Raw genomic sequence first — 118016 nt, 5'->3', positions numbered from 1 at the left:
GTACAGGATCTTAGTTCCCCGACCGGGGATCGAACCTGCGCCCCCTGTAGTGGAAGTGCAGAGTCTTAAGCACTGGACCGCCAGGGAAGTCTCATTCCTAGGACTTAATAATAATGACAGCAACAACAAAAACAATAATAATAACCAACCAGGCCTTACTCTGGTCAAACAAATGGGTGAATGAATAGCTGAGTGAATGAATTAAGTGACTGGGTTCTAGCATGTTCTTACATCATCCCTCAGAAAGCCCAGGCTTCCCATCAGAGGATGAGTGACTGAATGTAATGGGGCTGACTGACACTTTGTTACCACAGCTGACTCCTCTCCCAGGCCTCTGCTCCTGTCCCTAACCTCAAGGGCCACATGACCCCATCACTGGTGAGTGCAGGGGGGCCGTAAGGCTCAGCGCACGGTCCCACTTCCCAAATACACCACCCAGTTCCCCCAGCAGACCTGGGAGAGATGTCCCAGAGAGTGTAACTCCAGGAAAGTATGTGCACTTGGGTGCCAGTCCTGAAGCGTCCTCTAATCGATTACCAACAAGGGACAACTGGGAGAGGGAAGGAGCAAAGTAAGATATGCAGAAAAGGAGGAGAAGCAAGAAGGAATCTGGACCATCCCAAGGTCACTGTGCACAGCTAATTGTATAACTGACTGCAGATGTGATCGGGAACGCTGACTATGACACTAATCACCTCCACAGAACGCCTCCCTCCTCTGACTCCTGCTCCAGAGAATCCCAAGGGAATCAAGCAGAATGAGAAGGGAAAGGAAAAAGAAGCACTTATCCAGAACTAATCCTAAAGACACACCTCCAGGAACTTCAATCACCTGGAAACCAACCAGGAACCAGAAGAAAATAAAAAACTTCTATGTAACTGATCAATACTCATCAGAGATGTCAAGTTCATGAAAGCAAGGAAAGAATCAGGAACTGTTACAGACTGGAAGAATCTGAGGAGACACAACTATAAGCAAGGTGGGATCCTAAAGCAGATCTTGAAACAGAAAAGGAACATTAGGTAAAAACTAGTGAACTTCACATAGGATACAATAACAATATTGTACCAATTGTTAATTTCCTGGTTTTGCTCATTGTACTACGGTTACATAAGTCGCTATCATTAGGGGAAGCTGGGTGAAGGATGTATGTGAGCTCCATTTTTGCAATTCTTCTAAAATTCTTTTAAAGTAAAAAGAGTGTTTTGTCTTCTAAAGGACTGCTATGCAGCCAGCAGTGTCCTGGTAAGAATGCAGTCATTCTCACCAAACGTGGTTTTGCTGAATTGTCAGTGAATGTAGCTTATTTATTTAGCAACCATGGATACTGTTCTCCCAAGAAACCTACAGTTCTTCTGTGAAGCTTATAAGTATCAAATGGAAGGAGGAGGACAGCTAGAAGTAACACACTGAGAACGAGCAGGGAGGGAGAAAGAACTAGAACAACACAAGGGCAGATGGGGCCCTCCAGAGGCAGCCCCCTGTTCCAGCACAGTCGCTGGTGTCTTTATGATCTAACTCCACTGGTGCAACAAATGTTTATGGAACCCTGTGCCAGACCCTGAGCTGGGGCCACAGTGATGAATAAGATTCTGTTCTTCCCCTCCAAAGGCTCACAAACAGGGAGGCATGTAGGCACAAACACACACAAAAATCTTATGCAATTTCTATCATTTTGAAATGTAAAGTGTATCATGGGGCCCCAGATGAAGGAGACATTAATTCAACCTAAGGGAAAACAAGGTCAGAGAAGCCACTGAAGAAGGGGGCATTTGGATGTTAGAGATGGCTGGAGCCCAAGGGGTGAGGGGGAGAGTGATTGGAATAGAACCTAGAGAGGTGGGCAGGGACCAGACCAGAAAGGACCCTGACTATCCTTTCCAGTGTGGACCTGACCGTGTAGCAACGGGTAACTATTAAAGGGCTTAAGCAAGGGTGTGGCTTGATGTAAGGCAGTGCCAAGGCTGCAGTGGAAGGGTGTCCTTTCTTCCAGACTGAGCTGAGAAAAGGTTACATTGAGGGCAGCCTATGCCGTGCTTTAGGGGGAGCGGGATGCTTGTAGCCCGTTGTATGCCGGTGAAAATGAACAAGGTGACAGTCCAAACAGAGATGCTGAGAAACAGCTTATTCCCCACAGGGTCGAATTCACAAGGCTCCGCAGGACCGCTGTGCTGCCTCCTCCCAAGGGCAAAGGCTCAGCTACTCCAGGCTGGGGGTGTAAACTGCTCTGTACTGCATTCGGGTGACATGGTTAACATACTTCTCAGGGACAAGTTCTCCCAGCAGCATTTCAAGTCCACCCTGGTCAGCTCAAAACAAACAGCAGACAGACTGCCTCCTAAGGGATGGCAAAAAAGGGGCCCATCTGTCTCTGCCAGTCCGGTTTCCAGCTCTCCTAGGTTCCTGAGCTGCTAAGCCTGCTTTAAGAGGAGCAGATGCAGGGGACAGTGAAACTCCCCACAGCCATCTTGTTGGGTTCTGGGATTTCCTGTTCTTTTGAAATGTGTGGATGTGAGCAGGTGGCATGAGGACGTTCCCGAGTTACCAAGAGTCCCCAGGAACTCTGGTGGAGAGGACCAGGACAGAAAGAAGAGGCAGGGTTAAGAGTCCCCTTCAGAACCCTCCTACACTGTTGACGGGAATGTACGTTGGTGCAGCCACTGTGGAAAACAGTATGGAGGTTCCTTAAAAAACTAAAAATAAGAATTACCAGGGACTTCCCTGGTGGTCCAGTGGTAAAGAATCTGCCTTACAGTGCAGGGACACGGATTCGATCCCTGGTCAGGGAACTGAGATCCCACATGCCGCCGGGCAACTAAGCCCGCACGCCACAACTACTGAGCTCGTGCGCCTCAACGAGAGAGCTCACATGCTGCAAACTACAGAGCCCACATGCCCTGGAACCCACGTGCTACAACTAGAGAGAAGCCCACGCGCCACAACGAAGAGCCCGCACGTCGCAACGAAAGATCTCGCATGCCTCAACAAAGATCCCGCGTGCTGCAACTAAGACCTGACGCAGCCAAAAATAAATTAAATAAATAAATAATAAATAAATAAATCTTGGGGAAAAAAAGAATTACCATATGATCCAGCAATCCCACTCCTGGGCAATATACCTGGACAAAACTCTAATTCAAAAAGATACATGCACCACTGTGTTCACAGCAGCACTATTCACAATAATCAAGACATGGAGGGACTTCCCTGGTAGTGCAGTGGTTAAGAATCCGCCTGCCAATGCAGGGGACACGGCTTTGATCCCTGGTCCGGAAAGATCCCACATGCTGTGGAGCAACTAAGCCCATGTGCCACAACTACTGAAGCCCGTGCGCCTAGAGCCCATGCTCTGAAACAAGAGAAGCCACTGCAATGAGAAGCCCACGCACCACAATGAAGAGTAGCCCCTGCTCAACGCAACTAGAGAAAGGCCACACGCAGCAACAAAAACGCAACACAGCCAAAAAAAAAAATTGAAAAAAAGACATGGAAACAACCTAAAAGTTCATCGACAGATGAATCGATAAAGAAGATGTGGTACATATATACAATGGAATACTACTCAGCCATAAAAAAGAATGAAATAATGCCATTTGCAGCAATACGAATGCAACTGGAGATTGTCATACTAAGTGAAGTAAGAGAAAGACAAGTACCATATGATATCACTTATATGTGGAATCTCAAATATGACACAAATTAACCTATCTATGAAACAGAAACAGAATCACAGACCCAGAGAAGAGACTGATGGTTGCCAAAGGGGAGTGGAGTTGGGGGAGGGTTGAGGTTAGCAGATATAAGCTTTTATATATAGAATAGATAAACAACAAGGTCCTGCTGTACAGCACCAAGAACTATATTCAATATCTTATGATAAACCATAATGGAAAAGAATATTAAAAATAGAAGATATAGGGCTTCCCTGGTGGCACAGTGGTTGAGAGTCCGCCTGCCGATGCAGGGGACACGGATTCGTGCCCCGGTCCGGGAAGATCCCACATGCCGTGGAGCAGCTGGGCCCATGATGGCTGCTGAGCCTGCGCATCCGGAGCCTGTACTCCACAACGGAAGAGGCCACAACAGTGAGAGGCCTGTGTCCCGCAAAAAAAAAAAAAAAGAAGATATATATGTATAACTGAGCCACTTTACATATATATATATATATATAACTGAATCACTATATGTATATGTGTATAACTGAATCACATATATATGTATAACTGAGTCATATATATGTATAACTGAATATATATATATATATATATATATATATATATATATATCAGTAATTAACACAACTTTGTAAATCAACTATACTTCAATTAAAAAAAAGAGTCCCCTTCATACTCAACAGATGCTCCAGGGCACGGGGCCACAGTCTGAAGATGCTGGACAGAAGACCCAGGCCCCAGGTGGTACCTGATGGAGACCCTTCTGCTGGACCAAGTTTCTTAAAGGACAAGGGATTTGCCCCAGGACTCACAGCAGGTGAAAAAGAGGAGAACTGAACCCAGATTTTCTGGCTCCAAGCCCAAAGCTCCTGACCCAGACCAGAATGAATTTCTCTCTGCTTCCTGGTACTTGGAGAAAGCAGAGCCCTCATGCGGTCCTCTGTGTTCCATCCCCATCCCTCACTGGCCAATGCCCCACAAGTGCATTGGGCACCTACTGTGTACCAGGCCAGCCCCTCCAAACCACACCCTTCCCCTGTAACATCCCCTGAAATAAATGGTGGAAATACCCAACACACGTAAGTTTGCTATAAATGTTTTCTGCACTGTTTTGTTTATTCGTACACCATGTTCCTCCAAAAAGAATCAAAGCCACTTGAAGACACACGAATACTATCATGTTTTCTCTAACAAGTGAGTAACTAGTGGCAAAGGAAACATACACACATCTCAACTTTTTAAAAATAAGTGAGTGAATTGGGACAAAGGAAAAATAAAGATAGGAAATAAAAGAAAAAACTCAGGATGTCAATGAAAGATACAATTCCTGCACTTGTAAGAGGTGGACTCCAAAACTGACTTTCAGTAGCAGCCACTGCAGAGGGAAGCACCCTCTACAGAATATTCAAGAGATATTTTTAAATAAGTAAAAAGAAAAAAATTATTGTTCAGAAGAAGTGAAACTATGTTTGTTACTGAGCCTCGAAACCAAGTTCTCCCATGGACTGAATAAATATGAGTTCCTTTCCCTTTGCCCCCTCTGCCTAGAAATCTAATTCCTTCTCAATCACCAAGTGGGGAGCCTGCCTCACCTGCCTCAGCTGGGCAGGTGCATAAAGATGAGGCACTCTTTCTTCTGTTTTTAAAACTTTTCTATCAAATTAGATCATATATACGTTAAAATGCACGTAAGTGTGCTGTTCAGTAAGATTTTACAAAATACACCTGTGTACTCAGCACTCAGATCAAGAAACAACATTACCAACGTGCCTAAAGCCCCCTCCCAGCCAACACCTTGCCAAGGGCAAACACTGCCCAGACTTCTAATACCATAGATGTGCTTTTCCTGTTTTGGAAATTTACATAAATAGAATCATTCAGTGTCTGGCTTCCTTTGCTCAACCCTGTGTTTGTGAGTTGCCCATACATTGCTTGTGGCTGTAGTATGTTCATCTTCATTGCTGAATTCTGTCGTGTGGCTATACCACAATTTAGTCTCCTGCAGATGGGCAGGTCCATCCATTCTTGGTCAGGAAAATAAACACAATCACAGGTTGCACATGGGTATTTTTAACTGAGTTAACTCTTAATGATTTGTTTAAGTGCTTGAGTTTGGAAGATGCCAATGTTATTTTCCTAAACTTTTCCTAAATTTGACTTAAACACAGCATCTGAAAACTGTCAGTCTGGCAGCTGACATTATTTTGATCACTAAAATCCATTTTTGTAATGAAATATATCTTAGTCCTATGGCCAAGGGACCAAAAAATATAGAGAAAAAAATAAGAATTTTTTTCACTCTTTTGCAATTAGACATTCAACATTTATAGACAACATTTACTGAAACTTTACTGTGTGTCAGGAACTGTAGTAAACAATTGGTATGTACTATTTCTTTCAATCCTGACAAAAACCCCAGCAACAACTTACAGCTTTGTCCTCAGCACCTAGTGTAGGATCTAATACAAACCATACACTAAAAAGTGCTTATTAGGGGCTTCCCTGGTGGTGCAGTGGTTAGGAATCTGCCTGTCAATGCAGGGGACACGGGTTTGAGCCCTGGTCTGGGAGGATCCTACATGCCTCCGAGCGACTAAGTCCGTGCGCCACAACTGCTGAGCCTACGCTCTAGAGCCCGTGAGCCACAACTACTGAAGCCCACGCGCCTAGAGCCCATGCTCTGCAATAAGAGAAGCCACTGCAGTGAGAAGCCCACACACGGTGACGAAGGGTGGCCCCCACTCACTGCAACTAAAGAAAGTCCGTGCGCAGCAACGAAGACACAAGGCAGCCAAAAATAAATAAATAAATAAATAAATTATTTTTAAAAAGTAACACATGTCCATGCTTGAAATTTTAAAAAAGTGCTTATTAAATAAGTCAATGAATGAATAATAGCAGATACCATTTATAGAGCCCAAAGTATATACCAGAAACTGTGCCAAATGTTTATATTCATTATCCTATTCAGTCTTCTCAACAAACCTGAGATAACATAGGAGACCACTTTGGGGGTGTTGCCCACCTCACAGGTCCCCACTTTCTCTGAAAATTACCCCCTGCTTAAGACAAGGCCTGGCAACCAACCAGACTGGGGACCAGCCGTGCCTACCAGACCACCCACAGTTGTCAGCCTGCCACAACAGAAGGACCCACACTATCCAAATAGGGGGCACACCTAGAGCATAGAGCTCTGGTGACTGGAGGGGAGTGTGCTGCTGGGATGCATAGGATGTCTGGTACAAAAGGCCACTCCTCCAAGGTCAGGAAATGTAACCAACTATGAGATACACAGAAATAAAAACAGCAAATGAGGCAACATGAGGTGACAGAGGAACATGTTCCAAATGAAGGAACAAATTAAAACCTCAAAAGAAGAACCAAGTTGTGTGGAAATAGGCAACCTACCCAATAAAAAGTTCAAGGTAATGACCATAAAGATGATCAAAGAACGCAGGAGAAGAATGGATAAACAGAGAGAAGCTAGAAGTTTTTAACAAAGAATTAGAAAATATAAAGAAGAACCAAATAGAAATGAAGAATATAATAGCTAAAATGAAAAATACACTAGTAGGAATCAACAGTAGATTAAATGATACAGAAGAATAGATCAGTTAGCTGGAAGACAGAGTAGTGGAAATCACTGATGCTGAACAGAAAAAAGAATAAAAATAAATGAGGACAGTTTAAGAGACCTCTGGGACAACATAAAGCATGCTAACACTCTCATTATGGGGTCCCAAAAGAGAAGAGAGAGAGAAAGGTGCAGGGAACATATTTGAAGACATAATAGCTGGAAACTTCCCTAACATAGGAAAGGAAACAGACGTCCAAGTTCAGGAAGCACAGCATCCCAAACAGGGCCAACCTAAAGAAGACCACAACAAGACACACTGTAATTAAAATGGCAAAAAAAAAATTTTTAAGAGAGAATATTAAAAGCAGCAAGGGAAAAGCAACAAGTTACATACAAGGGACCTCCCATGAGGCTATCAGCTGACTTTTCAGCAGAAACTTTGAAGGCCAGAAGGGAGTGGCATGATATATTTAAAGTGATGAAAAGGGAAAAACCTACAACCAAGAATACTCTACCCAGCATAGCTTTCATTCAGATATGATAGAGAGATCAAAAGTTTTACCTACAAGCAAAAGCTAAAAGAGTTCAGCACCACCAAACCAGCTTTACAAGAAATGTTAAAGGGACTTCTCTAAGCAAAAAAGAAAAGGCCACAGCCAGAAACATGAAAATTATAAAAGGAAAAAGCTCAGTGGTAAAGGCAAATATACAGTAAAGGTAGTATATAATCAACCATGTACAAAGCTAGTAGGAAGGTTAAAAGACAAAAGTAGTAAAATCACCTATATCCACAATAATCAGTTAAAGGATACACAAAACAAAAAGATGTAAAATATCATGTCAAAAACAGTAATCATGAGGGGAGGGGAGTAAAACTTCAGGGTTGTTAAAATGTGTTTGAAATTAAGAGATCAGCAACTTAAAATAATCATAGATAGATAGACAGATAGATAGACAGCCTGACCTCATGGTAACCACAAACCAAAAATCTATAATAGATACATACACAAAAAAGAGAAAGGAATCCAAACATAACACTAAAGGTAGGCATCAAATCACAAGGAAAGAGAACAAAAGAAGAAAAAAGGAACAAAAAAGAACTATAAAAACAAGCCCAAAACAGTGAACAAAATGGCAATAAGAACATACTCATCAATAATTACTTTAAATGTAAATGGGCTAAATGCTCTAATCAAAAGACACAGATTGGGTGAATGGATACAAAAACAAGACCCATATATATGCTGCTTATAAGAGACTCACTTCAGATCTAAAGATACACACAGACAAAGTGAGATAATGAGAAAAGGTATTCCATGCAAATGTAAATCAAAAGAAAGCCAGGGTAGCAATATTTATATCAGACAAAATATACTTTAAAACAAAGACTGTAACAAGAGACAAAGAAGGACATTACATAATGATCCAGGGATCACTCCAAGAAGAAGAAATAACAACTGTAAATATATATACATCTAACATAGGAGCACATAAAAAAGAATAAAATACCTAGGAATAAATATAACTAAAAAGGTAGAAGACATGTACTCAGAAACTATAAGACACTGAGGAAAGAAACTGAAAACTACACAAACGGATGGAAAGATATACCATATTCATGGATTGGAAGAATTAATATTGTTAAAATGACCATATTACCCAAGGCAATTTACAGATTCAATGCCATCTCTATCAAAATACCAACTGCCTTTTTCACAGAACTAGAACAAATAATCCTAAAATTTATATATAAATAAATTTTATATATAGAACCACAAAAGACCCCAAATAGCCAAAACAATCTAGAGAAAGAAGAAGAGAGCTGGAAGTATCACACTCCCTGGCTTCAGACTATACTACAGTAATCAAAACAGTATGGTAGGGCTTCCCTGGTGGTGCAGTGGTTGAGAGTCCGCCTGCCGATGCAGGGGACATGGGTTTGTGCCCTGGTCTGGGAAGATCCCACATGCCGTGGAGCGGCTAGGCCCGTGAGCCATGGCCGCTGAGTCTGCATGTCCAGAGCCCGTGCTCCACAAGGGGAGAGGCCACAGCAGTGAGAGGCCCGTGTACCACAAAAAAACAAAAACAAAACCAAAAAACACAGTATGGTACGACACAAGAAACAGACACATAGTTTAATGGAGCAGAATAGAGAGCCCAGAAATAAACCCATGCACTTATGGTCAATTAATCTATGACAAAGGAGGTAAAAGTATACAATGGGGAAAAGAAATGAAATTCTGCCATTTGCAACAGCATGGATGGACCTGGAGGATATTGTGTTTAGTAAAATAAGTCAGACAGAGAAAGAAAAATACTGTATGTTATCATTTATTTGTGGAATCTTAAAAATAAAAAAAAAGAAAGAATATAACAAAACACAGACTCACAGATCATTGAGAACAAACTAGTGGTTACTAGTGGGGAGAGGGAAGCGGGGAGGGGCGAGACAGGGGTAGGGGATTAATAGGTACAAACTACTATGTATAAAATAAATAAGATACAAGGATATATTGTAGAGCACAGGTAATACAGCCAATTTTTATAACTTTAAATGGAGTATAACCTATGAAAAATTTGAATCACTATGTTGTACACCTGTAAATCAACTATACCTCAATAAACAAAAACTACCCCCTGCTTATGCATACATCCAATAGATGCCACATTTGTGCTATATGCCCTCCACCCCCAACCTCGTCACAGTTGATTGGATCAAACGTGAACACCGAATGCAACTCAGCGGATTTTCTCTTGGGAATCTGGACTTACGTCTGAAAGACAGTCAGTCAGGTCTGCTTTTGGTTAAAATGAGCTACTGTGAACTCACTCCTAAGCTGCAGGGTGGACTTTTTTGGAGTAATGGAGAAAGAGGGTCTGCAGGGTGAGAAAATTAGGAGACTGAACAGAGAGATGCAGAGACAAGAGGCAAAGTCCTGCCTGGGTTCCCATCTACTTCTCTGTTCCCCACTCCAGGACCTCAAAAAGCCCAGACTTAGGTTCCAGTAAATTTTCCTTTTTGCTTAAAATGGTTCAAGTTGGCGCCCATTAGTTGCATTAGTTGCTACCCAAAAAAATCTTAACTAAGGTAGGTAAATATTATTTTTCCCCATCTACATATGAAGGAATTGAAGCTCAGAGGAAGTGAAGTGACTTCCCTAAGGGCACAATTCAGCGAGTGGTAGAGCAAACACACAAACCCAAGTCCACCTAACTCTGCAGCCTGAGCTGTTTCCTATTCCACATGCTGAGGTTTCTCAGTCCAGATCAGTGGGGCCCCAGATCAATCTTTCACCCCTTTTGCAAGCTTTCTGAGGGCTGGAGCCATGTCTAACTCCCTGTAGCAGCTCCACCTGGGATAAATAGGTGTCACTAGCAAGCCTGGTGGGATGGAGATTTCACGGGGCCAGGGGAAACATCACGGGGTGACTGATGGGAAGTTAATGGGTTTTGTGGATGCAAACTGTAGACGCAGGAAAGTGGGGCATGGAACTGAGATCCTTCCCAGTTTGACAGACAAACCAGTGAGCAGTTCACAAAAGTCCACAGCAGTCCTAAAGCTGAAGATGGACCACAGCAAGACTGAAGACTTTGGTGAGGGGTACTGCATGCCACCCTGGAAAATGGAGAACCCCTAAATCTTCCTCATACCACAACCCTCAGCCGGGCTGCCTTAACTTCAGCCTTGGCAGGGTAAGTGGAATGAGAACTGGGTTTGGGCCCAGGCTAAACCTGGGGGTTAGGGCAACCCCAGGGCCTGGATCAAGAGCACATCATTGGCAAAGTCCTCATTCTACAGAGACTGGACCACTTGATCCCCTCTGCACACACACGGCCAACCCCACCTTCCACAAGATAGCCAGAGAGACCTTTTTAAAACACATACCTGACCATGTCACTCCCTCCTTAAAGCTCTTATGTGGCCCCCAAGGCCCTCAGCCTGTTATTCAAGGCATTAGTCTGTCATTCAAGGCCTTTATGACCTGCTGCAATATAATGAGAAATATATTTTGTCTTTGTCCTAGGTTCCTCACACAGAGCAACTAAAACCCACATAATTTCCTAAGTGTGACGGGTGATAGGAGCATCTTTTGTTACAATATTTGGTTTTTGTATAGAGCTTCTAAGACTCTTGAAATTTCCTAAGTGATAGGAGTGTCTTTTGTTAATCATACCAAGCCCTTTGATCACACCTGAGTTTATGCTAATGGAGTGGCTTAGGGTGGGGCCCACACACAGCCTCAGGATGGCAAGGGTCACCAGAAATACCAAGTGATTACAGGGTTGGAACTTTCAGTCCTATCCACTGACCTACAGAAAGGGGATGGAGCCATGGGAGCTGGAGATTAAGCTGTATAAAAACTCTTGAACAGGGCCTCCCTGGTGGCGCAGTGGTTGAGAGTCCGCCTGCCGATGCAGGGGATACGGGTTCGTGCCCCGGTCTGGGAGGATCCCATATGCCGCGGAGCGGCTGGGCCCGTGAGCCATGGCCGCTGGGCCTGTGCGTCCGGGGCCTGTGCTCCGCAACGGGAGAGGCCACAACAGTGAGAGGCCCGCGTACAGAAAAAAAAAAAAAAAAAAAAAAAAAAAAAACTCTTGAACAATGAGACTTGATGAGCTTCCTGGTGGGTGAACACATTGAGGTGCAGGGAGGGTGGCGCCCCCAGAGAGGTCACAGAGGCTTCACACACCACTCCACACCCTCACACTTTGCCCTGTACATCTCTCCCCTCTGGCTGTTCCCGGGTTGTATTTTTTGTAAGAAACTGGTAAACATAAGTAAAGTGTTTCCCTGAGTTCTGCAAGCCATTCTAGCACACTGTCGAACCCAAGGAGGGGATCATGGGAACTTTCTACTTATAATCAAAGGGTAGTTTTGCAACGGATGCCTAAAGTGGGGAGCAGTCTTTAGGGTGCTGTGCCCTTAAGCTGTGGCGTCTGTGCTAACTGGGGAGTTGCAGAATTGAATCGAATTGTTGGACACCCACTTGATGTCTGGAGAGCTGGAGAATCAATTGCTGCTGTGGAGAACACTCCAGACCTGCATTCCAATCTTCTCTCATAACACACCACTCATTCACACTCAACTCCCAATATTCCAAATTACCTGTACCCCTGGAATCACCTTGGTCTCTCAACAGCTACACAGCCATTGTACACACAAGCTATTCTCTCTCCTGGAACATCACCCAGTCCTGTCCATCTGGCGAAATTTTAATTAAACTTTAAGCTCAATTCAAGGAGCACAACCTCAAAGCAGGTTTTTCTAACCTCCTCAGATTGGGTTAAGTGTCCTTTCTCTGTGCACATTTGGCAAAGAAAATAAATTGTTCTGTGACCATTGGTTTATACATCTGCCTTTCCTGACAGACTGTGGGCCCCTTAAGAGCAGGGACCTGGTTTTCTACATCATTTTTTTCACCAGTACACAGCAGGTATCAGTAAGTATACCTGTGGTAGGTATCAGTAAGTATGTTTGGGATGTGTGAATGGATGCATGCAAATGGGGTAAATAGATAAGTAGATGGGTGAATAAATGGGAGTTTGTATGGATAAATGGATGGGTAAATGGATAGGAGGAAGAATAAGTGGATGTGTGGGAGGATATGGAGGTAGATAGATGAAAAGAAGGTTAGACGGATGGATGGATGGATGGATGGATGTCAATGATTTTATTTAACTCATTAACTAATGAGGGAGCCAACAGAATGTTATACACAATTCAAAGCAGAAGCCAAAGTGTAGCCACAAGTACAGCTTTTAGCCCATTCACCCCCAACAAGATATCAATCGACCTCATCTAATAAAATGCATTTGCATCTCAATGGACAAAAACAGTTTCCATCACAATCAGTTTTCCACAACTTCCAAAATAATAAAACAGCTTAGAAACCATGTAAGCTACAAACTCCTATAGAAACAGACATCCATGTGCCAAGCAACACCTAACAGATAATTAGAAGGACACCTGATAATCTTTTCTGCCTGTTTTAAAGTGTCTCATCATCTTCCCTGGCATGGCTTAACCAGGTGTGCATCTCTGAAAGGCCACTTAAATTCAGAAGGCCTCAATCTCCTCATCTGCAAAGTGGGATGACAGCACAAAACCCCTCAAGCTCTCAGCAGACAGCAGCTCTGGAAGGTGCTGCTTCAGGTTTTACAGATGCTTCCCCACCTCCTGAGCTTCTTCTCTCGACTTCAGCACCACCTCTGAGCTTGTTGGTCTTAGGAGGGCCCTGCCACTGTCCCCACACCCCACCAAGCATGAACGTCTTTCTTCATCTCCCCTTAACACTACCGAGACATGTTCAAGGGGATGGATGGATGGATGGATGGATGGATGGATGGATGGATGGATGGATGGCGGACTGGAAGACAGGAGTTGGGATAGGTGAATTAGTGGGAGGACAGATGGGTGAATGAGTGGATACATAGAGAGATGACAGGAGGATGGGAGAAAGGATACGTGAATTCATGGGAGGATAGATGAGTGGACGGATCGATGGACAAATGGATGGATCAATCAATTCTGATGCCTGCATGTCTAAGCCTAGGGTTCAGTCCTTAGGTTGTCTTTGCAGCCTGGACTCCTCTCAGAGTTCTGCTGCCTGCCAGTGACTCCCGAAATTCATCATGTATAAAATCACACTCATGTTCTTCTTCCCCAAACTTGATTCCCTCCCAATGTTCTGCTCCTCAGTGAATGGCAACACTGTCCATTCCGCTGCACCAACCAGAAAGCTAGGCATCATCCCCGGTTCCATCCACTCCCGCCACGCCCATACCCAAGACATCACCACGTCTCATTGATTTTACCTTCAACATCTACCTCTAACGGGTTCATCTCTCTCCAGCTCCAGGGCCACCATCACTTCCCTCCTGGGCTAGTGTGCTCACCACCTCTCAGCCTCCTTGCCTCCATTCGGTCTTGCCCCCAACTAACTCCCCACTTCCAATAAAGCAATCTTCTCAAAACGCAGGTCTGGGGACTTCACTGGCGGTCCAGTGATTAGGATTCCGCGCTTCCAATTCCGGGGGCGCGGGTTCGATCTGTGGTGGGCAAACTAAGATCCCACATGTCGCGCAGCCAAAAAACCCAAAAAACAAACGTAGGTCTGATTATGCCACCACCACTCCTCCAATATTGTTTAAAACATTCTTATGCCTTCCACTGCTCTCAAGATCGAAATTGGTCCTGTCCCCTGCCCGCTTCTCCCGCCTCGTCCCACACCCTGACAAGGTCAGACCTCCCGTGACATTCACTCACATGCTTCCCAAACTTGTGGCATGTCTCATCATGGCAACTTGACGTTTATCTCTGTCACTCCGTGGTTGTCTGTCACCTCCTCTAAGCAGTAAGCCCCACAAAGGAGAGATCATGACTATTTTGGCTTTGTTTTGGGGTCAAGCAGGCTTGGGTGCAAACCTGGGTTCTGCCCCTAATTAGCCATGTGAACTTGAACAAGTTACTCAGCCTCCATAAACCTCCTGCCTGCACAATAATAAAAAAAAAATGGAGAAAATATTGTCCCCCTCCACAGGATACCATAAGGATGGAATTGAATAATGCACGTAGAGTGGTTGACAGAGGGTATGGTCACAGGGAGGACGTGTCATGACTGGCTGGGAACAGCAGCAGCAAAGTGTGCATGCAGACCCTGCTCACCCCGCAGCCAGCTGACCCTGAAATGAGCTCTACCCTGAGTACAGATCTTCAAGCAGGCCCAGAAATAGGCTCCCTGAGATGGGCCTCTGGGGATAAGAGAGGAGGGGCTGACTTTTACACTCATTACCTGGGGACCTTCTCTCAGCGCCCTGGAAGGGAGGCTTCCCTCCTACCAGGAGACAGCGAGGGGCAGCCTGCCCCAGCCCTCCACCCGGGAGAAAGGGTGTTCGGGGCCTATTCAGTGCCCAGAAGGGTTTAGGAACCCAGAGACCAGCCTCCTCAGCAGGTCCATTTCTTTAAGTCCCCTCCTCCCTCAAGAGCCTATGGTGGCTCCCCGCTGCCTACAGCATCAGGTACAGTCTCCTCTACGTGGAATCCCACCTCCATCCTCCGTCTGGCACCTGGCACCCCAGAGCCCACCCTTCATCCAGACAGGCCTCTTCACCAGCCTCCATACTCCTTCTCCACCCCAGGCCCCACCCTCCATCCTGGAAAGCCTTCTGTCTTCAGGTGTCCCTCTCTAAATCCTTCCCCACCCCTCAGACCGCACCCCCTCCGTCTTCCAGAAAGCCCTCTAGGACTGACCCAGCCCGCACTCATTTCCGTCTCTTCTGAGGGCCTTGGGCCTGATGCCTCCAATGAAAGGCTAAGCTCTGATGTAAAACAGACCCATCTGGATGCAGTCCCCAGCTTACTACTGTTAAAAGATACATTTTTTAAAGGATAAAATCATGAATGTTATACAAATATAAAATAAACAACACATGTCAAAGATTTCATTTAATGGATTAATTACTTAGGGAAAAATAAGACATTATACACAATTTAAAGGAGAATCCGAAGCACAGCCAGAAGTATAGCTTTTAGCCCCCTCTCTACAAGATCTCAATTGACTTCACCTGATAAAATGTATTTGCATCTTAATGGACAAGAAAAATTTCCCATCACAATCAGTTTTCTACAACTTCCAAAATAATAAAACAGCTTAGAAACCATGAAAGCTACAAACTCCTATAGAAACAGACAACCATGTGCCGGGTTAACACCGAACAGTCAATTCGAAGGACAGCTGGTAATCTTTTCTGCCTGTTTTAAAAGTGTTTCATCATCTTACCTGGAGTGGCTTAACCAGGTGTGAATCTCTGGAAAGTCACTTAAATTCGGTGGGTCTCAGTCTCCTTATGCGTAAAGTGGGGTGAAAGCACAAAACCCTCCATGTTCTCAGAAGACAGCAACTCCAGAAGGGGCTGCCTCAGGTTTTACAGGTGCTTCTCTGCCCCCAGCTTCCTCTCTCTACTTCAGCACCACCTCAGAGCTTCTTGGCTTTGGGAGGGCTCTGGTCCCTGACCCCACCTGCCACCAAGCAAGAACCAAGCCCTCTTCTCTTCCTTCATCCCCCTTAACATGTTCAAGGGGACCACTAGCAAAAATCAGAGGGAAAGAGGAAAAATCTTTTTAAAGCTGGTGGGTTAGGTTTTCCTGCCTCACCTCGTTCTCTTTTTAGAGCATGGTGTACTCCCCACCCCCAAAGCCAAGGCAAGCTGGAGAGCCGGGCCCTCTGTAACGTAATTCAAGGCTGGGAAGATGCTTTTGACATAATTCTGTATAAGGGATATCACTAGTACAAGGTAACCTTCCTGAAGGATGTGATGGGATTGACGGATTGACTGCCGCGCGGCTTGCGGGATCTTAGTTCCCCAACCAGGGACTGAACCTGCGCCCTTGGTAGTGAAAGAGCAGAGTCCTAATCACTGGACCACCAGGGAATTCCCTGTGCTGGGTTTTTTAGACAGATATCCCACCCAGAGGCCAGACCATCCTGATGGCCCTTCCTCCTTCCCTCCTCCACCCTGAGTATCAGAAGATTCCCCCAACAATAGAATTGATAAGTTGACCATACCTATGAGTGACAGGGGTAATACAGAGCACACTCTAGGGCAGGTCCCCACAGCCTGGCACCTCACTGTCCTCAGATGGCACTGCATAACCTCTCCCAGGCTCCTCCCTCCAGCCTCCCTACCCCGCCCTTGGTGTAGCAGACACTAAATATCACTGCGCTTCCCTGGTACCCAGGAAATGTCCCTCCTGCAAGTCTGACCCCATACAGAAGAAAGCTTCAAAACTATATGGACATAACCCACTGAAATCAAGAATAATCACAGACATGCACAAACTTACCCATGAGGATGTTCACTGTGGTGCTGTCTAGAAGTGTGAAAAACTCAAAAGTGAATGCCCAGCAGTAGAGAATTGGTTAGATAAAATACGGTACAGCCATCGGATGCAACGCTAGGCAGCCATGAGAAGCGTGACACAGAAGAGAGAGTGAGCAAGCTCACTCCATTAGGGACACTCGTACAGATGTGAGATTAAAAAGAAAGAAAAAGAAACCTCAACATTAACAGTGATCAGCTTTTCTGTTCTTTTTTCACCTTTTTATGTTTCTCCAGTGTCCTGTTTATGGATGTACAGACAGGCAAATCAATATAAGCCAACTCCCCAAACCTAGACCCCAACACCACCATGCCCAGTGGAAACCAATTCCCATTCTGGGCTCCAGTGTGAAGAACAAGCCAGATTTCCCAGCCCAGCGATGCTCAAACAGAGGGTACAGGGGGATGAATTCTTTATCAGCTAGAGCCTTCCACAAGGCCCCGCCACAAAATACACATACACACAGTCTTGCCAAAGGGGACAGACTACAGGTAAAACCACTCAACAACCAGAATACCCATCCTGCACAGATCAGCAGGTGTCTGCTTAGGAAGGTCAAGGTCACTTTCAGGAGGGTTGCACAGGGGGCACAGCCCTGGCCTGGGAGTCCTAGAGCCTCCAATCCTAGCTGTCTAGCCCTGGCCTGCCCCTGCTTTCTCCAGTCCTTTATTTGTTCATCCATAAAATAAATGCATGGGGTTGGACAAAGGGCCCCTCAGGTTCCATTTCTTAGGACTCAGAAATGTTTCCCTTTATTCTGGCCCCATGCCCCACATAGCACACATGCCTCCTGATGACCCCAGATGGAGCTGGAATCCCTCAGCCTGGGTCCCTCCACCCCCCTCAGTCTGGGGGATGGGGTAGGCAGTGCAGGAGGCAGAGCCCAGAATGAACAATTACCAAAGGGGGCTGGGAAGTGTCCTTACCCACCAAGGCTCTACACCATGCAGGTCTCTCCGCCTCCACCCAGGGAAGCCCAAGCCATGGTGACTGTCAGAGGTCGGCTGGAGTGAGGTTTGTTTTCTCCACCAGAGCCTGCTCTGCCCCCACCCTCCCTGCGGTGCCACTGTCTGCCTGGCTTCTCTTCCACGCCATCCCTATGGCTCCTCTCCTTCCCCAAGTTTTATCATCAGTATGTGCAGCTCCTTATCCTGTTTGATTTTTGACAACCACTTATTAGCTGCCATCGACAAAATGGGGGTTAGGAGAATTATCAACAAAGTATTTCATCAATTCATTCATCAAATTTAGAGTGCATGCTCTGTGCAGGCCCCCAAGGGTCTCCCTCCTGGGACTCCCAGTTAAGTAGGGGAGATTAAATAAATGATTCCACAAATAACTGGAAAGCACCAGGACTAGCCAGAGCGCAATAAACCGGAGCTCTAATGTAATAAAGAAAGGGAGGTCCGGCGGATGGGCTGGACTTGTCCAAGGGCCCAAAGTAGAGTGGGGACAGGGCAGGTCCAGAAAGCCAGGAGCCCCTCCCTGAGCCAGGCACCCCTTGAGGCAGGCATGCATCTGCCAAGGTCAAGTTCTATGCCCAAGGTTTGGGGATAGGGGGATACAGAGGGCATAGGATCAGGCCAGGAGTAAAGGAAACAGGCAAGCTGGTCGCTCAGGAGAGGAAGGCTTCAGCCGGGCCTAGCTGACATTCCCGAACACCCTAGAACTCACCGCGCGGCAACTGGGAGCAGGAGGCCCTGCCGGGCTCGTCCGCCCCTCCCAGTGGCCGTGACAGGGGTCCCCTGCCCGGATGCCCAGGCTTGCCTCTGAACAACCTGTCTGGCTGTCCTGCCCTGCACATAGCGTTTGTCTGCCCTTCTCTGCACATGTCTGAGTCTGCGCCTCTGCTCCCGCCTGTCTGTATGTCACTCTCTACACACGCCTGTCCGTCTGTCCTCACACGTCTGGCTGGCACGCCGGCCTCCCTGCATCTCTCGGCCTCCTCGCCGCGCCGCCCCGCCTGCCGCTGTGTGGGTGTCGGGCTGGCAATGCGCAGAGGGGCGCGGCTCGGCCCTCCCCCTCCGCCGCGTCCCCCTAGCTCAGGAATGACCCAGGCGGCGGCCCAGCGCTGCTAGGCCCCGGAGCCGCGGCGCAGGGCGGCGGGAGCGGGCGGCCGTGGCGTGGGCGGCGGCGCGGGGCCGGCAGGCGGCCGGGCGGGGCTGAGGCAGGGCCGGGGCCAGGAAGCCGGAAAGCCGCCGCCGCCGCCGCCGCCTCGGCCGGGGATCTTGGGCCCCGGGTCGGCTCGGCAGGGCCCCGCCCCGCCACGCCCCTGCGCGCCAAGCAGGCCGAGGCGGAGCGGCGCGCCCCCCGCGACGCCGGAGCCGGAGCCCGAGCGCAGCGGCATCCAAGCGGGAACCGGAGCGGGAGCGGAGCCAGAGCGGGAACCTGAGCTGGAGCCGAAGCTGGAGCCGGCAGTGCGGCGCACGGAGCGGAGCGAGGCAGCCAAGCCGAGTAAGGGGCGTGGGGCCGGGGGCGGCGCTGGGGAGGGGCGGGGATGGGGTCCTGGCCCCCTCCCCTGCGCTCTGCGGCGGCCCCGGTGCAAACACACACCCGGGGTCGCTCAGCGCGGTCCGCGGCGGAACCGCAGCGCGCTCCGAACGGGATCCCCGCTCTCCCGCGGACCCCAGCCCCGACCCCCGCGCCCCCGGGCGGGCCACCGGGACTCGCGCGGGCCGTGGCTGCCCCTGAGCATGCCATCGGGCCGCAGGGATGGAGAGGTCTCCCGGTTCTTGCCCGACTTGAGTCCCAAACAAACATCCACCCCATAGAGGGAACATAAGACAGTCTTCACGACCCCGCGCCCTCGGTTTCGCGGACCCCTGAACAACCCACCCAAGAAGGGTAAACTAGGACGCACTTTTGGTCGGGGTAGAAGAGGAAAGGGGCTCCGGGCTTTGTGGAGTTTGAAGCTAGAACCCACCCCCGACCCTCGAGCCGGGAAGTTTGACCCTCCGACGGGCGGGCCACCAGGGCCATGACCCCGCTTCGATGCCTACCAAGCTGGCCTATCTCAGCACCATCGGTGGGAGAGGTGGTGTCCCCGCCGCACCTTCTCCAGCTCCGGGGCCGACTTTCCCTGGCGCGGTAAGCGGGACTCGAGGCTGAGTCCGAGGCGGCTGCTCTGGCTGGCTGCGCAGCGCCAAGCGGTACAGCCGCCTCTCCCTAATCGCTCTCGGAAGTTGGGTAGTGCCCACCAGACCCACGGCAGACTCGCACGACCCTCCCCCTCTCCCCATCGGCCCGGCGGTCCTGAGGCTGGCACGCGGAGGACCCAGGGCTGCCCTCCTGATCCCACGCGCCGTGCCAGCGGAGATGGCCAGGCCCAGGCTGGGAAGGGGAGGGCACCAGTGACAGGTGTGAGTGGCGGGGGCTCCAGGAGCTTGGTCCTTGGTCTTGATTCACACAGTCCACGGGCACCCGCCTTAAGCAAGCCCCTCCTGACTCTCCTCAAACATCCTGACTGCTCCACTGGAACAAGTGGCTTCACCTCCCTGTGCCTCAATTGCCTCCGCTGACAAGTAGGTAGGATTCTGTCGTGAGCAGAGTGTTTGAGGGCTTTGGAACCAGAGGGTGGGCTTGGCTGACTTCCTAGCCGTGTGATGTTAGGCAAGATACTTAACCTCTCTGAGCCTCAGTTTCCCCATCTGAAACATGGGGAAGGTGGGTTGGGAGGATTCAGTGAGGTGATGCTTGTAGGGGGCCTAGCATGGTGCTTGGCACTCAGCCATCACTCAGTTCAGGTTGACTACAGGTGTCGTTCACCAGTGGATGCTGAGGCAGAGCGAGTTGCCCTGAGGTGGTGGCGACACGACCCCCTCCCAACCCCCCAAGTCCCCCTCCAAGGAGGCCTTTGAATCCCCCAAGGGCTTGTTGACATCTAACTGCAGTGCAAAACCCCCTCTTTAGGGCCTGCCCTTTCTCAGCTGTTCCCTCCTCCCTGGGCGTTCTGCCTCCCAGCGGTGCTCCCCTCCCTACCTGTCATCTCCATCCAGGTTGGGAAAGACCGCATCTGATCAGCTCTTTTCTTCTGCCCTTGACTGATGTCCGCTGCTCACACTCTGTGCGAGGGAATTCACACCTCCCTCCTCTCCGGGGCCTGGGGAGGACTGCTTTCCCTGAGGAGCAATCAGACAGTCAGGTGGCTTGGATGTTCCAGTGGTGACAGTTCAGACAGGCAGTGAAGAGCAGCAGGGGGAGCAGTCACCAGGGCAAGGAGACAGCGGGAAGTCTGAGGGGTCCCAACCCTGAACCTGCGCCGACCGTGGTGTGTTCATCCAGGCGACTGAGCCACGAGGCACCAAAAATGGTAACCCTTGGGGAGGAAATGGAGCCCGTGGCTGACTGAGAGGTTAGAAGTTCAGAGCTGGAAGGGCCCCAGGAAGAGATCTGCCCAGTCTGTGCAGCTGAGGCTTCAGACCCAGAGCAGAACCAATGAGGCCCAAGGCCTGGGAGAGGATGCTGGAATCCTTGGGGTGGCATGGAGGGTGTAGGTAACCAGGAGCATTGTTGGGAAGAAAACAAGTGTCCAGCTTGTGGACACCCGTGTTAGTCCTGCTCACCTGTGCCCCAGCTATGAGAATGGGGGCGATGGGGGGGTGTCTGTCCACATGCTGCCTGGTGGGGACCTAGTGAGACAGGCAGAATGGGCTGCCTCCTGGGGGCTGTTTCTACACAAAAACCCCCTCTGTCATCCTCTTCCTCTGTAGCCTACTCCCACCCCTCCCCCATTCACCCACCAGGGTTTCACATCCCAGCATCTTCCATAATCCTCACCTCTTCTTCCCAAAGGAGTTAATCAGAAACTAATTTAGGAGGTTTGTGTCACCTGGTTCACATAGTGGAGTACAGCCAGGCAGCAACGTGATGGGGATACGGGCACCTCCTTCAGTCTTGGGGAATAATCAGTTAGACACACTCAGACGCCTGTTACCTGAAGTCTTTGCCCTGGAAGTGCTCACAGCACAGGGTAAGGGACGAGAAGGTGGCAGCCAGCTCTCAGTCTCCTAAAGGGAGAAACTGAAGCCAGGAGGGCTTCTGAATCGCCCTGGCACAAAGTACACAGCTTCTTGGAGCTGGACTACCTGGGTTTATGGCTTGTGATTCTGGCAGGAGATTTACCTTTCAGAGCCTCAATTTCCTCTTGAAAAGGGGAACAAATAGCCTACACCTCCCAGTATAGTTGCGAGGACTGGAGAAACAATATACAGGAAACACGTGGCAGTGACGAATGGACCCCTCGCAATGGCCTTGCTATGTCTGCATTATGAGCATGCACTGAATGCATGCTCTTTCCCAAGCATAAGTATTTTCTCTCTGGAGTCTGAGGACAGCCCTCTGATCTAAGTACTATAATTGTCCCTATTTTATAGATGAGAACACTGAGGCTTAGAAAGGTTAAGGACTAACTTTGCTAAGTATAGAAAACTTAAAACATCACTATGACTCATCATAATTTTATGAGTTTGTAAAATTGATAATTAGCATATTGTATCTTAGACGATATGTAATTAGTTAATGGAATGCTTCCTCAATGGATATCTTCAATCATTGTATCTCTATGTGTTAATTGCCCATGGGCTATAGAATCTTTAGAGACATCTTCATTTTTTTTCTATTCAAACACTATCAAACTGATTTAAAAGAGCAGCTCCCCCCGCATTTACTCCCTATCTCTCTTCTCTCCATTTTTCTCCATAGCGCTTATCACCCCCAACATTTATATATCTTATTCATTTGTTTATTGTCTGCCCTCATCAATATAATGTAAACTCCCCAAAGGCAGGGACTTTTAACCATTTTGCTCACTCTCATATCCCCGGAGACTAGAACAATAACCAGCACTTCGTATGCTTTGCAAATTATAAAGTGTTTCCCAAACATAAGGTCTATTATTGTTATTATTATTGCCAAGTGTATAGCTTGCCTGAAGATAAACCTTAAGGTTCATGGCAGAAACTATTTTCTCAAAAATCTGGCAAATACGACCTGCTCAAGCGCCAGGGAAAATGTGATGAAGGTTAAAACCAGTGGAGATTATTTTCCTAACATGTGAATAAAGCTCCTTATCAGTAAGTTCAAAGACAAGTTAACTTTTTTAAATTTTGGCAATAAAAAATGGCATGTTCAAAGGCAATTAAATTAGCGTTTAAAACTTCCAATGAGTTAACTATCACTGATTTATTCATTTAATTATTCTTTATTTTGTTAGCATAAAAGGTGTTTTCAATTCTTCATTTTAATGATTTTTCAGATTATAAAAGTAATACATGTTCATTGAAGAAAATTTGGAAAATCATTTTTAAAAAATAAAAGAACATAAAAAGCCTCCTCAATCCCACCACTGCCCAGAGAGTACGTGACTGTGGATATTTTAGTCTATTTCCTTTTAATCTTTTTCTATGTGTGAATATTTTCTCTTTTTTTTTTCCTTACAAAATAAGGATCATATTGTAGGCAGAGTTCTAGAACCTGCTTACCTGGTGGGGTTTTCCCCCCTCTTAACAGTATACTCAAAGTCTTTTATGGTATTAAAATTTCTTTAAAAACATGATTCCACGGCTATACAATATTCCATTATAAGTGTATGCCAAAATTTTCTCAGCCTCTCCTCTCTTATTGGACACTGGGGTCACATCCCATGTTTCACCGCTGTAATAATACTTTTCTATGCCCTCTTTGGTGTTTTCTGGGCCCTGAATCAGGCTTCTCTACACCCTTGGTCAGGACCTATTTGCTGATTTGCAAGTGGACCGGTTTATGTAGTTAGTCAGTATATCAAGTCTTAGAAGTTGGGCCTTGGTGGCAGCGGGGAAGGCAGCTGATCCAATAGAGGACTACTCCAGGTAAATCAAGGCAACCTGAAGACCCAGTAACCTCCACGCATTTCCTGACCAACCCAGTGTAGCACACATGTGGCCAGATGTTGCATGGGGACAGAAGGCCTCCTTGCTGCAGAGGCTGCCACATACTTGGATCCCTTTTCTAACATCAGGACCAAGTTACTTGTCTGCAAACCTCCGTGTCCTCTGCCAGCCTCTCTGCCACTGTCCTCTCACTCTTTTTCTCCTCCACTCCTGAGTTCATTTGCTTCTTCATTTAATCACATGACAAACGTTTACAGGCATACCTCGTTTTATTGCTCTTCATAGATATTGCTTGTTTTTACCAACTGAAGTTTTGGAGCAACCTTGCGTCAAGCAAGTCTTATCCATGCCATTTTTCCAACTGCATGTGCCCACTTCATGTCCCTTCTGTTACATTTGGGTGATTCTCACAACATTTCAAACTTTCGCATTGCTGCTGTATTTGCTGTGATGATCTGTGACCAGTGATTTTTGATGTTACTGTCACAAAAAGATTACCACTCACTGAAGGCTCAGATGATGGTTAGCGTTTTTTAGCAATAAAGTTTTTTTTCTTTTTTTTTTTTGGCCACACCATGCGGCATGCGGGATCTTAGTTCCTCGACCAGGGTTCGAACCCGAGCCCCCTGCATTGGGAACAGGGAGTCTTAACTGGGCCGCCAGGGAAGTCCCAATAAAGTATTTTTAAATTAAGGTATGTACATTGTTTTTTAAATAAATGTCTACTGCAAACCTAACAGACTACAGTATAGGGTGAACCTAACTTTGATATGCACTGGGACACCAAAAAAAATCGTGTGACTCGCTGTATTGCGGTGGTCTGGAGACTCGCGACCACCAAACCGCAATATCTCCGAGGTATGCCTGTAATGACATCTACCCGCACTTGCCAAGGAATGTTTTTCTCCATTAGGGAGACCATCAGCTGCGTCCCAGACTTAAAGACTCGCCTCCCTCATTTCTGAGACTCCTTTCTGTGTCAGCTGTAAAATGGGGATTTGTTTTGAGATCCAATGGGCTGAGCAGGCGCTGCACAGACGTGGCCCATCCCAGAGGCCAGCCCCTGCGCGGCCCTGCCCCGTCTGCCGTGGACCCCGGTGAAGCTCAACCCTCCAGTCCGGGTGCCTCTGCCGCGCATGCGCTGACCGTCCTGTCCCCGCTGTTACCTGGCCGCCTCCGCCAGGGATACGGCTCCAGTCCACTAACCACAGGCTCATTGATCGAGATCAGAGTGTCGCAGTGGCTACAGAAAGGAGGTATTCCGGGAGCAGGGACGTGAAGCAAAGTGGGAGTGACGTGGACTCGCCGCCCACCATTCAGCCACTTCAGAACCTGGAATACCGCAGCCCGCCGGCCCGCCCTCCAGTTTCCAGCCAGACAATCCAGTCGGAGATGAGTCACAGGCAGGGACACGCCTCGCCTCAGATGCTGGGTGCTGAGTGAGGCGGGCATGGGGGGAGACGTGACCTGGTGTCAGATCTCTGTGGGGTGGCCCTGCAGTAACCAAGGGGCACTGGCGGGGGGTGGTGGTGACAGATTCCCTCCCTGCATTGCTCTTCCTCCACCTCTTCTCTCTGGGTGACTTCGGGTGGGTTATGTTACGGAGTCTATGAGTTTTCTCATTTGCACAATGAAACTGTTACCCACTTCGGGGAACCTGTTGCAGTGATTTTGGTGATCTTAACTGGCACATGCAGGTGTCTGGTGAACGTGAGCCACCCTGAAAGCCGGCGTGCCCACAACATCTCCACATACGGAAATGTCTACCTGACCCATGGCCAAACCTGCCGGCCCCTTGCCAGCCTCCTGGCCACCTGGGAACCTAACACGCTGTCCACCAAACACCCAAATTGACCATGGAAAACGATACGTAACGCAAGGGTTTTTGGTGCCCCCTGCCCTGGGAGGTCATCTCCCACCTCCCCACACCCTACAAAACCCCAGCCTTCGTCTCAGTGTCACAAGGCCCAGTGGGAGGAAAGGGGGTACAGGGAGCCTCTAGGAGACGCAGGACCTTGGGGACAACTGCTTGAAGTATTGGAGCTGGTCAGCACCCTCCATGGCATCAGGTGCCACCAGGATAGCCTTACAGTAAGTGTACATTCAGCGTGCATTTACTAAGCGCCCACACTATGCCAACTCACTAGAGAGGGAAACAGCCCTGGAACTGTGGAGGTTGGCATGGAAGCCAGGACATTTTCCTGAGGGCACGGGAGGCTGTGGAAGACTTTTCAGCAAGTGACATAATCCATTTTGCCTTTAAGAAAGACCTCTCTGGAAGCAGCGCAAGAGATGACCTGTCAGCCCACTTACATCCTCCTCCAGGCTCACATGCAGCCACAGTGCACACCAGCACACCCGCAGAAATGAACACAGACACATGTACACACATGTATTTTTAGAAAGCACAGATCCCAGGCCCTGAGATGCTCTGTGAGTTTTCTGGTGTGAAATCACAGTTCCCCAAGCAGCGTGCCACGCCGGTTCTACCAGGCCTGAGATCACATCCTACCTTCACTTACCCCATCGGAACTCTTGACTGGGTTTCTATGGGGACTGGGAGTGGGTGTCAGGCCAGCCTGGGGTTCACACCAGGACAGGCTGAGCTGGAAGAAGCCACCTGAAGAGGGATTCCCAGGTCAGCAGCAGTCATGGCCCCCTCCGTCCGACCCCCCTCAGGCAGCAGAATGAACATTTTGCAGCCACACACCTCCTGCCTTGGGCTTTCCATACATAACCCCCATCCTCACGGCAGGTTAAGTGTTCTTACCCTGCTTTCCCCAGGAAGACACTGCACCTCAGAGAGGTGAAGTGCTTTGTCCAAAGTCACACTGCCAGAAAGTGGCAGAGTTGATATTAGCACTCAGGAATTGGACTTCTGAGCTCAGGCTCTCCAAAGATAGGTGTTTGATTTGTTTATTAAATAGAATAATCAGTTATTAGTGTAGTTTGGCCAATTGGCCCCGTCAAAACAGGGGACCCATTTGGAGAAAAAAAATATATGATAAAAGGGATCCCTGGAGGAGAAAAGGGTGGGACCTCTGGACCCGCCTCTTACAGAAGAGTTCTGTCCACAATGATATCATCCCCAGGATCAGGGAAGCCGAATGCCCCCTGGGACCTAGAGGGACCAGGCTCTTTTCCCATTGGCTTGTGACTGACAACTTCCCCTTCAAGTACCTGCTCGGCTCCACATCCAACCAAAGGTGCAGTTTGGTTTCTGCACGTGAAGTGACCGCACTCCCTAGAAATAAGAACTATAACTCCTTAATCTTCCCATAGCCTCCTGTCACCTGGGGACATGCCAGGAGAGACTGAATCAGTTCAGATCTCCAGCAGCATGGGAAGATGGATTACTTTCTGAAAATGTCTCCTCCATTGCAAATGGGTGTTAGAGTGACCTGGCAGTCCTTTGCTGCACAGACATCCTGACACCTGGATGTTCACTTGGGGGTACAGGGGGAATTGGGGAAGAGACAGTTTCATTCTCTAGGTCCCTATTTCTGAATTGGTAATGTAATATATTAGGTGCCTTTTAAGGGAGTGTGCTGGCTGACAGTGTGGGCTTTGGAGTCAAACAGACCTGGGTTCTAGTCCCAGCCTGTAATTAGCAGCTGTGTGACCCTGGAAAGTTTCATAACCTCTCTGAGCCTCAACTGCCTTATTTATAAAACGAGAATGAAAAGAGCAGAGCATCTTCCTCTTAAAACTGTTGTGATGATGATGATGATGATGATGATGATGATGATAAGGTCTGAGCTAGGCATCTATGAATTCCCTTCCAAAGCCAGCTGTGGGACCTTAAACTAGTCCCTCACCCTCTCCAGTTCTCAGTTTCCCCTTCTGTGAAATGAGGACATTGAACTGATCTTTAAGGGTCTTTCCAGCCCTGACAGTTACAAGATTCTCAAGGGTCCACCGAGGAGAGAGATTCCCCCCTTCCACTGACCACTGAGAACCCAGCACACATTTGTGCCACCCCTGCCCAGAACCCCCATATTCTGCAGCCCAGAGCCCTCCAGGCCCCCACCCAGACTAGGCCCATGCTCTCAGAGTCACCATCCTCTCCCCAGAGGTTGACAGCCCAGGGTACACGAGCGCCCTGCAGAGTCAGTAGGTGTTGTACTGGCGTCCCCATCACCTGCCTGTTTGTGTCTCTGCAGGTGAGCGGAGGGTCCTTCCCTGCGAGAAGTCAGAGCTGTGCACGTGGGCAGGCTGGCTCCGCTGTTCTGCTCCAAGGATTACATGTCCTTCAAACGCCCCTGCCCCTGTAAGTCTCCTCCCCACATCTTCCCATGGACTAGGGCCAGGTGAGGGCAGAGTCAGGACTGTGGAGAATGTCTCTAGGATGTTTGGCCAGAGAGCTCCAGGGCTCTGATCAGGGTGTGATGTGATATGACGGATCGGGGGAGGGCAACACAGAAGACTCCTGACATCTGCAAGAGACATGTCACTTTGCGAATCCCTCTGTATGAGTACTTCCCAAAGTGTGGTTCAGGGTTCCTCCAAGGGATATTAATGGGGTTACTATTTTTTTAATTCCATGGTCAAGTGAGTGTGGGAAATGCTGAGTGAGACAAGTCAAGTAGGTTTTGCTGGACTTTTCAGAGCCTTTAATATGGTGCTGTGTTGTGAGGCTCTATAGGAAAGAGAAAGCCCAGTGATCTTCCCAAATCTAGTTGACCACAAGGAATGTCTCGCGGGATGGGTGCGCCACAGAACACACTCCTTGGAGTTCAGTGTCCTAGAAAACCCTTCCCGGAGTAGCCCCACCATGCAGCCCCTCATTTACTAATTCATTTCCATCTAATGAAGCCACAGATGATTTTGCCCGTAACATCCTTCTCATGGCTCCCTGATGCCCACGCGTCTAGACGATGGACACGATCAGGAGTACCCTGGGGCTCAAGGTTGCAGCCCCTGGGGCTCACTCCCCTAGTCATCATCAGCCCCGCCTTCACCAACTCATGCTGCCACCCTTACCCCAGAGTGGCCTTCACCTCTCCCCCTGGCAGCCACCTGCTTCCTCTCATGATGTCCCCTGAACGCCCTCAAGCCACCATCATTTGCTGCAGTTTGGGAGGACGTGCATAACCTCCCCATCCCCTCTCCATGGTGAGGTGGGACTGTGAGTCTGTGTGAATTCAGGGCCCCCACCTTAGCCTCCCTCTACTTGTCATCTCCCTTCGGCCCGCTCACCAGTGTCTGTTCAAATTTGTGCCACTGGTTACATGTCCCGAATCATGGGGTTGGTGGCCTCTCTTGCATATAGTCGAAATCCCAACTGTCAATTGTTTGCACATCAAAGGGCTGCTGTAGCCGGGGTGGGGAGAGCTGGCCCCTCCCATCTGGGAGCGATCATCACCAGGTGGGCCGGAGAGGGCAAGGTGGCAATGGGTTCACTGTGCAAAGAGTGGTGTTCAGGGGGCGGGGGAGCCCAGGCTGGCTGCCGGCTGCCGTGGGTACCGAGGAGGGTATAGGTCGAGAGTGGTAAGCTTTCTGATAGACAGGACAAGCTCAACGAATTATTGTTACAGTTGTCACTATGGTTGTGGCATCATCAGGTGTCAAAGCCCCAGCGCAAGGCCAGGTGGGAAGGCTGCCACGGGGGAGCAGGTCGGAGCCCAGGGACACCTGCCCCACAGAGGGTCAGGGTGGCTGTGCCCTCACTCCTGGGAGCAGCCGGCAGTGGAGGAGGCTGGGGCTGCTGAGTGCGGAGGGCTTTCCAGAACCTTCTGGGCTCAAGCCAGGCCCTTCGGAGCCCCGCCCGTCTGCACTAATAGGGGCCGACACCCCAGGACAGGGCTTTGTGCATCCAGCTCCTGAGGACTCCAGGGTGTGGTCATGGGTATTCTGGGCTGGTCAGAAGCAGTTCCTGCACGTCTCTGAATTCCCCTCTCCCCTCACCGCCCCACCTCACGCTGACAGGCCCAGCGCCTAGCATGCAGTAGGCACTCAATGTTTGTTGAATAAATAAATGCATAGTCAGACACTGTGGATGAGGCGCTGGAGGGGGAGAAGCTGAAGCTCCTGACTCTGCCACCAGATTCTCTCTGTGGCTCTGGCCAGCCCGTCCTCATCTTTAAAATGAAGGGGACTGAGGCCAGTGGGCTCCAGGAGCTCAGGGCAACTGTGAGGCTCCTTGGAGGGTGAGGGGAGCCCAGGCAGGCAGAACCCAGGAGCCCCACCACCCATTGCTTCAGCCAGAGCAGCTCTGCTAACATCTACAGGTTGGGGTCTGTTCAGATTTCAATTGGAGAAAGGTGTCCCAGGCAATGGCAGGCTGGGTCCCATGGGGTTGTCCAGGCCTACCCTTCCTCCATCATCTCTCCCCTTCTCTGCTGGATTCTTCTCCTCACGTTGTCCAATCAGACTCGTTACCTTTTCTCTGCACTTGTCTAAGAAGTGCTCACAGCACCCCTTTCAGCACCCTTAGTCTGCTTCAATCTAGCTCCTGCAACCCCACACCAACACCGCATCAGAATCTGTGTCGCTAAGTGCATCCCAGAGTTTCCAGTTCTCAGCTGCATCTGACGCTGTTGGTCACATCAGTCTTCTACGTAACTCCTCCACTGGGTTCCTGACTCTGAGCCCTCAGGTTCTCCTCCAGCCCCTCTGGCTCCCTGGGCTCTGACCATCCATTCCTGGTCTCCTTTGGTACTGGAGGTGGGTGGATTCTTCCTGCACCTGCCCTGAGATGCTGGGTCCCCCAAGACTCCAATCCTGCTGGCCTTCTCGCCCCAAACACTCCAGACCCTTTCATCCTCACTCTGCTCTCAACTGCAGCCGTCTAGGCCGGCAGCTTCCCGGCTCTCTCCCACCCCAGTTCTGCCTGAGCTTCTGATTCCTTCTGCCTTCTGCTGCCTGGCTCCCCTGGGCAGCCCCCGTCTCCACTGCTCCAATACAGCCTGTCCCAAACCGAACTCCTTGTCTTCCCCTCCATGCTGGCTTGCTTGATTTTGCTGTCTTGGTTTAGGATACCACCATCACCACCACCATCACCACCACTCAGTTCTTCAGGCCAGAAATCTGGGAATGACCGTCAATTCTCCTCCAACACACCCATCATTGCCAACTGCCCAAGGAGACCCCGGGGTTTCCGAACTGGGTCAACAGATCTCCCTTCTGACTTCCCCCCCATCCGGGGCCCTCCTCAGACCCAACCTTGAAATTGCTGCCTCAGTAGATGTTTATGGAACAACCAGACAAGTGAGCAAATCGAGGTGAAGCAGATGTCTTATGGGCGGCCTCCTGGGCTCGCAGACCAGAGGCCTTCACACAGGTTCTGGAAGGGATGCAGAACCACAAGAGCCCCAGACATCCACATACACCTGACCCGGAGCAATGAGGGATGAAGCCGGAAGCCCCAGGAGGGCCCTGCCATGGACACACACCCTCTTCTGTTTAGCACCTCCTTTCCCGCTCTGTGAATTTAGACACCTAACAGGGAATCCTTGAACCTTCTTAGCTCACAAAATTATCTTGCTCAGTACATGCAAAGATGCCAAAGACCATTAAAACCTGGAAAACGCAGGATAGGAATCACAGCTTGTTCCTGTTTAGGTTTCCACACCCCTACACCCTGCCGATTGAGAAGGGCCGAAGGGAAAGTCCCTAGAAGGAAAAACAAGCCCTAGAGTTTCCCAAGCAAGACCAATCTCCTAGGAGTGAGAGTTCAGGAGGTCAAGGAGAGTCAGCAGGGAACGTGGATCCAGGGCAGGGAGGAGTAGGGCGATGGGCAGGCGTCTGCCCAGTACCCACAGATTCAGACACTGGGTGACGTGGGACCATCCACTGGCCTCTCAGGAGCTGGGCAGCCATGAAGCAGGCCAGGCCGGGCCCACTCCTCCCAGGCCCTACCACATCCCCGGCCCCATCTTATCTTCCAAGCATCTCAGCTCATCTCGGCCCCTCGCAGAGACAGCCCCAGCAGACCTCCGTGCCCTCCGCCCAGTCGAGCAGATGAAAAGACTAAGGCAGGGAGAGGCGGCAAGAACAGGGGAGGGGAAGCCCTGAGGGTTTTGGCCACAAGGCTGCAGGAGGGAAGTCAGGTCGTCTCCCTGCAAGTGCAGGCCTGTGAGCCATTTCCAGCCCTAAGCACTGAGTGAGGAGGAGGGGGACCAGCCTGGCTCCTCAGAGAGGCTGGAGGCGGAGGAGCCTCCTCCATCTGGTCCCAGCTGGGCAGGGCAGCCCAGGATTCCCCCAGGACCCAGGCTCCAAGAACAGATGCTTCACAACCTCTTCTTCGCCACCAGCACATGGCAGCTCCACAGAGCTCCCTGTGAGGTGGAGGTGGCCTCAACAGATGGGTCTGGGGGAGGAGGGGCTTTGGGGCCACAGGGGAGACTGAGCCTGTAGCCAAGCAGGAAAGAGAGCCACAGAGAAATCAGGTGGGGCTTGTCTCTGCTAAGCTCACAGGCTGCCCACAGGGCTGGAAGGAATCACAGCCTGAAAAAGTCTCTGGATGGGCTTGACTCTCCCTCAGAGTTGGTGTGACGTGATAGACAGTGCCTGAGTTCGAGTGCAACATGGCACTGACACTAACAGCTGTGTGATCTGGAGCAAGCTACTCAACGTCTAGAAACCTCAATTTGCTCATCTTTAAAATGGAAATAGTCATAATAGCCTTTTGGTTTGATGCCCAGATGTGGTGTACCACAAGGAACATCTAGCTTGGTGCCAGGCACTGAGAAGATGCTCAAGAAACTTAAAAGTCTTGTCTTTTGACCACCCTCTCTCTACACAGCTTAATATGACCCAAGTCTTTGGTAACAGAATGAGGGAAATGAGGAGAGATGGGGACTTTGGAGATGAATCCGGGGTTTGGACCGGACACTCCTGTTTTCTGCTCTGCTCATTGTAACTGTTACCTCTGCAGAGACTTTGCTGTCAACAGAAGGAAGGACTTGAAAGCTAGGAGGGCAAATGATGGGGCACACTCTGCAATTTACCACTTCTCTGCCCAGAGCAGACATTGCTAATCAACTGCAGTGCTCTTTCCTACTGAGCCTGAATGCAACCTCAGACTCCCTCTGAACACGTGCAGGCACTGCCCAATAATTATTAGCCTGTGAAATGAAACCTCTGTCCATTCCTTGCTGAGGTCTGATTTTGGAGTGGGCAAGGGAATACAAGGGGTGACTTCGGCTAGCCATGTCTCTCTGAGCCTCAGTTTCCTCATCTGTAAAATGGAAGTTGAAAGGACTGTCCACCTCAAGAGGGTTGCTCTGAGGATCAAATGAGGTATCACAGGTAAAGGGCTTACAAGGCCTTACGATCATTTCTTTATGTGACCTTCTTGCTTCCTAGAAGCGACTCTGCACAGGAGGGGTCAGTGTGGCCATTTCAGGCCTGAGGAAACTGAAGCTCAAGGACGTGAAGAAGCTAGTCTAGGTGACACAGCTGGAAAATGGCGGGGGTCAGGGATACACCCCAGGTGGGTCTTTCCAGGGCTCAATTTTGGATAATCTGCAGCTGGACGAAAAGGGTAGAGTCAAGTCCGCTCCTTCACCCCCACCCCTTGAATGGAGAGTCCATTCTGCAGCCCCATAGACATCCTGGCTGCCCCTCCTCAGAGTTCTCTGGTTGAGCTCAGAGTCTGACTGTAGTGAGTGCTCAGCATCTGACAGCTAATCTCGGTTTTAAATGCACAGTCATCTTACATTAGAGTCCTTGGCAAGAGGGCACCAACCTCAGCTTGAGTGCCGAATGTAGTGCTCATAACAGTCGCAGCATCCCCAGCGTTTGCAGAGGGCTCCTTGCGGCAGAGTTTCTGCACTTCCCCGTCCCCTGGCGGCGGGCTCCCTGGGTGACCTCATCCGCCTCGTGGTACTGAGCAGCTTCCGTACACTGACGGTCCCCAAATTTACGTGGCACTGAGCAGCTTCCGTACACTGACGGTCCCCAAATTTACATCTCCAGCTCCAGACTCTCCCTGAACTCCAGACTCAGATATCCAACTGTCCACCCCATATCTCCACTCGGATGTCCACTCGGGTGTCTACAGCTTATCTCAGATAGAACATGTCAAAACCTTACATCTTGACTCATAGACCCCACCCAAGCTGCCCGTCATCTTCCCCATCTCAGGAAATGGCAGCTCAATCCTTCCATGTGCTCAAGCCCCAAACTTTCTCAGTCTTTACTGCTCTCCTTCTCATCTACCCCCAAACCAATTAATCTGAAAATCCTAACAGTGTCACTTTCAAATCTGACCCCATCTTGCCACCTCCACCTCTAAGCCCCAGGACCAAGGACACCATCGTCATCACCTGTACCACTGTCCTAGCCTCCTAACTGGCCTCTTTGCCCCCCTCTTGTCCCCCTCCAGCCTATTCTGCCACAACCCTGGGAGCGTGGAAAAGGGAAGGATCTAGAGACTGAGTCTTGGGTTGGTTTCTGTATCTAGAAATCTTGCCAAGGAAAGCATGACCCCCAGAGTTGTCACCCACGGCACCCCAAAGTCAAGTACACTGGAGAGGACTGACCCGCAAACAGCAATGTGTAAGGACATTGCCATTTCTCTGCCAAGGGCTACCCTAGATTGGCTACCCCTCCTACACCTGGAACTGTGCCCAGGGTGATTAGGAAAGGCTGGTCTTCCTCTGTGATGTCACCACAGAAGTGTGCAGGCCTGCACACTTCCCGGACAGGAGAGAGAGGCCCCAAGAGAGAAGTCACATGCCCCATGGACCCAGGGGCTACCGACGGAGGAGACAGGTTTCAAAAGCAGGGCTTCCAGGCCCAAGCCCAGGGCCCTGGCCACGCTAGTCCCTCTGAGAGCTTGATACATTTTCACCTCCTAGAGTTCCTTCTATTTGCTTCTCTCTGCATTTAAGAACCGTGTCCTCCATTAGCCCCCAAACCATCAGCTTCTAAGGGCTGCTCCCTCTTCCCACCTGACCCCACCTAGACTACGTGTCCATAGGTGACCTCCAGGCCTTGCTCGAGAGAGAGTCATTCCAGAGCTTTCCTCTGCCCATCTGCCAGGGCCTTCAGCCACTGGATGATGTTTGTCTCCCCTAGGAATGTGGCTAACTCTGGGGATGTAGTCTAATACAGTAAAAAACAGCAAGAGCTGAAAGAGGCAGGTTCAAAAACCATTGGAGCAAATGTATTTAAATCATCCAAGCCTCCGTTTATTCAGCTATGAAATGGGATTATGAGACCCAGTTTCCAGGGTGACTGAGAGTTTGGTGAGCACATAGATGCTCAGTAAGAGTTTGTTCTATCTTTCACCTCTGGCTGTCGCATCCCACAACGAGAGCTGCAGAACTCACTCGGTCTTCCCTGCAGGGTCCTACCAAGACCATTCCAAGGGGAGATCACGTGTTCCCTCTCCCTTCCCAGCCAGCCCCAGGCTGGTGTTGAAACACAGCATGGCATGCTTGGCCACCTTCATCTGACAGGCTCTAATCAGGGGCCAGCCAGATGCCAGCCTTTCACCAGATCCCATCACAGGCACACAATGGGACAATGCAAGAAAATGTGTTCTCCCTACGTTGTAGACTGGATGTAAGAGGTCCTTTGCTGACCCTTTAGGACTTGCCCTGGGATGCTACCCTAACTGCCTCACACCAGAGGTGGAGAAACTGAGATGCAGATTGGGGACTGGACCAGGTCACCCAGCGTGTTTGTGGCTGAAACTTTGATGCTCCCAGCCTGACTCCACATAAAGTGCTCCTTCCACATGGAGCCTGCTCCCCTGTTCTCAGTGAAGATGCAGAAAAAGAGCAGCCCTCCTTTGAAAGCAAAACTGTGACAAAAGCCACGACTTTTTCTTTTTATAACCATAAAGACATTTATTCTTTCCGCACAGGGAGGGAAGTCCTGAGATGGAACAGCTTTAGGGCTCTCAATTTCAGTGGTCAAGGATGGACATCATTAAGGACCCAGGTTCTTTCTATCTTCTTGCACCAACATTTTCTGCATTGCAAGATGACCCCCGTCAGGGACTTCCCTGGTGGTCCAGTGGCTAAAACTCCACGCTCCCAATGCAGGGAATCTGGGTTCAATCCCTGTTCAGGGAACTAGATCCCACATTCAGGAACTAAGAGTTCACATGCCACAACTAAAGATCCCGCACGCAGCAACAAAGATCCTGTCTGCCTCAACTAAGACCCAGCACAGCCAAATAAATAAATATTTAAAAAAAAAAGATGGCCCCCATCAACCCAGGCAGTGATGCAACTTTTCCCAGAAGTCCCCCAGCACACCACCCCCATGTCTTATTGGCCAGAATTTAGTCACATGTCCACCCCTAAGCCAATCATACTGAGGGCGTGGTAATACCAAGACTGGCTTACCAAGCTAGTCTTTAAAAGGACAAAGGTTGTCAGAACCTAGTCCCCCCTCAGTCTAACATGGAGGCAGTGGACAGTCAGACTAGCAAACCCTTTCCCTCCTGCCTACTCAGTCCTTCCCCTCTGGTCCCCAAGACTCCAGGAGGACCTGTGAAAGTTAGGAGTGAGAACTGAACTGAGGAATTCCTTTTCTGGGGATTCTCTGGGGTTGGTTTTTTGTTTGTTTAGTAGAGATACCAGCTCACAAGAGTGAATACTTAAATATTCAGGAGATTCATGACCCGTTTAATCATTGGTAGCCAGCCTGAAATCCATCATGATGGGAGTATTTACACCATGGAAACTGGCAACCAACACTACAAATCAGGGATTTTTCTTTCTTTTTTTTTTTTTCCTGGAAAGCTGGTTTGCCAGCGCACCACTGTATAAAACATACATGCAGGGAGGTGCACAAATCGTTAGTGTACAACTCAATGAATCTTCACAAACTAACCACACTCAGATCAAGAAACACATCATAAGCTGCATCCCAGAACACCTACTGTGTGCTCTTCCAGTCACTACCCCATGCCCAGGTCAACCACCGTCTTGACTTCTATCACCATAAATTAGTTTTGCCTGTTTTTGACCTTTATACATTTGGAATCATACAGTATGTTCTCTTTTGTTTCTGGCTTCTTTTGTTCAACATTCCATTGTGAGATTCAACCACAGTATTGTATATAATTGTAGATCATTTATTCTCATCACCGTATAGTATTTCATTGTGTCAATATACCACAAATAACTTATCCATTCTACTTTAATGGACATCTGAGTAGTCTTCAGTTTGGGGCTATGAATGAATAGTGAACATTCTAGTAGAGTGCTGTCCAATAGAGCTTTCTGCAATAATGAAAATGTTCTGTATCGTCACTGCCCAATATGATAGCCACAACCCATGTGCAGCTATTGAGCCCTTGAAATGTAGCTAGTGCAACTGAGGAACTGAATTTTTTTAGTTTAAGTATACTTGATTTACAATATTGTATTAGTTTCAGGTATACAGCATAGTGATTCAGTATTTTTGCATTATAGGTTATTACCAGATAATAGGTATAATTCCCTGTGTCATACAGTATATCCTTGTTGCTTACCTATTTTATGTATAGTAGTTTGTATCTGTTAATCCCATATCCCTAATTTGTCCCTCTCCCCTTCCTTCTCCCCTTTGATAACCACAAGTTTGTTTTCTATATCTGTGAATCTGTTTTGCATATACATTCATTTATTTTTTTAGATTCTACATATAAGTGATATCATATAGTATTTGTCTTTCTCTGTCTTACTTATTTCACTAAGTATAATATTCTCTAGGTCCATCCACATTGCTACAAATGGCAGTATTTCATTCTTTTTATGGCAGAGTAATATTCCATTGTATATATATACCACATCTTCTTAACCCAGTTGTCTGTTGATAGGCACCTTGGGTTGCTTCCATGTCTTGGCTATTGTAAATAGTGCTGCTATGAACATTGGGGTGCATAAATCTTTTTGAATTAGTGTTTTCATTTTTTCCAGATATATACTCAGGAGTGGAATTGCTGGATTATATGGTAGTTCTATTTTCAGTTTTTTAAGGAACATCATACTGTTTTCCATAGTGACTGCACCAACTTACGTTCCCAGCAACAGTGTACATGGGTTCCCTTTTCTCCACAGCCTCTCCAACATTTGTTATTTGTGGTCCTTTTGATGACAGCCATTCTGACAGGTGTGAGGTGATATCTCATTATGGTTTTGATTTGCATTTCTCTAATAATTAGTGATGTTGGACATATTTTCTTGTGCCTGTTAGCCATCTCTATGTCTTCTTTGGAAAAAACATCTATTCAAGTCTTCTGCCCATTTTTTGACTCGATTTTTTTTTTAATATTGAGCAGTATGAGCTGTTTGTATATTTTGGACATCAATTCCTTGTTGGTATCATCATTTTCCAATATTTTCTCCCATCCTGTAGGTTGTCTTTTCATTTGTTGATGGTTTCTTTTGCTGTGCAAAAGCTTTTAAGTTTAATTAGGTCCCATTTGTTTATTTTGCCTTTATGTCTTTTGCTTTAGGAAACTGATCCAAGGAAATATGGCTCCAAATTATGTCAAAGAGTGTCCTGCCTATGTTCTCTTCCTAGAGTTTTATGGTTTCATGTCTTGCATTTAGGTCTTTAAACCCTTTTAAAGTTTATTTTTGTAGTATACAGTATGAGGGAATGTTCTAATCTCATTGTTTTACATGTGGCTGTCCAGTTTTCCCAGCACCACTTGTTAAAGATGCTGTGTCTTCTCCATTGTATATTCTTGCCCCCTTTGTCATAAACTGATTAACCATAGGTGTGCGGGTTTATTTCCAGATTCTCTTTTCTGTTTCATTGATCTATGTGTCTGTTTTTGTGCCAATACTATGCTTTTTTGATTACTGTAACTTTGTAGTATAGTCTGGAATTTGGCGGGGTTATACCTCCAGCTTTGTTTTTTGGTTTTTTTTGTTTGTTTGTATTTAATTTTATTGGAGTATAGTTGATTTGCAATGTGGTGTTAGTTTCAGGTGTACAGCAAAGTGATTCAATTATATATATATACATATATTCATTCTTTTTTAGATTCTTTTCTCATATAGGTTATCACAGAATACTGAGTAGAGTTCCCTGTGCTATACAGTAGGTCCTTGTTGGTTATCTATCTTAGATATAGTAGTGTGTGTATCTGCCAGTTTTGTTCTTTTTTCTCAGGACTGATGTGGCAATTTGGGGTCTTTTATGGTTCCACATAAGTTTTAGGATTATTTGTTCTAGTTCTGTGAAAAATGTCCTGGGTATTTTGATAGGGATTGCATTAAATCTATAGATTTCTTTGGATAGTATGACATTTTAATAACATTAATTCTTCCAATCTAGGAGCATGGGGTATCTTTCTATTTCTTTGAATCATCTCCAATTTTGAGGAACTGAATTTTAATTTAATTTTCATTAATTTAAGTAGCTACATGCGGCTAGTGGCTACCATACCGGACAGCACTGTTCTAGTACATGAGTTTTGGTGAACATATTGATGCATTTCTGTTGGAGAGTTCATTCTGCCCAGGAGTGGAATTTCTGGGTTATAGGACATCCATGTGTTTGGCTTTAATAGATAGAGCTAAACAGTTTTCCAGAGTGGCTGTACCAATCCACACTCCTAACATCAATCTATGATAGCTCTAGTTGCCCTACATCCTCACCAATGCTTGGTGTTGTCTGGATTTTTTCACTTTAGCCATTCTGGTAGATAGCAGAGATATTACCTTGTGGTTTCATTTGAATTTCTCTGGTGATTAAGTACAGTGTATTTAGCACCTTGGATATCCTCGTTTGTGAAGTGATTGTTTAAGCCTTTTGCCCACTTTTTCATTGGGTCTTTTTATTACTAATTTCTAGGAGTTCTTTATATATTCTGACTACCAGTCCTGTGTTGGATATATTATTGCAAAAATCTTCTCCCTCTATGTGGACTGCTTTTTGACTCTTATAATCATGTCTTTGGATTCACAGATGTTCTTAAACTTTTATATATAGACTATCTATTCTTGTATATAATTTGCTTTATACATATTTAACTTCAAAATTTACAGAAAATAAAACGATATAGAGCATACAGTTAGGGGATACCCTCTTGTACGCCTTAGGAGAAGAGGCTTCTATTGCTGCACTTCAAAGAATACATTTTTACAAATGTGAAAGCCAACGTGGGCACCTTTTAGGTTGGGTGGCAGCCTTGTTAAAGAGTTTTTGTCTATTACTGAAATTTCAGGTTTTAGGTTAAATGAAATTTAAAGGATGGCTCGTGAAACAATTTAAACTTTTTAAAAAATCTCTCATTTTTTTCAAGATAAAAAAGTACCTCCTACACTAAAATACTGACAGTGATCCCAGTAGTTTAAGTACTATTAAAGTACACGTGGCTACTACACATGCACAGTATGTCACCAACACTGTCTAAACAATAAGAATCACAGCACTGGGGCACAGTGGCTCTTGTTATCCTTGCGAGCGAACAGGATGATCAATTACACCTGAGCGATATTAGTGCACTGGCGTATCTACCAAGTGTAAAATCCAGTTATCTAAGACAACATGACTATCAGATTCCCAGACAGTACGTTATTTCTGAGTTTGTATGTTCAGAAACCTGTGGGTTGTCCCTTAAATTCTTTTAAAATAGGAATTACATTGAGCATTACAAACACTGAACTAAGTAATGTAGCCACCATAGTGGGTGAAGTTCAGTGTCTGGTTTAACAAGCGTTTACTATCATTTCAAAATCAATTTCTGCTCAATCCTAGCAGAGCCAGCATTTCTCCTGCAGTGACATTTATTTCTAAATGCACAAGAATGAAAGGCCCAGCTATACACCACTGCCTTAGTACAAGAGCCATGGGGAGGGCGAGCTGGTGAAACACACACGAGAGAGAGACGCGCACAGCATCATCCCTTTGTTCAACACTGGCTTTGATTCAGAGTAGAATGCAAAAAACATATTATAAAAACAGAATGAGGACCTGTTTCTAAGTGTAGTAGGTAACCAAGAACTATACTTCCACTGCAAAAATCTTCATAGGATTCAAGTACTAAAGTTACACTAATACTGAAACATAGGTAATCAGAAGCAGCAAAGGCACTGGTAATACGAGTCATCATCAAAAGACAGCCCCGGTATTCCTGTCAGCTGCTGCTAAGACTTGCATTTTTCGAACTGAAAAGGAATACTGTGGGGCTTTTTACTTATCAATTGCTTGAAGAAAGGCTGTCTTAGGTCCCCTCATTGAACATGAGGCCTAGGTTACCAAATTAGTTTTCCTATATCATCACAAGATGTATTATACTCAGTTAATACTGTTTGACATTGAATTGCTATAATTGATGGTATGGCTACTCTCTTGGGTCTCCCACAAAGAACAAACCTACTGGAGTAAAACAGCTAACTGTGCAAAAATGGAGGATCCCATAAGGATGTGGAAGGACACTTCTGTGTCTTGGGATCTATTATCTGGTTCCAGGCACCTGTACAGATTCCTCCCTGAGAAACATTCACCAGTGTCCTGGGGCAGGTTACAAATGATTTAGAAAGTCTTTCAAAACTTTCCCCTTGGGCTTCCCTGGTGGCGCAGTGGTTGAGAGTCCGCCTGCCGATGCAGGGGACGTGGGTTCGTGCCCCAGTCCGGGAAGATCCCACATGCCGCGGAGCGGCTGGGCCCGTGAGCCACGGCCGCTGAGCCTGCGCGTCCGGAGCCTGTGCTCCGCAACGGGAGAGGCCACAACAGTGAGAGGCCCGCGTACCGCAAAAAAAAAAAAACTTTCCCCTTGCTCCAGCTATGGCTTTGGCCCTGTTCACATCTCCGTCCCTGTGCCCCCTGCCCACCTAGAAGCCCAATCTCCCACCAAAGATGTTTATTTTAATATAGTCCAACTTATCCGTTTTTTTCATGGTTAGTACCTTTGTATCCTGTTTAAACAATCCAAGGTCATAAAGATGTTCTACAGTGTTTTCCATTTGGAGCTTTACTGTTTTGCCTTTCACATTTAACACTATGTCTAGGGGTGTTTTTAAATATTTTAAGGTTTGTCATATATTGAGCACCTACTGTGTGCCAAGCATCCTGCTAGGCAGTGTGCTTTGATTAGTTCCAAGAAATTGCTGTTCCTATTGTACAAATGAAGCGATAGAAGCTTAGAGGGGTAAACTGCCCCGAGGACACCACCTGCAAGAGGCAGGGCCAAGATCTGAACCCACGACTGTCTGTCTTACTTAGCCAGATCCTAGGACCAGATGAAGGTCAGCTCTGGTGGAGGAGCTCTGGGCTTCCTCCTGCCCTGAGGAAGATGGCTGAGGAGTGATCCTTCTCCCAGAGGACACTAGGACCATGCACCATCTCAGGATACTGAATGTTGGTGAATAAAAGGCCTTAGGACTGGGGCTGGTTTGCCCCAGCTCAGGGCTGCAAAGCAATCTTGGGGGTGGGCATGGGGGTCCAGGGCTTGTCCCCAAACACTGCAGAATGTTTTTAGAAACCCACATTCCCTGAACCACACGCTGAGAATTCCAAAGCTCCACGGTTCAGTGTGATGGTGTCAGTCATTTGAGATCATCAGGATATATCATGGCCAAGAAGTATCTATCTTTGCCTGGTCTACTAGTTTTTCTCATCCTACCTATTAAAGTGGCATGTTATGTTAATAGATCTCCTGGTCTTAAAACATTCTGGCATTCCTGGAATAAGTCCTTTCTACTTATGATTTTTTTTTTTTTTTTGCGGTACGCGGACCTCTCACTGTTGTGGCCTCTCCCGTTGCGGAGCACAGGCTCCGGACGTGCAGGCTCAGCGGCCGTGGCTCACGGGCCCAGCCGCTCCGCGGCATGTGGGATCTTCCCAGACCAGGGCACGAACCCGTGTCCCCTGCATCGGCAGGTGGACTCTCAACCACTGCGCCACCAGGGAAGCCCAATATATTATTTTTAATACACTGCTGCCCTGGTGCTGGTTTCCCACATACCCTTGTATTCTAGGAGTTGAGGGAACCACTGTGGAGCAGGGGACAAAATCCCACCTAACATGTTCCAGAATCAGAACCCACAAAAGCAAACGGCCAAAACAAAACTCAAGGAAGACAGTACTTGGGATGGGGACTTGGCCACTGTGGCCCAAGAACATACCTTTAGGCTGGTCCAGGTTGTGGTGGGATAGCTGAGGATAATTTGCTACATTCATGAATTTAACATTGTACATATCAATTAATAATGAACTTCTTGGAAAGTCCACATTGTAGTGAGTGGTCATTTTTCGAAGCCACGATTTTGAGTCTCATAATGCAAACTGGGGTGTGATAGCTAATCCCCTAGCTGATGGCGTGCCAAGCCAGCCCCGCTCCCACCCAGCATCTGCTTCTCCACACAGTTCCACTATTTCCTACCCATCGAGCAGGCACAGTGACTGCTGGTGTTATAAAAGCTTGTGTTCTCTCTGGAAAATAGCTTAAGAGCCAACTCTAGGTGGGGACAGAAGAGGAGAGAACATGAGTACAGGGCCATTGATGATTCTAGCAAGAAAAGGAAGAGTTTGGTGTGGGTTCAAGTAGAAAGTCTAATTCTGCCATGGCTTGGTTCTGTAATGTCAGCCAGTTTACCACTTCCTCTGCAGAAGTAGGGAAAAGTGGTTTGTGACACTGTTTCAATGAGTTTTCCAGCCAACAAATAAATTGTTCATCAAACCAGAGATAAAATCTCAGTGAATGATGACAAGACGGTAAACTTAGGGAGTCTGGCTATGTAGAGGTACATGTGAGTTAATTTTGGTGAGTTTATTTAAGTGGCAGAATCTATCTCAATAGTGGAATAAATCACTTTCATCTTATATTTATAGAATCATGAAAGGCCTGTGGGTGGTCACTTATATTTTTCCAGTTATATTTTAATGCAGCGGCTGAAAATCTTCCACTTGGCAATGGAGCACTCTCCTATCAACTCTGATGTGTACAACAGAGGGAAGGAGAGCTACTCTGCATGACGTGAGAGCAGAGAACTCCATGATGTACCAAGACTTTCCCTCTCAGCACTGGGGCACCTGTGTGGGAACTCTTGCTTTCCACGGTTTGAGAGGTTCATTTTAGTTAATTTATATACATGTTCCTAGTGCCTAGCATGTGTCCAAGCATAGAATAAGCACTTAGTTGAGTATTGGTGAGTAGATGGATGGGTGGGTAGCTGGATGGATGAGTGAATATATGGATGGATGCATGGACGATCGAGTGGGTCCTGAATAGATGCCTAGGTAGATAAGTACATTAGGAGGGTGAGTGAATTTATGGAGGACTGATTAATAGGTGGATGACTTCACATTCCAATCCTCCTTTCCACTATAACCTGCCCCACCTGTAATGCCACAAATGGCCAAGTAAAACGTGTCAGGGCCTTAACATGACATTAACTGACTTCTTATAGAGCTACATCCCACTGTAAGAAGAATACGGAACACCAAGCAGCCTCTTCCTCATCCCCATAATCCCAATGTTCAGGGGACATCCCACGGCCTCACCCCAGGAGCACCTCCTCCTTTCCTGAGCTCTGTTGGGACCTTACCCCTCTGTACTCCTGCCCAGGCCCCTTCCTCCCTCCCCTGATCTTGTTCTGCTGGTTCACCCTTCAAGACCCAGCCCCTCCTTGTGGATGTTCCTGACCTGTTCCCGGTACTCTGATTCTCTCCATCACAGTCTCCTGGTAACTAGGTGATATCACCAAGTGGGTTGAGAGGCTGCCCAAAACAGAAGGGGAGGGGACTCAGAAGTGCCCAAGCAAGTGAGCCTGCCCTGCCACGTCCCCTGCCCCAGTCCCTGCCGGGAGGCTGAGACCAGCCATTGGTGAGCAGAGGGAAGACAGTGCCTGAATCCTGTTCCCCAGATTCCCTTCAATGACCTCAAGGCCTCACCCTAGTGGCTTCGGCAGTGGAGAAAGAGGTGAACTACTGAGGCCAGACTTGCCAGGGAAGTGGACCCATGACAAATGTCTTCAGAATTTTTTGTGACAGGAACCTTCAGTCAGATCTCAGTCCTTGGCCCCCCTTCTCCCTCTAGCCAGCGTCTCCAAAGGTGTGGGCAGGACTGGAGGCCTAAAGAGGCTGGCTCAGCACCTCCACTGTCTCGGTGCCCTTTCTTTGTCAATGCTCCCACGTGGCTTCAGGCTGCAAAGAGCACTTGCCTGAACCCAGACAGAGTGACCGCACAGCTACCCACACACTACACTCAGCAAGGAATCAGGAGTGATGGTCTGCTTCAGTTTCCCTGCCCTGCACGTTCCCCACTGTTTCCCAGCCTGCAGCCAGCCCTGACTCATCCCCCGACGCCAGCCTGGATCTCACTGCCTCGCCCATTGTGTTCACCTGGCTCCCACCTCCTCCCCACCCCTTTCAGACCCCTTCACCCACCCTGCGGGAAGAACGGCTCAAGAATAAGCGTCTTTAAGCATCTTTCAGGCAGATAGCGAGCAGGTCCAGAGAGGGCAGAGAACAAACTCACTCTACAGCGAGTGAGTGGTAGAACCAGGAACGGAGCCCCGTTCTCCTACCTCCACCTCCACCGCACCCAACTCTCTTCCCCTGCTCGGGCCCTACTGCATGGATTATCAGACACACCTGGGTTCAAATCCCAGCTCTGCCACAAAACTAGGTGGGCAAACTTCAGCTCACCAAGATTCAGTGTCCTATAAATGGGGGTGACGATGGTTCCGCACACAGAACGGGCAAGTGCCAGACCCGGCCCCACACCCAGGCCGCGGTCATGCAGGGCCTCTGACCCACCTGTGGTTCCCAGTCCCAGCCTGGAGCAGAGGTCTGGAGGCGCGAGAGCTGGCTTCTGCCTGGCACAACGGAGGCCCACGGATCCAGGCACCATCCTAGCCCCAAAGGGGACCTTGGGACCCCATCTGCAGAGTGGGGAGAGCACCAGGGTTGTCGCTGAGGCCCGCTCAAAGGACATCCGCTTGGCGCGGTGGAGGAACTCTCCTCACGGGTAGCTGCCCTTCAATTGCTTTCAGCTGAGCCCAGCTCCACGCTCCGAGTGCAGGAGCTGCAGGCTTCCCCCACGCTCCACGCTCCACGCTCCACCCTCCACGCTCCTCACCCCACCCTCCACGCTCCTCGCTCCACCCTCCACGCTCCTCGCACCCGGCTCCACCCTCCACGCTCCACCCTCCACGCTCCTCGCCCCACCCTCCACGCTCCTCGCTCCTCGCTCCACCCTCCACGCTCCACGCACCCTGCTCCACCCTCCACGCACCCGGCTCCACGCTCCACCCTCCACGCTCCTCGCTCCACCCTCCCTGCTCCACGCACCCAGCTCCACCCTCCACGCTCCACCCTCCACGCTCCTCGCTCCACCCTCCACGCTCCTCGCTCCACGCTCCCTGCTCCACCCTCCACGCTCCTCGCTCCACCCTCCACGCTCCACGCACCCGGCTCCACCCTCCACGCTCCTCGCTCCACCCTCCACGCTCCACGCACCCGGCTCCACCCTCCACGCTCCTCGCTCCACCCGCCATGCTCCACGCTCCTCGCCCCACCCTCCACGCTCCTCGCTCCACCCTCCACGCACCCTGCTCCACCCTCCACGCTGCACGCCCCACGCTCCACCCTCCACGCTCCTCGCTCCACCCTCCACGCTCCTCGCTCCACCCTCCACGCTCCTCGCTCCACGCTCCCTGCTCCACCCTCCACGCTCCTCGCTCCACCCTCCACGCTCCACGCACCCGGCTCCACCCTCCACGCACCTCGCTCCACCCTCCACGCTCCACGCACCCGGCTCCACCCTCCACGCTCCTCGCTCCACCCTCCACGCTGCACGCTGCACGCTCCACCCTCCACGCTACTCGCTCCACCCGCCATGCTCCACGCTCCTCGCCCCACCCTCCACCCTCCACGCACCCTGCTCCACCCTCCACGCTGCACGCTCCACGCTCTACCCTCCACGCTCCTCGCTCCACCCACCACGCTCCACGCTCCTCGCTCCACCCTCCACGCTCCTCGCTCCACCCTCCACGCACCCTGCTCCACCCTCCACGCTCCTCGCTCCACCCTCCACCCTCCACCCTCCTCGCCCCACCCTCCACGCTCCTCGCTCCACCCTCCACGCTGCTCGCTCCACGCTCCACCCTCCACCCACCACGCTCCACGCTCCTCGCCCCACCCTCCACGCTCCTCGCCCCACCCTCCACGCTCCTCGCCCCACCCTCCACGCTCCTCGCTCCACCCTACACGCTCCACGCACCCGGCTCCACCCTACACGCTCCTCGCTCCACCCTCCACGCTCCTCGCTCCACGCACCCGGCTCCACCCTCCACGCTCCTCGCTCCACCCTCCATGCTCCACGCTCCCTGCTCCACCCTCCACGCTCCTCGCTCCACCCTCCACGCTCCTCGCTCCACCCTCCACGCTCCTCGCTCCACGCACCCGGCTCCACCCTCCACGCTCCTCGCTCCACCCTCCATGCTCCACGCACCCGGCTCCACCCTCCACGCTCCTCGCTCCACCCTCCACGCTCCACGCACCCGGCTCCACCCTCCACGCTCCACGCTCCACCCTCCACGCTCCTCGCTCCACCCGCCACGCTCCACGCACCCGGCTCCACCCTCCACGCTCCACGCTCCACCCTCCACGCACCCTGCTCCACCCTCCACGCTGCACGCTCCACGCTCCACCCTCCACGCTCCTCGCCCCACCCACCACCCTCCACGCTCCTCGCCCCACCCTCCACGCTCCTCGCTCCACCCTCCACGCTCCTCGCTCCACCCTCCACGCTCCTCGCTCCACGCTCCCTGCTCCACCCTCCACGCTGCTCGCTCCATCTTCCACGCTCCACCCTCTACACTTCAGCGTCCACGCTCACGTGGACCCTCACAGCAGCCTAGTCGCTGGTGTCCCCCCACCCTGCGTCCAGTTCTGCAGCCCGAGGGCGCTCTTAAAACCCTATGACCGCGGCCCTTCATGTCTCCTCTCTACGCTTAAGATAAGACAGTCTCTTGATTTGACCTTCATGGCGGGCCCCTGCCAGCCCTTCAAAACTCAGCAATGTTCCTTCAGCTGATGATATACCTTCACCCTGAATAAGACGTAGGTCATGGGCTACTTTGTCTACATGTTAAGGTGGCCCAGAAAAAGCAAAGCATCGTTTTAGGGAGAGAAAAGTTTTACTTTATCAAGATCCCCAAAACATGAGCGCCAGTGCACAGTGCCTGGTAGCCACAGAGTAGCATCTTGGCTAACAGCATGGGGCTTTGGCTGCCCACTGACCCGGGTCCCTCTTTGTGGGCTGAGTGACATTGGACAAATAACCTGTCTGAAGCCCAATTTCTCCACCTGTTAATTGGAGATCCCATCATGGCCCATCATAAGAATTAAGTGAGATAATACAGTGCATGAAAAGTACCAAGCATGGTGCATGACACACAGTAGGTGTCCAGGAGATGATAGCTACTCATGCTGTATGTGGAGGGAGGGCCGCATCTCAGGGATGACCTGGTATCTCGAGGTACGATTTCCTCTTGACCATCAGCACCTTTGTAGAAGCTGCTTGGGAAGAAAGTCTAGGATAGGGGCAAAGCTTGCCTTACCCTCCGTCCTTTCCACAGCTGGTGCAGGGGGAGAGCGAGGCGGAGCGGTGGGAAGGGGGGCTAGCATCATGTTGTTTCTCTGCAGTCATTTTTATCCTGTTGATGGAATGGACCCTGAATTAGGAAACTGGAAGTTTCCCTCATAATTTAAAGCAGCATCTACCTCCGCCGGTCGCAGGGACTGGAAGATTAACTTCCCCCAGCCATGCAGGCGGACGCCTGCACCAACAGGCTCCATCTGCAGGCATGGGTGTTGCCATCTCCACACCTGGCTGGTGATGAGCCTGGCACTGCCACGAGGGCGAGGTTCTCATTTGCTGCTGAAGCAGGGAGAGGGAGAGGCATCTTCAGGGTGACCCCATGGGACTGACACCTCCGCAGCAGTTTGCGTGCTGAGCAGGGCAGGCATGCACACACACATCCAACCCTAGGTTCTCAGTCTGGACACCTCCAGCCTTGCCATGGCCAGCTTTCTGGTAGCACATCTGCCTTGAATCGTGGGGTGACCAGTACATCCCAAACCATCGCAGCAGCTGGAACAGACTGAACAGGACAGTCGAGAGCAGTGTGGACCCCATACACTCCTACCGTCCCCAAGGAGGGCTGCTGTCTCTGACATTCCCAAGCCCTGCCATTGGCTTCAAAGGTGAGAGGAAGAGGGTGACATTGGTTGGATGGCCAGCTGGCTTGTACTTTATCAGCGAGACTACGGTAGCAGAGTGACCACTGGCTCAGTTCTAGTCCAAACCAAAGCCTGGTCATTGGCTCAGGAGTGAAAGCACGGTGGACTAGATGAGTGGTGGCCAAAAGCTTGTCTCGTGACCAGGGTAATCACTGTGTGGAGTACTATGTTGAAAAGGATGCTGAGGCTGCCTCCTGGGCCAAACAGGAAGAGAATGATTATCAGTTAGCCATATACTGGCTATATATGATTGTGGTGGGTTACTTAATATCTTTGAGCCTCAGTATTCTCACCTATAAAATGGGGAGAACATAGCTTCAGGGATGAAATGAGCTCTCAGCACAGAACCTACACATAGTGGGGGCTCTGAAAACAGTGGTCTGTGTTTGGCCCTCAAAGAATCCCAGAAATCTGCTTACCCTGGCGTTTTCTTATTAGAGGGTCAGGAAGCACGCATGCTCAGCCAAAGCCCAAGGGCAGCTCCCTCTCCCCAGTGAAGGCGCCTGCAGGGGAGCAGCGTACAATGAACTTCAGCAAGCAAAGGCTTGGCTCTCAGGCTCGGATGACATTCTGGCCCAGGCAGTAGGGCCTCAGGGCCAGCCCCTCCTAATGAAGGTCAGTAGGCTGCAAGAGACACCAGCATGGGCCAGAACTGCTGGCAGGGCACGTTCATATCTCAGGCAACGGCCCCGAGTTCATGCGTCACCTGCCTGTCCCTGCCATGGGCTGAGTGTGGGAGAGGCTTTTGGAGATGGTGCCAGGAAGGGATGGGAAGGTACAGGAGGCCACAGTTGAGTTTCTACCTTCTGATTTGCATAAGTCCATGCCCTCACCTGGGAACAAAGCCCTCCCACAACTACCCAGGGAGGTAACCATCCACACTCTGCTTGATTACCACTCAAGACAGAGACCTCATTCCCCGGAGGCAGCTCAGGGCCTCCCTGCCACTTCCCCATCTGGTCTCAAGGCTGCAGCCACTCACTCAGTACATGGCTTGGGCACCTTTGGTGAGCCCAGGCCCAGTGCTGAGCTTGAGGACACAGAGAGCGATCAAACACAAGCTCTGGAAACCATGCATAATCATATGCGACAGATGCAGGACAGGGACTGGGACACAGGCTCTGGGAGGACAGACAGGGGGACTGCTTTCAGAACAGGGCCCAGGAAAGCTTGCCCCTGACCCTGTGGCTCACTGAGTATCTGAAGCTGGCTCCCTATGGCTGTCCAGAGATGGGACCTGCACCCTCAGGAAGGGCTCATGCCTGGGGCAGGGGACAATGGAGAAGGAGCTCGGGACTTTGAAGCTTGGGCCTGAGTTCTCACTCGGCTCAACCACAGAGTAACTGAGTGACCATGGGCTGGAGCCGAGCATCAGTCCACACATCTATAAAAGGGGAAAACCACATCCCTGCCCAGCTGAGTGGGAGGGAATTAAGGGGCGGTCACGGACGCTCACTAATGTGGTGCTGGCTCTCCCTGAGCGAGGCAGCAAGTGCCCATGGATGGTCCTGGCTGATTCTAACCCTTCCCTGGGACCCCAGCCCCCAGGGCTCCATCATCTTATCATATGGGAGGACAAAGCCATCATGGGCCCCAGAAGCTTCCTTTAGTAGGGTTCTTAGGGACCCACCATACCACACCCCTTCCTAAAAGCCCCTTCCCACCTCTCTGCACCTTTATCCTTGTCCTTCCCCTGCCTGGAATACCTCCTAGCTTCACCTCCTCTGGGAGGCCTTCCCTGATCTGATCCAACCCACTGTCATGTCTGGGTCAGTTACTGCTCATAACCCCAGGCCTGCCTGATTTCCCTGGAGTCCTCTTGGTAGGTTTCGCCCCTGAGGCAGGAGGCCAGTGTTGGAGGCCAGCACATCTGGTCCTCATACTCTGACCTCTGTGTATCCCCCATCCCTTCCCAAGACTTTGGTAAAGTCATGCTGACCTTCCAACCTCATGTCTTGGTGGAATAGAGTCCTTGTCTAGCACTGAGTCAGGTTCAGTGGGTTCAAGCCTCAGCTCTGCCGCTAATTTGCTGTGTGACCTTGAGCAAGTCCACTGCCCTCTCTGAGCTTCCTTTTTCCTTTCTGTGAGTTGGTTGAGCTCCTAGGCCAGAGGCTTCAGAGGAGAGGCGAGGAGGTCAGCCCTCACTAGCAGAGGCTCCTGCAGGCAGTGGGGCGAGGCGCTGCTCCCCTCCTCCCTGGAAGGAGCAGTCAGGATAGAGACCTGAACATCCTCCATTTATTTAGGGATGAATAACTCACAGGGCAGCAGGGAGGGAGGAGGAAGGTGTGGGGCAGGGTCCGTGCCCCGGCTCAGCGTCCTCTCTCTCTCTGTCCACAGTAGCTCGATACAACCGCACCAGCTACTTCTACCCGACGTTCTCAGAGAGCTCAGAGCACAGCCATCTGCTCGTGTCTCCTGTGCTGGTGGCAAGCGCAGTCATAGGCGTGGTCATCATCCTCTCCTGCATCACCATCATCGTAGGTAGCATCCGCAGGGACAGGCAAGCCCGGCTCCAGCGGCACCGGCACCGCCATCGCCGCCACCACCACCACCACCATCGCCGCCGCCGCCGCCACCGAGAGTATGAGCACGGCTACGGTGAGCCGCCGCCCACCCCGGGCCCTGGGACCCCTGTAGCCCAGGAGGCATCAGGGAGGTGGCAGCTCTGCCATGGGTGACGCAGGGTGGTCAGAGGAGGCATCCTCAAGGTCACAAGTAATCAGGAAGAGCTCAGAGGCACTCACCATGTCTCAGTGGCATAAGAAGCCCAGTTGTCTGCCAAGGGTGAGGCTGAAGGTCAAAGGGAGGGTGTGGTGCTCCCTCCCCAGCCCTGGCCACTGTGAGACCAGGCCTGCCTGTTCCTACCCTTGTATCACCAGCCTGACCCCCGGAGAGTGCAGGGCTCCTGCTCAGAGCAGGCCCACCCCCAACAAGGAGCCCAGGTACCACCCTCGACCTCCCCCCACCCCAGGATGTGGCCGGTCAGGCCCAGGACGGCCAGCACGCCCACCTCACATAACTGGACCCGCGCCCTCCACTCCTGCCCCTCCCCAGGCACCTCTTCCATGCTGCTTCCTGCCTCTGCACCTTTGCATATGCTCTTCCCCGTGCCCAGAATGCCATTCCCCATACTTCCCCACCTGACAAAAGCCTACTTGTCCTTCCAGACCTGGCTCAAATACCACCTCCTTTTGCAAGTTTCTCTGGCCCCTCCTCACCCACCCCCCCAGGCAGGGTTGACCCCCATTCCCTATACTTCCTTAGCATTGTACCCACACTCCCATCAGTACCCCGACACAGGATGGCTGTGTTGCATCGGTGAAAGCAGGAGCTGCATGTAGCTCTCCGAGAGTTGAGCTCACAGCCCAGAACAGGACCTGGCCCAGAAGAAGTACTCCACGGGCAAGGGAAGGAACCACTTCATTTTATCCTCACAGCAAGAGCTGTGTGAGCCCATTTTAAAGACTGGGACGCTGGAGGGACTTGTTGAATGGCCTGAGTGCCCCCGAGCCTGCGCCTCATACTTAGAGCCTAGGAGAGATGCCCACAGGGGGTCCCTAGATTAAGGTTGAGAGGTCAACCTTGGCCTTGAGGAGAGAGATGGACCTAGGGGCAGGCTAGTCCACCCGGAGTCTGTGATGGAGCCACAGGGCCTGTGCCACGTGAGCAGGGCCCTGTCCCTGACGTCAGAGCAGGTGGGGTGACAGCAGGCCACAGCCAGGCCAAGTCTGGGGTCGAGCCTTTGCTTGCCCACCCCCGGCTCCGCTGACTCACAGCAGCCCTGGTACCGTGGAGACCCCTCTGCGGGGCTCCCGACTCTCTGCCCACTTCTATTCTCAGCTCTGTCTTTGGCACCTCCTTGGGGCCTCAGCAGAGAGCCTGGAGGTGCTGATGCCCCTACACCACCTTCTAGCCTTCAGGGGGTGCACAGGGGCTGCGAGGGGCCTTGGAAAGAAGCCAGGGAAGAGGGGCCATGAAAGCAGCAGAGCACCAACACACACCACCCTACTGGCCCTGGGGACCCTCTGTCCTTCAGGTGCCCTCCCCCTGGCTCTAGTGACTCAGCCCCTCCCGGGCTCCCTCCCACTGCTCTGGCTGCTCCTTCTCAGACTTTCTGGTGGATTCCTATTCTCTGAGGAGAGGAATATTAAGGTCCCTCAGAGCCCAACCCTGGGCCCTGGGCCCTCTCTCTGTACCCACCCCATCTGTACCCATGTCCATCTCATCCACCTGCCAGCTCCAGGCACCACCCACCACCCTCACCCAGATGTCCCCGAGACACCACCCCCTGAAGTCTCAGAGGCACCTCAGACCCAGGGGGTCCAAAACAGCCTTAATCTTCCGCTTCTTACTGCACAACCTCAGGAAAGTTGCTTAACCTCTGTGAGTCATCTGTACAATGGGTACACAGGGACCCACCCCAAAAAGTTATTGTCAGGACTAAATTAGCACAGTACCTGGCTTATGAGTAAGTGCTCAGTAAATGTTAACTATTTTCATGATCTCTCCCTACCACCCCGAGAATACCTCCTCCAGGGCCACTTCACTAATGCTGCAACCTCCACACCTGCCAGCCACCGGCCTGGCACCTCCAAGGCATTCTCCACAAGACAGCCAACTTGACTGAATTGTGACTCTACTCAACACTAAGTGGCTCCCCATTGCCCTCAGGACAAAGTTGGTCCTCCTCTGTCTGCCCACAGGGCCCTTCTGTAGGCTGGTCAGGTGCAGAGAGAGGAGCCAATGAATGTTTGAGAATGAATGAAGGAGTGAGTGAATGAGAGAGACAGAAAGACTGAGAAAGGAAGGGAGGGAGGGAGGGAGGAAGAAAGGGGGAGAGAGAGAGAGAGAAAGAGGGAGGAAGGGAGGGGAGAGGGGGGAGGGGGGAAGGAAGGAATGGGGAGAGAGAGAAAGAGAGAGGGAGGGAGGGAGAGGAGGGTGGAGGGAGGGAAGGAAGAAAGGAAGGAAGGAAGGAAAGAAGGAAGGAAGGAAGGGAAATTCTCCTTCCATAAGATGGAAATACCTTGAGCTTTAGGAGACAGATCTGGTCCCCTTTCACTTGCCTGGGCTTTAGAGCAAGTGGCTTTATGTCCGATTCGTCATCTGAGGGAAGAGGGTAGCCACTGTCCCCCTCTCACAAATTGTTGAGGGTGAATGAGATTGTGAGGCTAGAGCACAGAGGTGCTCATGGATGCAAATTCCTCCTCCCCCCTCTCCCGGGCCTGTCAAAGTTGTTAACCTCGGATTTGGGCTGAATAATGAACCGAAGTATATCTTAACTTGGGTAAATAAGGGAAGAGAGAGATTTGGGTCTCCCTGGACCATTTGGGTCTGTGCTGATGTTGAAGACAGGAAGGAAAGATAAGAAAGGAATTTGGGGAGTTCAAATAGGGTGTGTGGGGGGGGAGGGGGTTCTTTCCAGCTGTTCCTCAGGACCTCCACCCAGCTGGATGTCTGGGACTGACCTGGATCATCTCAGGATTGGGGTCTGGGCTGGGTGAGTGCCTCAAAAGGGAAGGCTCAGTCTCCCTGAGACACTCAGCCTCTGGGGGGCCCAAGAAAAGCAGCCCAGGGAGAGAGGTGAACAGCAGCGTGGTTTGGCCCGGTCAGCTCTCAGACCTGCCCACCAGGAAACAGCCTTAGCCTTCCCGAGGTCTGGACAGCCATAGCCCCCCACCACCACTGGCACTGCGAGTGGGGCCCTCCTCGCAGCAACGCTGGCAGGGACGGGATCCCGGCACCAGAGCCCAGTGGCCTCGGTTCCACTTCTGTCCTCACACACTTATTTCATGTTTTCCTCTCTCCTGAGTTTCTTCCCCAATTTCTTCCCAAAATTCTCATCCTTCAGCTGGTGCCCTAAAAGGAAACAAATCTCCTTTCAGCTCCTTCTTACAGCATATGTTATTGGGTTCCTTTTTCCTAGTAGAAAAGTAATATGTGTTCACTGTGGAAAACCTTTAAAATACAGAAAATATAAAGAAGAAAATAAGGGTTCTGATCCTGTCCTCCAGACAGAGCCGCTGTTAATATGTCTGGAATATTTTCTTCCGAGAGCTTTCTCGATGTCCATAGATAACCCTGGGACTGCACCTGCAGATAGTGTTTCATATCCAGATTTTTTCCATTCATTGTTGTATCCAGGTGAGAAAAAGAGATCTGGGGAGTAGAAAAAGCAATCTTTGGGGTCTACAGACGATGCATGAATTCCAGCTCCACATTCTACCAGCAGTGCGACCCTGAGCCTCTAGCTGCAGAATGGAAAGGGCAACTGCAACAGTGCTGCTGACCTCAAAGAAAGGTCATGAGCCCCACCCCAGACAGACAAGCCCCGCCCTCTGAGGGGAGGGGCCACCTGGGAGCCCCTTGGAGGTGGGGAGACCTCATGTCTCAACCAGTTATCTTTGCAGTTCCCACTGTCCGCCCCCCCCGGACCCCCCCTCTACCAGACCTGTCAGAAACTGGGAGGCAGAGGAGCCGGGACATCCAGCCACCCTCGGCCCAACCAATAACTTGCTGTGTGGCCTCCAGCAAGACACTGAGCCTCTCTGAACCCCAGCTGTAGAATGAGAAGATTGTACTCCATCGGCATTTCCTAAGCACTGTTACTAGGTCTCAGAAAATAAGGTTCTGTGGCCAAATGCTACACAAGCACAGTTAAATGTGTTTCTCAGCTGTGGGACATTTCAGAGCCTTTGATGTACTATGTGATAAAAACAAAAACAAGAACAAACAAAAACAAACAGAAGAGAGTGTAGTGTATGAAGTCACCAGGAGTCATCAGAGAAACACCTTTTCTCCCTGGGATAGGGAGGGAGGCCTGACCCCAGAGACCTCTGCTGTCCTCATTCCCTGACACTTCTTCCCCATTTTTTGTGCCCCAGCCCTTCACAGCTCAAAGCTTCCTGTTCACACTACAGTCTTCTTTCACAACTCCCCCTCTTGGCTCAAGCTGTTCTGTTCCCTCTGCCAGGCCTGCCCCTCTTCCCCTGGCTGATTTCTAGACAAGATTCAGCTCTGGGAGCCCTTCCCCCCAGGAAGCCTTCCCTAACCTCCAAGCTGGGTCAGGCCCGTCTCTGCTCCCACAGCCCCAGTACAACATCTATCAAAGCTTGTGTCATGCTGCCCACTACCAGGCTGTCCGCAGGACAGGCTGCTCACTACCCTGGGAGCCCCACCAGGGCAGGGCCAGCTCTGCTTCCTCTCTGTGACCCCCATGCCCAGCAGGGCACTGGCGCTCATATTCTGGGGCTGTTGCTGACGGAATGAAGGCAGCCCTGGTTGGCAAGGGGCAGGATGGTGAGTTGGAGAGAACAGAATCTCAGTGGCCTCAGGCAGACCTGTGAGGACCCTCCCTGGCACCAGGCTGAGGCCCAGGCTGAATGTCCGTTCCCTGCAGTGTCCAACAGGCACTCGTATAGCCGCTCGAGCCACAGGACACACTACACCTGCAGCCCTGCCGAGGACTGGCCTCCACCCTTGGACCTCAGCTCTGATGGGGACGCAGATGCCACGGTGCTCCGAGAGCTGTACCCAGATTCTCCACCAGGGTAAGGAGGCCTGAGAGGGCAGGGCTCTGGGCAAGAATCCCCAGCCCCCATGGGAAACAGCAACACCCCAGATGGAATAAATGCAGAAAACATCTGCTCAGTGGGCGTGGCCATCTCCTCACCCTCCTGACCAAGCTGGTCCCTGTAAGGTGGGGCATGACTCAGCAGATGTCCCTGAGAGACACTCGAAAAGGAAAAAGGAAGAAACATTCAGCTCCTTCAGGCTGGGTGAAGAGGTGAGGTGGAAGGTCCAGGCCCCAGCCCCTTAGTTTACGCCCCCAAAGCCCAAATCACATCCACTGGGATAGGAATCATTGCGTCCAGACTGCACTTGTGGCCAGCAGGTGGCCCTGTCCCACGGGGGGGAATTCTTCCCTAGGGAGCCTTTGGGTCCTATCCTGTCCTGCCAGCCACCCTCAGGCACATCGCCACCAGTTTGTACATGAAAAGTGGAGTCTGGGCCTCTATCACTTCCCTACCAGGAGACCACTTGGGCCCCACAAACAGCCCCATCTTCCCCATCACCCTTTACTCTCTGCCCCCAGGGGCACTGGGAGGTGTGAACTTCGCCTGCAGGTGGGTGCTTTTTCACCCTGCAGCCATGGGCCCCAGGGACACCTTCCTAACCCTGGAAGGGCCACTTTGGGGTGAGTTGAGACCCAGAAGTGTCTGGCAGCCTGAGGCTGCTCCCCCCAGCACCACCCACGCTCGGTGGCCAGCCTGCAGACGCTCCGGCAGCAGCGGCTGCGGTTCTGAGCGACCTGAGACCCAGAATTCGGTGGCTCGCTCACTCACGTTCACAAGGAACACTGGGGCTGAGTCAGGGCCAGAATCCAGGTCTCGGTGGTTCTGGGGTGCCCCTCCCCAGGGAGTAGAGGGGTTTCATCGGATTCAGCGTGACAAAGGCCTGACCTGGTCCACGGCGGGGCAGCTTGTCGCTGTGGCTAGGCCCCCGGCCCTCGGGGGCGACCCCGCCACCCACCACTGAGGCCAGCTTGCACAGGGCCCTGAGGGAGCCTCTTCTCTTGCAGTTACGAGGAGTGTGTGGGGCCGGGGGCCACTCAGCTGTACGTCCCCACGGACGCCCCGCCCCCCTACTCGCTGACTGACTCCTGCCCCGCGCTGGACCGCACCCTGGATGCGGGCAGTGGCCGCAGCCCCGGCCAACACCAGCAGGCACAGAGACCACAGGGCCAGAGTGGCCTCTGCACCATTTCCGTGGACACCCTGCCGCCTTATGAGGCCGTGTGTGGGGCCAGTCCCCCCCCATCGGGCCTGCTGCCACTGCCGGGACCAGAACCAGGGCCGAGGAGCTCCCAGGACTCGCCCACCCCAACCCGGGCCCCAGCCTCAGGCCCAGAGAGGATTATGTGACGGACCCAGCGGCTGGGTCCTGCCAGCTCGTCAGGGCTGAGCCACACCTTTAAGGAACGCAGGGGTGCACACATGCACACACGCACACAGACACGCACACAGATGTGAACACATGGCACCCCCACATGCACACATGTACACACAACTTGGACCCACACACACACTGATGCACCCATGTGCGCACACACATCCAGACACGCCCCACACGTGTGCAGACGTGCACACACACAGGCCCCCCCACACACACACACAATCCCATCTGCGAAGGTTTCATTATAAAGGAAGCTCTCCCCACCTCCCAGTCTCCTCCCCAGCCTGTCAGTGATGCCTCTGTAGCCAATGCAGGGAGAAGAGAGGTGGAGAAGGGACCAGGGCTCATCCCGCCCTCTCCACGGGCCTGTCTGCCCTGCCCGCACCAGGCAGGCTGTGCCCAAACGCTGATTCTGCCTCCAAAAACTGCTCAACCGTCCCAGGTCAGCTGCCTGCCCCGACCCCACCCCAGAGCAGCTGGTCCTCCCGGCTGGCAGGACAGGCCTCAGTGAGGCTCAGCTCTGCACTCTCCCCATCTCCCAACCCCAGGGCAGAAGAGCCACAACGTCAACACCCTGCCACTTATAGGGTAAGGGACCCGGGTCTGGGGGCTCAGGCACAACCCGGAGACCCTCGCAGCCCGCCTTGCCCATCCCTCGACCAATGCCCTCAGTCTGGTGGTGCTAGCGGAATCATCTCCGAAGCCCCCACCCCAAGCCACAGGTGATGGGCAGGGCCCTTGGTGGGCATGCGGTGGTGGTAGTGGGTCACAGCTGTGCCCACGTCAGTCCAACCACTGCCCAGGACTGAGGGTCTTCAAAGAAGATGGAGGGCTGCCGGGTACGGCTCTGAGGAGAGGAGCAGCCCCTCGCTAAGTACATGCCCAGCTGACCATTATGGCCTAAGCTTGAGTGGGCTGGAGTCAGACCCCAGAAGCAGTGCTGTGCTCCTGGGCGGTGGCGCATAGTGGGGAATTGTGAGCCAACGCATTCTGGTCCTGCCCTCCATGGTGTTTGAGGAGACGAAATAAACGGGATGTGGGCCCCACTATGCCACTGCAAAAGCACCAGTGGCTACATCTCGGCCTTGCTGCCGGGGGTACCACGGAAGGGGATATGTGGGCCTGGTTGTAGAGACTCAGATCTTGGCCCCTGAATCCCAGCAATTTCCATCAGAGACCATGCAGGTAACAGAGCTAATTCCTGAAGACCCAGCCTGCCAGAGGGCAGCAGCCCAGCGTGTGTGAAGAGCGTCCCTGCCGGCATCACCAGAGGCAGAGAGTTCTCAAATCCACCCTGCCTCCCTCCTCACCCCCTCCTTAAACAGGAGCACCGCCAACCATCCTCTCCCCTGCATTTCAATTCCTCCAACAAAGGGCTAAGACAATTTAGTAATCCCTTTCTGAAGAGAGGCGGCAAGGAAGGCAATCGTGAATTTTATTTTCTGTAGAAATAGAATTTCTTCTGGTGCAGAACTGAAAGGAATCCACCCAGAGGTTCTGTAGCATCCTGGAGCCCCTGACTCCGCCCAGGGGAGGGACCTTGTTTACAAGCAGTTCTGTCCACCTTTGTGGTGTACTGTTTTCTAGGCAAAAAATATCTGTCTATTGTACTGTATAGCCTTTAAAATGCACTCCAGGGATGAGACTCTTTTAAGAAACATCCTGCTTCTGCAACCCTAGAGAGTGCTGGGGGGGAGGGGGGTGGGCGCGGAAAAGATAAAAATCCCCACATGCTCATCAGTGTTTGAGGGATGGAGCTGAACAGCTTTTCTTGTTCCTGGATTAAGCACTAAATAAGCAACAATGTATCTTTCTGTGTTCAAAATAAACATATCAGTAACAAACGTTGCAAGTAGTAATATGATCAAGGAGCCCGTGGTCGGGCTGGCACCATCTGAAACTTGTAAGGAAGGGAAATGGTAAATAGCAGCAAACGGAAAATATGTTACTTATCTCAAAATTAGCAGCCATTGAAGCCTTTTCATTCTCCTAGTGACACGGATATTTGCGAAGCTAGTGACTTACACGAGTTAATCTTTTTTTTTACCTCTCTAAAACATGGCATCATTTCTCCAAGACTTGGCCAGTGTAACTGCCACCAAGACAGGCCATAAACTTCAAGACTCCAGGAACACCAGGGACTGCACTTTGACAGCAGTTGGCTCTCCACACCCTGACGGCTTTGAATACCAGGAAGGGGCGGGGGGCAGGTAATTAGACTGAAATGAGTTGTTTTCTCCCCCTCTGCAGAAATTCTCTTCCTGTCTCGGCTTCGCATAAGACCTTGGCTTTGGTCGTCGATCCCTTGGCCGACAGAGGCCGGTTCCCTTCCTCTGTCACTATTCCCTCCCACTCGAACTCAGGCAGAGTCCACTAGCATAGTCCTAAACCCCCAAGTGCCCTAAAAGTGGGGTGCGATCCTGAAGGAAGGTACAGCCCTGTCCCACCAGCCCCACTGCAAGCCCACACTGCCACCTGCTGGCTGCCTCCCGCCACTGTTCAAAGCAAATGAGTCAGCCCCTGAAACTCCCTTCTCCCACTTTCTAACCCACTGCCTGCGGACACTCATTGTTGTAGACAGAACTTGTTTTGGTTCTGGGCTTGTCCTCCACCCTTGGGATGTTCCATGAGGTTTAAATCATTCAATTACCCCATTTTCAGAAATCACTCCTGCCTCCACGTCTCTCTGGCTACAGCCAGACACCTAAGTGCCCCTTGCTGTGTGCAAAATAATCACCCCCCTGTCCTTCTAAACACCACTGTGTACGGCTCAGGTGCCACCTCTGTGCTCTGAGACCCCTGCTCCTGGGAATGAATGTAGCAGCCTTCATGGTGACGGTGCCCAGGCTACGTGGTGCCCGTGCTGACCCCAATCGGAACCACGCCACGCCGACACCCAGTTCCAACAGCAAATACACTCAGGATCCCCCAGGCCCAGGGCACTATCGAGCTTGGTGTTTTCCACCTCCTCCATCCACAACGTGCCTTGTGTCCACATATGGTGCCACATCCAAGGTCCTTGTGCACACTCCTACAAGGAGACTGGCTGCCTCCCTCTGCCAGGGGCCTGAGGGGTCGGGCCAAGGAGAGCACCCTGGACCCCAAGGAGATGGGAAGTGAAGTCAAATTCCCAGGATGGTGGGAACGGGAGGAGGGGCAGGACCAGGCCCTGGGACAGGATGTGGACACAAGGGGCTGATGAGGAAGGCGACCCCGGGAGTACCACCACAGAGTGGGCAGTGAAACCAGGAAAGGAAGGAAGGCCATGCAGGGTGTCGTCATGCTGGTCACCACTGTGGGCAACTGAGCTCCATCCCCTTGGCAACTCCGAGGAGCTCGCCTTAAAGTTCGTCAGCTGATGGGGAGGGAGATGGATTACTCACACGTGGTCATTGTCTGAGGCTGCTCTTCAGTGAATGTTAATCCCTGCCCCTTGTGCGCTGAGCAGGCACCTCTGGCCAGAGAAAGTCTTCAGGCAGGGAAGCTGCAGCTGCTGGCTGATGAGGCCACCGCCATGGTCAGCACAACATGCCGCCGGACGAGTAAGCACGGGCACGGCGCATTCCACGGCCTCCAGACAGGGCACCCACGGCACCTGCCACATGTGAGCAGCAGAATCACACGAGGGAGGGAGGAACGAGGGTTGATACCAAGCACGGCCGTCCAGAGCCTCCCGTCAGAACGCGCACTGGCTTGCACCAGCCAAGCCCACCCACATATACACACAGGGGTCTCTCATACCAACTTCCTAGAGAGACCCTCGGGCGCACACCCGTATGCAGCGTCACTCAGCTCACGCCACCTGTGGTCTGTATGCATTGGCTCAGATGGCTTCATTGCACACACACTGTGCCCCTCACACTCAGAGCTCACACACTCAGGGGTCCCACATGCACACCCCAAGGCCACCCGTACTCACACTCAGGTGTCATCATCGGTGTCCCCCAGAGACTGACTAGGTTGCGGGCATGAGCAGTAGAAGCACAGGCAGCGCTGTCATCTGGGAGAGCAAATCCTCTGTCCGGGCTCTGCTCTGCTCGACCTCACAGTGCCCCTCCCCGAGCCCAGGTGAACTCTCTCAAGCAGGACCAATTGCCTGCGGCAGGCCTGGTGCTTCTGAGCAGGGAGGGGGCTGGGCATGCCTTTGCCCCCAGGGTTGCAGCCCAGCTGTGCCTGCTCAGCATCTCTCCAAGAATCCCAGGTCTGCAGGGCCTCAAGCCCTGTGGTCACAGCCTCAGCCAGACCACAACTACACATCCCCACCAGCCTGACTCCTGTGACCTCGAGCCAGGCCCTTTCCTTCTCTGGGCCTCAGGACCCCATCCCCCATCAGCCTATCCTAAGTCAAAGCACCCGCCACAAATCCCCAGCATCCCCTCTCCTCCCTCTGCCCCCTTCATTGTCCCCAAAGCAAGTCACCCTAGCAGGCAGAGAAAGCAGGTTCTCACTAAGCCAGTCACTCCCCTGAGGGCCCAGAAGGTGTGAATAATGCAATTAACACTAAATCCGACAGTTCAAGAGAAGCAGTGGTCCAATGGGGGGAGGAAGCTGGCATTGGAGAATCAGGGCTGACCCACCTGCGAGAGGGCAGGGAGGGGAATAGATCCAGGCAACCTGGCAGCGCTCTCCCCCCATGATCTTGGACCACCCTGGAGAGACTGGGGTGGAAGGCAGTTCACAGACATGACGGGGTTCCCAAGAGCTGAGGACTAAGATGTCCAGAATGAGTGAAGTGGTTAAATCATAGGTAACCAAAAGCAACAGGATAATCATATGGGGGTGGGGCTAAATTGTATGTACCAGTTTGTTAAACTTTGGTTTAACATCTCTAGGCCCCTCCTCAGAGAGCAAATGAGGCCAAGGAGAGAGACAGAGACAGAGACAGAGAAAATTAAAACCCTTTTGTTTTAAACCTCCCCCCGACCCGATTCCATTGTCTGGTGACCAGCCCTTCAAGATAATTCAGTGGCCTGGGACCCATCCCCAAACCTGCCACTTCTATTTGGTGATCTTACAAATCTTTGGTATTATGGAAAAAGCATGGCCTTGGGTATCAGATAGACTTGGTGTAGTAAGCTGAATAATGGCCCCCCAAAGATGTCCAGGTCCTATTCCCCAGAACCAGTGAATATGTTACCTTCCATGGCAAAGGGATGTTGCAGGTGTGCTTAAGGACCTTGAGATGAGGCAATTATCCTTGATTGTCCGAGTGGGCCCAGTGTAATCACAAGGGTCCTTATGAGAGGGAAGCCACAGGGTCAAAGAGAAGATGTGATAAACTGAAGCGGAATGAAGAAAGAAGTGAGAGATTTCAAGATGCTATACTGCTGACTTTGAAGATGAAGGAAGGGGCCACAGCCAGGGAACACAGGTAGCCTCCAGAAACTGGAAAAAGCGAGGGAACAGATTCTCCCCTAGAACTTCCAAAAGGAACCAGCCCAATGAGACTGATTTTGGACTTCTCACCTCTAGAATTATAAGCTAATAAAGTTGTGTTGTTTTAAGCCATTAAATTTGTAGTAATTTGTTACAGCAGCAATAAGAAACTAATATACTTGGGTTTTAATCCCAGCTCTTACCCTCCCTGACTCAGTCTCCTCATTCATAAAATGGGAGGAAAGGGGATTTGGCCTAGTGATGGACAAGGGCCTCTCTGGCTCTCTTTGGCCCCAGGCTGTCAGGATGCCAAACGTCCACCAGCATGTTCCCACCCACCTTGGCCTGCACAGCCCTGACCTATGTCTCCTACCCAGCAGGGTGGTGAGATGTGACCTGGACTAGTTACCTAAACTTGCTGAGGTTCAGGATCAGATGAACTAATGTGTGTGAAAGAGTAGCATCCCCACCATTGGACCTAAAAAATGACTAACCCAGACCAGCCTCCAGAGGGAGAGTTGCTACTCACTGGGAGACACATTTCCAAGTAGCACTCCCATGAGGAAGTAAGTTCCCAACCAGAGGGGTAGGAACCGCCCTGGCCACAGAGCTCAGAAAAGGTTGCAGGGGGCAGGGGAGTTGGGGGCAGGAAGCAAACAGACCCCAGGTGTGGTGAGCCCAGGTCTGAGGCCGCTCCAAGGCCAAGCACCAGGCAGATGCCCTTCCTGATGATTGGAGGGGCAGGAGGCCAGCAGAGTCTCACAGAAAGCAAAGGATGGTCAAGAACCAAGTCTTTCTGGGCTGTGTTACTACAAGGTCACAGCCAGCTCCTGCACACCCACCCACCCACCCCCAACTGGGCTCTCCAGACTGTGAGCCACCAAGGGCAGGTGCTTTGTCTCATTTGCCTCTGAAGTCCCCAGGCTGGCGTGGAATGGGCCAGGCCACCTGCTCAAGGACGACACTGCCCCAAGCACCATATGAGAACATTGAAAGGACCCAGGTCCAAGAAGTTGGGAAACAGAGCACAGGTTGCCCCCTCCTAGAAACTAACACCCCCAGTGAGCTCCCACATGAGAGGTCCTAAAGCCAAGAAGCCTAGAGACCTTACTTAATCCAGTGGTTCCCAAATGCATTTGGCCACAGGAAATCTTCACTCACGTAAGATTGATTAAAGCCCCAAACAAGTGCTCCTCGGTAGAGCACACTTTGAGAAATGCCGACCCACGTGGAACGAGTGAGTCACTGAGGGGCTGAATGAATGAGTGAATCATCGCTGAATTAAGTAGTGGGTGAATGGAAGGGAGAATGGGAGAATGGGAGAAAGGGAGAGAGGGAGCGGGCAGTGGAGGGAGGGAAGGCTTGATGGGAGAGTGCATAGGTGATTGTACCCAGCTCAATTCCTCCAAAAGCTGTCCCTGACTCAAGATCTGGGTATAAATAGTTTATGTGGGAGGTGATCCCAGGAAGCACAGTGAAGGAGTCAGGAATTAAGACGGGGAGGGAGAAGAGTCAACACAGATGCATCAATGAGCAGGTTATTGCTGTGGGCAACCGGGGCGATCCACTGGGGACCCTCTGAAAGACAGAGTGGAGCACACCTCAGAACTGTCCCACCAAGGGCAGGAAGCTGGGGTTTCTAGCCACTGACCCTCCTTGGTTGGCTGAGGGTTGCCCCTGGGTGTTAACCCCCGGCACTTGCAGCCTGCACACCAGCCAAAGGAGGCTCTCAAGCAGGAGACGTCAGGAGCCTCCTCAGGTGGGTTGAGGGTGCCAGGCGGCACGGGCAGGGACCGCTGCAGAGGGGGTGTGGAAGGATGCAGGGGCTGCTGTGCTTTCCCACTTGCTCTTGGGGCAAGGCGAGAACCAGACTGACCTCGGCCCTGCTCCACTGGGAGGAGATGAACGCAGCCCCAGAGTGACAAGCTGTGGCAGGCCACACCGTGCACAGCTTTCTCTTTTGCGAACACAACTTCCTCCCCGGCTTCCTGATTGAGCTGTGGGGCGGGACAGAGGCAGGCAGGCCGGCCTGGGAGGCCCACAGGACTCTCGTCCACATCCAGTCTCTCGGAGCCGCCATGAGTCGGCCCCGACCCCCAGGCCCAGACAAGGATGCTCTTGAGACCCTCCTGGATGACCTCATCAGCTACTACCTGGACAGGGCAGGGGAGGGCCGGCTCGGGGTCTGCAGGCAAGCAGCTCTCACCTGCAGGGCCCAGCGGCTGCTGGTCACAGGGGTCCCTCCTCAGCTCTATCTGCCTGAGGATGTGGCCCCTGATCTGGGGACCACTCACTCCCAGGGGGCTCCCAGCTCTGCCCAGCACATCTGCCACAAACTGCTGCGGGCACTGGAGTTCCTAGAGCTGATCTCCGTCAACCTACTCTTGTTTCCCTGGAGGAAGGAAATCAGGTCCCTGAAGGTAGGCACTGCCATGCCCCGGAGAGAGGGGGTCTCGGGGAGGGACCAGGGCTGTGCCTCTGGGGGGAACAGTGTGTCTGTCATGCCCACTGACTTTGGTCCCATTTTACAGATGTAGAAACTGAGGGCTAAAGAGGTTAATGCAACTTACCTGTGGTCACCAGCTAATAAGCGGCCCAGATAGGACTCAAACTCAGGCAGTGCAGCTCCTAACCACTAGGCTGTACTGCTTCTCTAAAGAGTCAGCACCAAGGAGCTCACAAGAAACAAGGGAAAGATTTTGGCTGTGGAAAGCCACTGAAAAGGTTTCATCTCTTCTAGCTCCAGGCCAGGATTGTTGGGCTGGAAGCCAGGACACTAGCTGGCTCAGTCATTCTCCTGCTGTGTGACTTGAGACAGAAGTCCTGCCTCTGGCCTCAGTGTACCCTTCTGTAAAATGGGACAGGGGTGACATGACTGTGGGCCAGGTTTCCATTTGGCCCCATGCCCTGGCCCACCTGCTTCTCAGGAGCCTCTGTGCCCTGGACATCAGCCCTTGGTCCTGCCTGGCCCCTCTCTGCCACTCTGCTGAGACATGTCCCCCTCTAACAAACAGCCCTGTTTGTTCCAGACATACACAGGGAACTTTGTCTACTGGGTGCGGCCTGTGCTTTCTGAACACACACTGCAGACCATTCTGGGCAGGCTGGGCTACATGGCCACCTCCGAGGCCGAGTTTTCACTGGTCCAGGCCAGCAGCGAGGAGGACACCAAGCAGACAGTGTTTGAGATCTTCCTGACGAGAGTCATGTGTGAGGCCGTTCTCGGAACCTCGGGCAGGCAGCTCCTCGGGCCGGGCAGAGAGAAAGTGGACGGGCCCCACTGCAGGCCGAGCTTAGAGAGAGGGCTGCTGAAGACCCACAAGGGCCTGCAGGAGGCCCACTCAAGCCCAGGACCCTCAGCAAGGGCGAGGACTGAGAGGGCCCTGGCTGAAAGCCCTAATGGTCAGCACTCTCTGCCTGTGGCCTTTAGCCTGCCTGAGATCTCAATAGCCCCCGGCAGCCCCCTCACTGGCCCCCCGGTCTCCTTGGGGCCCCAGCGCCGCGCCAGCACACGCTCGGACAGTGAGGAGTTCCTGACCTGCTACAGCGACCTTGTGCTGCACCAGACACCCTTGTTCCCCAGGGACCATCCCCTGAGCAGTCTGAAGGGAAAGCAACTCCAGAGCCCAGGCCTGGGGCCCAGCCCACCTCCAGGGGAGGCAACTGCCCCCGCAGGTAGCAGCACCGAGCAGCCCCTGGTCCCCAGCGCAGCTCCTGAGAGCAAAGGGGTCACCATTCCTGGCCAGCTCTGCCTGGTGCCAGGCCCCCAGTTGTCAGAGAATTCCTTGGACCCAAAGCCAGAAGCACAGCTGGAGGTGGCCGCCCCTGGTACAGAAGCTGCACCTCAAAATGCTTCCTCTGAGATGGATGAGCTCTGTGAGTATCTCGCCCACTTCCTCAGACCCCCAACTCCAGCAGGCCACCCCAGGGGCTCCCCTGGCCCAGGGGTTGAGGAGAATGGACAATCAGAGCCTCTCATGAGGCCAGAGCCAGCCGGTGAGGGTGGCAGCCCAGACGGTAGAATCACTCAGTTCTGGAGGTCTCCTCAGGCCCCCTCTCATGTACAAGAGCCCCCCAGTGCTCACTACATCCTCCCGGAGGGGCTGGAGGTGCCAGGCGCCACACAAGGATACTACATGAGCAACAGCTGAGATTGTCACCCCTGGATGGCACAAGGGCAGACACCTAACTAAGCCGATTGCTCTTCTGCCAGGAAGGTGACACTTGGAGAGATGGTGGATCTGGGACCACAGTGGGGACAGCAGCCAAACCCACAGCTTGTCAGCCACAGGGACAAACCTGCTAATCCCAGCTGGTCTCAGGTCCCAGCACTGCCACCTATAGACTGTGTGACTTTGGGCCACCCACTGCACCTCTCTGAGCCATGTTTCCTCGTCTCAAAGTGGGTGTGGTGTCAGGTCTACCTCACAGGAGGCTAAGAAGAATTAACGAGGTGAGGTGTGCATAGTGTCAACCTCAGGGGGGCTTCCTGTCCCCTTCACATCCCAGCTCAGTGTGTGACCTTGGGAGAGTCACCCTGCATCTCTGAATAGCAGTTTCCCTCAGCATCCTTAAGGCACCTGTCACAGAGCAGATTAAAAGAGAGATGTGTAGACAACCAGATGTGTAATACACCCTTAATCTGTTTAGGGTCCTCTGTCAGCCTCCCTTTTCTCTCAGCCAACTTCAGGTTGACAGAGAGCAAGGCCACAGTTGGGAGCCCAGGGTCAGCTCAGAGGTCTGCTCTGCATCCAGGGTTGGGGGTTCCATCATCTGGGCTGCCTGGAGTGGGGCGCCCCCTCCACCAGCCTCTCCTGCCCCCACATATGCACACATGCATGCACACAAGTGGGTGTGTCCAGGAACGTACACACACACACACGGCAATCCTCATGGGGGCCCCAAGAGAAAGCCAAGACCCTCTCTATGGGGTGGCAGGTGGCACCTGCCCAGGGCCTGCCCCTCGGCTTTGCATCTGTGAAGTGGGGAGGATGGCCCCTGCCTCTGAGGGTGGTGGTAAAGGCCCATTCTGGGCATACAGCAGGTGCTTAATAAATGCTGGCGCCTGCCTTGCTGTCCCCAGAGCTGAGCATATGACCCCACCATTTTCAGTCCCTACATCAAGGGGGACCACAGGTGGGAAGGATTTAAGGAGCATTGGCCCTGCCTCCCTCCCAATCAGACTGTTGGCCAGGCCCTACACAGGCTTTTTGAGGCAAATCGGGAAGCAGCCTGCACTGGGAAGAGAGAGGCACTGGCCAGTCATCCATCCGTCCATCCATCCTTCCTCCCACCCACCCATGCCAATTACTCAGCACAGCACCCAGCAGTCGACACTCAGGCCGGTAAGCTGTCAGTGTCTGGAGCCAGTGAAGCGGGGGTGGGGGGGGGCGGGGATGGTCAGAGCAGACCCTAGCCATAAGCCTCCATCCTGGGGAAGGAGAACATCAGGAACAGGCTGGGCTGGAGACAGAGAGGGTCAGCAGCCTCGGGAGAAGGGATGAGGCGGGAGGGGGTATGGACCTGGGAATCATGGCAACCAGGGCACCTAGTCCTGGGTCTGACCCGCAGCCCCTGACCATTTTTTATTTGTTATTTTCTGATCATTAACATAATAAGCATGCTCAGTCCCAAACCACAACAGAACTTTTGTCCTCCCCGTGTTCCTGCCCCGCAGTGTTCCCCATCTACTTGAAAGCTGAGCCCAAGGTAGGAATCATTTTTGATTTCTCTTTCTCTCACATCCCTCATCCAACCATAGCTGTCACAACAAGGACCAAATCTGACCACGTCCCTCCTCCTTCCACAGAGGCCTGAGCCCCTCGACTGAGCTACCAAGGCCTGTCACTCAGATCCCGGGAGGACGCCAGCCCCCCTTCCTGGTCTCCCAGCCTCTGCCCTCATCCTCCTGCAGTCAGCTCCATCCAGCTGCTGGAGGATCCTGTTAAAACCTATGTTCCATCATGACTTTCACTCTGTGGTGTTGGATTAGAATCAGAGGTATCAATAGGAACTCATGGTTTTTAAATTATATATAGTTAGATACAGAAATATAGCTATGTGTGTGTATGAGTGGGTTAGTACATACATATGTTTCCTAACTCTGTCCCAAGAGTGGGCTTAGAAGCAGACACCCAGTAACAATGAGTACACCTGGCACTTAGATCTTGGTCTCTAAACATCACTCACTCTCCAATACAGGAACCAGAGATCCTAGTAGCTGTTGCTCATTCCAGGGATGAGCAGGTAAATATCACCAGTAATAAGATGCATGGACATCATACATCCTTTGATAAGATGCACTGAGGGAAGACACAGCACCTTTTTTTTTTTATGGTGGCATTCTTGCCAAAAATGTCTAACCTCACTCTAACCATAAGAGAACACCAAACTCAGATTCTCTACTAGTGAGAAACCCAGCTCTCATAATCCACAGACTATTTACTTATTTGTTCAATTCTAATATATTGGTCGATTCTAGTATAGTTTCAGAATTGCTAAACATATCCCTGAGAGAAACACTTCTAGTAACTATCTTTCAGCATTTATGTAAAATAATTTTTACCTTTACTCTTCTCGTATCCAATCAAGATACTGTTTTCCAAGGTTACTTCAGTAAGTTCTTTTCTTCCCAGCACCTTCAGTGTGGTTGTTACTTGTGATTCATCTGTTTGTATTCCATCTTCCGTTCCCCCTACGTCCTACTCCACCTTAACTATTTATTTATTTGGGGGGTGAGACATTACTATGGTTAGAGTTATACAAAATGATATATTCACAGCAGTGTATTCCCCTCTCATCCCAGCAACCCTGATCCCATTTTTCCCTTCTCTCCAGACTTTTCCCACCAATCTATTTAGTTTCTGGGTTGCCTTTCCTGTACTTCCCCTGCATCTGTGTATTTTTCTTAGGCTAGCATACTATAGATACTCATTTGGACACTGCTTTCTTCCCGTAACAGTGTGTCCTGGAAATCATATCACATCCATTCAGAGAGAGATCCTCCTCGTTCTTCTTCACGGCTGTATACTATTCCATTGTGTGGATGTACCATAGTTTATTTAACCACTCTCTTGTATATGGGTCTTTAGGTTGTTTTCAATTATTTTGCAATTACAAACAATGCTGCCATAAATAACCTTGTACATATATACACTTTCATGTCCTAGAAGTGGGGTTGCTGGATTGTGATGTAAGTATGTATGTAGTGTGTCAGGTGTTATCCTATTTCCCTCCAGAAGGGGTAAACGAATTTGCATGCCCACCAGTAAGAGTGACTGTTTCCCCACAGCCTCAGGATGTGTTTTGATATATATGTTTGTGTGTTTGCCAGTCTGGTAAGTATCTCAGTGTTCTTTTATTTGCTGTCTTAGTCTGTTTGGGCTGCTGTTAACAAAATACCACAGACTGGGTGGCTTATAAACAAAAGAAATTTATATCTCACGGTTCTGGCGGCTGGAAGTCCAAGATCCTGGTGCCAGCATGGCTGGGGTCTGGTGAAGGCCCTCTTCCGGATTGCAGACTGCCAACTTCCCCCCGTGTCCTCACATGGTAGAAGGGGCTTGGGAGCTCTGTGAGGTCTCTTTTATCACAGCACTAATCCCATTCATGAAGGGTCCACCCTCATGACCGAATCACCCCACTGCAAAGGTCCCACCTCCTCACGCCACCACCTTGGACATTAGGTTTTCAACATATGAATTTGGGGGAGACACAAATATTTAGATCATAGCATCTGCATTTCTCTAATTGAGTGGATTTGAGTATTTTTCATATAAGGGCCATTTTTATTATCTTTTTTGTAAATTTTGTTTGGATATTTTTCTCATTTTTCTATTGGAGTTTTGGTTCTTTGTCCATTTTTAAGAATTCTTCACAAATATTAGCCCTTTGTGATATAGATTGTGAATATTTTTTCCCACTTTGTCCACTGTCTTTTAACTTTGTTTCCACATGAGTTTTGTCATACACATTTTTTAGTCAGATTTATCAATCTTTTATTGTTCCTAGATTTTGAATTATAGTTACAAAGTTTTCCCTACATCAAGGTTTTAAAGAAGAAGAATTCATTCTTCTAGTACTTGCATGGTTTCATTTTTTACATTTAGATCCCTAACCACTTGGAATTTATTCTTGGGTGTGATGTGAGATATGGATCTATTTTTATCTTTTTCCAAATGGCTACTCAGTCATCTCAGCACCATTTATTTAAAAATCCATCTTTACCCCCAATAATCATTGAGATGTCACCTTTATCATGTACTTGGATCTATTTCCGGGCTCTCTATTCTATTCCACTGGTCTACTTGTCTATTCATGCACCAGTACCATACTGTTTTAATTATAGAAGTTTTATAGTATGTTTCAACATCTGGATCCCAAAGGTAAGATTTATTTAAAACTTAGCAACTGGTCCTGCTCTGGGCCCCTTCCTCATGCCAGGCTGGTTATCCTCACCACCCTAGGAAGTGAGCAATGCTCCCATTCAACAGATAAGACAGCCAACACTCACGAGGTGCGACAACACTCAACAACATGCCAAGTTTTCTTGGAACTCCTGGATATCCACTTCTAGAAAACATCAAGCTAACAGAAGTGGTCCCCAAAGGGTGGTTCCTGGACCAGCAGACTCATCATCACCTAGAAAGTCATTAGAAAACAAATTCTCAGGCCCATCCCAGACCTACTGAATTAGAAACTCTGGGGGTAGGCCCTGCAGTCCGTGTTTTAACACGCCCACCGGAGGACTCAGATACTCTGAAGTTAGAGAACCATGAGCTAGAGCATCCCAAAGGACACAGAACCAGGAGTCATCAGCAGCTGCAGGCCCCCTAAAACAGTGCTTCCCAATGTGCTTCCAAGGAACATTAGCACATCTGGAGATCATTGATGTATACTCTCCAAATGGGAGGCTCTACTGTCAAGTGAGTTTGAGAGTCCCTGGCTAAAACAAAGTTTAGAAGGTGTTTTTACTGCAGGACTTCTTGACTTTATCTAGGCTAATGTAACTTGTGCATCTCAGAGAGAGTACCCAGGTGGTGTTTCCCAAATTTTCTGGACTACGGAACCCTCTTTTCTCAGAGCACCTATTACTATCTCCCAGGACACCTGTGTTCCACGGACCCCTGTCTTGGAGAAGAAAAAGCCAAAAAATGCAGAAATTCAAGAAAAGAGCAGTAAATGCCAATACCCATTCTGATTCCACAAGCTTGGCTTTCTCCTAGCTTCTGTTTAATGACAGCTTTTGCCAAGTTCACCATCTTACAGAAACTAGAGGAACACAGAGCTCACCCCAGCCTTAGGGGAGCCACAAGGTTGGGGTTATTAGGAAAAGAAAGCATGTGCCAGTGACCCTGGGGCCTCTGGTAAATAAGTAATCCACTGCCAAAGCCCAGAGACACTGGGCACAATATTATTGTTATTAGATTCTCAACAGTGGAGGGCTGACGTCTCCAAGAGCTTGTCAATTATTTTAATAACTGTAACTCTTCAGGGTGAAGAGGCCAAGAGGATGAGGTTACTCATTCCGCAGATGTGTGAGCATTTGAAGTGAGCTCCCCCATCCGGCCCCAGGCTCTAAGAAAAACGAGGGCGATGCAGATTCCATAGCACCCAGGGGTAGACAGATTTTGGAAACATCTCCTACCTGCTCTCAGAGCAATAAATACCTCAATCCTTCCTTCCACAGGTCAGATGGTGGGAGCCTGCGGGAGTCCCAGGAAGGGTCTCTGACTGATGCATTCCCCAGGCAGGGGGGCACTTCTCATCTAGGTGAGGGGCTCAGGTGGAAAGGAAGAAAAGAGGCAGGAAGAGAAAAAGAAAGGGAAAAACAAGCTGGGTGACAGCACTTCCCAGGGTCCACGTTTAGCAAGGGCCTGCCAAGCCCTGCCACACTCCTCACGGCCATTCCTGGGAGTCCCTGGGGAGTGCCTCCCTCTGCTCGAGGAACTGGGCCCCGTGCCTACCACATGCCATCTGCCCTTTCCCTGCCCTGGTTCTCAGCAGTGTTCATAACTGCTCTGTGACCCCTGCCACCACCAGCCCTGCCTGCCACATCGGGGAGAGCAACCCTTGGTGGGCTGGGCTCTAGCCATTCCCTGTGACACCTCTGGGCTGCGAGATTTTTGCGACAAGCCCCAGTCACTGTGGGTACATATAGCATCCTCTCCAAGATGCCGGGGTGGGAGGACAGACAGCTCTTATGAACCCGGACATCCTCTGTTAGGAACACGGTGTTTAAAAATTAAAACATTACCTTGCTGGTACAAGGATGCTGCAGGGACCTAAAATCACTGGCATAGGAAGCACTCCAAAATTATCACCAGGTTTTTTTGTTTTTGTTTTTTGCTGTACGCCGGCCTCTCACTGTTGTGGCCTCTCCCGTTGCGGAGCACAGGCTCCGGACGCGCAGGTTCAGCGGCCATGGCTCATGGGCCCAGCCGCTCCGCGGCACGTGGGATATTCCCGGACCGGGGCACGAACCCATGTCCCCTGCATCGGCAGGCGGATTCTCAACCACTGCGCCACCAGGGAAGCCCAATCACCAGGTTTTATGTGAAGGATTTATTGGCTATCACAGAGCAAGATTTTTTTTTAAATCACATTTCCCCCAAAACAGATGCTCAAATTGAGGGGAAATTGGACTGTTTGTTTGCAAAGGCCCAAAGATGGTCCCAGCATGTCCAGATGCCTGGCAGCAGAGGCGCTGCCTCCCCCAGGTTTCTAGTCCATCACCAACATCTGGGCTGAGAGACACGTCCCCACCGGACTGCCACCCTCACCCTGTGCACATAGCCCAGGAGTCAGTCCAGCCAGGAAGGGCCGGAAGCCAGAGTGCTGCCCTCCTAGCGCTGCCTCTGGGCCCGGGCCACCAGGGGCACCTGTCACCTATGTAGCGTCAGAGAATTGCATGCACAGGTGCCACACTCACACAGAGGCTAGGACGAGGCTTTCCAACCTTCAGGTACACCAACCACCACTCGGGAGAGGCCAAGGCCTCTTTCCCCAAGTTCATAATCAATCCTTCCCCGTGTGTGCAACAGCCTTCTGGAAGCTCTCTCCACCCACCTCCAAAATTCAGGAGCTCCAGTGCTCCAAGAGCCTTTGCTTGCCAGCCCCAACTTTCCTGCCCAGACTGTCCCCGAAGAGAATGTTCTTCCTTTCTTTTGCTTCCTACTTGACTCAGGAGACAGCCGTCCTTCAGTGCATTGTTACAGCTGAGCGGAGATAAGATATTCTCTGAACTAATAAAGATGGTTCATGCCCTAGGGCCCATGGTGTCCCTTTGGATGGAAAAACATTTCAAAAAGACATAAGGCCACTGTGTTTCTCCCCTGGGCCACAAACTCCCAGGAATTCCAAGGGTGAAGCTCCTCACACAGGCCACTATGGAGGAAGGGAGCCTCAGAAGCCAGGCTGGCAGCCCCTTGCCCAGCACAGCACTGGGTACACCAGCCTGGCGCCAAAGGCCATTGCCCTGCCACGGAATCGGCAGCAGCTCAAGCAGGACCTTCATCACCAAGGAGACCGAGCACCATTCAGGAGCCAAACCACGATTCTCCTAAGGACGGGGACGTCCCGATGACGAGGTGGTAAGTACCACATCAGCCTCATGCTAGTGAACCACTGAACGCTGGGCTCGAGCCAAATACTGCACAATTTTGTGAAAGTCTAGAAATGCTAACTGTCCTCAGGAGCTGCTCAAATCAGGAGAAAATGATGATGCTGGCTGCATGCACCACTACCCCCCCACACACACACACACTCCCACACACGTGTAGGGCTCTCCAGCAGGGAAGGCAGGGCTCTTGGGATGAGGCAGCCTGGGGCAAGAGATTGATGTTTGAGAGTCACCAGAAGTCTGAATGGTGCTGACTCCACTGTCACTGGCTGTGTGACCCCGGGGAGTCCCTTAGCCTGTCTGAGCTTCAACTTCCTCCCCTGGGATGTAACACCACTACCTCGCCATCAAGGATGGTCTGAAGGGCTAGAGACCATGAGCCCAGGGTCAGTCAGGTGGCTCTTCCATAACTTAAGAGGGATGCAGAGGTGGGAAACCACCGGGAGAAGCACCGGGGGAATGCAAGGCTGCGACACCAAAGGGCCGCAACAAACCCATTGGTCCCATCATGTCATTTACCCACGAGGGCCAGAATCCCAGGATAAAGACACTGGCAAAGGAGAGAAGACCATTAGGAAGACAAATGTGCCCAGATAGAAAGCCCTCCTGAGAGTGGATTGTTCCAAATTGCTCGTGAGAGCTAACTTGGCAGCAGCGGGCATTTCTCTGGCATGATCTTCCCTGTCCTATGGACCAAGCTTCCGATCCTCTGGAATTAGTATTCGGTGCCGGTTTTGTTCAAAGAGTTCTAACATTTTCTCCATGTCGTGGTCAGCCTCAATCACCTGGAAATTAAACACACAGGTCACAGGGCTACCCCTGACCTCAACATCAGCCTCCCTTCACTGATGAAGAGAGAGAGACGGGGGCAGGCAGGATGAGGCAGGGAGAGGCAGGGAAGCCCAAGGTCACAGGCAGAGAAAAAGGAAGGTTAGGGCCAAACAGCTCCCGTTACTAGGTCAATCCACATTCTCAACTATATTTTCACTTAAGAATCCACGATAGTTGTCCCTGCGACAAGCTCATGAATGATTTTTTAATCATCATTTGATATCAATCATTTTTCTATAATGAGGGGAAAAAAATAAATTTTCTTTTAAAATCCAGTACAGTAGTATCTCACTTTCCAGCAACCTCACTGCCTGGAAGAGCCATGAGTACAGCGTTTGAGCAGCTCAGACAGATGTCTCCAAGGCCATCCACACAAGTTTGTGCACGGCCCTCCCTCAGATCCCACACCGTACACGTGTTCCTAACAGTCCGAGGGACCCAACGGCCTGCCTAAAGAAAGTCGGCAGCAGCATATCAGAAAACGAGGGGACAAGGAAGTGGGGAAACACTGATGGGGCAGAAGCATCAACACAGTTAGAAATGGTGAGTGCCAGCAGGAGAAAGGAGGGTAAAAAGCAAACACAGGAATTCAAAGGCATTAGTAGTCTGGGGCAAACAGTCCTACACACCTCAGCACCTCCTAAGGGGGCATCATTGTGTGACAGACCAGAACAGCAACTGATGTTCCTTCAGATGCCCTGGGTCACCAAGAAAAGGTGCAATGAGGCTTTGGGCCTGCCACCCACTGGAGAAGGGATGGACATGTCAGAAAGACCACCACCCCAAGCGGTTAAGGCCAAAACCCAGGTCCAGGGGCTCCAGCCATCTGGAACACTCCTTTGCTGACAATGCTGGATAAGTGAGATGCTACTGTGCCACCGGTGTAATGACACTGGGACAGGTCACCTTCTCTCAGTTCTGTCCAGCTCACTAAGGCTCAGTCCAGGATGGGGACTGTGAGACAGAGTCCCTTCCACCCTCCCCGCTTCCTTCTTTCAAATTCTCCAGCTGCAGAGTGGCCGACATCCCCCGAGTCGCTCCTCCTTCTAGAAAAGTCTCCCGCCCTTTTAGGGGGGCTTACCAGAACAGGGGCCGCCACAGGGAAAAGGCTCCCTTTGATGAGCCACTCCTCGTACAGGTGGTGAATAGCATCCAGGTATTCCTGCCGGAGGGGGGAAAAATGCAAGGGCTGTCGGGAGAACATAGGGAGCAGACCTCTCCCCTCCAGGGGTCTCAGGGGCAGGTTAGGTGAATGTCAATGACCACAGGGCAGTGGCTTGGACTAAGGACCTACAACAGCCAACCTGGCTCGGGTGGACAATGATAAACGCGGCCAAGCACTCTGCCAGCCAGCCCAGGTGTCGCAACAGTCAGAAGCGTCCCTCTGGCCACCTGCCCAGCCCTCCAGCGCACTCTGCCCCTCTGGCGCTTTGGACGCATCCTCCCACCTGGCTGCTCTGGTTTCCTGCCACTTCTCCATCAGCAGGGCCTCTGTTCCTTCACGGGGGCCTGGGAAGCCTCTGAACCTTCCCACCGTCCTTCCCACCAAGAGGACTGTGGCCCTCACTGGCCCAGGAGCCCCACTCGGCTGCTCTCACCCCAACAGACAACTTGTAACCTATGGATCCTTGAAAGCTTAAGGGCCAACTTCAGAAGGAGGACAAGGTGCAACGCAAGGGAAAAGAGGCCCAGACCCGCCCCTAAGGCATCCATGCCTGCGCGTCCGGTAGGACTGGACGGCACTCTCCCACGAGCAGGCCCCGGTGCTCTCGGCAAACACTTCCTCAAGCAGCCATCTACCCCCAGCCCTGAGGCTCTCGGGTAAACCACACTGGTGCCTCTTTATCCACCACCACGTTCTCCCTTGGCAACAAGAGACTTGTCCTGGAGGCCTTGTCAAAACCATTAAGACAATGTCCTCAACAATGACTTGGACAACTCCAGATTTGTCCCTTCTTCCAAGCATCTGGGTCACTGCACAGAGCTGCCGTGCCCCATCCCAGCTTGGTCCAGCCCCGCCCCATTTCACCCTTCCTCTAATCACTCCTGTCTCCAGATTTCAAAGCAGCTGCCCAGAACGAGGCCTGGGCCTTCATGGCTGGAATCCACCTTGCTAGTGCCTGGGGCAAACAAGGCTGGGTGGGCCTCAGGAGCTGGACTGGCCTTCTAGGACCCCAGTCCAGCCCATCCTGGGCTCAGACCCCCATGATATCCCAGTAAATGCTTGCCCAGCCTCTGTCTGTGTACTTCCAGTGGCATTCACATGGGGCATTCCGATCAATATTAACTGAGCAACCCCTAGGTGCCAAGGCCTGGGACACATTCTAGGGATGCAGAGGGAATAAGATCTAATCTTAAAAAGTTCATGGTAGTTTTCTGAGGGATGGGGAGCAAACACATAAAGAAATGTTTCAGAATATTTGTCCTAATGGCTGTGATCATAATAAGCACAGAGGTTGGGGGACCACAATAGAGGGAAGGTCAGAGAAAGCTTCTTGGAGGAGGTGACACCTGAGGCAAAAGAAACCACTATGGCAAAGGTACATTTCTGTAACTCCCTGGTGATGGGTGGGGGGAGCGGGAGAGGGATCAGGAGAGGGGAGAGGGGAGAGGGGAGGGGGAGGGGGAGAGGGGAGGGGGAGGGGAGAGGGGAGGGGGAGGGGGAAGGGGAAGAGGGGAGAGGGGAGGGGGGGAGAGGGGAGAGGGGAAAGGGGATAGGGGAAGGGGAGGGGGGAAGGGGAGGGAGAGAGAGGGAGAGAGGGGAAGAGAGAAAGAGAGAGCATGTGTAGCCACAACTAGTTCTTTATGGCCAGAGCATGAAAGGCAGGGAGTGGAAGGGGATGAAGCCAATCATGCAGGATCTCGGATGGCATGCTACAAGTGGGGACTTTATCCTAGACAGTGGTGAGGCACTGAAGAGGGTGGGGTTAGGGAATTGCATGCGTGGTGTTCTGTACTGGGAACATCACCCAAGCAGCAGTGTGGAGGATGGATCTCTGAGGGGGATGTGGATAGTGAGGGACCAGGGCAAGGAGAGCAGTCCAAGCCTGTTAGACAGCCCTGACTAGAGTTGACGTGGTCCTGAGCCAGAACCCAGAAGGGTGAAGCACTGGGCAGACACTAGTGAGTTTCACCTCCCAGCCAGCCAGGCACTGTGCCAAGCACTGGCAATGCAGCAGCGAGCAAGTGGGCACGTCCTAGCGAGGATCCAGGGGATGGCACAAAGGCAAGCAATTTTCAGGAGGTGGACCAAACAAGCCCTGGGGACACCTGGGCGGGAACGGGAGAAGGGACGCCTCTGAGCCCCGGGGGTGCCCAGCATTGAGTCTGGGGCCACAGGAAGTAAAGCAGACCTGGACACCGCACAGGGTCTCCAGCTCAGAGGAAGTCAGAGTTCACCCTCCAACGTGCTCAGTTCCTGTTTCTCTCCCTGCAACAACAGCACAATGATCTCACAGAGGGTGGGGCCAGGGTGGGATGAAGTTGCACCTTTCCCCGGGTTAAAGGGGCTCTTACCAGTGGAATGACCTTCTCCTCTTCCCTGCATCTCATTTTTAGCCTCTGGTAACAGGTCTCAGGAGTGGTCTGGAGATAAACTGAGATTTTAAAAAACATGTATGTGGCTTTAATTACTCTGTTCGTGGCTTGGAAGTGAAAGTGAGGGGTAGGGGGAAGGAAGGCGTGTGGGCAAGGCGTGGAGAGAAACATCTGCCAGCAGCCCTGAGCAGGAGAGGCAGACCAGCTGTGTGGCCAAACAGGCATCTTGACCCTCATCCTGACTTTCATTCTCTTTCCATGTCACCAGCCCCACTGGGTCACTGTGAAGCTGAATAGGTTCCGTACATTGACAGAGCTTAGCACAGGGCCTGGCACCCGGCCTGTCTCAGTAACTGTCCAGGTTCTGTCCCTCCTCCCTCCTTTACAAACTAGAAAAAAACCCATCATATCACAATGGACCGAGGGGAAAGCAGTTTGAGGGACTGGCTAGGGTGCTTCTCCAGGAGGGACCAAAAGCCCCAGATTCTATCTGCCCTTTGGGAGAAGGCTGAGTCAAGGTAGGGGAAGAATCGCTCATGGTGAGGGCCCTGCCCACCACCCCTGCTGCTTGGGGCCCAGCCAACCACCTCCTCACTGGGCCCAGGGGAGGGAGGCCAGGGAGGGACTATCTCACCTATCAAGTCAACGGACACGTCGATGTTCCTCACAATCCAGTCAAACCATTCCGACAGGACCACATAGTCCACTTCAGGCATCTTCCCACTGTAACGAGAGTTGTAAGGGTTTTATTATCCCATGAGAAAGTTCCTGGGCTGTGCCATTCCCCCAAAACATCTGGGCACTGCTTTTATTGAAAGGGAACTGCCAAGGGCACCATGACATAGTGTGATCACATGATACTGGTCAGGTAGTGATGACAAGGACCCGAAACCTCCCGACCTCCTGCTGCCCAGGGACAGTTGATGGTATAATGCAGCAAGTATCTTGGCACTGCCCGAAGGGAGAATTCATTTGGGATTTGAACTCCAAGCCAAAGAAGGGGCTATGAAGCCTGTCCCCTGAGAACACGGACAGCGCTCAGGCTGGGAGGTGGAAGAGCAAACCCGTTTCACTTCTAGAAATTTATTTTGTGGAAATAATCGTGGATGTCCTCTGTAGCACTATTTAAAAAATAATGAAAAACCAAATCATGGTACATCTATCTAACAGAAAACCACACAGCAACTGAAAGATGATGCTATAAGATAAAATTTAATGACATGGAAAATGCTCATAATCAAATTCTCATTATTCAATGAAAACAGGAGGATATAAAACTGTGCATATAGCACGACCCAACCATACTTTCAAGAGTATTCATCCACACATTTTGAAAGGAGACTGGAAAGAAAACCACCAAAAGGTTAACAGTGCTTTTCTCTGAACTGTAGGACTATGGGAGACATTTTTTTCTTTATCTCTTTCTGTATTTTCCAAAATTTAACAACATACTAGTTCTCAATTAGGGGCGGGGGTGGGGGGAAAATGACTACATATTTAAAATGATAACTGAAAAAGAAAGAAAGGAAGAAGAAGCCCACAAGTGAGAGAGACCTGGCATCTGTCCTCTAACCTGGAGGAAATGAGCAGGGAAGAGCGGGAGGAGGGGCAGCAGCTGGAGGAAACAAACCAGGCAGCTGCGGGGTGACCCTCAAAGGCCCAGGGGAGGAACTCCTTTCAACATCCTCCACCCGTCTTGAATATCATCTTGGATCCACTCAGAACTGGGTTTGGCAAGGCGGGCTACGGGCGAGTGGAGGTGCCTGAGCTGTGTGCAGCTGGGGGTCTTCTGACTGTTGACTAAAGAAGGGGAGGCGGGGAAAAGAGGCCAGTGGAGCAGGTGGTTTGCAGCTGCCCCCGCCATGGGTGGTGAACTGACTCCCACCTGGGGGAGGGGGAAGGATGGGCATGAAGGAAGGCGCTCTTAAGATGACAAGCTCAAGCAGCCCTGCCTGGGGGCCCAAACGATGGGGCGGGGCACAGACTGGAGGGGGACATCCTCCCCTAGTCCCTGAGACCACCAGACGCCCTCAGCGCAGAAGAGCTGTGCCTGGCAGAACAGCAGGAAAATGCACAGTGCCCGGGAGAACAGCAGGGGCAGACGGGCAGTTGTCAGCGCCTTGAGGGGTCTCAGGCATCAGACTTCAGCAGGGAGACCAGAGCAGACTAATGTGTGAGGACCAGCACCCGCCCCCACGAATAAGTGGGGGAGGCTTTGTAGGGGAGGGCAGAGGGAGGAAGTCCCAGGACACTGCAGAAGGGCCCAAAATTCAGATACTAAAGGTAACAACTTTGTGATCACACACAGCTCATGTGGTTGCCCATCCCCCAATTCTTTCCTCCTACCTCCTTAAAAGTAGCCCATGATCTATTCAGGGTCCATCCCACAGGCCTGAGTGTTCAGGGAAACCTGACCCCAGCCCAAGCTTCAGAGTAAACCAACTGGTCTGAGGGACGTCCTCTCCGCTGGCCAGGGTGAGTTGATCAGCCCAGGCCGAAGGGCCCAACCTGACCAGTGAGACATGAGAGAGGTTTGCTGGGGTTTATGGAAACCATGCTTCCTCATGCTTAGAAGAGAGAGCCACTGGCAAGACATCCACCCTCTGGCCAGCAATGAGAAGCCCGGTTCTGCCACAGGCATTGTGTCATCAAGAGGGAATCATATTGAGGACACCCACAAGACAGAGCAGGAAAACAGAGAAACAGCACTAGGGCCACCGAATGAAACCAACCCCAAAGCCTGCTGTTAAGACAGCCCGGAACAACCTCAGTGTTCAGGCCACTTTGAGCTGGGCTGCAGTTAGCTGCAGCTGAGAGTATTTGACATTCAGACACCAAACCACTCTTCTTGACGTGTTTTCCTTCTCTGGAGCAAAGCTGACTCCGAGGGAATGAGGATTTGCCAAAAAGAAGCTGCTGATCAGCCCCACTCGCTCCACCAAACACGCAGCCTGGGCACGCAGCACAGACTGGCAGCTCAAGGGTGTGGGCCGGTGAGCAGCACGTGTGGAGGGAAAGTTGCCCAACAGCCTCCCACGTCATGGACGCTGGACAGTTGGTGTGAGACTGCCCCTGAGGACTTCACCGGTGACGGTAAGGCTCAAGGGAGGTTCTGTCAAATCCCAGAGCTGGGAGGATACCCTTAGCTGTGGCCACCGAACTGAGTCACAATTCAGAACACAGGTAGCACAGTGTTAACTAAAACCAAACCAACTGACACCACACAAAGTGCTGGGGGCTGAGAGCCGCTGCTCTGCTGGAACTCGGCCCCAGGTGGTCTCAGAACACCTCCTGGGTGGCTCAGGAACCTCCCATTCCCACCTGGCCCAGGCAAACCTGGGAGGAAGCAGGTCCTCCCTTCCCGATGCTCTCCTTAGAGGTCCTCTAGGCGGCTCCGGGGCAGCCTCCTGAGGGCAGGGTCGGCAGGCAGACCTCCAGAAAACCCTTCCAAGACTGCCAGGAGCCATGTGCTGGGGGGTCCAGGACAACTGGCCACTGGCTGAGCGGAGTGAGGAAACGGAAGCTGCCTTCCATGATTCTGAGGCATGTCAGGCAGCGGGCGCTGTTTTATCTGTATCTGCAGTTTTCCTCCTAGGAATCTGCCCGGCTCCTCCTGTGTCTGCCTCGAGAATGGGGCGCCCAGCACCACCACCAAGGCACTGCTTTTATTTCCACAAAACACACAGAGGGCAGCACCTCTCTGCAGACCCACCAACGGTGGACTGAGGGGGTTTCACGGTGCCTTCCCCTTATCCTAGGGGGGCAAAATTAAGGTCACGGGTCCACACGAATCCTGCTGTTTTGTCTGGCTCGGTTTGCTGTTGCCTTCCCCCTGAGGCCCAGAGAGCATGGGTTAAAACTGAAATCACACACTCAAATGCCAGCCTCCTTGTACACATGACTTTCTTTTGTTTCTCACAAGACCCTGTGAGGTCAATTTTAGCCCCAACTTATAGATGAGGAAAACTGAGGCCCAGAGAAGCTCAGCCCAGCTCTGAGCCAGGGACCGAAGCCTGGCTCTCGGTGGCCCCCAAACCCATATGCTCCTGGCTGCACCACGTGCCCCAACCCCACCTGCCCCGTCTGTCAGCTGAGGCGGCTGCCCCTGGGCCCGTCCAGTGTCTCTCTAGCCTCAGCCTGAGGAAAGCCACCGCTCGCAGGCCCATGACACAGGCAGTGAGTCCCCAGTCCGGCCATGAGTGAGGAGGAGTCCAAGCCCCAGGGCCCATCAGGACAGCAGGAGAACCCGCCTGCTGTTCCAAACGCAGGGTCTTAATGGATGTCCGCAACCCGCTGCCCCAGGTGAGTCAGTGTGTCACTTCCCCAGCTGGGCCCCATGCAATTCCCTTCCTTCTATTCTTAGAAAACACCAACCAGGCAATCCTGTAAAACCTTTGTGTTCAATTAGCCCACAAGGTCGGGCCACACAGTGGCCTGCGTGGCCGCTTTAGCTGCCTGAGTCTTTGTCGCCACCTTCAGCTGTTCATTCCAGCACAGTGCCCACACCTCAGAAGTCCTTCAGGTTCTTTAAGTCTTTAAGGAGACTGTGGAACCAGAATCTTCCTTGGTGGCGATTAACCCCTGGTGGCATAATTGCATGTATGTTCTGCCCACCCCAAACTAGCTGGGGTGAGGATGGGGGCGGAAGAGGCGGGTCTCTCCCTGGAGGAGCTCCTCACTCGTCCGAGGCCCAAAAGGCAAGAAAGCCCTTCCAGAAATTTGGCTTTGGGGGATGCAGAATTGCAGAACGTGGGCTTTTCTGTGCACCCGAGCCTGCAACTGCAGACAGCAAAGCCACGCCGACCGTCCTTCCTTCCATCCCAGTCCCTCCAGATTCCAAGCCAAGGCTGCAGGGGCTTCTGTGAAAGAGAAAAGGACCAACCCCCAGGCTGAAGGGGCAGCGGCCATGCAGCCCCTGCCTTGTGTTAAGGGCTGTCTCCACACAAGCTCCCAGGCAAGAGCTGACACCCACACAAGCCGTCTTGCGGTTCCCAGTACCCAGCCGAACTTCCACAGGTGGGAACCAAAACATCCTATTCTGGGTATGAGCAAAGGATCCAGCCAAACCCAGTTCTAGGCGTCATTTGGTTTAGGCTCAAAATGATGGTAATCCGTATTTGGGGGGCATGGAAACATCTACTTTGGCAGCACCACTTCACTGTGGAAGGCCCACTGCATGGGGAGAAGCTGGGTTTCTAACGAAAGTGACCAAGAAGAAAGCCCACATCCTACCCTTCCTCCCACCTGTCACTTCTTTAGCTCTGGCTAGAAATGCTGTTTACTGCGCCTCCCAAAAGAAAACCTGTGGCCTGCAGCTGCCTCACTCCTGACCTAGGAATACACCCGGAGACCCTGGAAACAAAGGTGATGCAACAAACCCCCCACAACCAAAATCTGGAGCCACAGATGTGAAATGAAGAAACTGCGGGTGGTGCAGGGAGCTGAGGAAAGCCTGCTCCATGAAGAACTTTCACTCTGGCTGGCCACCTGCCCCACTGCCCCCACAAAGACAGCCCGCAGGTCTCGCTTTCAACGACCCCTAAGGCCCAGGCGAGGCCCCAAGGAAGCCACGGGGCAAAACTCCCAGGGGAAAGGACCATGATTGGCACAGACAGCCCCTTGCGGGCCACCTGGCTGCTGCCTTCTTCGGAGGCTGCCCCTCCAAGTGTGACGCCAACCAGCAGGATGATAGCTACCCAGGGTGCCTGTCTGCTAGAAATGCAGGCTCTCGGGCCCCACCCGGGAAGCAGCATGGGTGCATTAACAAGACGCACGGAGTCTGTGGGAGAAGCTGAGTGTAGGGCCTGGGTGGAAAGGGGCAGAGGCCTGGTCCCCGGGAGCCAGCACACTGGGGGCTCCCCTGGGCCTGAAGCCTCTGGCCTTACAGAGAGAAATCTCGATGTCTCACCACTTCCTCCTTCACCGCTGCCCCACAGAGCAGTGTGCAGGTCAGCCCCCCGGTCAGTTTCCTGCCCAACCAGGAAGGAGCAAGGCCTTCGAACCCCACGTGGTTCCTGATCTGCCAATCACGGTCAACAGTGCCCCCCTCAGTGCTGCCTGGAGGGTTCAAACGGAAGGACCGTAACTGCAGCTCCTGCCCACGGGTCCCTGCCCTGCTCCTCAACCACATGAGCCATGCCTACTCTCAGATAAGCTGGACCAGTCCCACAAGTGAATGGCCTGCACTGGGAAGGTGCCTCTTGGTGTCCCTGCCCTTGGATCTCTGCCGCCCAAACTCAGGCTCTCTGGTGAGTGTGGCTGAGTGAGGGGGACTCCCAGCCATGTGCTGAACACACCAGTTGTTACAATCACAAGGATATGTTATGGGATAGAATGCAAAGACTTCGAAGAGAAGTCTTCAAAGAAATTTCCAGTTAGTTAGCCGGCTGCTTCGGGTACGCAGGCTGGGAAAACCTGCAGGGAAGCGGCCGCCTGGGTGAGCGTTTCTCTGCCTTTGGAGACTTCAGGGAAAGGGTTTGAGGAGCACTGCCTTCTCCCATCTCCCTGAAACCAAAGTGGCGGATGGCCTGGCCCCCCAGGGTGCCACGGTGATCCCTCGGGCCAACCCACAGCCTTTGGGCTCCGACAAGTGATACCAGAGATCAGTCTCGAGGCTCCAACAACATCTTCAAGGAAATCCGTGCCCTCTGGAGGCTGTGTGAACTTAAAACAATTAGGTCCCGGGAACAGAAACAAGGATGCTGTGAATTTCTTCTGTGGTTCACTGTCCCACAGAAATCCTACCCACAGATGCCAGGCATTCTGGGAGGGCCAGTGGGAGGTGTATATATGAAGGAAAAGAGCCCAAAAAAATGAAAAGCTACAGCCTTTTCCTACCCACGAAACAGCCCAGGGCAAGGCCCCATTAAATGGACCAGTGACCTGGACCACAGCCACAGAGGTCAGGGAACAGAGAACCACCCATCAGAAGTGCTGAAATGAAGGACCATGGGTGTGAGGAACCAAAGCCCGGGACATCAGCTAAAATTTAAAACTGCACCCGGAACAAGCAACACAAACAGCTCCTGGGCAAGCTCACCAGACGTTAGGCAGCCTATGGGGGGAGGGGGGTTCAACTGGCAAATTTCGTGAAGACCACGGTGGGCAAGGGACACAAACCTTAACCAGGCAACCACTCCAAAGGCTTTCCAGAGATGGACAACAGAATCAGAGAGGAGACGGGCTCAGAGAGGTTCAGGAACCTGGTTGTGCTCACAATGTCTCCAGAGCCAGGATGGAACTGAAGTGCACTTAAGTCCACCCTCCACTCTCTCCCCTTGACTTCCAGTCATTCCATTCCAGGTCACCCTCTTCAAAAAGAGCCACTGGCTGCCACACAGAACTAGCCAGGCTGACTGCGATTAGAAAACAGAGACAGCCCAGCTACGCGAGGGTCACAGGGAATCTCACCCACTGCCAGGGTCCGCAGTAAATGAACACCAGAGGGGTTCCCTCGTCCTCCTCTCTCCTCTCCTCTGACCGTCCTCCCTGTGGCAGAGGCACTAATGAGCAGGAGCAAGGGAGGGCGAAGGGCTGTGTAAACCTAGCAGTGGGCACACCAGCCCCACTAGACACGCAGGCAGCCAGGTGCGGATGGGGCTCCAGCATCAGGAATGCTGCCTGCTGGAAGGGTAGAGCCCACAAGGAAGTTCTGAGGTCAAAGGACAAAGCTACAGTCAGGACTCGCCCTGGCTGCCAACCCCGACCCCATAGCACTGGGGATGCTTGGAGTGGGTGGGGGCAGAGGCTCTCACCCTGGGACCACACAGGCTCTAGGTCACGACCCTTGGCAGCTCAGGACCCAGGGAGAAGCCTTTTTGTGGCACCCTCAGAGGAAGGGGTATGAAACAGCTGGGGGACAAGTTGGGCTGGAGACCAAAGACCAGCCACAGGTCCTGACACCCAGCAATAGCTAACAAGTATCACCCAGGTGCCAGCTCTGTGCTGGGTACCAGCTAGGCCAGCAAACCAGACATGCTCCCTTGCCTTCAAGGAGCTTATGGTCCAGTTGGTGGGACATGCAATAGACAAACAAGTAAATAGATACTAAGTTAAACCACATAAAACTGCCATTTTTGTAGGTCAAAATTGGTCAAGTGTTAACAATTTCATATGGTTCAACCTAATTAGAAGTTGTCTTGAATAGAAAACCAACAGAAAGAATTAGAAGTTGTCTTGAATACCACGAAGAAAACCAACAGAAAGAAGTAATTAAGAATAACAAGAGGGGCTTCCCTGGTGGCACAGTGGTTGAGAGTCTGCCTGCCAATGCAGGGGACATGGGTTTGTGCCCCGGTCCGGGAAGATCCCACATGCCGCGGAGCGGCTGGGCCCGTGAGCCATGGCCACTGAGCCTGCGCGTCCGGAGCCTGTGCTCCGCAACGGGAGAGGCCACAACAGTGAGAGGCCCGCGTACCACCAAAAAAAAAAAAAAAAAAGGATCCACCTGCCAACACAGGGGACGTGGGTTTGAGCCCTGGTCCAGGAAGATCCCATGTGCCACAGAGCAACTAAGCCCGTGCGCCACAACTACTGAGACTGAGTTCTAGAGCCCACGAGCCACAACTACTAAAGCCCGTGCACCCCAGAACCAGTGCTCCACAACAAAGAGAAGCCACCGCAATGAGAAGCCCGCACACCGCAACCAAGAGTAGCCCCCGCTCACCACAACTACAGAAAGTCCGAGCACAGCAGCGAAGACCCAACGCAGCCAAAAATAAAGAAAAGAAAAGAAAAAAAAAGAATGAGAGGCTCAACCCACCTAGACAGGGAGGCTGGGACCACAGCTGCAGATGGGAGGGAACGGGGAGCCAGGGTGTAGAGAGTGGAAGGCAGATATCAGGACCAGCTCTGTGAGGGAGTGAAGCTCAAAGCTACCAAGAAGGGAGAGGCAGAGAAGAAGCTGCAGCCCATTCCCCAAGACCCCCAAACATCAGCAGTCAACTGAGCGCAGGAGTGGAGGACCCCACACCTCTGAGGCCACAGCACTGAGGGCCACCAGAAGCCCCCCCACCTAGGTCTGTGTGACAGAGTCTGCTCCCATGAGGGCAGAAGACAGCTGTGAGTGAAACCACAACAAATATCATGCACACTGCTGGACGGATTGCTCTAGTCGATCTGAATCTTCACCCCTCCCTGTCTCCTCCCACTTTTCCATGTAACCCACAGGGCCCTGCCCCCTCTCAGACTGGGGTGGGCTGGTGTGACCTGCTTTGGCCAATGGATGTTAGCAAACATGAAGCAGAGACCTGAGAAAGAACTACGGTGCTTTTGATCTGCCATCACCACGAGACGTGAATGTCCAAGCCAGCTTGCCCGTCCCAGGAGGAGGATCAGCAAGCAGATGAGAGATGAGTCACCCCAGTCACCCTCACCGGGCCACCCTAGACCAACCAACCCCTGGACATATCATTGAGCCAGCCAAGGTCAGCAGAGCCGTTGGGTCGACCGCCCTGGACGGCCAAGCCATCAGTGCAGAGAGCTGTATGTCACTGAGGTTTCGTGGTTGGTTGTTACACAGTAGGTACTCAGTATGTGTCAATTAGATAAAGAAGTTCCAATTTCATTTCTAAAAATTTAATAGTTTAAAAAATTATCGATTGTGCAAACTACGGTACCTTCTATACAAGTTTTCTACAAAAACGTATCTTGCGCTGTGAATCGACCGCTCCATCAACCGTACAGGCAATGTCTACAAGAAAACAAAAAGTGATTCACTAACTCAGGCAAAGAGGAAGGGGTCAGGAAGCCTTGAAGAATGCCTGTTGCTCCCCCTGCCTATGGTCTATTCTGAATACGAGAACTGAGAAGCCTCTGGAGAGGGAGGTGGACACCAGAGAACCGTGTGTCCCACGTTAGGCTCCCTGGGCCCTGGACCCTCCCCATACCATACCCTGAAGCTCAGTGGTCAGTGCAGCAAGGCCGGGTGGAGGGCCTGTCAGCAGCAGCCTCCTTCACAGGAGGGGTGAGGCTCCACTGGACTGTGGGTTTGGGGAAGTGCTAGAAAAACTGCCAAGTGCCCTCCGGGCAAGTGGTGGCAAGCACGAAGTGCGGTGATTATCATGGACCTAAATAGGATGCATTTGCTTAAGCAGAGGCAGAGCTCCGAGAGGGCTGGGCTGTGGCTTTAGGGAACCCCACCAGCATGCCTGCCAACTTCACCGCCTCCTCACAGGGCTGGCTGGGGATCACTGCAGCCCTTCAAAGCTGGAAAGGACTGTGCCCAGGAAGAGGGAGGACGGCACTGACGTGGCCCCTCTCTGCCAGCATGCACACACCCTCCACAGAAGGCCTTTTCCCTTTGTCCACAGTGTCCCATTGGGAAGCCGGAGGTGCTCTTACTCTTGACACCAAGTGGGCAAACACTGCTCTCACTCCGCCTGGCCCACAGCACCCAATGGGACCTGGACCAGCAAATCAGAGGCTGATGTAAAGCCATAACCCAGGAATTTCCTGACTCTCCTATTTGTCTATCTGTCCCTCTGCCTTCTTTTCTATTTTTCAGTCCTCTCCTTACTTATGACTCTCTGCTGCCCATCTTTTGCTAGGTCCCCATTTATCCCTCTCTCCTTCTCCTCCTCTTTCCTAGCCCGTCCATCTCTCTTTCTCTGCCTCCTTCCTGATATATTTCCTTAAACAGAAGAACATACATACAGCCCATTATATTCAGATATACTAGATACAATTTACATTTGCAATCGAGTGCCCACTCAGGAAAAGTAGGGAGCATGCCAACCTCAGACCATACTCTGACATCTATCTTTTAGACAGATTTTTGGGAAAACAGAAATTCATATGGTTCTGCTCATATCTTTTTCTATTATTAAAAGACACAGATTTGTAGAAGAATGATAGCTATGGTTGCAAATGCCCAGCCTTGCATCAAACCACTGAATGGCTGTGTCAGAGAAACTGGCTGATGGATCTCCCGTCTCCTTCAAGGAGAGCCTCCAAAGCCAGTCTCTTAGGTGGTACTTGCCATTCTGAACCACAGGTGCCAATCGGATCTCTCAGTCAGCCTTTCTTCTAAGAGACTCTGCCCCTATTCACACCCTGCTGATGGAAGGGGCCTAAGTGGACGTGTTTGCGACCTGCCTCAATACCTGACTGGACCAGGGCTGGACACCTGACCCAAGCTGAGCCAATCAGATTCTTTCTCTCAAGAACCTGAACTTAGAATGTGAACAAGCCTTGTGAAGGTTAGATCAGCAGTTCTCATGCAAACGAATTTGCAAATAAATAAGGGATGTGTTAAAATCACCTGGAGAGCTTGATAAAACCCAGATTGCTGGGCCTCACCTCAGAATTTCTGATTCAGCAGGTCCAGGATGGGGCCAGAAAATGTGCATTTCTAACAAGTTTCCAGGCGCTGCCGCTGCTCCTAGTCCAGGGACCACACTTTGAGAAGAGCTGAGTTAAAGGGAGTTGAGCCCAGGAGCGGTCGGGTCATGAAGACTCGGGCTTACATGGCATCAAAGCAAGTTCTTGGCTAGCTGAGGTTGGTGGGTGGGGGCACTGGAGGCTGGTCCTCAGGGAGCTGTAGGAACAGAGACCTTGGCCCCAGAGACAGAGGAGGTTGAGCAGCTCTGAAGGCCCAGCAGGGCTTCCTTGTGAGGTTTCCCTTCCTGGCAACCACATGCCACTCATGTGAAGAAAACTGTGTTTAAGAAGGTTGAAACCATGGGCTTCCCTGGTGGTGCAGTGGTTGAGAGTCCGCCTGCCGATGCAGGGACACGGGTTTGTGCCCCAGAGCGGGAAGATCCCACATGCCGCGGAGCGGCTGGGCCCGTGAGCCATGGCCGCTGAGCCTGCGCGTCCAGAGCCTGTGCTCCGCAACGGAAGAGGCCACAACAGTGAGAGGCCCGCGTACCACAAAAAAAAAAAAAAAAAAAAAGAAGGTTGAAACCAAGCATCTGAAATGTACCTGAGGACGAGTGTGCTGGTCCAGCATGGTGAGCTGCACGTATGTCTGCAGCGTGAGGCCCCATCGACAGGCGTCCCGGTACATCAGACCCTAAAGAGGGGAGAATGCAGTGCTCTATCTGTAGGACTCCCAGCCCGGTCACAGAGTGGACAGAGACAGACAATGGAGCAGTTACAGGACAGCCTGGGAGCAGCTATAATAGAATCCTATATAAAGTCCCAGGGAGCATTCATTCAGGCATTCAGTCATGTTCACTGAGCCCCTGCAGCCTGCTCTCTATCCGGCAGCCAGTGAGCCTGTTATACTACAGGAGCCAGTTATCATCACTCCCCTGTTCAGGACCCTCCCTGGCTTCCCACCGCATTCACAATGAAATCGAAAGCCCTTACCAAGGCCCACAGGGCCCCAGACAATCACTTCCATCTTCTCTTGTCTCTAACCATTCTTCCTTTGGCTCTGTGAGCTTCCAACCACGTGAGCTTCCTTAGTGTTACCCAAACACCCAAGTGCGATTTCAACGCAGGGCCTTTGCTGTGCCTTCTGTCTGAACACTCTCCCCCAGATACCTGCACTGCTCCCTCCCACGCTTTGTTTAGGTTTCTGCTCAAATGTCACTTTGTCAGAGATGCCTTCCCAACCATCCTCTCTAAAACAGAATCCACCCCCTCAATCGCTCTCTACTGCCTGTAGATACAAAATACTTCCTGCTCCATGTTCCACTTGCTAATAATCCTATTCTGCTCTTTTCCACATTTTTGCTTCTTTTTCTCTTGGTGCTAACTAATGAAACTCCGGGGCTCTGCATTGAAAACTGCAAACTCCTAACTGCAGGTGAAAGAATCTCAGAAAAGTTAGGAGAAACACTCCCTCTTGCCTGACAGCTGCAGGAAAAAAGACCTTTCTGCATCAGAAAACCGATTCAGATCAAGTGATGAACTGAGACTTTTCACAAAACTATCAATCTTGCTCCTCTGTCTAGAGTGGAAACTTGTGTAAAAATATCTAATTCTGTTGTTTTTTTTATTATAAAACTGTCATTGGGGCTTCCCTGGTGGCACAGTGGTTGAGAGTCTGCCTGCCGATGCAGGGGACACGGGTTCGTGCCCCGGTCCAGGAAGATCCCACATGCCGCGGAGCGGCTGGGCATGTGAGCCATGGCCGCTGAGCCTGTGCATCCGGAGCCTGTGCTCCACAATGGGAGAGACCACAACAGTGAGAGGCCCGCGAACCACAAAAAAAAAAACAAAAAAAAACCAACCTGCCATTGGCAATGCTCTTTGTGCCACGGATGCTCAGACTTCTGAGACTGGGACTGGGTCCTGTGAATGTCACCTCTAACCCCTAACGTCTGCAACTCTAGTTGTCTTACATAACGATCCAGCCCTGGTTCCTCCCGGTTTCCTAGAAGACAGGAATGTTTCTGAGCTTCTTTGTATGCCCACGACTGGCATTCCGTCTTCTCCCCCTTGCTGAGAGGTGAAACTCTTTTCCCGTCTCTGGGATTCTTTATTCAAAACCTCTGAGAGGTTTTGTCTTATTTAAATAATATCCTTTTACCTGCTTTAGATGCCTTCTTGGCTCCTGTCACCACCCGCCGTATCACACACTTTTTAATTGCCTTCTGCCTCCCCACACTGGGATATTAGGGCCAGCAGAGCAGAAGCTTCAAGGCGTTCACCGCCCCAGCATCTAGAATAGTGTCTGGCACATGGCAGGCATGCAACGAATACTGGCTGAATCAATCAGTGAACAAGCAGCTACTAAGTGCTCAGCACTGTGCTATGTTCTAGCAAAAAAACGGTGAGCCAAATTAGACACAGTTCCTGCCCTGAGCGGAACTCAGAGTCTAAAGAACCACACAAGGAGATGCCAGTTGTGTTGCTAGAAATGAGGGGACAGCACAGCCTCCCCCTAGTCCAAGGTTCAAACCTAGATCTGTCATTTACCAGCTGTGTGACCTTGGGCAACCTATTTCAGCCACGGTTTCCTTACCTGAAAAACGAAACTAATCGTTCCTCCATCATGGGACAGGAGCCCAGAACCAACATCCCTTTCTTGAGCTCACTCTTACAGGACCCAGACTCCACCCACCTCTTTCAAGCAGCCAGAGCTGAGCCTTCTGAACGGGGAACGAGGTGGGAGGGGCACAGGCACATTACAGCCCCTACTTGCTAGGTCCACCCTTGGGAAAGCGGACTGGTAGCTTCAGGGTGAGCCTGAGGCCGCCCCTGGGCATTGGCAAGTGCAAACCCCAATCAGAGGTTTACCAAGGAAGTTAGTTACTTAGGGACAGGTCCTGGAGGGCTAGGCCTGAGGAGACCTGGGTTTCTTCTAGGAGAGGGTGGGGTAAGAATGAGCAGCAGGAGAAGGACCCCCCGGTAGCTGGGGCCGACCACTTGGGATAGTTTGGGATAGCTGACAGGAGGTCCCTGGGCTCCTTACATGCCCAGCCAGGCCTCAAAGAACCCTGGCCTCAGACCATCGACATGCTGCCATTTTCCCTTTGTCCCCTCCCTCTCCCCCACCACCCAGCGAAGAGCAAGGACACGCCTGGACAGGGTGCAGGCTCAGGCACCAGCAGCGCTGTGCCTGTGCACTTAAGGGGCAGCTGGCGGTTCACACATAGAACACACTCACCAGAGGATTATGGCCTCGGACATTTCTCCACTTGGGCACGGGCTCCGTTAACACCTGTCAGGAAAGAAACCATCAGAAAGTTGCTGCTCCTCAGTTCTGAGCTCTGTGAAGGCTCGTGTTAGGGGTGGGATGGGGAGAGAGTCAAGATTTGGGCGCCCAGGGTGGGCCAAAATAGTGGAGCAACCCTCCCTGCGAGGCCACAGCTCCATGCAGACGTGGCTCCAGGCGCAGCTTCAAGAAATGACTTGAGAACCACTCTGTCCACCCCTGTATACGAGCATATGCACACGCCACTTCTCCTGCTGCCACGGGAGCTCCCCGGGGGCAAGTGGGTTCTCCCAATCCCCCCTCCATGTGTTCCACCCTGCCCCTTACTGCCCACCACATCAGGAAGGCAGGGAGGTGAGAGAAGCCAAGAGGGAGGCTGCTTCTTGCACTTCAGGCTGCAGCTTGCACCCAGCTTCCGGCCTGGGGGCCTCCAGTGACCTTGGCAGTGTGCTCCGCCTCCCCTTCCTCCCTCTGAGCTCTGTGTTGGGCACACTGCCGGCAAAGAGTCCTGTTTCTTTAGTAGCCCCCCTAAGCTGTGCAGGTGTGTGCTGGAAAGGATTTAAATGGTGCCCTTGGGACTTCCCTGGTGGTCCAGTGGGTAAGACCCTGCGCTCGCAATGCAGGGAGTCCGGGATCGATCCCTGGTCGGGGAACTAGATCCCGCATGCATGCCGCAACTAAGAAGTCCGCCTGCCGCAACTAAGACCCGGCACAGCCAAAATAAATAAATAAGTAAATGGTGCTCTTGGGGCCAAGCTTTGGAGAATATCCGGGGACCTTCAAGTCCATGGGAGTAGGTGCCACAGGTCACAAGAGACCAAAGGAAAGCAAGGCATGGGCCCCCTGAAGAGTAACCTCCCCCCACCTTTTACCCCTCTGTGCCTTTGCTCATGCTGTTGTTCTGCCCAGTATGCCCACCTCACCTCATTTCACCTCAACTTTCATTACATGCAAAACTCCTATACATCCTTCAGAATCCAGTTCAAATATCCCTTCCTCTGTGAATCATTCCCTGCTCCTCCCAACCTCCCTCTCCTTCTTCTGCGTCTTCAGCACTCTGGTCCTATCCGCTGAGTAGCATATGCTGTACCACTCAGGCCCACCAGAGGCTGGGACACAGGCAGCCTTGACCTGTGCCCCATCTGCGGCACTGTCACTCGACAAATACTGAGCACCCACTGTGCCAGGTACCACGCTAGGTACCAAGGATTCAGCAAGAGAAAAACCACCCCAGCCCTGCCTTCATGCTTTCAACTTTAAACTTACTGGGGAAGCAGACATTAATCAGGTCATCACAGAAAGCAACACATATTTTCAAACCCCAAGAAGTAGTACAAAATAAGGATACAGAGGAGCCAGAAGAACCTACACCATGGAGGGTAACCTAGCAGGGGAGGTCAGAGAGCAGAGCTGAGATCTGAAGGCTGGGTGGTTTTCCTAAAGCCAAAAAAGCTCTGCATACTATAGAGCCAAACAAGGGCATGGCCCCTGGAGCAGACAGCCTGGGCTGGGACATGGCACCACATGCACCAGCCGTGCGACCCCGGCCAAGCCATGTCACCTCACTGAGCCTCAGTTTCCTCCTCTGCAACTGAAGTAATAACAGGACCTGTCTCATAGCGACTACTCCTGTAAGAATGAAATCAATTAGATAATATAACGACGTCTCAACACAGTGCCTGGCATAGAGTATTACCCTCATTAGCTGTTCCCTCTCCTTGCTGATGGTATTGTTGTTGTACATTGGCTCCAAGGTGTTCAGTGAGAATACATGCGCTTCTGAAGTGTCAGGGAGAGTTACACAGCTCAGGACAGGTGTGTCGGGAGTCCCCCAGACGCCCGCCTCCCCGGGTTGGAGGACTCACAGGACTCAGCATATAGTCATACTCATAGCTAAGGTTTATTACAGTGAGAGGTTACAAAGCAGAATCAGCCAAGGAAAAGGGTGTGTGGAGCAAAATCTGGGGGGAAACCAGGCACAAGCTTCCAAGGGGCCTCTCCCTCCTCTCACACAGGACGCACTCCCCCAGCAGCATTTCTATAGGGCAGGTCCAGTTTGCACCCTTTATAAACGCACCAAGCTTTTGCAGGTTCCTTCAAACCTGGTGTGGAAGCCATACCTCGATGTCAGTTGTGTTGGAGAAGAACTCCAGGCATGTCGTCTTCCCGCTTGCAATATTACCCTCGACACATATCTAGCAAAAGACAAACGCATGTTAGGACCAGAAATCGAGTGTCTGGGGGAATACCAGGAAGAATTTCTAGGGAAGGGGTCAGGTGAACAGCATAATTGGTTCAGCCCAAGACTTCAGTGTGTACACGAAAATCCCTCTGGAGGAAACCCCCAGGGTCCTGTTGTTAGTAATAGCAACCACCAGATCCTTCCCCTCAGTGGCAGGCTCCAGGCCCACCGCTGCTGGCCACCAGGCCACTGCCCTCCGGGACAGACACTCCTTTAGGTCAACCCCTAGACCCCACACAGCTTGCCCTCGGCCGCGCTAGCTCTGCCCTTCCCTAGCTCAACTCCTCAGACTGTTAGATTTTAGGCCTAAATGTCCTGCCTCCTTCACCAGAACCTAATGGCTTTAAGGATGGGAAGCATGTGTACGTTACCTTGAATCTGCACTGCTCTGTGCAGAAAAACATGCTTGGCCTGGACTGGAAGGTATGAGGACAGGAGAAAAGGACTAAGATGGGCAACATACAGCAATCCTGCACTTAACCTTGCCAGAACCTGAGAAGCGGGTTCTAACATTTTCACAGAAGAGAAAAATGAGGCTCTAGAAGGGCACAAGGCAAGGAGCAGAGCTTGAACGCTCACTCTGCTCACACCAAGTGTACTGGGGCGAAGGGGCTGTCTGGGCACTGGTGGGAGGAGTCTACCCATAAGAAAGACAAGGAGCCTCCTACACAGACCCCACTGCAGGGAAAGAAAGCTACTGAAGCTGTGGCTCTCAGTCTTACGTATGTGCTAGCATCACCTGGGAACTTTTAAGAATCCACAAAAGGAAGCCACAACCCAGGCCAATTCTGGCATGATCTCAGGGTGGGACTCAGGCCTCAGTACCTTGGAAAGCTCTCCAGGTGATTTCAACATGGAGGAAGCTGAGTACCACGGACCCATGGCAGGGTTTCTCAATGAGTGGTCCGCAGACACCCTGCTCCAGAAGCACCGGCGGAGCACCCAGACCCTCTGAATCAGACTCTGGGTTGGGACCCTTGAACCTGCTGCCCAGCAATTCTGACAAGATGCTGCTCAGCCAGGACTGCTGGTGACATGGGCCAAATGGCTTTGGTTCCATCAGACCACGAGAGGAAATGGGCAGTTCCACATATGTGAGAAGACAAACTTGCCCTTGACAACACATATTACATGTCCCCTGGGGTACACACAGCCAGGGGGGACCTGTCCTGCTGCACAGTGACCTTTACACCCAGGTTGGAAGCACCCACAGAGAAACATGGGCCACTTAAGTGACTTGCCCCAGGTGCCAGGGTTGGCGGGGGAAAGAGCTGGAATTCACACCTAGGCCTGGCAACTCCCTTCTCATGACCCCAGTGGAGCCTCAGTCACACCCTGCATAAAACACAGGGGCACAGTGGGCTGTCTCACCTTGCCCCACCTCTACAAACTCTCGCCAGCAACTGGACTCTTTCTCAGTTGGCTGCGAAGATTTCCTCCTGCCTTGATCCTAACGGCTACCTAGGAGAGCTAAACAGACAATCGCAGTTCCAACAGAAGCCTGGCCCTCCAATCCGGGCTCCCTGTCAGCTTACTCCTTCAGCACAAGAAAACACAGTGAATGTGCAAAAAGGGAGAGCCCGTCAGGGCACCAGTGGCTTTTATTTTTATCGTTGTTCTTTAAAGGAAACAACTTTTCCTAGATATTTAAAAAGAGCTCAACCTAGACATCATTCTGCACAGACTGTTTCTTTCCTGTTCATTGCAAGGAACGTGTTGTTCAGATGAGACATTCTTCCAAAAATACATGTTCCTATTCCCACCACGAAATCCTGAAAGTTGGTAAATCTAGGGCCTTGGATTACCAACTGGTTTTCTCGTTAGACCAGGCAAGGCATGGAGAATCTCACCAAGTTCCCCTGTCATGGAGGGAAGAAAGAGGAGTCAAGCAAAGGAAGTCTTTAACTTTTTTTAAAAGTGATGTCTGAAAATATTATAACAGGAGTGCACGCCCAATGAAAAAGATTGAGAAAATCATAAAGCAGAAAATACTGCCCATATTCCCACCACTGGGAGATAAACATCACTACATTTTGGTATATTTCAGGCAAGTAGTTTTCTCTACACATTTCTCATCTTTGAGAGTCTTTCAACTGCTCATTGAAGGCCTTGCATGTGCCAGGCAATGTGGATTCAGGAGCCAGTCCCAGCACCCACCGAGTTCATGAGCGTGAAGATGGGGAGGAAAGTAAGAGGCAATTACAAGAAAAGATGCTCACCATGCCATGGGAGCACACGGCCAGCCAGGCCCACCACTCTGCTATTAGGCCTTGATTCCAACGTCCCATGATTATAACTGATGCTGTGATGCACCATCTATCCTTATTTTTAAATAATAACATTTCATCTTTCCTGAAAATAGACTTTAAGCATTCTTACAGTAAGAAATACAGAGAACTAAAGGAAGATAATAAAAATCACTCATAATTCCAGAGATAACCATCATTTAAATGTTTAATCAGAACCAAACTTTCCAGAGGCAAATAGGTTAGAGCCCCAAAGCCCCCACTGGAAGAATCAAAATATATATTGTCCTATTAAAGACCCTGAGAAATCTGCCATAAAAAGGAAACTTGCCCAATGGCCAAAAAAGTGGGGTACGTGCACAAAACGGAACACTATAGTATCGCTATTTGGCAATAAAAAGAAATGAAGTGCTGATACATGCTACAACGTGGGCGCACCTCAAAAACATTTCACAAAGTGAAAAAAGCTAGACACAAAGACCAAATGCTATATGATTCCATTTTATAGGAAATATCCAGAAAAGGCAAATCCATAGAGACAGGAAGCATAGTAGTGATTGCCTGGATCTGGGGGAGTGACTGCAAATGGGCACGAGGTTTCTTTTCTGAATGACGGAAATGTTCTAAAATTAGACTGTGATGTTGCACAACTCCATAAATTTACTAAAAAAATCATTAAATTGTAAACTTAAAATTAAGTGAATTTGGGGGTATGTAAATCATAACTCAATAAAGCCATTTTTTAAAAAAAGGAACCCAGTTTAATTTTATCTAACATTCAAAGAACTAAAAGAATCTGACTTCCCACCCTCACCCCCCAAATTCTCTCTCCCTCTCCCTCATACACACCCACTCTTATGACCTCCCAACTTTCCCTTAACCAGACTGACAATTTCTTTCCTTTCCCCTATGAACAGTTATAATTTCATTTGGATCATACTTTATATTTTTTTATTCTTTTCTTTTTCATCTCTTACATACTGAGTACCTTCCTATGTCATTATTTTTCAAAAACATGATTTTGAATGGCTGAATGATATTCCATCATATAAGATATACCATGAATTATTGAAATCCCTACTGTTGGATGTTACATTCTGTCCAGTTACTTTTATTTTATTATAAAACTGTGTTGTGACACCCATTTTTTTGATATGATAAGCTGTGTTGTGTACATTCCTGTACATAAATCCTTGTCATTGGCTCTGATTATCCCCTTCAACAGACTTCTAGAAATATAATCACTGCATCAAAGGATAAGTGAGTTTTTACAGCTGTTGATGCATGATGCCAAATTACCCTCTAAAATGCTGACCCAATTCACACCCCTTTTAGAAGGATGAGAGTGAGCCTATTACCATACTGTGCCAATACTGGGCATATCCCATCCTAAATCTTCATTAATTTCATTGTTAATAATGTCTATAAAATTAGCCCCTGTGGATTCTGTACTTTGCAAACATTGTCACATTGATCCTCACAACAATCACAGCTACGAATATTTGCACAGATGGGGAAACTGAGGCTCTAAGAGGTTAAGGACTTATCCACCTCCACTAAAGAGCAGAGCTGGGACTGGAACCCAGGTCTGAGGTCTGATCCACAGCTTTCATCCTTCCATCTCCCAAAGCATTCTTTCTCTGTTAGGGAGGTTGAGCACTTTCTTCTGTTTATTAGCCATTAATAAATTCACTCAGGAAATGTCTGTTCAGACTTTGCTCACCTGAAAACATTAGTCATTACTTTTTAACCCGACTTTGGAATTTATTTTGTAATTCTGTGGCGGTGACTCACTTCACAGCTGCAGCTCAGCCCAGATATTCCCTGTCCTGTCCAATCCCATGGGATGTCCCATGGGCACCTCAATTTACCACCCCCCAACACCCACATATGGCTTCTCTTCCCGTTCCTGTCCTCAGGAAAGGCTGCACCATCCACCCAGACACCCTCAAGGCCCTGGACATCTTCTCTCCTCACCCAGCAACTCAGCAAAACCTCTGGGCCCCACTTCCTACTCACCTGCAGAACCTGGCCTGTCTCCTTGGCCCCTAGTTAAGGTCTCTAACCCTCCTTGTGGGAGCAGCCTCACTGCTGGCCTCTCCCCCTCCAGTCCAGCCCAGCCAGGTCCCTCATCCCCTATCCATGGTCCACCACCTCTTCCTGAGACGCAAACCAGATCACAGCTGGTAAAGTCTTTCAGGGGCTCCGGGCACTGGGATCTGTCTCCGGTCCTGCTTCCCAGCCCCCAAGCCCTCCCCAGCCACCTCTCTGGGACTGGCCACAAGCCTCAGTCTCTCATCCCTCTGTGACTTACCCCTGCAGTTCCCTCTGCTCCAACACTCCTGCCCCGCCCTCTCCTCCTTCTCCCAAGAGGCCTCAAGTCTCCCCTCAGTCATCATCCTCTAGAAGCCCTGCCCCTACTCCCTACTGTTCCAGATCCACCATTGTCCTATTCACCGCCATCCCGCCCATCCAACCACAGGCTCACTAACAGGGGCTGTTGGATTCCCAGGTCTCCGGGTCCACACAGGAACTCAGAGGATTTGAATGACTAAGAGCAGCCCTGGGCCTGAACGCAGGCTCCACACCACTTCCCATGGACCACTTACTGTGTGTCTGGGGGATAACAGACCACACCCAGATAGCACCTAGGACAGGTCCGGCTCACAACAATGCTAGCTCAATAATTAACAGTATAATACTGCATCCATTCCCATCCAGCTCAACTTACCAACCCCTTCCCCCTGCTATGATGCCTATGCCATACCCCACCCCACCTCTAGTTGCAACAAACTTCCATAAATCTCAAGCATTTTCATCACCAGTCCTCTCCGTGTGACTTCACTCCTTCCCAGGCCCTCTCCACCAGCCCAAATACCCCAGGGGGCCTCCCCACACCTTCCGCCTTCTGCATATCCCAGCCAAGGTACTACTCCTGCCCACACCCTCCAAGCAAGTCCCTTTCCAGCCATATCTACCAACTTCCAGTTCCCTTAAGGAACTGAGCCTCTGGATCAACGGTGACTGAAATACTGCTCCCCACCGCAGCCAGCTAAAGTCTTAAACATCCCATGGGCATGTCCAGTTTGACCCTCCTTTGACCTTCAACCTCACACCAGCCACAGTCCCACCCCAGAGCTAGCACCTCCAAGTCACTGCACTGGTAGAACCCTTGTCTGTGGACCCCCATGAATTCTGTTATCCCTCCCCCACCCACCGGTCTCAGCATTGGTATTCTGGGGGCAGCAGTCAGCAGACCTGCCCTCACAGCCAGGCTGCCACCCACTAACCCAATCAAACTAAACTTCCACTTTTCAAATCCCTTTGTAATCATTCATCAAGCTAATAGTCCAAATCCACCTAAAGGCTATGAATACATGTGTTCTCCCACCTGTGTAGATTCTCAGGAAGGACATACCAGAAACTAGTAACAGAGGTGGTCTCTGCGGAGGGAGTCTGGGGCCCAGGAGTGGAGACAGACTTCCTTATCCCTGGAGATACTCTTGTATTCGTTTTTTTAACTATGTGCACATATTCCTTCACTCCCTTCCTCCAAACACGTGTGTATTATGCATGTGTGTTTATTACACATATATAATCCTACACTGGAAAGAGTGCACATAAGAGGGAGACTTACCACAGATTTTTTCTCTTTTTCATTTTCTCTACCTTTATCTAGAAAAGAAAGGAAATCAATTTTTTAACTTAGTTTTAAATAGCTCACTCTTGGGCTTCCCTGGTGGCGCAGTGGTTGAGACTCTGCCTGCCAATGCAGGGAACACGGGTTCGGGCCGTGGTCTGGGAGGATCCTACATGCCGCGGAGCAACTAGGCCCGTGAGCCACAACTACTGAGCCTGCGCGTCTGGAGCTTGGGCTCCGCAATGAGAGGCCGCGACAGTGAGAGGCCCGCGCACCGCGATGAAGAGCGGCCCCCGCTTGCCACAACTAGAGAAGAAACGAAGACCCAACACAGCCAAAAATAAACAAATAAATTTTTTAAAAAATAGCTCACTTTGTCCTAATTTTCTAAGCCACGACAAAAACAGTAATTTTTATGCTTGCTCCCTAGCCTAAAAATGTTTTCCAGTGACACCTGGGACCCTCCCTAGGTGGACGGAGGCAGGCCCACCGCTGCTATCTACCTGTGTGACACTGAAACTGCCGCCGGGGTCCTGTTGGCACGTCAGGGCCCCAACTGTGCTCAGCTTTGGTCACTTAGTATATTCTGCTTTCCATTTTCCACATATTTTATATTTATGATCCTCACTGATGGGTGCCCAGCTAGTTAAAACGCAGTGACCTCCACTCGTAGCTCCGGGGTAAGAGTGGTTGGCGGGTGGGCCACTGAAACCCAGGGGTGGGTTTCAGCACAGGACTCAGGCTTTTCCTGCAGGCCTGGGGCTGACATCGCGGCCCACCCACCCCACAGGGGTTCTCAGGTGCCACTGAACACCCCGAGGCCAAAGAACGCCAGAACTTGGCCACAACAGGGGCTCTCACTTCTGAAGGGGAGGGTTTCCACTCCCAGCGGGACAAAGAGCGCACCGAGCCTAACCCACCCACCGCTCGCCGGCATCTCCCCCAAGGCCAAAAGAATGGGCCCAGGAACCTTGGGGGAGGGGGGTTCTTTCCGCTCTTTTGAGGCTCCCCCTGGAGCCCCAAGGCCCCACCCGCTCCCTGCCGGCTGGCGTCTGCGACACCAGCCCCGCCCCTCCCCCCAGGCCGACCGAGGAAATCCTGGCGCCTCGGAAAAGGGGTTTCGGGTTCAGGCAGGTTCCGCGAGCTGAGGGGGCGCGGAGCGGGGCTGAGGGCCGCCTCCGGGACGCCAGCGAGGGGAACTGAGAGACGCGTTACCCCGAGGCCAGGCCCAACGCTGCGCCTTTGGCAATCCCGGGCTGGAGGCGGGGCTCCCGGGCCTGTCGCGGCGCAGCACCCACGAAGCACAGCTCCGCAGCGGCCGCAGCAGCATCGCCCCGCGGGCGAATCCAGCGGGCCCAACCTTCCTCCCGGCACACGTCGGCGCGAGCGCGGCCCAGCGACTGGGCCCGCCTCCGCGCACCGCCTCCAGCCCCGCGCCCGCCCCGCCCTGCCGGCTCTTAAAGAGACCCCGTCTCATTTCACCCTGTCTCCGAGAAGGTGAGGGGTTCGCCCTTTGCAGCCTGGAAATCTTCCCGCCAACGAGGCGCTGGCAGAATGAACCCATGATTTGGCAAGACTCGGGGCATGGGTGGCCAATAACACCAGCGACTGATTGGTTAATTAACTATTGGAGATTAGTTAATTGAGCATCTGTTGTATCCAGGCACCTGGCACGCAAGGTGTCATTTATTCTTCCCAACAACCGTATAGGTGGATATTCTCAATCCCATTCTCCGGGCTGAGCTGATCCTTGGAAATTTAGGTAACTCGTAAAAAGTGATCAGAAGCATTCATTAAGGGGTGGAGCTGGAATTCAAGCTCATCTATCTTGCTTCACAGCAGCACTCTTTCCTCTGAACTTTGACATTTCCAGGGTCTGGACTGTAAATATATTAGATCCCTCGGGAAGTTATTAAAAAACAAAAAAGACAACAGGCCCCAAATGGAGTCGCTTATGCTAAGCCCCACTCACCAAACCAAGACTTAATTATAGTTTTGGCTCTCCAGTCAATCAGGCTTCGTCTGATCAGCACTAGTTAGGTGACCTGCCTGATAGACCCCCTGCCATCCCCTAAAGAAAAGTAACCTTGCAATAACCAACTTCCTTGTTCTCGCTCCCTTCTGTCTATAAAAGTCTTTCATTTTGTACAGCTCTTCAGAGCTCCTTTCTATGTTAGATCGGGTGTGATACTGAGCAGGATGCTGTGGGGTTCCTGGGCACAAAAGCCTTTCTATGTGCCCCATCTCTTTGATTACAGGAAATAGGCTTCATTCAGCCTCTATGACCTTCCCTAAACTCTATCTGGCATATTCAAGCAGCTGCTAATTAGGGAAGGGAGGGGATGCAAGACAAAGGAGAAACAAACAGTCAAGAGAAACAATAAAAGAGAGAGAGAGAGAGAAACAATACTGCAGACTTCGGGCAAGGTCCTGGCTCCCCATCAAGCAATATACACAACAATATCTTTGAGCTGTTTTGCAGATACTGAAACCCCCATCAGATGGGAGAAGTCAATGGTTAAGGACGGTATGCTGCCCACAAGCACGCAGACCCCAGACACCTTGGAACCAGAAGGTTGATGATGCTGGCTCCCACTTACCTCACCACCAACCAATCAGAAGAATGTCCAGGAGCTGATCACGCCCTCTTTGAACAATTACTGTAAACCTTCTGACTAACCTCTCCAAGCTGGGACACACAGTTTTGAGGGCATTAGTGTGCTGTGGCCCCCTTTGCCTGGCAAAGCAATAAAACTTTTCTACTTCACCCAAAACTCTGTCTCCGAGATTAATTTCGGTGGCAGGGTACAGAGGCCGGATTCAAGTTCAGATGCCACCCGATTTGAATCCATTTTTGTTCAAATAAAATCTTAAAATTTTTAATATGCCTCAATTTATCTTTTAACAAAGGCACAACCAACGTTCCCACTGGACAGACGACTAGGGGGTGGGGAGAAGCTGGCTTGCTTGGCTCCCCTCTAGGTCTGAGGGAACGCTGCGCGCGAACCCTGGCTTTCCGCATAGCGGGGCCCACCAGTAGGTGGCAGCGGACAGGGTCTGGGTGGCTGCCGCATGTACCCTAGTGCGGGCAAAGGTGACCTGCGCATGCGCGCCGCGAAGGAGGGCCGCCTTCAAGAGCGGCTCGAGGCAGCAGTGGCCGTTGCAGCTGTGGCGCGAGGCCCGGCAGAGCGGTCCGCTGAGGAGGGGAACTGACGGAGAAGTGCTGCTTCTGGGTCTTTAGGCGAGATGCCGACGGTGAAGCTGAAACCGAAGCACCGGCCCTTCTGCTTCAGCGTGAAAGGCCACGTGAAGATGCTGCGGCTGGTGAGGGCGGGGCCTCGGGGTGAGAGGGACGGTGTCCCTGCGCGCTCCGCCGCAGGGAGGTAGGGCTGCAAAGCACGAAGCCAAGCCGATGCCCTGTCCTCTCTTTCAACCTTGTTGAACCTCTGTTAAGGCCTTCCTAGAGACAAGGCATTTCGCTCTGCACCCTGAGGGTAGAAGGAGAGAAATAGGACGCTGTCCTCCCCCATCAGGGGCTTTACGGACCCACTCATAAAGCAAAATCCGCACACCTACATGAATGGCCCACACTTGGACCCACAAACCAGGTACCCAGGTTACCGGGGGAGGCAGCTGCAGTTGTACCACTCAGATGCCAAGAAGATTAAAAACAAAAACAAAAGCACCGAGGGGTTTCAGTGGATGCTGTGTTTACTTGCTAGAACTCAGTAGTTTTGATGTGAGTGAGCTCAAGGCTGATATCGTCCAGAGCGAGGACGATGGAACTCCTGGTTCCTGGGGTGTCAGACATGCCAGGAGCATTGCAGCCAGTTCTGGCAGAGGTTGGGAGAGAATGCATCGTCATTTGGAGGAAGGCGACCTGGCTAATTAGAGAAGTGGAAATTATCATAAGAGAATATGTTGAAGGAATTCAAGAAGAGAAAAGGGGAAGGAAAAAAATAATTCTTAAAATTTAAAGAGGCGACATATAAGGAGAGGAGGTGGAAAGTGAAAGGTTACAGGGAAACAGTCCTGCTTATTATGAGGAAGAAATTTTTTTATTGGGAAAGTTGCCAAAATTAAGTGGCCACTTGGGAAGGCAGTACATTCCCAGACAGAAAAGGTAGCAGGCGCAGACGAGCACTTAGCATGTTGTGATGGCGATTTCAGCTTCCGGTGAGTGGGCAGAACAAACCGCATGCAAGGTCCTTCTCACACCGAAGTCTGTGATTCTGAGAAATAACTATGATGTAATGCAAGTCAGAACGCATGAAAGAAGTTGAGAAAACTACTCTGGAGTTCAAAAAATGGAGAGATTAGCTTGAGTTGGAAGTAAATAATCAGGAAAGAAGGGACCTGAGGGTCTGGGGTTTTATGCCAGGTACTGAAAGCTTTGGAACACTGGAGGAGACATGGGATTTTGTGAGAAAGGTTCCATTTTTTTTAATATAATTATAAATCTTTATTATCATTCGTATATGCTTCAAAGTATTCTATAGTGTGAATGAAACACATTTATCATTCCTCTATTTCTGGTTTGATAGTCTCCAGAAAGTTTTCATTTTTGATATATTAATTCCCTCAACAAAATTTTGAACATTTAATGTATTCCCAGCCCTGAGTTAGGACTTGAAACAACAAAGACACCCAAGACAAAAGTCCCTGACTATGGAGTCTTTCAGTATAGTCAGAGAGAGGCACACAAGCAGATAGCTGTGATGTGTGACAGGATGAAGTTAGAGCACAGAGTGAGGCATCTAACCAAGGAGGTGTCAGGAAACTTCCTAGGGGGACATTGGGTAGGGTTTAAGGGACAGCCACCTGAGCAAAGGCGTGGAGGCCAAAAAAAACAAAAACAAAAAACCCAGCATGATTTATGAGCAAACCATAAGAAGTTGAGTTTTGCCTTATTTTTTTCAGCCAACAGATATTTATTGAAAGCCTGCCATGTGCCAGGCACTGTTCCAGGCTCTTGGGAGATATCAGGGGACAAAGCAAAGATCCCTGTCCACATGGAGTTTACATATTGGGGTGAGAGGGCAGGGAAGACAACAATAAACACAATAAATAAATAAATAAATAAATGGTGTAATATTCTAAAAGGGGGTAAGTGCTGTGGAACAAGAGAAAACTAAAGCCAGATAAGAGAGTGTAAGGGAAGGTAGGGTTGCAGAGGAAGATTGCAGGAATAGAGTGGTCAAGTTAGGCCTTGTTGAGGTGACTTCTGAGCAAAGCGTTGAGTAAGATGAGGGAGTTAAGCTATGAATATCTGAAGGAAGAGTGTTTTAGGCAAAGGAAAATCGAGTACAATGGCCCTATGGCAGGAATGTACCTGAAGGGTTCAAGGAAAAGCAAGGAAGCCAGTATAGCGGGAGTGGACTGACATAGGGACACAGTGGGAGATGAAGAAGGTTTTGAGTAAAGTTGTATATGATCTGACTAACATTTTTAAAAACTACACCAGCTGATATGTTGACAATAGATTGGGAGGTGGGGGCTGGTGGGGACAGGAGGATTCCTGCAGAGGCAAGGGTAGAAAAAAAGGAGATGAGTTGGGGCTATTGCAGTAATCTGGGCAGGAGATGATAGTGGCTCAGACCAGGTTGTTAGCAGAGTAGGCTATAAGAAATGATCACATTTCGGATGTATTTTGAAAGTAACCCCAACAAGATTTGCTGATGAACCAGATGCGGTGTGAGAGAGAGAGGAGTCCAACATCACTCCAAAGTTTTTGGCCTAAGCAGCTGGAAGAATGGAGTTGCCATCCACTGAAAGCCTGTGGGTGAAGTAAATGTAGGCAGAGGATCAGAAGTTCAATTTTGGATTTCACTTTAGAGATGTCTATTAGACATCCAAGTGGCAATACTGAACAGGCATTTGGAATATACAAGACTGGATTTTAGGTGAGATTGGCACTGCAGAAATAGAAGTATTTAAAGTCACAAGACTGATGAGATCATCAAGAGATGAGTGTACATAGAGCGGAGAAGAGGACCATGGATGGAGCCCCAGAACACTTCAACATTAAGAGACTGGGGAGGGACTTCCCTGGTGGCGCAGTAGAGAAAGCCCGTGCGCAGCCAAAAATATAAATAAATTAATTTTTTTAAAAAAGGGATTGGGTAGAGGAGGAGGAACCAGCGAAGAAGAATGAGAAAGCACAATTAGGGAGGTAGGAGAAACTAAAAGTATGGTGTCCTAGAAGCCAAATGAAAACTTTCTCTATGGAATGATCAACTGTGTCAAATACTGACGACAGTTCAAGTAAGATGAGGACTGAGAATTGAATATTGGAATTATCCTGTGGATAAATTGTGAACAACTCTTTGCTAGAGAAGTAGACAGGAGCTGAGTCATGGAAGACTTTGAATACCATGGTGAAGGTAGACTGTATTCTAAGAACCATGGGGAGCCATTGAAGGGTTTTAAATAGGTGAAGAATTGCACACATTTTTATTTTAGAAATTTTACTGTAGTATCTTTGTCACGGTAATTCAAGGAAAATATACTGAAGGGCAGTAGTTTTAGGGACAAGTGGATTCCCAAAATGCTTAGGCATTAAGTCAGCAGGACCCGATGATTGGTCAGTTGTGAGGAGTAAGCTGGAGCAGTGATCTTAGGTTTCCAGGGGCAGGTGAAAAGATAGATGGTCATATCACCAATTAAGATAGTGAATACAGGAGGAAGGAGCAAGGTGACAGTTTTGCACACGGTGAATTAAAGATTCTAAATGGCTATTTCTGTGTGAGATGTTGAGGATAGACCTGGGACAGAGACCCAGATTTGTTGAGTGGGTTGTGGACAGAATCTAAAGGAATGCCATCATTTTAAAGAGATGGGCAAAAGGAAAGACCACCAAGAGAATAGTTTCAGAGGTATAAGAACTAGAAAAGGTGACATGGGAGCCAAGGAGTAGAAAAGTAGGAAAAAGCCAATGGCAAATAAGTCATGGGGGTCCAGTAGGATAAGGATTGAAAAATGTTTGTTAAATTTAGTAATTTTGCAATCATTGATGATCTTGGCAAAAGCAGTCTACATAGAGTGGTGAAGAAATGTTTGAGGTATTAGTGGAATACTTAAAAGCTAACTGAAAACAAAGGCCAGGAGTTAGGAAAGATATGAGCTGTTAGTATGGATTAGGGGAGAACCCAGTGTGACTGAAATCATGGGAACTGTTAAGAAAATGGATTAATCACCAGTGCCAAATTCCAAGGTTACAGAAGATGGGGACTGAAAAAGTGACCCTTGATTTCACAACCCATGAACTCAAGACCCTGGTTCAGTAGAGTAAATGAAGTGATTGAGATGACGTGTTGCTGATCGTAATTATATTAATTATAAAGAATGAGTTATTTAGTTACATTTACTGTGTAAGCAAACTGACCAATTTAGAAGTTTAAAGGTAAACTACTTTTACACTAATAAAGTAATTGAAAGAATTATGAATAAGTAGCCTATATAGATCTAAGGTTAAAAAGAGAATGTGGATGCTGACAGACTGATCATAAAAGTCTAGCCACGGAAGAGTCTTGACAAAACCATTTTCCAAGAACACAGAGACTTTGGATAGAGCTGTATCTCCTAAGAACATCATGACATTGACAGACTCTCAGCTTATTTTTTCCTTTAAGTCACTTTTCATTTCTATTTTCTATATCTTCATTTGGAAATGAGGAAATTGGATTAGATTAATAATCTTCAAGGGTTTTTTTTTCCACTTAAGTTTTGTTAATTCTGATTGCATTATGTTTAGATAAGAGGAAGTGTGTTAAAAAGCGAAGCATCAGAATTGTTGGGTTTTTTTTTTTCCTTTTCTTCCTCACAGGATTCTTTAGAGAATTGTTTTTCTCTGACAATTTGTTTTCAACCTTCCTCCCCAGTATTTTTCATGGCAACATTCTAAGTTTAAATTTGACAGCAGATTCCAGATTGTTAAGAGTTAAGGAGTGATGAGTGGATGATAAGGAATTATATCAGCCAGTATACAGAATTCTTTGAGAAGCATTACAGGGAGAAGTAGAAAATGGGATTTCTGTGGGGAGCAGGGTGAAAGGAAGGTATGTGTGTTTTAAGAGAAGATAACCTTAGATATGTTTAGAGGATGATGAGGAAAGGAACTAGTGGAGGAGGAGAGATTGAAGGTACGAGAGGGAAAAGGAGATATTTAGTGGAAAAAGATCAAGGGAACAGATGTGGGAAGTGATGGTATTAGGTATACAAGTGGAGCAATTAATTAGACTTAAAACAGAGAGGGATACCTAGTTCTCTAAAACACGAAAAGACATCAACATCCATACATTTTAGTCTTCCTCTTTTAGATGTGTGTGTATATGGAAGAAACCCATTTATTTCGTTATTTTAGAAATGATCATTTTTACAGCTTAAACTTGTATTCAATAATCACTGAATAAATCATGTTTTTTTTTCCTTTCATGTTTTTTTATAGGCGCTAACTGTGACATCTATGACCCTTTTTATCATCGCACAAGCCCCAGAGCCATACATTGTTGTCACTGGATTTGAAGTCACTGTTACTTTCTTTTTCATAGTTTTATATATACTCAGACTTGATCGATTAATTGACTGTATATTTTGGCCTTTGCTTGTAAGTGTTCAGTTTCACTGTTAAACTTAACTACTTTTTCCTGCCATAGAGAGACATTTTAATAAACTCTGTTCTTTAGTTTTCTTAAGCCTTTAAGGAATCTCTGACAGGCTTAGGAAGGAGGAACTCCACCCACTGCTAATGTGCTCTGGAGAGATTCTCAGGGAACCAGCGCAGCCACGGAGCATAAATTCTCCTCTGAGCTCTATCTATCAGTAGATGTGGCTGACCTTTCAGACCTTTCTTTCTAAGGAGAATTCACGTAGGTGTAGATCTTCAAAAGAAATTTAAATTTAAGATCATGGTTAATGAAATTATACAGCATTCTTAATCTTTACCTCCTTTTTAAATGCATGTTGATATGACCTCAAAATTGGGGAATAGAAATGGAGACAGATATACAAGTATCTACATCTTACACATCCCTGATCACTAAGTGGAAAATCAAAATAATTTAGAGGCTAAATAAAGCACAACATTTTCTTACTTCAAAATGTCTGTAATCATTAATGCTACATAATTTTTAACTCATCTTGTAGAACCTTATTTAGTAGCATATGGACTTTACCTGCCATACTCACAGCATTAGGAATAACTGCCCAGTGGAATGCCCAGGTGGTCTGGAAACTTTCAAAATAGGCAAGTTGAAGACACTAACTAAGGGATACTTGGCCCTTCAGCCTGGACCATAAGCTGGTTCTAGGAAGAACTGAGTGACTTCACTGCTCCTCTTTCAAGTCTTAGCCCCAGAATCCTATCTCCATAGGTCTCCTTTCTGAGACCCCTACTGCCCTTCCACCCTTTGGCTGGACTGGTAGCAGCACTTGTCTCATCCTCTTGGATTCCAGAGTGCTGATATCCAAGCTGATAACCCATATTAAGAAGAGAGGACTTTAGAGCTATTCTCAAGCCATAAGCATCCCTTAAAGTGGTGCCTTCTGGAACCACTTTTGAAGACCAATTATGAGCATTTCAGACTAATCACAAGCTGAGAAAGCCCCCAAAGTGGAAAGCTGGGAAATAGATAGGATCTTCATGGCATCTCTCCAAAATCCTCCTTGACCTACACTTTGGAGCTGGACCTGACTGAAGTATAAGGTCTGGGACAAGAGACTACAAAGCCTTCCTCAGTTGGCCCTCAGGGTATGTAATACCATTTAGTGGCAGAAAGGACTAAGCTAAATTATCCCAAGGATTTCTTCAAGGAGATGATGAACATGGTCCACATCCTGTTAATCTTGTACCCAAAAAGTCGTATAGTTGCTCTTCACACTCTGCTTTTCCAAAGTTAATGAAACTAACACATTTTAGCATTTATTTCTCCTCAAACTGTAGTAATTCTCTGGAGCTTCTTACATGTCCCAGTAATAAACTTGGAGTCCTAAAGTTAACAGAACACACTGAGAAGGAGCGTGGCCTATGTATAGCATACTGAAAGTTGTCTCCAAATCTCTGAGGCTCACACTTGGCTGATACTGTACTCTTAGAAATGGTGCTATATTGGTCAACTAAGTTATTACTCCATCATGAAACCCAGATTCCTCTCTGCTCTTGATCTCATGAAATCATTTATTCAACAAATATTAAGTATCTGCTAATCCCAGATTCTATACTAGCTTCTTTGATAAAACAAGACACAAATCCTGCACCTGAGAAACTTTCAACCTGAGAAACTTTCAATGTAGCCAGAAAGTCAGATAGGTGAGCAATCCAGTATAACAGGTGCTGTGATAGGTGTATACCCAGATGGTATGGAAGGGAAGGGGACCAAGTCATAACAGGCTTGCCTGAGGAAAACTACGCCTGCGTTGAGGGCTGGAGGATGAAAAGTTAGCCAACTGATATGGGGCTGAGAGAGCTTTCCCAGTACAGGGAGCAGTGTGTGTGAGGGTCTAGGGGAAGAAAGAGCTGGACCCTCAAGGACCTGCAGGAGTTCTGAGTGGCTGTGAAGAGAGGGGCAAGAGTGGAGGTTTGAAAGGCAGTAGGAGGTCAGAGCATGCAAGGCTTTGAATGCCCTGAGTTTTAATCCAAAGGCCGCTGGAAGCTTTGGGAGGTTTTTAAGTAGGAGAGTGACATGATTAGCTCATATCTGAGGAGATCGCTGGTGGCAGTGTCGATAACGGCTTGAAGGGAGCAAAACTAGAGGTAGGTCTCAGAGACCGCTTAACAGTCTCTTATCATAATCCAGACATGCAAATGAGAAAGGCCTAAATTAAGGTTAAAATGGTAGCTGGTGAGAAAAAGTGTTGATGAAAACTGATAGGACTGGGTAACAGGAAACTCAAGGATAGCTGCCATTTAAAGAACTGTCTTAAGAGGGTAATGAGACAGGAAGTATAGGAGGAAGGACAGCTTTAAGGAAGGGCCAAGGAGAGTGGTATGTAATGAGTTCAGTTTGAGAAATAGAAGGTTTTAGTTGCTTATGGGGTATTCAGATGGAAATGTTCAGGTCTGAAGCTTAGGAGAGAGAAGTCAGAGCTGCAGCTTTGGGAGTCATCACCTCGTGATGGTAAATGAGCTTTGGGAAAATGGCTCGGAGGGACAGTAGAGCAAGATAAGGCAAGACTGGGAAATACCAACATCTGGCGTGGAAAGGAGGAGTGGCCTGAGAAGGACAGGAGAGGACCCAAGGGAGACCCATGTCCCAGAAGCCAAGAGAGGAGAGCATTTCAAGAAGAAAGAAGTGGTGAATAATGTCACAGGTAAAGGAAGAGAGCCCAGAAAAAAAATCTATATTCACTGACTGTATTAATAGAGGCCCCCAGTGACCTTTCCCAGAGTGGTTTGCCTTGAATGGACAGGTGACAGTAAAGCAGTGGGATTGTTAGACTAAGCAGGGAAGGACACAGCTGTAACTAGAGGGGCCACCACTGAGTTGAGGAAACCTGGCCAGGGACAAAGGAGGGTAATAAACAGTGAGGTCCCAGCAGAGTGGTTGACGGGAATGGGGCCAGAGCACGGCTGGAGAAGTTGTCTGTGGTTCTAACAAAAGTGAAGGACACAAAGATGGCTGAAGATTCCAATTAATCTGTAGGTGGGGAAAAGGTAACCTGTAAATACTTCTATCTGATGGCCACTGTCTTCACTGATTAGGAAAGAGCTTGGTTGCCTGCACACAGATTTGTGATATGTGTTGTTGTCCCAAAGTTGCAGTAACTAACACAGTTTGTAGAGCAGGCTTCCTCAGTTCCCCTCAAATGCTCCAGTGACAGAAAACACACAAAGTGAGCCAACCCAGGGCTTTGTGGTGATATGTAAGTACAGGCTCAAAATTTCTGTGAAATCTCCATTTTTGTAATTAAATTTATATTCTACTCCATGGCATACTGATGTTTGGTTTTAAAAGAAAAGCAATGCTTTCAACCACCATTAAGGATCACTGATGTTCTGGGACAGGTGCAACCTTTTTTTCCCCCCCTGTGATTCTCTGCGCTCCCTAGAACACCATTTTCATCTGAAGCCATTCATATACACTTAGCCGAATGACTAACAGGAGGCAAGGCTGCCTGTCTGAGGCAGAGGTGTGGTCTATTGCCTTGAAGCGGAGCACAATACCCAGCACAGAGGAGCACTAACCTAGAACTCAATATCTCCTGCAAATGAGGACTGTTTTTCTGCCTAAATGTATCTAAGCTTACCCTGTCCCTGTTGAACCTCTTCCTATTTTCTTTGTAATAACTACTTTTCTAAGTTACCAGAGTTTTGAAGTTTGATATTTCTGTGTTAACAATTCCTTCTTGCTACCGTTATCTGCAAATATACATAAACTTTTCCAGAATAAAGACAATTTAACTTTCCCACAGTTTACATCCATTCAAGATGTAAGTTGCACCTCTTAAAGCCACAGTTCAGAATGAAAATGCATCATTTCAAGAAATTATTAAATGAATGAGCTACATCATCAAAAAATAATTGCATAATTGGCCAGCTGTTGCATACAGATATGTGGGAGCTTTTTCCTGAAAATTACCACTTTCTCCAGCTCTGTTTTATGAATTGCATTTGGAGTAACATTCTAAAGTTGTTTATTTTATGCTGTAGAGTACTCCACACTTTCTCTTAGATTATTAAAATTGAGCATCCTAACTTCCCAGTGTACCATTCTACTTTAAACGTTCTGCATAATACATCATCCACTCCTAACCAGATGAGTTCTCCCTCCAACTACATTTAAATTAAAAAGACATAAGCCTGTTAAGGAGTTAAATGATTGGTGTATCATAGGTTAAGAGACCCATTAGGCATCATTATAGGCCAAATACAATATATGTGTCATTTTACTGCAGCAGTTTGATTTCCTAAAACTAAATAAAACTATTTAAACTAAATAACTTTGTTTTAATAAAATGGAACTTTCGAAATCTTTAGGGAGCTGATTCATTTTGTTGGTGATCTTCATGTAAAGCTGACCTTTCTATTCTGTGTTTTCAGGATATTATCAACTCAGTGGTTACAGCAGTATTCATGATAGTTATATCTGTGTTGGCACTGATCCCAGAAACCACAACATATATAGTCCTTGGAGGGGTAAGTGGAGGTCTTTCTGGTTTCTTCCTTCAGGTTCGATCAGAATTCAAATATACTTGAAAAATAAATACAAGAACAGAAAGCTAGACTCTATTCATCCTGAGGCTTCTATGCCAGTACACAGTACCTAATGGCTTAATACTTTTGTGTGTGAACACGTGCCCTGATTAATGTCAAGGAATATGATTTCACGCTAAAATTGAAGTTAACCAAATAAAGAGATTCCTCCATATTTCTCATAGATATGTAGGGCTAGACTAGACTGAGAAAAGCTACTGGAATCAGTTACAGTACTGAACTCTCAGAAACCTGATGTCAAGAAAAAAACAAACCATGGATGAATTTCAGAGCCCTCCCTTTTCAAGAAAAGGATACATCCCACTTGCTAAGGTGAGACAGACTGTTCTGAGCTCAGTTATTTCTTGTCCAGATCCTGCTTCAGATGGAATTTAATAGAAGATGTGTCATTGTAAGGGAATGGTGGTAGGAAGACTTGTAACTAAAGGATTATTTTGAACACTGCTTGAAGAGAAGCAAATCAGTTTAATTTGGAAGGCAAGCCAAAACAAACGAAGAGTCAAGTAATTTAGTTACAGTTCCATCTGATATTCTTCTTAGATTTCTTATAGGGGGTTCAAAATCATTTGGCTTTTCTAGGTTCTGATTTAGAGAAGTGAATTATTAAGTTCTTCTTAAATAAATCTCCCTCCTACTTCCTTGTCTTTTCATAGTATGGGCCACTTAGGAGAACTGGCCACATATGTCAGAATCCATGGCTTTTCAACTCCTTCATTAGGCCCAAAGCAACTTCACGAGGGATGGGAATTACTCTAGAAATGACATAGTGCTGTAATAGCAATTTCTCCTAGTTGTCTTTAAAGATAATTATGGAGAAAGAGGGATGAGGCATAGGGTTTACTTTCACTCACTTATTTACTCATTCACTCATTGATTCATTCTTTAAGTGCACTTCGGTAGGTGCTGACAAAGTATACAGCCACAAGCCACAGGTGGCTATTGAGCATTGGAAATGTGGCCGGTCTGAATTGAGATGAGCTGTAAGTGTAAAATACACACTGGATTTCAAAGACTTACTACCCCCAAAAGAGAGTGTAGAATTTATAATTTTATTATATTGATGACATGTTAAAATTACATTCTTTTGGATGTATCAGGCTAAATAAAATATATTATTAAAATTAATTTCACTTGTTTTTTCTTTACTTTTTAATGTGGCAATTAGAAAATTTTAAATTAATTATGTGGCTTACATTGGTGACTCACATTATATTTCATTTAGACAGCTCTGGACTAGAATGTGAGCCCTATCCTCAAGTTGCTTAGAGCCTAATACAGGAGACAAAAGTGCAAACAGCTGTGTCTGAGCTGTTAACAGAGTACTGTGGGGCACAGAGAAGAGGAAGCAGCTACTTCCCTCCAGCAGTGGAATTGTGGTTTGCCAGAACTAAAGGGGAGGAAACGGGGATGGTCCAGGTGGAGGAACCAGCAACATGCTGTGTACCAGAGTCATGAAAGCACCGGTAGGAGGTACTTATCATGGTCAGAACCTAGGAAGCTGCATTTGAGATTCAGGATGGAAAAGGAACAGTGTCTTAAGCCAGAAAGCCAGCTTTCTTGGCAGTTGGATGGAGCTGGTGAAATAACACTGACATCCCATTTCTCCAGCCCCGGCACCAGTTCTCAAATAGCCATCAGAGTACCTAAAGACCAAGTTCTAGTTTATTCCCTTTACTTCAGTTTGTTTTCCTGAGGCCTATTTAGAATCCCACTCCTTAAGTGGATGTAGCCCACTTAAGTAGCCCAGCCTTTGAGAGTTCACTTTGGGTCATCTTATCACTCCAGTTCTCCAAATCTCTTATCACAGCTACTATCACCATGGTTAAAGCTTGCGCTGGTGTTAACCTGACCTTTTCTCCAGTACAGTTTGCAATAGAAAGTCAAACACTTGATCATTGGGTATAGAAATGTTGATTAGTAACTAAATATCACCGGCAGGGCTTTAAACAGTATGTCCAGGAGCCAGTCAAGAGATCCAGACAGGTATTTGTTTCAGAGCCCACACCACCTCAATATTGTCTCTGCTCACTTAAACTATCTTTCCCTTTCTCTAGGAAGGTACTGGGAAAACTTGGGAATGAGAATAAAATGATCTCTGAAGTCTCTTCCCATTTTACTATTAGCTGACAGCGTAGGGAGCAATCCTGGTGCCCTCGCAGGAGAGGAAGCCAGTGGGCAGACCACTTAAAACCTGCGTGACCATGGCCACAGCAGTGACACTGTGTCTTTGTTTCAGGTGTTTGGACTCGTGGCCTCGGTGTTCTGTGTTGCCGACGCGGCCCTTATTTACCGGAAGCTGCTGTTTAATCCAAGTGGTCCTTGTAAGAAAAGTGCTGTTCATGACAAACTATAAGTGTTGTAAATTTATATTCCTTTTTAGTTGATGCTAATTATTAAACGTATCTCTTTATTCTAACACATATTTTCTGCAGTTCTCATTTTAATCTCTATATGGGAGCTAGAAGAAGACATTTAGGAACTGTGGGCCCAGCGCTGTAATTTCCAAGGGAGCGCTCGAGCGCCTGAATCTTATGGGATCTGGTTTTCCCGTTCCTGGGCCCGGGAGGCAGAGGAGAAAGCGCCGGGAGCGCCCGAAATGGTCTTC

General features: G+C 50.3%; 3 protein-coding genes across 6 annotated transcripts; 2 read left to right on the top strand and 1 right to left on the bottom strand.

Moving 5' to 3' along the window:
- Window positions 1–20122: 20122 nt before the first annotated feature.
- On the top strand, window positions 20123–58070 carry BEAN1 (brain expressed associated with NEDD4 1; the record flags this gene model as incomplete). Its single annotated transcript, XM_082606639.1, has 5 exons — window positions 20123–20156; window positions 25181–25429; window positions 51487–51747; window positions 56546–56696; window positions 57728–58070. The coding sequence occupies 5 exons, from the start codon at window positions 20123–20125 to the stop codon at window positions 58068–58070; spliced, it is 1038 nt and encodes a 345-aa protein (XP_082462765.1).
- Window positions 58071–74025: 15955 nt separating this feature from the next.
- TK2 (thymidine kinase 2) lies at window positions 74026–103576 on the bottom strand. Of its 3 annotated transcripts, XR_014292195.1 has the most exons (11): window positions 103417–103576; window positions 102199–102236; window positions 96194–96268; window positions 94026–94079; window positions 91389–91478; window positions 89083–89156; window positions 80100–80188; window positions 79445–79524; window positions 77010–77090; window positions 76558–76626; window positions 75797–75882 (listed from the first exon to the last, which is right to left on the bottom strand). XR_014292195.1 is itself a non-coding variant. In XM_082606780.1 (10 exons), the coding sequence occupies exons 1-10, from the start codon at window positions 103529–103531 to the stop codon at window positions 75784–75786; spliced, it is 795 nt and encodes a 264-aa protein (XP_082462906.1). In that variant the 5' UTR covers window positions 103532–103576; the 3' UTR covers window positions 74026–75783. The 3 variants fall into 3 exon arrangements, 2 of the variants coding, with proteins under 2 accessions (XP_082462906.1, XP_082462907.1); XM_082606780.1 differs by lacking the exon at window positions 76558–76626 and having other exon boundaries at window positions 74026–75882; XM_082606781.1 differs by lacking the exons at window positions 76558–76626; window positions 91389–91478 and having other exon boundaries at window positions 74026–75882.
- A 1749-nt stretch (window positions 103577–105325) lies between these two features.
- On the top strand, window positions 105326–117798 carry CKLF (chemokine like factor). 2 transcript variants are annotated; one of them, XM_082607642.1, is made up of 4 exons: window positions 105326–105525; window positions 110648–110806; window positions 115238–115333; window positions 117648–117798. In XM_082607642.1, the coding sequence occupies exons 1-4, from the start codon at window positions 105448–105450 to the stop codon at window positions 117762–117764; spliced, it is 450 nt and encodes a 149-aa protein (XP_082463768.1). In that variant the 5' UTR covers window positions 105326–105447; the 3' UTR covers window positions 117765–117798. The 2 variants fall into 2 exon arrangements, with proteins under 2 accessions (XP_082463768.1, XP_082463769.1); XM_082607643.1 differs by lacking the exon at window positions 117648–117798 and adding an exon at window positions 115576–115682.
- Window positions 117799–118016: the final 218 nt, after the last annotated feature.

The sequence above is a fragment of the Mesoplodon mirus genome (genome assembly GCF_964341445.2).
Source record: "Mesoplodon mirus genome assembly, chromosome: 19".
In the NCBI taxonomy this organism is placed as follows: Eukaryota; Metazoa; Chordata; class Mammalia; order Artiodactyla; family Ziphiidae; genus Mesoplodon; species Mesoplodon mirus.
This window is presented reverse-complemented; position numbering and strand designations above follow the sequence as displayed.

Excerpts from the sequence above, each read along its gene's own strand:
- TK2 (XM_082606780.1), bottom strand. The coding sequence starts at position 103,531 with ATGCTGCTGCGGCCGCTGCGGAGCTGTGCTTCGTGGGTGCTGCGCCGC. Across the intron at positions 91,479-94,025 it reads TCCGAGGCCATAATCCTCTG|GGTCTGATGTACCGGGACGC; the intron begins GTGAGTGTGTTC and ends TCCCCTCTTTAG. Across the intron at positions 89,157-91,388 it reads ACCAGCACACTCGTCCTCAG|ACATTGCCTGTACGGTTGAT; the intron begins GTACATTTCAGA and ends GTTTTCTTGTAG.
- CKLF (XM_082607642.1), top strand. The coding sequence starts at position 105,448 with ATGCCGACGGTGAAGCTGAAACCGAAGCACCGGCCCTTCTGCTTCAGC. Across the intron at positions 105,526-110,647 it reads ACGTGAAGATGCTGCGGCTG|GCGCTAACTGTGACATCTAT; the intron begins GTGAGGGCGGGG and ends GTTTTTTTATAG. Across the intron at positions 115,334-117,647 it reads CATATATAGTCCTTGGAGGG|GTGTTTGGACTCGTGGCCTC; the intron begins GTAAGTGGAGGT and ends TCTTTGTTTCAG.